This window comes from Apostichopus japonicus, chromosome 14, assembly GCF_037975245.1.
Source record: "Apostichopus japonicus isolate 1M-3 chromosome 14, ASM3797524v1, whole genome shotgun sequence".
Classification (NCBI taxonomy): domain Eukaryota; kingdom Metazoa; phylum Echinodermata; class Holothuroidea; order Aspidochirotida; family Stichopodidae; genus Apostichopus; species Apostichopus japonicus.
Genome location: NC_092574.1, coordinates 11,824,896 through 11,969,074, shown reverse-complemented (window position 1 = coordinate 11,969,074; position 144,179 = coordinate 11,824,896). Strand labels below are relative to the sequence as shown.

At 36.5% G+C, this 144,179-nt stretch overlaps 11 protein-coding genes and 3 long non-coding RNA genes across 30 annotated transcripts in view; 6 read left to right on the top strand and 8 right to left on the bottom strand.

The window, feature by feature from the left end:
• The window catches only part of LOC139980267 (A.superbus venom factor 1-like), a 54,838-nt gene extending 29,130 nt beyond the window's left edge, over positions 1 to 25,708 (top strand). The window contains exons 29-35 of the mRNA XM_071991807.1: positions 15,954 to 16,041; positions 17,279 to 17,462; positions 18,835 to 18,921; positions 21,044 to 21,121; positions 22,740 to 22,823; positions 23,825 to 23,975; positions 24,981 to 25,708. Of these exons, the coding sequence (XP_071847908.1) occupies positions 15,954 to 16,041; positions 17,279 to 17,462; positions 18,835 to 18,921; positions 21,044 to 21,121; positions 22,740 to 22,823; positions 23,825 to 23,975; positions 24,981 to 25,086 (778 nt within the window). The 3' untranslated portion in view covers positions 25,087 to 25,708. The remainder of the gene's footprint in view (positions 1 to 15,953; positions 16,042 to 17,278; positions 17,463 to 18,834; positions 18,922 to 21,043; positions 21,122 to 22,739; positions 22,824 to 23,824; positions 23,976 to 24,980) is intronic.
• On the bottom strand, positions 396 to 14,165 carry LOC139980270 (uncharacterized). Of its 4 annotated transcripts, none has more exons than XR_011797492.1 (6): positions 9,902 to 10,223; positions 7,537 to 8,492; positions 4,786 to 4,849; positions 3,138 to 3,302; positions 2,053 to 2,187; positions 396 to 1,610 (listed from the first exon to the last, which is right to left on the bottom strand). XR_011797492.1 is itself a non-coding variant. In XM_071991815.1 (6 exons), the coding sequence occupies exons 2-6, from the start codon at positions 10,152 to 10,154 to the stop codon at positions 2,111 to 2,113; spliced, it is 1,515 nt and encodes a 504-aa protein (XP_071847916.1). In that variant the 5' UTR covers positions 10,155 to 10,172; positions 13,822 to 14,165; the 3' UTR covers positions 396 to 2,110. The 4 variants fall into 4 exon arrangements, 3 of the variants coding, with proteins under 3 accessions (XP_071847916.1, XP_071847915.1, XP_071847917.1); XM_071991815.1 differs by adding an exon at positions 13,822 to 14,165 and having other exon boundaries at positions 396 to 2,187; positions 9,902 to 10,172; XM_071991814.1 differs by having other exon boundaries at positions 396 to 2,187; positions 9,902 to 10,222.
• Positions 10,331 to 13,030, bottom strand: LOC139980269 (uncharacterized). The gene has a single exon (XM_071991813.1). It carries the CDS (start codon positions 13,013 to 13,015, stop codon positions 10,466 to 10,468), a length of 2,550 nt encoding a protein of 849 aa, XP_071847914.1. The 5' UTR covers positions 13,016 to 13,030; the 3' UTR covers positions 10,331 to 10,465.
• Positions 25,709 to 29,025: 3,317 nt separating the features above from the next.
• LOC139980274 (small ubiquitin-related modifier 3-like) lies at positions 29,026 to 34,446 on the top strand. Its single transcript, XM_071991821.1, has 4 exons — positions 29,026 to 29,168; positions 30,592 to 30,639; positions 31,146 to 31,223; positions 33,885 to 34,446. Exons 1-4 carry the CDS (start codon positions 29,151 to 29,153, stop codon positions 34,017 to 34,019), a joined length of 279 nt encoding a protein of 92 aa, XP_071847922.1. The 5' UTR covers positions 29,026 to 29,150; the 3' UTR covers positions 34,020 to 34,446.
• Positions 31,673 to 33,382, bottom strand: LOC139980275 (uncharacterized). The gene is made up of 3 exons (XR_011797493.1): positions 33,177 to 33,382; positions 32,524 to 32,616; positions 31,673 to 32,096 (listed from the first exon to the last, which is right to left on the bottom strand). It is a non-coding gene; the product is annotated as an uncharacterized lncRNA (long non-coding RNA).
• LOC139980276 (uncharacterized) lies at positions 33,705 to 48,916 on the bottom strand. Its single transcript, XR_011797494.1, has 3 exons — positions 48,697 to 48,916; positions 34,484 to 34,560; positions 33,705 to 33,891 (listed from the first exon to the last, which is right to left on the bottom strand). It is a non-coding gene; the product is annotated as an uncharacterized lncRNA (long non-coding RNA).
• LOC139979968 (uncharacterized) lies at positions 37,647 to 47,868 on the bottom strand. 12 transcript variants are annotated; one of them, XM_071991242.1, is made up of 10 exons: positions 47,436 to 47,865; positions 46,889 to 46,990; positions 45,883 to 46,008; positions 43,045 to 43,153; positions 42,563 to 42,709; positions 41,861 to 42,019; positions 39,956 to 40,848; positions 39,813 to 39,873; positions 39,319 to 39,484; positions 37,647 to 38,876 (listed from the first exon to the last, which is right to left on the bottom strand). In XM_071991242.1, exons 4-10 carry the CDS (start codon positions 43,136 to 43,138, stop codon positions 38,762 to 38,764), a joined length of 1,635 nt encoding a protein of 544 aa, XP_071847343.1. In that variant the 5' UTR covers positions 43,139 to 43,153; positions 45,883 to 46,008; positions 46,889 to 46,990; positions 47,436 to 47,865; the 3' UTR covers positions 37,647 to 38,761. The 12 variants fall into 12 exon arrangements, with proteins under 12 accessions (XP_071847343.1, XP_071847346.1, XP_071847339.1 ...); XM_071991245.1 differs by having other exon boundaries at positions 41,861 to 41,883; positions 41,962 to 42,019; positions 45,883 to 47,867; XM_071991238.1 differs by adding an exon at positions 44,309 to 44,543 and having other exon boundaries at positions 45,883 to 47,865.
• Positions 48,917 to 56,348: 7,432 nt separating the features above from the next.
• On the top strand, positions 56,349 to 103,573 carry LOC139980266 (complement C3-like). Of its 2 annotated transcripts, none has more exons than XM_071991805.1 (38): positions 56,349 to 56,507; positions 60,660 to 60,832; positions 63,594 to 63,809; positions 64,529 to 64,581; positions 66,389 to 66,544; positions 67,048 to 67,090; positions 67,970 to 68,054; positions 68,475 to 68,574; positions 70,233 to 70,463; positions 72,071 to 72,286; positions 73,507 to 73,656; positions 74,219 to 74,287; positions 75,216 to 75,419; positions 76,194 to 76,364; positions 76,766 to 76,840; positions 77,042 to 77,099; positions 78,866 to 78,922; positions 80,023 to 80,344; positions 80,672 to 80,897; positions 82,680 to 82,889; positions 83,218 to 83,317; positions 84,277 to 84,378; positions 85,013 to 85,201; positions 87,082 to 87,157; positions 87,777 to 87,936; positions 88,283 to 88,363; positions 89,408 to 89,573; positions 91,421 to 91,629; positions 92,147 to 92,299; positions 92,874 to 92,942; positions 94,019 to 94,197; positions 95,103 to 95,190; positions 96,327 to 96,510; positions 97,411 to 97,497; positions 99,355 to 99,432; positions 100,976 to 101,059; positions 102,070 to 102,220; positions 103,234 to 103,573. In XM_071991805.1, exons 1-38 carry the CDS (start codon positions 56,446 to 56,448, stop codon positions 103,337 to 103,339), a joined length of 5,139 nt encoding a protein of 1,712 aa, XP_071847906.1. In that variant the 5' UTR covers positions 56,349 to 56,445; the 3' UTR covers positions 103,340 to 103,573. The 2 variants fall into 2 exon arrangements, with proteins under 2 accessions (XP_071847906.1, XP_071847907.1); XM_071991806.1 differs by having other exon boundaries at positions 56,377 to 56,504.
• Positions 103,574 to 109,801: 6,228 nt separating this feature from the next.
• LOC139980271 (uncharacterized) lies at positions 109,802 to 113,652 on the bottom strand. Its single transcript, XM_071991818.1, has 4 exons — positions 113,055 to 113,652; positions 112,058 to 112,227; positions 111,238 to 111,395; positions 109,802 to 109,915 (listed from the first exon to the last, which is right to left on the bottom strand). The coding sequence occupies exons 2-4, from the start codon at positions 112,142 to 112,144 to the stop codon at positions 109,840 to 109,842; spliced, it is 321 nt and encodes a 106-aa protein (XP_071847919.1). The 5' UTR covers positions 112,145 to 112,227; positions 113,055 to 113,652; the 3' UTR covers positions 109,802 to 109,839.
• On the top strand, positions 113,653 to 118,806 carry LOC139980273 (small ubiquitin-related modifier 3-like). Its single transcript, XM_071991820.1, has 4 exons — positions 113,653 to 113,696; positions 115,130 to 115,177; positions 115,684 to 115,761; positions 118,436 to 118,806. The coding sequence occupies exons 1-4, from the start codon at positions 113,679 to 113,681 to the stop codon at positions 118,568 to 118,570; spliced, it is 279 nt and encodes a 92-aa protein (XP_071847921.1). The 5' UTR covers positions 113,653 to 113,678; the 3' UTR covers positions 118,571 to 118,806.
• Positions 116,504 to 125,226, bottom strand: LOC139980272 (uncharacterized). Its single transcript, XM_071991819.1, has 6 exons — positions 124,290 to 125,226; positions 122,548 to 122,643; positions 119,017 to 119,093; positions 117,728 to 118,442; positions 117,075 to 117,167; positions 116,504 to 116,683 (listed from the first exon to the last, which is right to left on the bottom strand). The coding sequence occupies exons 1-4, from the start codon at positions 124,327 to 124,329 to the stop codon at positions 118,338 to 118,340; spliced, it is 318 nt and encodes a 105-aa protein (XP_071847920.1). The 5' UTR covers positions 124,330 to 125,226; the 3' UTR covers positions 116,504 to 116,683; positions 117,075 to 117,167; positions 117,728 to 118,337.
• Positions 125,227 to 125,889: 663 nt separating this feature from the next.
• On the top strand, positions 125,890 to 141,971 carry LOC139980046 (uncharacterized). 2 transcript variants are annotated; one of them, XR_011797440.1, is made up of 4 exons: positions 125,890 to 126,909; positions 128,386 to 128,486; positions 138,892 to 139,007; positions 140,270 to 141,971. It is a non-coding gene; the product is annotated as an uncharacterized lncRNA (long non-coding RNA). The 2 variants fall into 2 exon arrangements; XR_011797439.1 differs by having other exon boundaries at positions 125,904 to 128,486.
• On the top strand, positions 128,577 to 134,950 carry LOC139979997 (uncharacterized). The gene is made up of 12 exons (XM_071991322.1): positions 128,577 to 129,207; positions 130,855 to 131,004; positions 131,442 to 131,585; positions 131,716 to 131,971; positions 132,514 to 132,793; positions 132,921 to 133,157; positions 133,414 to 133,487; positions 133,597 to 133,704; positions 133,878 to 134,083; positions 134,276 to 134,344; positions 134,459 to 134,551; positions 134,652 to 134,950. Exons 1-12 carry the CDS (start codon positions 128,996 to 128,998, stop codon positions 134,914 to 134,916), a joined length of 2,094 nt encoding a protein of 697 aa, XP_071847423.1. The 5' UTR covers positions 128,577 to 128,995; the 3' UTR covers positions 134,917 to 134,950.
• On the bottom strand, positions 136,080 to 138,526 carry LOC139979631 (uncharacterized). The gene is made up of 4 exons (XM_071990618.1): positions 138,076 to 138,526; positions 137,477 to 137,659; positions 136,874 to 137,104; positions 136,080 to 136,592 (listed from the first exon to the last, which is right to left on the bottom strand). Exons 1-4 carry the CDS (start codon positions 138,094 to 138,096, stop codon positions 136,329 to 136,331), a joined length of 699 nt encoding a protein of 232 aa, XP_071846719.1. The 5' UTR covers positions 138,097 to 138,526; the 3' UTR covers positions 136,080 to 136,328.
• Positions 141,972 to 144,179: the final 2,208 nt, after the last annotated feature.

The window sequence follows — 144,179 nt, the reverse complement described above, 5'->3', positions numbered from 1 at the left end:
CTGGCAGCCAGGACGCCGGTGCAAATTCTGTAAAATAACAGAAAACTAACCCACTGTAAATTAACGGTATATATGTATAACCACAACACACAGTAGAATACACCTACACGAATGAAACTGTTTTTACTTCAATTTTTTTTTATTAACTTCTTTATTAACGATAGTAATGTTATCTTTTTTTATAGATAAAGGATACAAGTTATATTTTGCTTGACTGTAACTGTAACTTCTAAACATATGACGCATACTTTCTTATTACAGAAATGACCATAAAAACACATACACTAGTTATTTTCAAATTATTTCCTCTCAAAACTTACATCTTACCTTTACCTAACTGACCAACAGGCTTTTTCAATTAATGCTCTGCAGCTAAACTTTGAAAATTGTTTAAAAAAAAAAACTACTACAACTATAGGCAAAATCATGTCACATGCAATTACATATACAATCAAGACCTTTAAACAACTGGATACCTATCACAAACAAAACATATTAATCATTCTAATGAGGCAAATGAATATAATCATTCAGTTACAAATATGTCTCTATTAGCACAAAAGATAATAACAAATAAATGAAGGAACAAACAATAAATGCTATAACATACTGTTATTTGTGTTCAATTAAGTAACCCACTCAACATGAAACTATAAAACAATGAAACCCCCACTTATTCAGAAGTTTCTGTTAGATGAAATATGAATTTTTTTTTTAAAGAAAAGTAGTATTAAATCCTTTAATGGCTTTCACACATTGCAAAGTTGAACAGAACTAAAGGAGAAAAATCTATTTAACTTCATCAGGGGTGGTGGGGTGATAGGCATGTAATATATTAGGGAGCAATGCCTCTGTGCGGGTGTGGTTTTACTGCACTTCTTTTATTTCCCTTCTGTGATAGTACACAACAAGGTAAAAGTTCTATTATGAGCACAACCGCAGACTGCTCCAATACAGGAAAAAAGGAAGGGAGAAAAAGATGAAACAGCCAGAGCATTCTCCTGACAATGTCTCTGAAGATGTCAACTTACACCATATTTGCTAAAACTATATCAAGCTTCATAAATTTTTTCCTAACCTATCTCAACAAAAAAGACAGCAAATGTTTGAACGCACAATAACATCTGCAGTATAATGACCCCACTTGGAGTGTTACCTGTGACACCTAATGAATTCATACTGACCACTTCCTGTAAGTCTCATGACCACTGTAGAGAAATTCAGGAGAGTACAGTTCGATGCCTTTCTCTTTTGAAAAGCATTTTATATGCTCCATATTACACTTACGAACTATTTCAACATATTACCTATCTCTAACACCAATAGGCGAATGGACTTTCCTATAGCTGAGTTGCCTTTCTGCCAGGTGGATTAACTTCTAACTATATCAAGCATTATAACATATGAAGTTCATAAAATATCAACAAAACTATTACAAAGATGAGCCAATTTGCATCAGCATCAGAATCAAAACTTCATGGACCATTAATAAATAATTTTTCCTAAACTCTCTCAACAAGTTTTGTGATCCCTCACATACTGTACATCTATAATGACCACATACAACATAAGTGTTACCTGAGACCTCAACACACTTCATACTGATCCCTGCCTCTAAGTTTCACAACCACTAATATGTACACACTGAATGTGGAGCATCAAGTTCAATCATGCAAAGAACAATCCTAAACTAAAATGCCTACAGATTATTATGACCAAATATCAACTGTATCAAGCATCATACTTGCAAAAGTTAATGAAAATATAAACAAACTGTTAAATCAGAACCAATATGCAGTAAACGCCTTATCATAACTTTTTCCTAAACCTCTCAACAACTCAAAGACACAAAATACTGTGATGACTGACTAACATCTACAGTATAATGACCCCAGATGGAGTGTTACCTGTGGCCTCAAACTAAAGAGCACATTTAAATTGACCACTGCCTGTAAATCTCATGACCACTGTAGAGAAATTCAGGAGAATACAGTTCGATGCCTTCCTCTTTTCAAGTTTTGTGATCCCTCACCACACTTCATACTGATCCCTTCTTCTAAGTTTTATATGCTCCATTCACTTTCAAAGTCTTTCAACTTATTACTGATCCTTAACACAATTGGGTGGATGGACTTTCCTTTAGCTGCTTTGCCTCTTCCTTCAGGTGGATTAATTCCAACAATGAATCTGGTCAAGAAAAGATAAACCATTACTTATACATACATATATAGGGTAGTATATTTCAAAGACAATTTTGTGATGATCCCAGATTTGCCCAATGCATCAAGCCCAGGAACACACTAACTATGGGGGAATGTAAAGTTTTAAATCTGCAGACCATTCCACATTTAAGCACATTTGTGCAAAGCAACCTATTTATGGGTGTATTCAAAAGCCTATTGAATATCTTTGTCAGCAGGAATGAAAACATTTTATTGTTCTTTGCTGCTGTTCATTTATTACATTCACAGGAAGATTTTTAATCAAGTATTACAGTAACAAAAGCAAATTCCATGCACTCAAAACTTTCTTTTCAGAAACAATGCTAAGCCAGCCTCCTTATAAATATGCATGATATCAATTGTAACACACATCAGCATGTGTAGGCTATCTACTAATATCACCAAACTAATTTTGAAGAAATTTAAAGTTATAGGTTGCAAAGTTATTGCATCAAGATATTGAAGCTTGACCCAGGGAACTCATTACTAATCATGATATGATCACCATAATCAATCTGGGTTCATCTATTTACTACGGGTCACCCCCTCCACTTATGCGCATCACCCTGAAAGCACAGGTTCCTTTGCCAATTTGTACCTCAGTGGGAATGAAATGACTACTCCAGTCCACACTACAATACTAATGTTACATCAATGGTGCCCATCGACATCCTCACCAGTGTAACTTTTGGTCGATACAAAGCAATTTGTGGATAACACACAGGGCACAAATCTTTATAGAAATATTCCCCATAAAAACTTCTCTCTTTACTAGTTTAACCTTAACAAATTAGTATGGATTCAGATAGGTTCCTGTCAACAGTTATTAGCCCTACCCCCCCCCCCCAAATGAAATTTGAAGGCCTAGTTCAACAACTTATTATAATATTTCACTGAGCAGCACTACAACATTACCTTTGAATAAATTCGGCAGTAGCTGATGCGTTAGCAGGGTATTCAAGGTTGAATACATAAAACGCACAAAACCACACACACACAGAGCATCTATCGGGTTGTTTACAGTTGTGATGAACTGCCCGTCTACAGCAATTTGGAACCTTGTTGCTTCCCATGGTTCTCCTGAAATGGAAGAAAAGCAATCACACTATGTAGCCATATTTGATCATGAAGAAAAACAATTGTCTTAATTGACCACTTTTCTCTATTATGTTTTTTATATGACTTAACTACAGTATACAGCACATTTTACATATAAAAAATATCTACAGTACCAGGAGGGGCTCCAAATAATTTTTGGGCTGCTTTACTGATGACGGGGGCCCTTTTTGGTTTTGCGAGGGCTGTTTCTCCTGTATAAATTGTAGCAACAATTTGATTACACTTTACAACATTTTATCAGTAAAATTTATTGTTTGTCCGGTATATCTGGGTACCCGGGTACTTTTAGGCAGATTTCCCATTGACTTAGTGTGGTGTTAGGCTACCATGTTGTCACGGATAACAGCAATAACCAAGGTACCTATCCTGAGCGACATACCCGGTTCCTAATTTATTACCCAAATCCTACGCAAAGTGTGATTTAAAAAACAAAAAAAACAATTGCAAACCAATGGTTAGGCAGATTTCCCATTGACTTAGTGTGGTGTTAGGCTACTATGTGGAAGAAAATATTATTTATTCATTCGTTTATTTCATAGAAGAGAAGGCTGACAAGGAATTTATGAGATGTTTCTGGATTAAAGAGGGGATAACTAAAAAATAACAACTGCAAGTGGCTTTTTACTAATTATTTTATTCCAAATGCGATCAAATTGCGCGAATCGCGCGGCTAATGCGAACCCTGGCCCTGCATAATAGATAAAAGTAATAACAACTGTTTAAGAGCTAAATTAAATATTTATATGGTCTGATCCAATAGACGTGGAGAGCAAGCATAAGCAGCAGGAACAGTGTGATGTTACTGTAGTAATGTTTATTACATGAAGTTATTAACAAGTTAATGAAAGAAAAAAAACAAATAGAAATTATTGAGGAAGGTTTTATACCTTATCTTACACCTACGTATTTGAACATGAAAACATTGTCAGTAGAGAATATAATTCATTTGTTATGACATCCAATATGTAATTTCTTGAAAAACTTGAAACACGAGGTAAAACATTTTTTTCCAGGTACCCTGACACCCACCTAGCTGGGAGAAAAAAAATACAAAATACACTGGTTTGCGAAAATGATCACGCAAGGAACCGATATTTTTTCAGCTAGCTAGATGGTGTCTGAGCATACGTACAAACCAAGCTGCTATATTATAACAAAAGGATCTGCAGTCAGAGTGTTTTTCAGTGATTTTTTTCAGTCTTGTGTCATCTTCTAAATGTGCGGCGCCCGTTGACTGTACTGAGCAGTACATGTGGAGTGCGATTTTAGCGGTATTTGCATTCTTTTTTTGCCCTTGTGATTTCTTTTCTGGGACGATTTTTCAACTTCCTAGGGCGAATCCCCCTTCGCCCCCGTCTATTTTGGGCCCTGGCACTGACTACCAGGACACTGGTAAAAATACCCAAAATATGATATTTACCCCCTTTGCAATAATGTCACTTACCAGCTGTAACAACACACGGGGTGCCAGGTAAAGCAAGTTCCCCAGAAGCTTGAGATCCAGGTTTCTTAAATTGAAATAAAAGTAGTAATTATTGAAACTTCTGCTCACTATATACAGGCGCGTATCCAGGATTTTCAAACCCGGGGGGCGCGAATTACTATCTAAGCGGAGCGCCACCATCGGTTGGCGCGCAGCGTACAAGAAAATTTCTTGTTTTGAAACCCCCCACATCACCGGAAACGGCACTTCTCGGGCTTCAAATGACCAACCAGATGTACACTTTTTGCCTGAGAACCAAGTATTTCCTAATAGTTTTTTTTTTCCATCCATAACCTTTTTGAAGATTGTCAACCCGGCACACATCATGTTCGACCTGATCTCCTGTGGGTCTTTGCTTTTGTAGGTTATTCTACGGCGCGGCCCACAATACCCGTCAGCCCCACTTTTCAAGGTTTTAAGCCCCATATTTGTTCAGAATTTGAAAATTCACATTTCTCGTGAATAAACTCACTTGTAAACATACCCATAATGTTGTACAAAATTTCATCTATGGACAACCAATATAGAAAAAACTTCCTTCAACCCCTAACAGACCGGTCAAAATTGCACGAGTAGAGGGAAGTGTGATGTAGAATGTTGGTCAGAAATTTTCGAAAATTCAGACACATTGGTGTACAAATATTAAAACCTGTTTTAACGGCTATTATAAAACTTGGTTGAAGGAAATGAAAAAATAGCAGATATTTCAGAAACCTAACACTACACACATAGGCGTAGGAGGCGCGGCGGCAGTGGCGGAGCTAGGGGTATTGGTCAGGAGTGGCGAGAATGGTCTGAAGGGGCGCTTTCGACACTATCTAAGCGGAGCGCCACCACTGGTTGGCGCGTAGCGTACAGGAAATTTTTGAGTAAAGATACTCCCTAGATCGCCGGAAATGACCCTTTCCGGGCCTGGCTAATTTGCAGATAAAGGAAGAATAAGGTGTCATCGCCAAATTACACGAACAAAATGTGAGAAATGTCAATAAGTAGATGAGAGCGCAATAAAAAAGTCAATAATCTAGAATAAGTAAAAAGTGGTAAAGAGCTGAAAAAGGCGCCAGCAGTCCATTTGAGTCCGTCAGGGGGGGCATCCGCCCCCCTGACCATATGGACGCTCCGCCACTGCGCGGCGGGGGTGCAGGCCCTAATTCGCCATTACTAATGTAAAAGAGAGTTTTGACATAATTGGACCTCCATGCTTTTTATACATCTACATGAGACATGTCGTTGTTTACATTAGCATCCCGCGGTATACTGCGCAATTTGAACGGACCGTACGGTACATGATGGCATGCGATGTAATAACCGATGCTTGCTTATATGATATTGACATGAACACGTTGAACGCGCGCTTCGCGCGCGAAAATTTTTGGTTATTTTTTCAGGCAAGTCGGACAGTTTTGAGGCTTTTCATCCTGGAACGCCATCTTCATGCTCACTGATATGATGTGATATCTGCTGTTTGCGTAACAAATTCGAACAGGCGCGTAGCGAGGAATTTGCCAAGGGAGGGGCGAAGCCTGTAGGCAAATTATCTAAGCGTAGCACCACCATAGGTTGGCGCGAAGCGTACAAGCAAATTTTGGCCGAAAATGTCTCCCAGATCGCTGGAAATGACACTTCCCAGGCCTTGTAAGTTGCCTCTAAGCACTTTCTATTTTGAAATTACTTTGCGATATCATTTAAAAAAATGCTGAATTGGGGGGGGGCGGGCGGTCGCCCCCATCCCAAAATGCGTCATGTTCCCCGACGACACGGTCGAGTTCGAGACCAGCCACAGTTGGTTTCATAGCACAATTCTACACACGCGTTATGATAGACCATATATAGTATATATATATATAAATCATTAGTGAGAGAGGAAAATGGAAACGTCAAAAATTGGAGTTGTCGGTGTAAGGGGTAGGGTGAGTCACACTTTTACGAAATCATTGATCCGTCACTGGCTACCCTTCAGCGCTGTAATGATGTCACTGTTCTTCTTTCTCTTCCCGGTGTCTTCGCGTTTTGCTTTTACTCCTTCTTTTTCTCCTTATTCTCTCTTTCTTCTTTTTCTTTTCCCTTCCTTCCTCTCCTCCTCCTCTTTTTTCCCCTCTTTTTTCTTCTCTTTTTTTCTCTTCTCTTTTTCTTACCCGGGGGGCGCGCGCCCCCAACGCCCCCCCCCCTGGATACGCACCTGATATATATATATAATGGCTTCAAGGGTAAAAGAAGGACCAGTTGTACAGTGTAGACAACATTTTAGGTTTGATTAACTCTCCTTTGACTTTATGCAACACCAACTTGCTCTTTGACCCCTACATATGATAAACACCAGGGGCCACCTGAAGATATTTTAAGTACTGCTGTATTGTTACAGATGTGCAGTATATACTCTGTGGTTATAAACTTGTTTTCTGTTCAGATTGTGAGTGAACAGAGTCCAAGTTTCATGAAAGGTTAAAGGTGGGTTACATATGATTGTGCAACATGAGGTCAAATGGCAATTCGAAATATTAGGAGCCATTCTGCAACTTTGAAGCCCAAAAGGCTAATTCACTCATATATAGATGGAATTTTCTTTAATCTACTGGGAGAGGATAGTTGATTGCCCTACAGTAGACAAGCAAAAATGAGATCATGACAGTGGCACATTTTCAGGGAAAGTAAAAAAGCACAATTTCTGTCTCAGTTCACAGTTCGATAACTACTGAAGAATATGCAACTTACTTTGACAAAAATTGCTGCTGTGTCATCATCAAAGTATCTGCATAGCAGAATCAAGGAACCAATAATCTTTGGCAAGCTGTCACCATTACTTTCCATCACATCCTTGATAGAATGCAGGGTCTGCCTTAATCTCTGAGTAGTAGATGCCTGCTGCTCCAAGAACCTATAGAGAGTTGGTATCTTCTTTTTCGCTGACTCCTCCACTTTCTCCTTCAAGTTTACTCCAGTTAATGTACTGAAATGATCGAGCAGGTAGGCCTCCTCGAAGAGATATGGCCACTTTTCCATGAGCTCAACAAGGACACAGTCTTTACTGTTTATCATGTTTCGTTGGCTGGTATAGGTCAGATTCATTAGTTCTTTGATATTAGCACCCTGCTGACCAGATTTGTGGAGTGTTTGCAATTCCTCCATTTTTTGCTGTTGTGTTTTTTCAGTTTCCCCAGCCGGAAAAGTATCCGGTTGCCAACTAATGCAGCCATAGCTGTCAGTTTTTCTCTTTTTGGGGGGAGTACTATCATTACTCTGAGACGCTCTCTTGAAAGGATGGCTACCTGGCAGTCGTGACAAGTTATCTGCCCTATTAACTAATTGAGCCAACAAACTATCGTAGCCAGATCCAACATCATCTTTAAATGACTCAGGGTGCTCTGCAACTATTTTTTGAGCCAGCATCCTTAACTGCTTTTTTCGAGGTAGAGAAGAAGGTCCTTTGTGAAAATGATCAATTATAATTCTAATCATTTCTTTTCGCAGTCTAGGTGTTGGTCGTTTTTTTCTGGTCAGTGATTCCGTCAATTGTTGTGGCATTTTATGCCAGGGTATGTCCCAAGTTTGATTCCTACCAAAAGCAATCTCCTGATCAACTGAGGACTCTGACGAAGATGATGGTGCAGATGATGCTGAGCTTTGTATCTGTTTTTTTCCCATTGTCGTCTGCGTCACAATCTTCACACCTGCCCAACAGAGATTTTTGTCATTAAAAACACTGAAAATTGGAATGGATGACTATCATTACTACACACAAACTGGTTAAAAAATGTCTTTTTTACATCAGAGAATTACTGCATTGTGTATATTAATTAATAATGTTCATTGAAAGCTAACATGTCATCATGAAAAAAAGTTAAACAGGAAAGTCAAATGACTTTGTGATTCAATGCCGAGATAAGACCAGAATGCAATACTGCATTGTGGTTTCAATGATGCTTGAAGAATAATCTTATGAATGTGACATACTGTAGACTATAGCCATGAACAGCTACAGTATAGGATGAACAGCTTCCCTTCTTGGGATATATTGTTTACAATGTTTTCCTAATTTGACCATCTTGAATCTCAACTGACCTCTAGCAAAACAGTAGGCCACTTGTACTCAATGTTGAAAATAAATACTTAATTTACTAGACTATATACTAGGTTTCAAAACTTGATCCCTGGTGAACCCAAATGACCTTTTACCACCAAAAACAATAGGATGATGACAGGCTGTTTTATCAGATGTAGGAAGTTAAGTATTCCCAACCCTTGCAATTTGTGTATACTAGTTACTTACTATTAACTAGATTATCTATTGAAAGGAATTTGTACAATCTTGAGTTAGGAACTTACTGAGCTATTATACAGTGGTCTAGCACACATTCACCACCATGAATAGCATTGTACCGATAGCTTTACCCCCCCCCCCCCCATATCATGTCAGTGGTGAATCGCAACGCTGGTGAGTGCAAAATCTGTCTACATTGCAGCATATTGCACTACTCCTTGTGTAGTTACATCGATCGTCAACAAGGAACCCATTCCACACAGTTTCTATGATGCTTACAATGAAGTACTGTACAGAGGTTACTGTAGTCAGGAGGTCCATTTTACTGTAGCAATGTCTTGTGCCATAGATAAATAGTGCTATTGCAATGTTGGGCACATTTTCTGTCAAGTCCTAATTATTAGTTATTTATGAGTTACAAATTTGCATTGTAAAGATCTGTTTGAGATACAGACATATAGGTCTATTGGTTTGCAAACTTTTGGCATATAATATTGATTTGTGTAAGGCCATTTAAAACATTGCAGGCAAATGGAAATTACAACTTACTGAGAAATTAACATTCTTTTACTTTAAAGAAAATCTGTATTGGCCCTAAATTATAGCAAGCTATATTAGCTAGTTTTCAAAAAGTGCTTTTCTGGTGGTCGAGCTACTCTCCAAATTGGTCTCAGACATTTTACATGAGCACACAAGATGACAAATTGTCCCAGTGAGGTAAATTTTCTCCAGGTGATAATGAAAACTGATAAAGAATTTGAAAATCTGGCATATTTGGGGCCAATACAACATACCTCTAAATTAGAAAATGCAACTTACCAGTATTTCTCCAATTGCAGATCAGTTTCCTCACTTCTACTGCAGTCAGTATGTGGCTGATATCACTTTCCAACACAAATTGTAGATCTTCTGTAGACACAACACCAACCATCTGGGGGTCTATCAAAGTCTCAACCAGCTGAGCAAGTTTGACTGCCCCTATTTTGGGCAGCACAAACAGAATTGCATCTTCTATTTCAGACAGCTTGATGGTGTCACTGTCGCTACTACTAGGTGAATTTTCTGACTGCATCTTGTTTTTGTGTTATATCTAAAATGTTCAAGAAGTTTCTAAATAACTGGCGAAGCCCACTACTGTATGAAATGTATCTTGAATTAATGCACAATGTTTCGTTACAAATTAAAAAAACACAACTAGTGTTGGGCACTATTTCAAACAATAATAAACTGCTTTCTACACATATCTTAATTTGTTGCTAGTTGCTACCATGTATCTTAACTTTGATGCCTTATTCTCTTGCACCAACTTTCAAATCAATGGAGACAAACTTACAGCACTTTTTTCTTATAGTTAGCCTACTATATGTACTGTCAGTATGTGTCTTAAATCTGCAATGCTGGCTTATGTTTTAAAGTTACCATTGTAACACCATTAACCCTATACCCTAACAAAGGATAGTGGTCAAGAATGATTTTAAATGGTACACAGGTAACAACTGACTCATTTAAGGAGGTATCAATTTCATAAATCCCATAATCTGAGAGATAATGGTGGGAGTGGTTCCGTACAACAAAATAGACACATCCTTGAGAAAGAAGAACTAACAACAATGAGGCAAATTTAATAGTCCCATTATCACCTGCTAATAAAAGAAACATCCCTTTTTTGTACTTTGTGCCAAACATCAAAACTTCATCAGAAACTGAACAACCTTCTGTTTCCGCCATCTGGCTTTCAAATATTGCCTGTCTAATCTGCAATGAATACAGATCTACATGAAATGGCATTTCTTTCAAAAGTTGTATTTGCTCTGGAAACAACTGGCCATTAGAACAAAATGCTTGTAATAGCTGATGCTTCTGTGCCAAAGTGGAGGTGATATTTATGAAATTTTGACTATATCTTGCACATCGTTTAAAGAAAGAATGCTTACTTTCAAAACGCAATGTCCATAATCTTATCAATGGGCCAAACATGGTAATGAGCCAATGGTAGTGACTTAGGAAATGATGTTTAGGGCGTAAAGAACAATTTGGAAACAAATCTGTTCGTTCTTCCAGATATTCTTCAACAAGAACTTTGAGATAAGCAATCTGAGATTCATGAAGACAGGGGCTAACAACAATTTCCACTATATCTTTTAACTTTATGCAAAGCTGCCATACAGCATCATCTGCATCCTTTACATTTTTGAAAGCAACTAGTGGAAAAAATCTGAGGAACCACCAATTTTGTACTGCCTGTCCTCCAATTTTCTTTCCCTTTGAAATAGCTTTTAACATGTTGGCAGCATCAGGACCATGAAATGGAAACTTATTTAGGTTTTCATTCAATAAGTCATAGGTGAACCACTTTTGTTTCACGAAGTAATCTATAAACAAGGCTAAATCATAATCTACGAGGCCTTCAAAGAGATCATGACCAAGGCACGGTGGCAATCCTGGTGCAGCTACATGAAAGTGTGACAAAGAATTAAACACAGAGTTGAACTTAACACCGTCTATGTGATCATTTTCACTTTCTTCTAGTAACTGGATGGTTCTCATGTGTGTTTCTTTAGTGCGATAAGGGCCTTCTATGTAATGTTTACCTTCACATATTTCGGATTTTGATAAACTACAGTAACGACAAAAATATTCTGCATTAAAACTTTCACAGAAGCCTCCAATGTAATGGGATCCTAGGTTATCACCAGTAATTGAAACAACAGTGCCTTTAAGTAACTCTCCTGTATCTAGTATTATGCCTGTTTCTTCTAAGCACTTCAGGTCTGTAAGAAGTTTTGAAAATACCATTTCCTGTCCAGCTTGCTTAATTAACTTTTCCTTACAGAGAAGGACTAGTTGTATTGGGTCAATTATTGACCTACATCTGGGATCCAAGTTACCAATTGTATAATACACTGCCAATACTTTATGTTTTGTTCTGGATGATCCAAGAGGGTTTACAACTTCAAAACTATCCTGAAAAAGGATTATCTGTAAAGCAGTTGGGAATTTCTTGAAAAAGTCATTCTGCTGGAAAACATGTCCATTTTGGATATCAGAGTATAAACCATCTTCTCCTCTAAAATGGTAGGTGTGGTTGATATTTCTATTTACCGAGCTATTTTCACAAAAACATTTTAAGCTTTCAAGTATTGGTACATAATGACAAAACTGCATTTTACCAGAGACACTTTCTACTAGTGGTATTGCCACAGGACTAATTACATTAAACTCACGAGTAAAATACAACTTCCGAGTATACGAGGAACGCAAAACTCCAAGATCTGGAGATTGTATATTTGGTGTTAAAGGACTAGGAGCAAGAGAGCACCACAACATGGACATTTCATCAGAAATGATCTCTAGCACAAGTCTATTTATTTCCTCTTTGCTCAGTATGTTCAAAGCATCTAGCTTTGTTTTCAAACATTTTTCGAAATTTTCACAGGTCATTTGATTCAACAGGTACAACTCTTCTACAATTTCTTGAATTGTCGACTCTGGTATAAGATTCTTTGACTGGAGTTTTAGCAGGAAAAGGGCTACAGATTTTGTAAATTCTGCAACAGGAGTTTTGGTATTGATATCCTCATCATCACTTACTATATCTGGTCCAGACATGCTTCCATTCATGACACTAGATAGTGAAGAAGTTTCTTCTTCAAGACATTGACTTTCATTTGCCTGATTGATAACATATTGTGCATCTACATTTTGAATATTGTAATTTCTATGATACCGTGATACATGTGAAGAAAATGAAGACTTAATGTGAAATTGTCTACCACAATCTTTAAATGGGCAATTGACTTTCAGACCACTATCAATATGCTGTCTTAGGTGAGCCATGAGCTCCTGAAAGTTGACACACTCACGCTGGCAAAAGTCTAATGTACACCGAAAACTAAAATCATTACACTGATATCTGTGTGAGAATGTTTCCATGTCACTATGTTGCCTAGATATGTGCCATGTAAGCCCTTTGTAAGAATGACAAACCTGACCACAGCCTTAAATATAACACGTAAACGAAACGTTTCTATCATGTCTGTGACTCCTAGAATGCTGAACATACTTTGTTATAGTTTCAAATCTAATATTGCACAACAAACAAACAGGTCTAGGCCTCTCACGTTTAGTAACAGACTGAATTTCTGCCATTTGTAATTTAGTCGATTCAACATGAGGATTTAATTACCAATTACCCTTGCTAGGCGGTTGGCCTGCATCAAAAGGTTAAACAATAGTGTAGGTGAATGGGTATAGGCTGGGCTACTGCCCAAGTTTCTGAAATACATTGTAGTCCCTAGGTCACTTTTGCTATTTATTACTACTAGTACTAGGCCTCACTTCGGTATCAAATTCAAACAATGAATTACACAACTTTACAAAGGTAGGCTAGGCTGCTAACCGAGGGTAAAACATATGAATTATCCCCTAACTGGTGTGATCTATTAATATTATTGTATGCACTGTTATACGTTAACTTAGAAAGTGTTAATCTAACTTTTCTATGACCCTGCATGAGCCGTCCTAGTGTAACGTTAGACTAGGCCTAGCTTACTTCTGCACTGCCCTTGCTTACGTTAAAATGAGCCTGCCGGACGTGTGTTAGGCCAACGCTATAGGCTACACTGAATCGTTAGGCTAGGTAGGTTACTTAGGCTCATAGTCATACTAGCTACACCTTTGTTATATTTTCCCAATATATTTTACATAACACAAACAAAAAATCCAAAAAATCTACCCACGAGAATTAATCAAATGTTGAAGTGAGCGCCACCAAAATATTATTGAAAAGAAGAAAGTGGTCGACGAAACGTCAGTCATACAAATTACAATTTACGAGGTATCCGAGTCAACGTCTTCACATATAACCACTGAGTGTATAGATCAGTGCATATAACCGACGCGACGATGGGCCGGGCGTGCAATGTGCGTTGATTATACCCAATGCCGATAACTTTCCACTAAACCACAGTTCATAGTAGAAACATATCATATAAAAAAATCATATATGATGAAACTTGCTCTGTTATATCGTATGAACATCTGCAACAATTATTTATATTAAATATTGTTAGTAAAATTGTATGCTATATAACAGAATTGTTCATAATATCGAAAATAGTTATCTAAAGATAATGTTTAAAATAAAAATGTAGAAACATTATTACACATTTGCCGCCAGTTCTCAACCTCCACGTACAACGCAACAACGATGGCGCAATAATTTAAGACCAATCACTGATCGGTATATTTAGGACCAATCAGATCAGAGCTTACTTTTTAGAGCAGGTGAGATTTTAGCCAAAAAACATGGGCGGAGATACCGGCATTTTACAATTTGCCAGTGGAAACAAACACGTATAGTGCTAAGCTGGGCTCTACTGATGGTAAAAGTTTACCTCTGAATAGAAAACTTTGTTAAGTCTAGAAAAATGTGTCCAATTGTCGCACAAAATTGAACATTTTGTGTACAAAAACCTCATTATTACGGCTCAATTTACTGGAAGCCTCTTGCAACTGCATGTACCAATTACGTTTGTGGGAGGGTGGGGGGGGGGGGGGTTCATTCCACCTGTTCCTATCCAGTATCATAAAACCTATATGATTGGACTTTCTATTACTGTACCTATAGGAAAGTATCTACAGATAGCTGTACGTATTTCGTTTGCATCGGGGTTTTTTCGACTTCGCGGATCTCTTCAATATATAGGAGAATATTAAGATTTTTGTTACTTTGACTTATTTGTGAACAACTCATCATTTTAACAATTTTCAGTGTCACTTTAGTGAATGCAATCGTGTACTTCATGATTTTAGAAATATGCGTTTAGTACATGTCTCTTCCACGCTTTCGTGGGAAGCTGGTCGTAAAGGTGCCAAATGTCTTGACGACCACCCCCCCCCCCCACCCCACCACCATCCTCCAGACCATCCAAACATACAACTATAAAATCGACGCCGTTCCTGTATGGATATTATGAAGCCTCTGTTCAATTGCGATTGATATAGGAGTGACCAATTGCAATATTTTGACAAAAACCACCAAGGGGAACTTGCTGTAAAGATGGTACATGGGTATAAATTTGAGAGGTTTTATGGAAAATAGTATTATAATGTATTTTAAATAAAGACAGAAACCAAAACGTTTTATTGTATTTAAGTAGTGTATGGAGGTAACTGAAACGGAATTGTCTTTTTTTTTATGTACAATAGGTAAGGGTGGGGGTCAGTTATAGTGTTGTCCATTATGTACACAAACAGAGGCCTGCAAAAACGGTTATTTTTGTTAGGAATCGTAAATTGACGTGGTATGTCTGTCGTAATTCAACGTTAATAGTAACGTAAATTAGTAAAAACGTTTTTTCTTGTTAACTTACGCCGAAAAAGTTGTAAAATGAACTTCTTTCGTAATTTCACCAATATTTTGCCGTTTTTTTGTGAAAACGGGTAATCGCCGTTATATTTACGGTGAAATTCGAACGTAAAATCACTGTTTTTTTTAACAGTGTAGGTAAAAATTACTTTTGAATGGCACATAAAGAAATGATAAAATTGTACATGATGGTTGTGGAATAGAAAACTACGTATTCAGTAGTTTGGGAATATTTAATTCACAATGCAATTAGTACAATTTAATCCTGTTTCTCGAATGGTAAGAATTCAAAGCATTAGGTGTCTTTGTTGAGAGACAAATGATTTGTTCGGTTAAGGCTCATTTAGTTGATAAAATGAGCAGTTAGACTATAATATCCAAACTATAGCACCAAATTTGACACATTGCAAATCTCTTTTGTTTATGTGTAGCGGTGTTAATTATAAACAAGTTACTTCCTCCAACTAAATCGTTCATACCTGCACGTTCTGAATTTTGTAGCTATTTGGGCGACACCAACACCAGCATGGGTATTATAGATTTTGGACTATTCACAGGTTTTACTCCAAATAAGACGAGCTGCGAAAAGGTAATGTTGATCATTTACTCGTTATGACAAAATCAACCAATGTCAATTTATTTTTGTAATATTTTCTTCGGAGGCATGAAGTTCAGTATGCGTCAGTATTATTGATATCATTGTTTGATTTATGACTGCATGAACGAGGTAGCTATGTTTTTACCAGCGTATATGTTTAAAACATCTCATTAATAGTGAGAGTATACCGTAGGCCATATTTAGACAAGCCTGTTTTAAGAACATCCTCAGCAGTTTCCTCAAACTACAGAAATATGAATAAATCACAAAACCTACAATTTTAAAACGTTTACCGTCTTTGAACTAGTTTCTTGAGCAGAGACTATTACTCATAATGGTTTACGTTTCAATTTCTTTTTGCATGACAAGGGTTTAAAAATATCGACAACAAACCAGGGGCGTCGGAGCAGGTACGGCAGGTCCGGCGAACGCCGGACCAATATTCACGGCGCCAAAAAAAAAGGAGTAGGACTAAGGAAAAAAAATGGCAAAAAATAAGAACCAAAATGAAACATACTTCAAAAATGTCTTTCAGAAGATTAATCGGGTACACAAACAGACAAGGGAGAACGCACAGAAGTCTTTTTTTCAAGCTCGGGAAGGGCCATTTCCTGCAATCTGGGAGGCTTTTTTTCACAGTTGCTAGAAAATGTCAGGTGTCAATTTAATTTGACATATGCCGATTTCGTCAAATCATAATCATAGAACTTGAATGAAACATCGAGAAAACGGAAATTGTCAGTTGTGCGCAACTCATCAGAAATCGATTTCTCGTACATTTAACGATATTGTCGATCTACGACTTATGACTGCCTATAGTCATACGATAAACTTTCCATCTTTTCCAATAAGTTTTCAAAGGAATTTCAACTCATTCACAAATTGCTGCAACTCATGGACAGCTACTCAGGAACGGCGCGTGGCATATTCTATATCTGTTTTTGTTTTAATTATGATTGCTATAATTGAAAATGTGATAATACTTTTATAAATCAAATCACATATCGCCACAAGTGGTTAATTATTTCTTTCGTGTTATACATATACCAACTTTCAGGCTAATACTAGTAAATTATTTCTTTCGTGGTACTAATATATGCCGATATCTCTGTAATAATTAATATTTGTAAGCTTTTGTGTAAGTATTCATGGATATAACTATAATACGCGATCGCATTATCTGAGTTATATGTTAACTTCATCCATGCAACTTTCTCACCTATAACAGGTCGTAAAAGAGAATAGCTTTGTCGCAAGATATGAAGTGTCAGACCGTTCAGTTATTTTCTATACTGATTACTTTCCCATACAACGCGAAGGCTCTATAAGCTTTGAATTTCAGGCTACGTGTGCATTCAACGTCACCAACATTCATCACGCAGCTGTTAGAGTGTATGACTATTACGATCCAGGTTAGTAACTAATACTTCATATAAAGCGTGATGATTTTCCTGATTTTAAGTTAAACGTATCTGTAAATTGCTTCTGTTCCTCGTATCTACACTAGGCTACACATGGAATACAATTCCAATGAATTAAATCGTTAAACATGTATGGTTGCCACAACTTGCCAGGCATAAGGTTCGAGTTCACGTTTGCATATAACCTTACATGGTCTTTTAATCTTTCTATCCATGCACTTCCCAACTTCTCAATAGTCTAATCCAATAATACTGTAGTGAAGCCAAATTTTGTAGTTTGCACCCTATGCATATTTTTGTGTTGTTACGTAATAGGCTGTATGTAGCGTTAGTTGTGCACATAGCTTTTGCACGTGTGTTTGTCAGTTCTGTACACGCTGCGATGATGGCTAGCAGCGTCACTGCAGAGCTCCGGGGTTCGCCTCATAAACCCCTTAGTCCTTAATTTGATTGCTCTCGGGTCATTAATTGCCCAGAGATACCCATATCTGGACTGTCTGGTTGTCAGTGAGGAGCCTGATGTCCCCCTTCTAAGAGAAAGGATGCCTCGGGTTTCGGCTTCAGACGAGAAGCCACGTTTCAATACGAAAACCACAATCAAGAAATCCCATAAAATGCAAATATGTCGTCTTGAGTAATAACAGTAGTAGCTTTTCACATTCAAATGATCAAATCCAATTCAGTAAATGTTTCATTTATTTCCGACCGACTCTGCCAAATGCAAGAAGAACTATTTTTGTCCTTATATACATCATTGTGTTCATAAAATATAACGAAAGGTCCTTCCATATTGGGCCGCGCAAGCGACCCGCATTTATATACGGAGATATGTAAGTTTATGTATAGCGTTCTGACGTATAGGGAAGTATATAGGCCTGCATTCTGTAAAATTGTAATGACGCACGTGTACAAACTCGGCTAGGTTAACCGTGTGTGTGAACATTGGTTTCCTTGCATATGTGAGTTATGTAGACATATACTCCACAAAACACATTTAATGTATTATTTTCTAGGCGGCGAATCATATCATATGCATATCGTATGCTATATTAATTCATATCATAACTCCACATCGTATATGATGATATCACAGGTGTAACTTTGCAATGTCCGTTGCAGCTGTTACACAAATTATTCAGACGTCTCCAAGAGTCTAATAGGACTTGAATTGGGCTATATCATTGAATAATGATCATGATGGTTGCTATTTAACGTTTAATCATGCTCAAACTGGCAACTTATGTCAACAATTAACAGCATGTAGTTCATATCATATAGGCATATTTTAATATCACACATTAGTTTCGAAGTGAGTTTTCATAATTTTATTTTTTAATGATCTTTTCAATCTGTTCTTTTATAGATGTGGAGTGCATACAATTCTATACAGGAGAAGGTTCAAATGTAGTACAGACGCTGTGTAACGATGACGAATGTACTTGTATTTCAAGTAAGTCGATCCATGTCATAAAGGCTGAGCTGATGGAAATTTATTTCATGTGTGATGTAAAAGTCAGGTTTGTACCCCTCGTGTGACAGTAGGCCTATAAAACACCCTCACGGGATCCACTGACTATCCTAACCGACAGGTTAAAGCCATTCCCACGTAATTTTCTACACTAGTGAATAATTAGTCCGGTTGTAGGGAGGTAAATCGATTCTATGAATGGTCCATTGTGCTTCTAATTGGCTCAGTTGAATCGGATTTCCTGATTTGAATATAATCAAATGTTTTTATTATTGTATCATTCAGGGGAAATTTTCCATGAAAGTAATTTCTCCGGTTGCATCTATTATGATGGAGGCGGGCACGGAAGGGGGAAAGGGGGAGCGGGGTTGTCTCGAATAGAGTTCTCGAGGAAAGTCCTGCACCATCACCACATCAGTTTAGTACCAAGGCAAATATACCTTCTCGGAGTAAATGTCCATCCCGTGATAAAAACATTAGACAACAGTTTGTCACACTTCTTTTAATCATGACTTGTAACGAAAGCACATTAAAAATGAGGAAAACTGGAACAGTGTGCTTCATTAAAATGTACCACGATCTCTTCTATATCTACCTGAAAAATACAATTCAATTCATTAACATAATTGGTAGATTAATTACGAGATGTGCATACTTCCATTGTATTATCTATACTTGTATACAATAATGGTATACCTACAAGCAAAGAAACAAGATTGGGGCAACAATCCACAACATGGCATGACAATGCAGATCAGACCACATAGACGTTCTTAACTTGGTTATCTCAGAACAGATTTTCCAGTTGATGTAAATTAATCTATACTCTATTGATACTGACATCCAAGTAGCTTGAATATATATATATATATATATATATATATATATATATATATATATATATATATATATATATATATATATATATATAGTAAATGTTGCATTTCAAAATCCAGAAACTGTTTGCCTTTATTCAGCTTTTCAGATATGCATCTTGCAAATGGTTTTTATAGTTAATGAACAGTCTTTCCAGTGATAAATTACTTACTAGTTAAAGGATCACAATGATGTTAATCTTGATATTTCAAAGTTCAATAGTGCAATAATAAAGCAAACTACTCCATTTTTCAGGAGGAGTATTCTCCTTTGAAGGATGACCTAGCTACAAAACAAAGCTACTTTTGACATCTTGTAGACCGTTACAAAATACTTCTTTCTGTCCATATGAATGTCTACACCATCACACACACACATATACACACAAATAATATATATATATATATATGTATATATATATATATATATATATATATATATATATATATATATATATATATATATATATAATGACCATTTAAACATCTGAATTCATCAATTTAATTAGCATGGACTACTTAGTGTAACACATCGACCATTGTGTCGTATTTAGTACCTCAGATGCAACACAAGATTCAAAATGAAAACATCCATATGGACACAAAAAACGTGTTCATGGTACATTAGAAATCTAGAATATTTTTCTAATTTTTAAAGCAATGGATAAATATTCAAAATTTGGCTTACAGTAAGGAGCTGAAGTCATCATATATATACTTTTCATTAAAGAAGTATTGCAAAGATTCAGCATTAAATGTAAAATATAATTTTGTCTTTGGCTATTACATATCGACCTAATGTCATTCTTAGGTTATTCTAGGTATATGGTCATTCTTTAACATCAGGTAATGCCTCCATTAGAGCTGAATCGATCAATTGAACCAACAAGATTATTCTAATTCTTAAAGCTTTGCAAATGAAGAGTGATAAGAATATCATTCTGTCATCAAAGCTAAACATTTGAAATGATCGAAGTAAACTGCTATACTCGGCGTAAAGTTGATCTTCTGCAGAGATGTTTATGAGTTAACCTCTTCAGTTTTAATATGTCTTTATAAATATAAAATAAACTCTTAACTGCAAACATGTGAGAATTCCATTGAAAGTGTTCGGAGTGATCAGTCTTTTCTTGGAATGAATTCATTCACTAATTATGAAGCTAACTTGGTACAGAACCGTTCTTTGGGATTACGTGTGTTTTCATCATCTTCTTCTATCTTCTTTCAAGGTGAATGCCCTCCTTGTTTTGATAGACCGGATACTGGTGAACTATTGATCGCTGCGTGTGTTAGTGCTCAAACATATGGTAAAGTATATTTTGACACAAGATCTTTTTATCTGTCTCAGATATGCCTTAATTGTCATCATCACTGAAGACATTGTGTGCAATCCTCACAGCATCGACATTGGCCGTGGGTGAAAAAGCAGTATTAAACATCTGATACGAATTCTCATTTCAAACTTATAATATATTATATTCATTATCATTATATACCAATGAAAACAATCTTCAAGTGGTTGTTGGTATTGCAACGCTTGCCGAAAGTCAACAGTTTCAACACAGCGCATGTGAGAAACCAGAAAAGAGTGGAGATACCTTTAATGGTTAGACCAGTGAGAGATATATACGTGCGGAACGAGTCTGCAAACGGGCCGCAATACCTTACCATTAATCTAATTTGCTAAATGCATAGTGACCAACTAGATTAACTTGACATTACTAAAGAGTGAGCAGTCTGAGTATTCAAAACAAACTCAACTATGAGCAAGTGAGAAATTAAGATTCCTCCCGAGTAAATTCTTTTGTTCCAACAGTGAGTAATCGAAATCCCTAATTAGTAGATAGCATTAAGGTTGTGGGCAACTTCTCATGAGTATGACAGTGAGTAACTTCTCACTAGCACCTTACAGTGAACGAGAAGATACTCACAGGTTATTTGTCAAGGATATATGGTTTCAGATACATTACTGCTATAGTGGTTGAGTCATCAGAATGCACGAAATAATTTGTCAAGAAGATATGGTCTCAGATCCAGTACTGCTATAGAGGTTGAGTCATCAGAATGTATGACTTAATTTATCAAGGAGATATGGTTTCAGATACATTACTGCTTTAGTGGTCGAGTCATCAGAATGTACGACATAATTTGTCAAGAAGATATGGTTTCAGATACATTACTGCTATAGTGGTTGAGTCATTAGAATGTACGACTTAATTTGTCAAAGAAATTAGGATCTCATATCCAGTACTGCTATAGAGGTTGAGTCATCAGAATGTACGACTTAATTTGTCAAAGAAATTATGGTCTCAGATACATTACTGCTATAGTGGTTGAGTCATTAGAATGTACGACTTAATTTGTCAAAGAAATTAGGATCTCATATCCAGTACTGCTATAGAGGTTGAGTCATCAGAATGTACGACTTAATTTGTCAAAGAAATTATGGTCTCAGATACATTACTGCTATAGTGGTTGAGTCATCAGAATATACGACTTAATTTTTCAAGGAGATGTGGTCTCAGATCCAGTACTGCTATAGAGGTTGAGTCATCAGAATATGCGAATGATATATTCTGGTCATTTTTAAAATATTTTAAAAGTGAACTTCTTGAAAACCGATCACATTAAAACCATCCGTTGAAATTATTGCATTTCTCGTTGGATTATCAACCATCGATACTAAAATTCTGTCTAAAGTTTATCCTTTAGTTCGATGCTTGCAAGTAGTGATGATGCAACAAATAGCATGGTAGCGCACACTTGAGTTTGACTAGCAATTATTAGCGTTTTGACTGTATATACAAAATATTGACAATTATCACAGTACCATGGTGTTTGTTTATCCTGCTGCAGTCTATTCAAAACATGTCCAATATATTTTTTCATAATATTTCGATGTCTTTTGTTGTTCTTTCGTTCTAGTGTATCATTTGCAGGTTACGAACATACGAGAGGAAGACGGATACAAAGTCGTCAACGCAACTATTTTGGATCCAATTAAGAGAGGTAATGACAAATGACAAATGGAGGAAATATACGTTAAAAGTAGTACGAAATATATAGTTTCGTTCACCAAATGAACATCTTTTAGCACTAATTAAGTTACATTCGAAAGAGAAACTTTCGTTGCCTTGACATTTTTGGACACAGCATTATTCAAACGTTGAATTACTTCAAAATAAACCAGAAAGTATAAAGGCTATAACTTACCACTCGCTGTGCCGACAATTAATAATTTGAATGTTTATGCAGTATTAAAAAGACATTTGCAGACGGATTTATGGAGGAAATTCAACATTACTACAACAATATTTAAATGCTATATTGTGTTATAAAATGCTAGTGGTGGTAACCCAATTTGTACAGTTCAAAACTAGACTTGCTGGTATAATTTGGTTACTAATTGCTGCCATTCAACGCATTAACTTCGTTATATGTTGGATGGTCCTCTGTAATAGTAAGCAACGACTATTATAGAAATACTGTGCGAAACAACCGACAGATACCAAAGCAATCTGTAAACTTGAATCTGCAGCCAGAAGTTAGCATTGAAATCAATTCCACGTTGCAGTGAGTATAGTTGTGGATTTGACAACAATAGCCTTAAATGGAAACCAAGAAAATTAAATAAGCACAAAAGATTAAAAAGAAGACTTTAATCGCACAGGAACCAAAAACCAGATGTTATAAACGATCGCAGCCCATGTGTTGACTTGCTACACTCATTGCTATCGAAATTGTCTGATTTTGGTACGATTTATGATTTGTCTGATTTTAGTTTTTATAACAGTATCGAAGTTGCACAGAATCAACACAATTTTTTGAAATTAATTCTGCGATATCTCATGATGTCCAATACGTGCGCCAGCTTAACTTTCTGTATATATTTGAAGACATTTATACATTTCAACCATCAAGGGTTTTAACTAATGCTGCCGTTCGTATGATGTTTCCAGAATTCCACAGAAAATGATATCTAATTACAAGCCTTTCTTTCGATTCCATAGGTGATGAAAGAGATGTCCATATGCATGACTCTCGTGAGTTCTGGCTCAGCAGAGCTTGTCGTTGTCCCGATATAAGAATTAGGCAGTACTTGTTAATTGGCAGTAATACATTGGAGTATACAAAACCAGACGGGAATGGTGCGGTTAAAGGGTGAGTGTATGTAGATGCCAACGAAGCATAACATGATATGTTATGTTACGTAATACTGTAACATATATATAACGATGACAAGAGGCGAACTTTGAATTTCATTAGATGGGTTGTCCGTTGACAAACTGAATTTGTTTTACACATTTGCGAAGACATGTCTCTTAACAGCATATTTGTAGCTACTTTTCTTGCAAATAGACAGGCATAATGGACAAAATACTGGTATACATTGTAAGTTTATTATGTTACTTAATTAATGAACCGCAACATTAGGGAAATACCATACTAGTTAATCTTGTCTGTCTGTTGAATTTATGATGTCTAATTGTGAACTTTTTTTGAAACATTTCAAGGAAAACCCGCTAACATTTTAGTAGAAAAGATATAGGCGTGTGATAAATGTATTTGAGTAAAGTATACAGTTTGTCTGGTGGGAATAAGTAACCATCAACAATGTCTAGTGTTTCAAACAAAATCTTCATTTATGTGATAATAAGATAACAATTTACATGTCGTACTTTCTACCACTGGGATACTCTGTGAAATAAGTCATGACTATATATAATGCTTGTGATAGTAACATTTCGACTAACAGTTATATCACACATAGGAAAATTGCCTTGTTCCCAGAATTACCACGAATAATATGAATACAGTGTGGTCTTCAATGCTGGTACGCAAGTGGTTCTTTTTCAGTGTAACATGGCTATATCTTTACGTGCTTTACTTTAATAAGACATGAGATTTTGATATCATGAAGAGAAAACTTTCCTTTAGTTTCAAAAGTAATAAAATTAGCCGAACATGTCTGCAGTTATTTTTAAGGCCAACAGCTCACTAATTGGTTAGAAATGTAAGCGTTGTCTGCAATACATATATATATATACTTTTGTGGATGGTAATCACTACTTATTGGGTGTATAGTACAAATGCTTAGGTCCAGTATCACAACATCTCATTATACTACCACCAACCGTCTAAACCTCTGTTTTTATTTATCTGTAGGTATCGCTACGTCATTGACAACAATTCAATCATGACACGTTGGAGAAATAAATATCACAGGGAAGTCCGAATACCTATCCGCGATGGTAACAGTGGCTGCAACTAATTGAAACGCGTTGAATTTTAATTCCTGAAGCAGCAACTTGGAATTAAAATTATTTAGAGAATATGTGGCAGCTGGTATTGCTATTAATAATCTATTTTTCCAATCACTTTTATCCATAATTTTAGAGTTAAACTTAGCCGGGTAGCATGTCTTACAACTTTCCTAGATTTCATTTTATGTATTTTCCTCTTATAACAAGAGAACGGAGAATTGCTTTCAATAAATAATCTGCAGTTTTGTTTTAAGTCTAATGTCGCCATGCTATAAATCAATATGTCGTTTTGTCGTTTGTTTGATCCCATGAATAGGATATATCAAGAGAAGTAAGGTCAATTAAGGATATGTATCACTTTGGGACCAATGAGCGAGATTGCAAACTGCAACCGGAAGGTGGAAATCTTTGGAACAAGAGACATCCTAAAGAATTTTAATGAAGTGATTCGCCATCAATTAACTATACTTCTAGTTATTAGTTTGAAGTAGATATTCGATGATTTTTTGAAAACTAATTAATCGAGCTTTTTTAAATGTGTAAGTGGTAGTAGTAGGCTAAACATCTCATGAACAGTGCTATAGTTATATAGCTTTGTCTTTGACAATAAAGTAATGTTTCTCAAAATTATTTTCTATGAGCTTCTTTTTTTTTCAAACAAACTGCAAAAGGGGTAAATATAAATTTCCATGATTCCAGGCAGGAACCGACATTTCCTTTCCCCGTATCTATCAAGGCCCAAACGCCCCGAAAGCCTCAATCCTCATATCTTTCCTCGTCATTCGTCACAATTAACCTGCAGATAGCAAATTCTGTATGCCTTGCACTGAATGCTTCAAGAATGCTGATTAACATGAGTTGGTAGCTTTCCTGTTAATTCTACCCTTATATACTTGGAAGCGAGCTGGTTAAGCTTTACGCATGCATACTGCATTAACAAACGCACCAGATATTACATAAAAGTATATGCATACACGTTCTCTAATACAACCTATGTACTGTATAAAAGTCCAATACACAATTAGGTTACAATAAGACTTCAAAAGAATCTTTAAAAAGTTTTCATTTCCTAAACAATTTAAGCGATCTGTTTCTCTCTGCCGGATTTCGTATTTAGAAACTGAATGTGACGCGTTAATTACTACAGAAGTTAACTTCAATTATTAAAAGAATTTTAACAGAGTAATATCTAAAACTGCAAGAGGAGCATCCGTTGTTTTGACGCACTCTGTACCTATCCGTCAAGTTGAACGCAGAACGACCAATTGAAAGTATGTGTTGGCAGAACGAGACCAAAGTATGCATGTTTTGGTGTTCTTACGAAGCGCATTTCTTTTTCAATATGAAGTTTATCTTTATTTCGGCTAACGAAGATTAACTTATGCTACACTTTACTTAAATTATTAGCAATATGTCGCAACTATCCTTTAGCATTTGGGCACATACGCTCTTAGGGGATGGTTCTATGATCATGTACTAAATATAAGAATATGTACTAAAAATCTTCTTTGAGAATGCAAGTTGACGAAGATATTAAAAACATTTAAAATGTGCCGATTTATATAACAATAAATACGCGAATATGAACTTTTCATGATATAAAGGCGTCTTTGTTATTTTAGATGGCTCTTAAAACGAATTAGGTCTACATATAGACGACAAAGAAGACATCTCATTAATTAATTAACAAAAATACTTAATTATTTCACATATTTACAAATAAAATTTACTTTAAAAGTATAGATTTTCAACTTAATGCTGAATCCACGTCATCTGAGACGAAACTCACAACAGCTAGTGAATGGGCTGACAGGTTAATATGGGGAAGTGGATCAACATCAAAACTCACCTTTTAAACCAGTTTTGTAACTTGTTCTCTAAACATTATTGAAAGGATTAACTAGGGTGAATGCGATTAAAGAGGGGTTTGGATTTACTTTAATCATGTTGATTAAGTAAAACTATGACTTGTAGTATCAAGTAGGGGCAAATTCTGTATTTAAATGCAGGAAAGTTTTTAAAACAGTAAAATTGCACCGGAGTTTGTCAACATAATACGAGGTGTGTTATTTACCTAACGTCTTGCAATGAAACAATTAAGAAAGACCTCTGAAATAATATGACATATTTCAATGTTAGTTTCTGATTGATATATTACGCATAATCAAATTCCGATGGCAACTGGAAATAAACATTAACCATATAAATCTTTGATATGAAACAATAGATCGTCATAACGATTTCACTATACAACAGCTACTGCAAGGTGAATGGTTCACTAAGAGACTTTAAGCAAGGTGGCCTAAACTACATGTGAAATTGTATAATCAAATATTTAGGTGAATTGATACAAACATATTGCCTCCTTTTTCATTGCTCTTCGTGAATCCAAATCATCCGTTTATTACCTCGATATGATTGTGAGATTAGATAAATCATGAGGCAGTAAAACAGGACTATATATGGCTGACAAATATTGTGTGAGTTACCTAGCATATTTGGGTAGAAGTTTTAACAACCGATGTTTGAGATTCAAGGAGCAAACGGAAACCATTTGGCAACTTAAGGACAAACCGTAGTCACCAAACTGGAGCCTATAAACCTATAAACCGAACATGTGCGACTGATGTGTGCATCAAACGGCGTTCGCACACTGGAACAGTATAAGGGGTGGTCAGTAATTCCGAAAATAAACACTTATTGCGCAGTACTGAGGCAGCCCAACGTGACCTTTATGCATGAACAATGCATATGTAATACATATAACGTTTATATGACTTATCGTTAGATACTTAGCCATTTTGCTGACGAAAACGTTCATCCTTTTGCTAAATTTGGTAACATTCGAGACGATTTTCGCGCAAAATATGTTAGGTGCATGTTTAACTTGAGCAGCTAACGGGTCATAATTAATGGTATGCAGGAATGGTACTTAAGCGCAATATGCTCCTAAACTGATAATCTTGGTACAGTTATAGTTTAAATGTTCAACAGTTGTTTGTTTCAGAAATATACAAAAATTTCTATTATCAATTTGACGATGCGTCGCGTATTTTTGGCTCTCATGCGTGTGTAAGTGTGTTTGTGTCATGATGTATATTTGTGATACTTTTAAGGATAAGTCACCCAATATATAGCCTGGGCACGAATTCTAACTAATTCATTCTCAACCCCAGTCCTCTTTCCTTTTAAATGTGAATCACGAATCCCATGGAAGGAACAGCTATTACGCTTGATACTCGTATGCGGCAGACCAAATGCCTAATAATGAATGTTCCCGGTTTACAGTTTAAAACCCTTGATTACCAATCCATGAACCTGGAATATCTCGAATATATCAGCATTACGATGTCCATAACGGTTTTTGCCGATAATCCAGCTTTTCATCGAAAATCCAGGTTTACGTCAAAAATCCAGGCTTTCGACTGATAATCTAAGATTATCTGGTGATAAACCTATTTTCGGTCGAAAAACCCGGATGAGCGACACGATTAACCTGGAATATCTATATACTAATAAATTTATCTCTTAGGTTTTCAACAGAAAAGATAAATCTGGATTGTCGCTAGGATAAAAAGAAAGGAAGAAGGTTTATCGTCCATATACATTTGCATTATCAATGGAAAACCTTGGATTATCGGTCGCAAAATCTGTAGTATCAACCGCTAAACCTAACTTGCATTACAGGTCGAAAATCCAGGTTCCTCAACGATAAACCTGTATCATCGCTCGAAAAACTTGGAATATCATCGTTGAACTTGGATTATCGTCTTTCTTACATATTCGTATTAGAGAGCATGCATCTGACATGACATTTCGCGTTTTATGCTATGAATCTAATCGACATGGATTTATCCAGATCACTTCAATATGACTACCTAAGTCTCCGCGACGACAACATAAATAATGTAATACATACGGCGCGCCATACTCTAGCACCGCGAAGATCGGATCCGACCTATGGCATGTGAAGCGGCATTGGTACTTGCTAGTGTATGCCCTGAAGACGAAGTGCGGGAAGTCAGCACGCAGTCAACCAACCGCCGGCGTTTATTTCATCTATCCTGTCAAAATGTCTGAGCAGAAAAAGGTAATGTATCACCATGCATGTGCTGTTGAGGAGTTCACCACCCAATGTGATATATGAGTCTAACTCCTACACCAAACATCGAGAACAATATTTTTTTGTTCCTTGTAAACAAAGCTAACAAAAGTTAGGCTAGGCCTAACCGATTAGTCACAATGATATAGGCCTAGGCTAGGAAGTCTATAACCGGCCGTTGGGCTCGAACATGCCCAACGGTAGGAACACGGGCCTAGTGTTACAACATGCACACAGCAGCGATCCGAAATTCGCGAATCGAAATAAGCATTTCCAGAACAATAACCTCGATTCCATGCCTTTCGGAAATATAAGTTGAACTGAAATGAATTTTCTCCAAACGCAAGGTTATTATCTAGACACAGACATAGTAACGTAGGCCTAAATGAATTCACGAAAGTAGGCACATAACATCAATGATTGAGCAATTTACTGTTTTGCTGTACTACTATAGGCGGGGGACGTGTCATTCCTCCATCGGTACATTCCGCCATAGAAAATGTGCTATTTTCGCCATAGAAAATGTGCCATTCCGCCATTAATTTGTATATGAACTATACCAAGCAACGAAAAATCCACAAAATCAGTCATTTAAACCTACAATCAGAATCGTACTTTTTAATAAACTATCAGCCTTATTTAATTCCATTTATTCAACTAACTATTATATATTTGAAGACAATCATGTATCAACACTTATGAACTTACAATTCAAACTATTCAATCAACATGTACAGTGCATCAACTCCCCAATCTTGTCTTAACTACAATTCAGGCTATCCAGCGAACCTTCACATTTGAAGCAGTGTATACTTTCCTTATCAGAGAAAGCTTCCCTGATACATTCCTGTACACCAAGGTCAAATCCATACCTTAAATGTACCTTTCCGCCATGGCCGAAAGAGTAATGGAGTATTGTCTCTCCGTTTTAGAGTAATACTAATGTTTTCTTTTTTTTTCTTCCTTTTTTTTTGTATCTGACATGAAGTGTTTTCTCTCCTTTTAAAGTACTTAATGTAAAGTATTCTACAGACTAGTTCCTTAACCATCTCTCACTACTCGAGCCCTTTAATGATCTTTGGATTCTTATGGAAAGACACTGGTACACGGCACACAGAACTGGCAAATAACGCCCAACCCTTCAACTTTAAATGGAATTGTTTAGTGGAAAATGGGGTTCAGTCCTTTCGGTCATATCATTTTTTGTATTTGTATCGCCCTAAGCATTGCCCTGTGATGAATTTAAGTTCTGGTATGACAGTATATTTTGTGAACCAATAGTTCCCGGACTCATACCGCACTGCAATTTATCATACGTGGGCTAGGCGTACATATAACCTGCGTATATAATTTTTTCTGACTTTTTTGTCAAAAATGTTACTTTCTCCAATTTGTTTTTTTTTGTCTGTAGGATGTGAAAGATGAATCAGAACACATCACCCTGAGGGTAATTGGTTCTGTGAGTATCAATCTTTCTTTGTATTAAAGACATGTAATAACATAACATCATTTACTGTAGCTTGTCAAACCATTTGCCTGCTGATCATTCCAACGTTTGACTCATTTTAGTTATTATTTAGCTATATCTAATACAACTTATGCAAAGCTGACATCATGAGGTAATGACATCAACCACAGCACTCGTGAAAATGGGATTTGAGTGATTGAATTCCTTGAAGCATTTGTGGGGATATACTTGTATTTAATTGCTCAAATTAAGCAATTTGATGCAAGACAATTTACAATTTCTGACAAGACAGTTTTGGCACCTTTAAAGTACGACTCCACGATATCATACTTGCACTATGTACTACTGTGTACTGGTTAGTAATTTCTTTTCGGTCGGTCCCGTGGTACTCGTTCCCATCACTAATGTATACTAAACAGTAGAATTTCCTGTTTACGAGTGGATGTTGTGAGAGATAATTAGTTTACCAACACCATCTTACATATTTTTTCTTGCAGGAAGGTTCAACCGTTCAATTTAAAATCAAAAGGTCAACACCCTTGAGGAAGCTGAAGAAAGCATACTGTGATAAGCAGGTATGAAAGCAGGATCGTTTTTAGTCTACCTAGCCAAATATATATATATATATATATATATATATATATATATATATATATATATATATATATATATATATATATATATAATGAAGAGGATAACATGTAATGCCTTTAAATCCAATATAATATTTAGAATAGAATAGAAATAATTACACGCTACACAAATTTTCGGACACCCTGGTCCTTCGTCAGGCGTAAAAAGAGTGATTGAAATCACGTTAGTCAACATAAGTCCCAGACTGCTCAAAGTGCTTGAACCCGGGAAAAAAAAACATATCTCTATTGAGACCCTGACAGCGTGAACGTACTTTAAGGATCAATTCGACTTCCTTCAAGTTTACAAGATGGATTATAAAACAAACAAGCAACAGTGAAGCCGTTATGGTATTGGCCTGTCTTTTTCTTCCTAATTTTGGATGATCTATTTCATCAGTCTGACTCTACTTGCTGCCAATAAACATTTTGATGTATCCATTTTATATGCGAAAGGAGTTCGTCTGCCTGAATAGATATTGTTGATACAGTTTCCGGTATTTTCTGGTCACTACGGTTACCTGGGGCTCTGTGTGTATGTGTGTGTTTTTCATCTACATGGCACAGTGCCCAAGGCATACAACTCGGGACCTGCAAAGATTGTAAAGGTCGCAATGTTTCCTGAAATCACTTCCATGAAGGTAAAACTTGAGGTTCAAGTACAGTACAGGTCCTTTAATGTGAGACAAAAAGAAATCAATTACCCAAAACCGTTCTGTCTTCCTCCAACGACTGAATCTGCGACTTCAAAGAGATAATGTCTACTTCCAGAGATTTCACTTTACAGCCCATCTGCGTTTCCAGTCTCTGTAGCTCCTAGAAAAGTATTAGAAATATGTTAAAGTATATCCAAAGTCAATGAACCTTAGTGTATGATCTCAGAATATTGGTACAAATGCTCTATTTACTTCAGAAACTGACTGTTCTAATCTTGTTGATAGGAAGCCAGTTCATACGCATTCACACACCAGTACACTCACTGTGGTCCAGTCTGTGACACAAAGGTCTGAGGTCAGATTCCTACCTTTGCCTGATGAGTCCAAAAACTGCAAAATGGGTCACACACACATAATATATATATATATATATATATATATATATATATATATATATATATATATATATATATATATATATATATATATATATATATATATATATATATGTTACCCAGCATGTCAGAAAGTAGCATGTTAGGAAAGGATGTTAAAACAGACATTATTTATTAGGGTTTATAACTGACCTCAGTTTTACTCTGCAGCTGGTCCTGCAGTAGGTGCATTTCTTTGTTTTGCTGGCCGTCATGTCGCTTCTGAGATATTTCTATTCCTTCCAGCTGTAAGAGAAAGAGATGGATTTGTATCATTCAGTGAACTCATGGTTACTAATCTTCAATCTTCACTTGGAAAGTTGGAATTAGTCTACATGAGTTGTTACACAGGTTTTTTTCTTCATGTTCAGTGTAATTGTAAATTCTCTAAAGCCAAACAGTTAAAGGGGGCATATTGCATTAGTTACAGCCGAATGTCACTGCCTGAACAGTTGTGTGTAATAAATATAGGCCACTTTTCAGTAGGCGCTGTATACCAAGCACACATTCTGTACATCGTAAAGTAAAGGAAGTTGTAATTGCAAAAGTTAACTTACAAGATCACTTTTAAAGGATGAGATGAAGCAAAAAGTTTAGTCTGGAAATGCTTAGTTCCAACAAAAACAGGAACATTCCAAGTGCAAGAAATGTTTCTCTAGCTATTACAGTTTTCGGATTATCTACCTTTCTGCATATTTAAATGAACAAATGCCTAACATGTAGGAGTCTAGAAGTATTGATACATCTATAGTCTAGATTCTAGACTATAGATGTTAGTTTCTATCGCTAAAGGTATAATCTGTTACCTTAGCTTTCAGGGTGTCTCTTGCTTTGGTAGTGTCAAGCAGTTGTTTCTCGGTTTTGGCCAGAGTTGCCTGTATTTCAGTCTTTTCTTTTAGTGTTCTCTGAAGATTACCCTCCAGTCTTGTAACTTCATCTTTCTCTTGCTGCCGTTGACGATCCAAGTAAGCCTGGTATTTGACCAGTCTTTGTACTTATCAAAGCAAGGAAAATAAAGTGTACACCAAGATCATGTTGTTTACGTAACATAATCCACAAAGATCTAGCTCTTCAAATATGCCACAACAATTGAATCATGGTCATCAGAGATAAATGATTAAGATTGAAAATGTAGAGAATACTAAACATTTTGCCACATGTATATCTATGATTTAAAACCTGTACTGCAATAAGTTTGGAGTATATATAGACGGAGAACTTGGTTTTATGATTTTCCGTAGTACTAGAAGTCGGAAGTTACCCACTAAATGTTATCAAATTTCTGCAGAAATGGACAAAATCAATCTAAAGTAAATGTGTTGGAAATATTAACAACAAAGGAACTTTGCAAACTTGTTCACTTTGTTCTAGATGTTAATTGAATTCTGAAATACATTTTACCACCAGGTAACAAACTTATTTGACAAGTTTTCTTCTAACCTCTGATTCCAGTTCCTTGAGTCTTCTGTCATATTGACTGCGAGAAACTCTCCTCTTTGTTTGTGTAATTCCAGATGGAGGCTGTGGAGCAAATAAAGATGCATGTTCCAAAATCCAGACATTTCAACAACAGCAGTCTTACATCAGCTCTGACATCAATTGTCAGTAATAATCACAATTCTCATTTATCTCTACTGCTCACTTTTTAAAAACTAGAATGTCAGTCAGACCATGGAGTGGCATAGAAAGTAAGACACACATGATCCTTCTCCTCCCCCCTCCCATTGCCAAAGTTCTGTCACCTCTAAACTGACATTAATAGTAAGTTATCAGCAGTTATTTATTTTTTATATATATTAGTTCATATATAAGATGATAAAGATATCTAGATAGGACTTGTGCTTCTTTTATCATGCCACTCCACATCGATGGGCACATCAGAAACGGCTACTGAACTAAAATGAGGGTAAATAATTACACTTAAATAAGCAGAAAGAAACTACTTTTCTATTTGAAACTACTTTTCTATAAGAAACTACTTTGCTATTTTGGGAAGAGCTTTCATGCCTCTCCTGATAGAGTAAGTAGAGAACCTGGCTGTGTTAAACAAATTCATTACAAAAAACATCCAAAGTTGTGTGACAATGCATTATTTGATTTATGCTTCACTTACGAGAGACTCAGTAGATGATACTTTTCTTAAAGGTGACATGAACAACAATGTGTTGTTAAGAGACTTTGGTGCCAGATCTAAAGAGAAAATGAGAATAAACAGTATTTAACAGGCGCACTGTGTGGACAAAGTATACAAGGAAAATGTATCGGACCAGTACTGCATCGCAAAGATGCCAGTCGATCAAGTTGCTATGTAAGTGTGGATATACATGTGTAAAACAAGAACCGATCAAGTAATTAAACTGAGACAAATTTCAGAGCCTACATAGCTGCGGAACAACAACTTGAACACTATATTATTCCCATACAAAATATTACCAAAGGCCACAAGAAACTTATAACATGTTTCATTGCTCCAGTAACAAACACTATATTATTCGCATATATATTACCAAAGGCCACAAGAAACATGTTTCATGGCTCCAGTAACAAACACTATGTACAATATATAATCAAAGGCCACAAAAAACACATGAACATGTTTCATTGCTTCAGTAACATACTACAAAAACTATACTGTAGATGTAAGGGAAATGTTCAATGTAATTTAATATTTGAAAGCTTTCATCACTAATAGGCACTGTACTAGAATCTACTGCAGGTCTACTAAGGTAGGCAGCTACAGTAGGTACTGCACAATCAGTGTACATCCCGTACAAGCACCTAGTTAAGCCTCGCCTTCCACCAAAAACACAAACAACACATTAACATGTTTCATTGCTTCAGTAACATAATGTAAGGGAAATGTTCAATGTAATTTAATATTTGAAAGCTTTCATCACGAATAGGCACTGTAGGGCAGGTCCAAGCTATTGTATCCCTAGAAGCCAAATTTCAAACTTTACTGAAGCACCCTAAATTTGGTGTCATGTTAAAGCTGAATTATTGAAGTTTCAGATTTTCATAATTTTTTTTAATTGTTTTGCCTATTCGAACAATTACAGCCGACTAATTTGCATAAATTCAAATTGCAGTGTGACGTACGGGACATTTGGAATACTATTTCCCTGCCAGCAATATGAACTTATTGAATATAAGTTATGTGGGACATGATACAACATTCCTTCCAATAATTTTGACATATGTTTAGGGCTTCATCAATTAAATATGCTAATTAGCTAGTGTCCAAATACTGATGTCCCATACGTCACAATTTTCAGCACTTTTTTTTCAAGTTTTGATATGGACGAACAATTTTTTTTTGGTGATATTCTGTAAAGATCTAATTAAGAACATTGTTCAACAAAATCCATCCCAAAAAAATAGAAAAAAATATTCACAGCAAATCTAATTATCAAAATTAAAAATGTGACGTACGGGACAAAATGTGACGTACGGGACATAGTGTGGGGGAAACCCTGTATTTATACATAATAAACATGCATGGGCTCCAATGGGGACCTTTACTGGAAACCTTCCAATGCTTACACATTTATTTTGTTGAAAGATGGTAGTTGCAACTTATAATCCCTGCATGCCTGAAGAGCACAACATGGCTTCAAATAAACCATTGACTGATGACCACCAACGGCCAGGTGTTGTTCAATATACTGTCGGAAGTCAATTGTGTGTGTGTGGGGGGATACAGAATCATCTACAATGCTATTCAACATTGACATTGAATGAGTATTTGGTCTGGTAACCAGTATTAGGTCTATAGAGTTTTCTTTGTCGTACTAGTTTCATAGATGGACATTATGTGGACCTTACTGTGGACATTTTGATATGTTTTGAATGGGATGGATCATATTTCAACTTGAGGGTCAATAGTGGGGAGTATGATACAGTGTTGTACAGTATATACAGTATACCAAAACAGTTTTGCACCAAAACTTTGCATCTTGAATCATTTGTGGTCTAACAAAGCTAGAACTGATGTTATGAGTATTTGGTCTGGTAACCAGTATTAGGTCTATAGAGTTTTCTTTGTTGTACTAGTTTCATAGATGGACATTATGTGGACCTTACTGTGGACATTTTGATATGTTTTGAATGGGATGGATCATATTTCAACTTCAGGGTCAATAGTGGGGAGTATGATACAGTGTTGTACAGAATATACCGGAAACAGTTTTGCACCAAAACTTTGCATCTTGAATCATTTGTGGTCTAACAAAGCTAGAATTGATGTTATGAGTATTTGGTCTGGTAACCAGTATTAGGTCTATAGATTTTTCTTTGTTGTACTAGTTTCATAGATGGACATTATATGGATGTTACTGTGGACATTTTGGTATGTATTGAATGGGATGGATCATATTTCAACTTCAGGGTCATAAGCGGGGAGTATGATTCAGTGTTGTACAGTATATACCGAAACAGTTTTGCATCAAAACTTTGCATCTTGAATCATTTGTGGTCTAACAAAGCTAGAATTGATGTTATGAGTATTTGGTCTGGTAACCAGTATTAGGTTTATAGAGTTTTCTTTGTTGTACTAGTTTCATAGATGGACATTATGTGGATGTTACTGTGGACATTTTGGTATGTTTTGAATGGGATGGATCATATTTCAACTTGAGGGTCAATAGTAGGGAGTACGATACAGTGTTGTACAGTATATACCGAAACAGGTTTGCATCAAAACTTTGCATCTTGGATCATTTGTGGTCTAACAAAGCTAAAATTGATGTTATGAGTATTTGATGAATGTGTAGAGTAGATTTATACTTTACGCATTCCATGTTTTATGTAGTGGAATGATCTCACAAGTACACACTGTAAAAAATTTCTCTGTATATTTACAAAAGAAAAGCTTTTAATTAGTTTCCATCTGTTTTTTCATCAGTGTACAACAGCAACTGTAAATGCACAACTACGGTTTGTGTAGAAACAGATTCATTTCTATTTATTCAGGTAGAATTTTATGTGGCAACATGGAAAAAGTGATGTAAAATTCAAAATACTTTATGTATATTGGTCAAACTTTTTTCGTTTCTAGACAGAATGTTTCCGTTAATTTACCAAATAACAGTTTGTATACACGGTAAAAAGTTGTGATTGAAAGTAAAAATTATGTATTCAAATGAAGCTGCTATATGTTGCTAAAGTAATTTGTGATCCTGGGCGAATCCTATGTGGAGAGGAATTTGTTGTACATGAAAGAGATTTAGATGAAAAAATAAACGTTATACCAAGAGGAACACATTGAGAGAGTCAAATTTACCAAACACACATATCTTTATTTACCAACATGCAATCTTGACAGGTGTTTTAGACTTTTAGGATAACATCATATACAGCAAATGTGGAATTAGCACTGCAAACAACAATATAACAATATATTACACTAACATGAACAGTTTAGATACCATTGAAAAACAGGGATAAAGTGTGAATTTGTCTACCAGTGCGTTGAAAAACAGTAATATTATCATACTGCTACTAAACTATCTCAGCATATTAATCTGGACTTTCCAGATGATATTAGACTTCCAAAGGTAAATACTATTTAAGCAAGATTGATAAATGCTGAATAGCAGGGGGTCAATTTACCTTATGAACCTACCAAAGTGTCTAGAATGAAAGAGCAACGACTAAAAAATACTATTCTATGACACACTAAAGAAATAAGAAACAAAACAATAACATGAACCTGGAAACCACTTAAGTTGCATTGAAACTGAACCTGAAACAAAAAGCTATTAACAGTGTGAAACTCAAATACTACTTATGCTTAGAGTACTTAAAAGGATTTCTTCTAGTAAAAATACTTTGTTTCGAATGAGTACAGTTGCTACTCTTGGAAATAAGCTTTACTGCTATCAGAACAACTCCCAAATCAATAGAAAGAAAAAAGAAAACAGTTAGATTGATGGTCAATGTCAAAGTGATGAAACTTCCATTGAAATGCTCAGGCACACTGGGATATTTTTTTGCTAAAATGAACCTTTTCCAATATATAGAACAATCAGAAAATCTACTTGACAGTGCTCAAATTTGGGATATTTTTATATAATTACATCCAACTTGTACAGAAAAAGCTACGAGGTTGTTCTGTACAGAATCATATTTTGTATTTAAGAAAATACAATGTTTGGTTAAAAGACTTCTGAAGCAAGCAGATTACCTTATTGTTTATTAAGTATTTTAAAAATCAACTTTAAGTTACATTGTAACATGAACCTGTAAAATTTAGTGATTTATAGCAGAATAGTTCACAGAGTCAGCGCTTTTGAAATGGAGGTATCATTAAACAAAACAAAAAAGTATACAGCATTAAACAAAATTAAATGCAGTTAACTCAAGTAGCTTTTGGCCACATTCACTGCATATCTCACTCTCTACTTTCCTTCATCCGCTCACAAAGAGAAGTTACTTTCGGATTTATACACCATCTGTAAGATTTCTTTGCCCTAGACCCTCTCCCTGGATCAATCTCGAACAGTATTCTGTAGGGTATAATTTGAAACAAGTTTCATGAGTCCAATCTATCCTTGTTTACCAAAAACATCCTAGTGCTTAGAAACTAAATTAAATCAAATTTGGTAAAAGTATCCCCAAAATTAGTAAAACTTCACATAAAAGTTATATATATATATATATATATATATATATATATATATATATATATATATATATATATATATATAGTAAAAGTTTTTATCTGTTTTATTATGTATAAACTGTTGTAATTTGCATGCCGTGACAGGTGCAATGAAAACATTTAATGTTGCACAACATTTGTTGGCATTGACACTGACATAAAGCTATTACTGAACAAACTGAACATGACTTTACAGTTCTTCTTGCAGGATCTCAACAAGATGGAGGAACTGTAGTTTGAATGCACCTCCTTTGTTAATCTGTCAAGAAACTAGGTTTAAACTGTACCTCTGTATGTATTCCATGGTTGCTTGAACCTCTGTGGGATAGCATATGTTGAACACATAGTAGCTCATGAACAACATCTTCAACGCAGCAATAATGGATGTAGGATACAGCAGAGGTTCCCGATCAACTGTTATTGCCATTCTGTTTCTAAGAAATGGATTGCAACCTGTTACATAAAAACAAAAGCATTTTTTATTAATATCTTAAAGTATAAAGATCCATGGATTATAATTTTGAAAGCAATTTCTTTCAGAAATTATGCAAGAGTAGCCTGCAAGTAAAACTATTGCACTCTGGATTAATCCTAGTGGTCACCGTGACGCACTTCACCACAAAAAAAGTCAAACCTGATGATCTAGTGCATAGATATGTGAGACCAATCATAGTCTTAGGATAGAAATAAAATGGAAAGAAAAATTTGATTGCATTGTATGTGCAAATGGATATGACTGAAAGGATATGCAGTAAATCTTGTAATTAGTCATCATACTCACCAGCATATACCACACACGGTGACGGTAGATCAGTTTTGAAAGTAGAAAAGTCAGCATCCTCCTGAAACAGTGTAAAACATAAAGATTATATCCGAAGATAAGTTTTTAAGCCAGGACTAACTATTAAAAATAGGTAGACATACCTCTACTTCTTTGAACATCACATCTTTGTCTTCTCCAAAATATTCGCAAAGCATAAACACTGCTGCGAGGGTGACACACTGCTCGTTTTCTTCAGACTCTTTTGCCTCTTTAATCTTCTGTTGCCACTTTTTTGAGAATTTGCCCTGTTTTGTATCACAAAGAAATTTGTAGAGGGGGCCCACTTTCTTTGTCAAGTTGTTCTGAAATGTTTTATAAGAGGTGCTTGTAAGCTCGTAGAAATGGTTGTCATAGAAGGGTGTCAGAAACAGATAAGGCCATTCTTCTCTCAGCTCACACAATGGTTTTGTTGGTTTTTTGTTGATTTCAAACCGCTGAGTTACATATGTTGCTTTCATCAGGTTGCCAACCTTGTTAGCATTTTGGCTTAGTTTGGAAAATTCAGTTTTCAAAATTTTACGCTTTTCTTCTTGACTTTCCTTGGTTTCACCACGAGGGAGATTGCTTGGTTGCCAATTTGTGCAGCCATATGATTCTTTTAAGTCTACACCCTTCCTCTTACGTCCACTAGTACCTGGTGCATACAGATCACTGCGGATATTACTTTTTGATTGCAGTCTCATGCTAGGGTGGTTGTAATATGCATTTTCGATGAGACAAGCAAATGAATCAACTCCATTACCCAGTTCTGTAGAAAATGAATCTGGTGACAACGCTACTACACGTAAAGCAAAATCTCTGAATACCCTTCTTCCAGAGAGGTGTTTTGCGATCATTTGGTCTGCAATTGCTTTCGCTGCCCCTCTCTTTTCGCTGGGCAAAGGTGGTTCTTGCATTCTTAGACTGTTCCTAAACATATGTGAGAAAGTAGGTAACGCGATGTCATGAGTCGTCTGTCCTGGTGTTGTTTCACATCTTGGGCTCTCGTCCTTATCTGTAATTCAAACCAGAAAATTAATTGACGTAGTGATTATTTGCCACTATAAGGAGCAATTGCGAATACAAGATTCCCAACTCAGCTGATCAGAAATACAAGGGCATATTGCAGCATTGACTGATGTGCCTCTACATAAAAAATTGAGTTTCCATCACTGACTTTCGCCTAGACTGTTAAGTATATACCTGATATGACTTTTAACCTCCACGAAAAACAATACATATAATTAATGGGATATCTTAATAACAAGTGTGAAGATCAAGTTACTCTGACTTTTTGAGATATCAAGTACACAAGCCAAGGTGTCACACACAGACACACATGCTATCATCACCGAACATAAACCTTGCCTTCAGCAGGGAATCAACACAGAACATAATGTTTAACCAGGCCTACATGGAAATGTAAGAACTAATTAACTTTGTTAATTTTATTTTGTGAACTTCGTTACAGGTAAGTAAAATAAACTAATGCAATTATATTCATTGTATTCATTTATTCACTCATAAATTCAGTTTTGGGTGACGTCATGTAAAAAAGTCTGATGAACAAGAATTTTTGGATTATGTACAAGGGGAAGGTTAAAAAAGTAGGAGAAAATAGGAGTCACTTGAAAGCAGTGGGTAACACAATCTGACTGCATTGTAAGGAGATTATTTGGACTTGTTAAGCCAGTTAAAATGCTACTACACTCTAACTAACCAAAGTATCACATTTCAAAGTTTGTATTGACTTGTTTTAACATGTCATCGTTCCTGCAAACTCACCAAAATATTTTCAAGATAACGAGAAGCTTTAGGGTGAGGTAATAATTTACATATAAAACCTTATCATAGGGTACCCTTTTACAGGCAATATGACATAGCCCAATGAGAGGGAGATATGAAGAAAGAGCAAGGGAGCTAACGGTTACCAAAGGTGGAACAATGAGGCATAAAATGATGCCTTTGTTTTTATGTTAGTCTGTTCATACTACGTCTGTATACACAAATTCAATAGTTACACTTACCAGATACATTGTTGTACAAAGGAGATGAATCAGGTAGTATAATTGTGTCACTGGCTGACAAATCACTGTTGCTTGACTCAAGCTCTGATACATATGTCAAATCAAACGATGATGGCAATGACATGGAAACAGATGGTGACTCGGCTAGACTTGAGATTTCTGAATATTTCAATCAAGAGCAAAAACAATACCATATTATTTACTAATAACAATATTCTGTATACTTTGTGATAGGCTAGTGACAGTTGCTGAAGGAGGCCAGTTTACTCAGGAAGTGAAACCAAGAAAGGAATAGGCAGACACAACAATCAGAGACAGTATAATAAATGTGTGTTTGATGATAACTGAAAATTTGGAATTATTGGAATTTTCCTTAAAATTTTTGGGGAAATGGTAATAAAGCATATTTGTATGAACATGAATGGTAACATAATATTTAAGCAATGCCCACTCCAAATGTGAATGTTACCTTGTGTTTCTCAACAAATTTGACTTGACTGTTGAAGCTATTAGCAAACACTGCTAGCAAAATGATCTGAGATTTGATAATTATGTTAACAATTGATAGCCTCTCTAGAAAGTCCACCATTTTTATTCTTATTGCACAGGGCAGGGGCAAGTTCTCTCTAATTATTAAAAGAAGGATAATGTTTGTTTGTTCAGAAGAATCAGCTGCATGAGTACTTCAAGGAAGCAACTTACTTGTTGTAAAATCCTTTCCTACTGGAACAAATGTAAACACTGGCACACTGGACAAGTCCCTAGCAGCAGTTAATCCTTCTTCATCATCTATCTCAGTACCATCTGGCAAGCACAGTCTCCCTTCAGGACAGTTTAGCTTTTGCTTTACTGAAATAAATGTAAGGGAATTTAACTTCAACAGTACAAATACATCTTGAAAAATATGAATATTGTATTTCATAAATGAAATTAGGCTTCAACATTTAAGTTTCTACCAGTTTTGATGAAAAAAAATTAAATTGCACTTGATCGAGGTAAAAATGTATGTAAATAAATAAATAAATAAATGAGAAATAAGTGGTGCTTGGGTGTGCAACAAACCTTCATAATATAGAGTCCTGGGGAAAAATGATAGATTATCTTATTATTGATTTCTACACTCCTACACAGTGGTATAGAACTAACTTTATTTTATGGAAAATAAACATAGATGTTTAACCCACCTTTCTCCATAAGTTCACTGAATGTTTTAGCAGTAACAAGTTTCTTCACAGTCCCATCCAGGCTCCAAATTTTGCAAGCTGTTTTCTCCTCCATTATTGTTCAGAGCATCTACAGAATTTAAAACTTATCTTATAAATGCCTATTACGATAGACTGTTAAGTTCATCAGCATTGCTACTTACATTTATGCATTTTTGCATCAGTGATACATTTCTCAAATTTAGTGCGTTTCATTCAGTACTAGGGCACATTATGGCATGTTTCAGAACAATATAGGGGGAACCATTAAAGCTGTAAGTTTGCAAAGGGTAGTAATCAGTAACATTTTTAGCCAAAACAATGTTATATTTACATGCTCCAAGGTCTTCATCAACAATCTTGGTATCAAGTTTGTAACAACCAAGTGCAGCATCATACAAACATCCATTGGGTTTTAGAACAAAGTACACAGATGTTTTTTCCACATTAGAATGGTGCAAGTTTGTCAGAAAGATACATATCAATTCTCCAACTTCCAGTGATTTACCAGAACAACTTGTCACTAATAGTTGGCCTTTGACATAGTCCGTTCCATACAAATTTACTTCATAGCATATATCCACATTTGTAGATGTTTCTAGATCTTTGCAAGATTTGAAAGCTTGTGATAATGCCTCACTATAAAGTTCAACACTGAATTTCAAAGCTTTTTTAGCCACAACTTCAGGGGCAAATATCTGACCAGCACTATAAGCAGCTTGCAAGAACTGATGTCTTGTACTAAGGGTTTTAGTGGGGTTTTTAAAATTCTTTGCAGATGATGAAACCCGAGTAAAGTATTTGTGCTTACTTTCATAACGGAGTGTCCATACTTTCATTAAGGGCCCAAACTGTGTTATTAGCCTTGGGTAATGCAGAAGGTAATGGTGTTTAGGCCGGATACGTTTATTTGGGAATAACCTTTGCCTTGATTGCAGATAAATATGTATCAAGTCCTGGAGGTACTGAAGCTGTTTCTTTGAGATTTTGGGGGCACAAACTAGTTCAACTACTTCCCTCAGAGTAAGGACTGTTTGCCAAACTTCATCAGTGTAATCTTCAATCTTATCAACTATGATGACAGGTAATAACCTAAGGAAATTCCAGTTTTGCACTGCATGTCCTGACAGTTTTTCTGAAGTATAGTTGCCTTTAACTTTGGTTGGCTTATCAAAGGAATCTTTACCTTTGTACTTGAAATCATGAATTCTTTTATTTAACAAATCTATGCTGAACCATTTCTTACTTCGAATAAAGAACATCAAGAAGAGGTGAAGATCATAAGAGACAACTCCTTCAAACAAATCGTGAGCTAGACAGGGTGGTAGACCGGGTCCACAAACATGAAAACTTTTCATGACATTAAAGGGAGAGTCAAACTGAACTCCTAGATAGTTGGGCAGGTTGTCATTTTTTAAGCTTTCTACACATGCTGTATAGTTTTGTTTTGTCCTCTCTTCCGCCTGCAGTAATATGTTTTCCTGGAAAGAAGACGTCAGAGTCAAGCAATACCTGCATAAATATTTAGCAGAACTAAAGTTTTGCATAAAGCCACCTATAGCGTGGGAACCTAAGTTATCACCTGAAATGAATGCAACTCCTCCAAATACATTTTCACCAAGGCCAATATCAATACCAGTACTTTCAAGTTCTTGAATGTCATCTATCAGTCTTTTAAATACTTTTTTTGCACCAAAACATTTAAAATATTTTTCCTTGCAAAGTGAAATTAGTTGAATCTGGTCTATCTTAGAACGGTTATAGGCGTACAGGTTACCAAGGGTCATATATGTTGCCAAAACTTTGTGTTTCGTTCGAGCAGCTCCCAGAGGATTAACAATTTCAAATGCATCTTGGAACAATAGTAGAATAATTTGTCTCCTATTTTCGAAGAAAGCATTATTTTGAAAACAGGATCCATCTGTGAAATCTGTGTAAACATCAGAGTTTGTGTTGATTTTAGGATTTAAAAATTGGTCTAGGATAGACTTATCTCTAAACAGTTGCTTGAGTGTGCTGATTATTGGGACATAATGTAAATAGCTGTCATTATGTTCGTTATCCTTTCCTAGATAAACTTCCACAGGGCTAATTACATCAAAATGTTCTTTGTAGAACTCATTTCTTTTATGAGCTGATGTAAATGATCCTTTCGTTTTCTCATATGCACACTTCAAGGCAGTATTTGACTGAATTTCACTCACGATATCTTCAATAACATGTTCTGGAATATCTTTAGACTTCAAAATTTGTTTCAATTCTGTATTCCTCATGCTTTCTAACATATCAAAAATATCCCCTATGTTTTCAATTATATACTGCAAAGTAGAATTTGGAACAACAAATTTTGCATGGAGGTTTAAGTACAAGAGTGCAATATTTTGAAGAAACAATTTGTGACTAATTCCCTCATCTTCAGAATCATTTTCATTGGTAATTGTTGTTTCTGGAATATCATGGTTAGCAATTTCTTCATCATGTTTATTTTGAAGTAGTTCACATGCAGAGCTTCCTGCAATTGTTGCAGTAAAGTCATCTACAGTAGATTGATGATTCCTGGAGATATGACATCTTAAAGCATTTTTTGAGGAGAATTTGTTGGGGCAATATTCAAATGGACAAGAAACTTCGAAACCATTTTCTAGATGCCCTATAAGGTGTTTTTTTTAAATCTGCAAAATTAGAGCAAGTTTGTCTGCAAAACTGTAAGTTACAATGCAATTGTACATCTAACAGTCTATCAAATTTTCTTTTGCGTGTTTCAATACCATCTTCTCTATGGTCACAATAGAAGTGACTTTTCAAAGCTGAGTAACTCACAAAAATTCTGTTGCAATTTTCTTCAGGACACGTAAATTGAAAATTTGGTTGATTTTGATGAAGCCTGTAGTGACACATCTGTCTATGCGGAGTATCAGAGTGAACACCACATGAACAAGTAACCATCTGCAAGAGAATAAAAACATATGGAAATTAAAACCTTTCAGAAATGGGTCAGGCTCTCCAACAATACATTACAAATCCGGTGCCCCTGACTATTCCATCTCAGGTTTAGCCGAAGCCTATCCTATGAAAGGAAAACAAACAAACACTTTTTGGTTACATATATAGTGACAGATGACAAATCTTATCAGTTAATACTGTAAGTAGGTTACAGTTTAGCATAATTCATAACACCCACAATCAACACATTCATGCTAAGATCAGGTTAGTATAGCATACAACAGTGCATACATCAACTGTTCATGATACTTAAAGTAGGCTAGGGGCAAATAGCAGCTCAGGCACAGTTCTGGATGGGTGGGGGGGGGGGGGAGGAGGGCTAGGAGGTAGACTTTGCCTGTAATTTTTTTCTAGCTGGCAATACTCACAATTCCCCTTTACAATGAAATTTCCTTCAGGAATTTTTTGTATAGTTAACTTCCACATAAGCCCTCTCCCACTCAAACATACCTATAAATACTAAATTTCCAGTTCAAACATCTTTGGTTCTTGTGATATCGTGTTTATACGCCAAGGCATCAAATGACAGGCACATAGTACATACAGGGTTTCCCCATTGCATGCAGTAGCATCCTTCAGAATTGAACAAGGAATAACAAATGGTTTTACCGACCAATAATTAGTTTTCAAAAATCAGCGAGAAAAACAAAACAAGTTGTATTAGTAAAATTCTGATTGATCACTGGAAAAACGTGATTTATCAGACAAAAAACCTATTTTATTGATCGATGATCTATTTTAGTGATAGACCATGCTAGTATTGGTAAAAAAAAGAGTTTGTTAACCATAAACCTAGCCTAGATTGTTCATTTCTGAATTTTACCATTTGGCGTGCCATAGGGGACTGCACGACTCCCCCAAGATTCAGGACAGGGGACTGCACGACTCCCCCAAGATTTAGTGTAAGCCGATCGGGGGCTTCAAACTAAACAGTAAAAGTGATATCAAGAAATTTCCTAAGATAATCTATGTTACATAGTAAAGCATAGACACTGATTGGAGACCAGTGTCTAGGCTGCGTTATATCATAGCCAATAGAAACGATACCGCGAAAGAATGAGTGTAAGCTTAGGTTTGGTATGACTGTCAAAACAGCTACGACGATATGTTAGAAGTAAGCGATCGTATATGCTCGCCTAACAAAGAACTGCCATAGCATCTTGTGCTAGTATGCACACAATGGACCGACAGAGAGCTGTGCTGTCGGCCTAGCCTACTTGCTTTGCCGCTTATTTCAAAACAAACAAACCAACAAACGAACGTTTAATAAATGCTTACGTAAAAAATAACAGTTTCATATGACACAATTCACTATAGTTGCACTCATGTTAGATTAAAAAGGACTGAAAAGCTTTGAAATCATAACTTACCGTAATTACAGCGGTTTCGGACCTTCGGTGCGCGCCCAGCGTTATTCAACTGTAAGTAGTGTACAAAGGTCATTTACAACTTTGCGACACAGTTGTTAACTTTACTATTTCGGAAAAACTCGTTGATTGCGTAAGACTAAACGTATATGCTACTTTCTATCATTCCAACAACATGTAAAATACGGTTCTCGTTTTATGATGCAAGATTTGGTGTAACGTTTTCGCGGTCACTTCGACCGCATAATGAAAACTTTGATCGAGCCTGATACTTTTGTTCCGACACAGCAGTTGATGTATTGTTATGAAGATTTTGTTCCCATATACAGAAAATGTTGTTACAATACATTTTGTAAATGGACAACATTTTTTTTTAACAACATGATTAATTTCAGTAGATGAACGGTGTAAAGCTGTAATATCATAGACATTTTTTACAGTGCAGTCACTGCTCTTTTCGATCCCCGAAAGAAGGAAATATGGCAGTAAATGACCAATGACATTGTTCTGGCATATCCAAATGAATGATTTTATGTAGAAATCAGCTTGTTATGGTATATTCAGGAATAAAACTATGAGTTTTCATAGTCAATTTTTATTTGAACAAATTGTCCCGTACGTCACAGGACAATTTTCATTTGTGTAATCACTGAACTGGAATGGCTTCATATTTTTTTCTAATTTGTTACAGTTTAGCCCTTGGAAGGTTAGGCTATTCACTAGTTAAAACAGCGTGATCACTGCCTTCCTAATTTCATAGGGATTTCAGCTTTGCTCTTTAGTAAAAAAAAATCACAAAATTCTCTGGTCCCGTACGTCACACTGTACAGTAATTAAGATGGGACCTAATTAAAGCAAGTGTAGGAAATCTTCATGAGTTTGTAATAAAGTAGCAGCAATAACAAATATGAAAACCTGAAAAAATTTCTGGAAAATAGATTTTTTATAACTTTTAGACACATTTAAGTCTCTGAAATGTCCCGTACGTCACAGTGCAAATAGCTTGGACCTGCCCTGTACTAGAATCTACTGCAGGTCTACTAAGGTAGGCAGCTACAGTAGGTACTGCACAATCAGTGTACTTCCCGTACAAGCACCCAGTTAAAGCCTCGCCTTCCACCACATACTGTATAAGTCTGCCATAGGTGAACAACCTGGAACTTAAGTTTTAAACTTGAAAGAAACAAATTTCTGGTTGCCTGAGGGGGCATGAAGAAAAGCATGTGGTGCATCCCTGCCCAGAAGCCTTAGGTGTAAACTGTACCTTTTGGCTCCTTGAATCGCTCAGTAGTTGGCAAAGCCACACCCTGTGGCTTAGCTGATGCACTGACATTGTACTGGTCTGGGGCAGGGGTTGTATCTACAAACAAACAGAACCAATTGTTGAATATCAGGGCTGCTTAGGAAGGTGTACAATATATTATATATTTAACATCTCCTTTCAAAATAGGCCTACAATCACAACTGGTTACTCGCTATTCACACTGGTCAGTAAGACTGTCAGCTGTCAGTCAATTTCTTCATTCTGCAGTTTAATGCGCGCAGTGCTCACATTTTGTTGCCTTGGGCTTCGCGCAAAAAAATCGAAAAAACTAGCGTCGGGTTCATGCGGCCCCTCCTTCATCATAACCATTCCATGTGACCTCGATCCTCTGAAAAAAGGTTGGACAACCTTGGTATATACAAAGAAAAAAACGAACTAAAAGCTTACAAGAGTTGACCAAAAAAAGGGACATTTCAATGAAACGAACAGAAAACACACAATAAGTGATACGGTACAGGGAGATGAAGAGACAACAAAAAATTAGTCAACAAAATGATAAGAAGGGAGACGGTGCTATAGTAACTGAATTCCCTCGATCTTATACTGCATGTTGTCTAACTACAATATCAGTGATGAAACTATGCAAGGGTGGAAACATAAAAAATATGCACAAAGATCTATATTTTCTTCTCCTGTCCTAAACTGGAATAAGGCCACTGAGATACTGACATTTTGAACACGACATTTGGCTAGGCAGTATCTCCTTTATATATATATATATATATATATATATATATATATATATATATATATGGGCAGGTCCAAGCTATTGTATCCCTAGAAGCCAAATTTCAAACTTTACTGAAACACCCTAAATGTGGTGTCATGTTAAAGCTGAATTATTGAAGTTTCAGATTTTCATAATTTTTAAAAATTTTTTTGCCTATTCAAACAATTACAGCCAGCTAATTTGCATAAATTCAAATTGCAGTGTGACGTACGGGACATTTGGAATCCTATGTCGCTGCCAGCAATATGAACTTATTGAATATAAGTTATGTGGGACATGATACACCCTTCCTTCCAATAATTTTGACATATTATGTTTGGGGGTTCATCAATTAAATATGCTAATTAGCTAGTGTCCAAAAACTGATGTCCCGTACGTCACAATTTTCAGCACTTTTTTCAAGTTTTGATATGGAGGAACAATTTTTTTTTTGTGATATTCTATAAAGTTCTAATTAAGAACATTGCTCAACAATATCCATCCCAAAAAAATTGAAATAATATTCACTGCAAATCTAATTATCAAATTTAAAAATGTGACGTACGGGACAAAATGTGACGTACGGGACATAGTGTGGTAGAAACCCTGTATACATGTATACATAATAAACATGCATGGGCTCCAATGGGGACCTCTACTGGAAACCTTCCAATGCTTACAAGTTTATTTTGTTGACAGCTGGTAGTTGCAACTTATAATCCCTGCATGCCTGAAGAGCACATCATGGCACCAAATAAACTATTGACTGATGACCACCACCAACAGCCCGGGTGTTGTTTGACTATTGGGAAGTCAATTGTGCGTGTGGGGGATACAGAATCATCTACAATGCTATTCAACATTGACATTGAATGAGGACGACTTCAAGAATGTTGAGTTTGCATTTCAAAATTTTGTAGGCCTGTTGTGAAGTGTGACTATGATAATGTGCAACTATGTTCTTGTTTCCTGAACTTAGATAGTAGACATTGAGATTTTTAGTTACAAGTGTAGAGTTTCGCTCGCCCAATTTTTGCATAGGACAATCACTCATGAGTTTGTTCAATAACCAGTATTAGGTCTATAGAGTTTTCTTTGTTGTACTATGTAGTTTCATAGATGGACATTAGTGGCATTACTGTGGACATTTTGGTACAGTATACAGGTATTTTGATTTTTGAATGGGATGAATCATATTTCAACTTCAGGGTCATTAGTGGGGAGTATGATACAGTGTTGTACAGTACAGTATATACCAATTTTTAAACAGTTTTGCACCAAAACTTTGCATCTTGAATCATTTGTGGTCTAACAAAGCAAGAACTGATGTTATGACTATTTGGTCTGGTAACCAGTATTAGGTCTATAGAGTTTTCTTTGTTGTACTAGTTTCATAGATGGACATTACGTGGCATTACTGTGGACATTTTGGTATATTTTGCATGGGATGGATCATATTTCAACTTCAGGGTCATTAGTGGGGAGTATGATACAGTGTTGTACAGTATTCATACCAAAACAGTTTTGCACCAAAACTTTGCATCTTGAATCATTTGTGGTCTAACAAAGAAAGAATTGATGTTCTGACTATTTGGTCTGGTAACCAGTATTAGGTCTATAGAGTTTTCTTTGTTGTACTAGTTACTGTATATAGATGGACATTACGTGGCATTACTGTGGACATTTTGGTATATTTGAATGGGATGGATCATATTTCAACTTCAGGGTCAATAGTGGGGAGTATGATACAGTGTTGTACAGTATACATACCAAAACAGTTTTGCACCAAAACTTTGCATCTTGAATCATTTGTGGTCTAAAAGAGCTAGAATTGATGTTATGAGTACTTGATGTATGTGTAGAGTAGATTAATACTTTATGCATTCCATGTTTTATGTGGAATGATCTCACAAGTGTACAGTCACTGCTCTTTTCTGTATCCCAGAAAGAAGGAAATATGGCATGAAATTACCAATGACATTGTTCTGGCATATCCAAATTAATGTTTTTATGTAGAAATCAGCTTGTTATGGTATATTCAGGAATAAAAATATGAGTTTTCATAGTCAATTTGTATATGGACAAATTGTCCCGTACGTCACATGTCCCGTACGTCACAGGACAATTTTCATTTGTGTAACCACTGTACTGGAATGGCTTCATATTTTTTTCTAATATGTTACAGCTTAGCCCTTGGAAGGTTAGGCTATTCACTAGTTATAACAGCTTGATCACTGCCCTCATAATTTCAGAGCGGTTTCAGCTTTGCTTGTTAGTAAAAAAAACACAAAATTCTCTGGTCCCGTACGTCACACTGTACATTAATTAAGATGGGACCTAATTAAAGCAAGTGTAGGAAATCTTCATGAGTTTGTAATAAAGTAGCAGCAAAAACAAATATGAAAACCTGAAAAAGTTTCTGGAAAATAGATTTTATATAACTTTTAGACAAATTTAAGTCTCTGAAATGTCCCGTACGTCACAGTGCAAATAGCTTGGACCTGCCCATATATATATATATATATATATATATATATATATATATATATATATATATATATATAATATAACGAAAATCCACGTTTACTCCAAAAGAAAATATTATTAGAGAAAACCAGAGAAATAAGATATGACTCATAATTGACAAATAAAGAGTAAGTTTTAGAAAATATATTGGAATTTTCGGTCCCCCTGCAGGACCTTCGTCAGCAATACTTGGCAGTCGAATATATATATATATATATATATATATATATATATATATGTATATATATATTTATATATATATATATATATTTATATATATATAGTCGAATATATATATATATATATATATATATATATATATATATATACAGGGTTATAGCCACGCCGGACGGCGGCGGCGGGTGGTAACCGCCACTCACGCCTGCCGGCCGGCATTGGAAGTGAATAAACAGTCCACCGGCCGTAAAACATGATAATAACGTCACCTTTTTCTGTTATTTACCAAAATACCCTCGACCCCCACCGGGGCGTTGCCCTGGACCCCACCAGAGGCCCTTAAGCGGGCCCCTGGACCCCCGGCCGTGAGATGCGAGAGCTTCGCTCGCTACGCTTTGCAAATTTATTTAACCAGCACTCACAATCTCCTAGCTATAACCCTGTATATATATATATATATATGTACATATATATATATATATATATATATATGTATATATATATATATATATATATATATATATATATATATATATATATATATATATATATATATATATATATATATATATATATGACTATTGTACATACTTGTCTGTAAAATTTTATATACATTTTCACACTAATCCTAGAATGTCATTCGCCTTGTTTCTTGTTTCGTTATTTTTTATTTTCGCTGCAACCGTTTCCATATTTCATTATAAAGACACACTGGTTCTAGTAAACCGAAGACAAATTACCTTTTGTTCCCCTTTAACTTCCCTTATACCATAAATCAAGCACCTGTTACCACATTTGTCGTAGGTGTCATCATAATCATCCTTTTCAAACTAAACCAAGGCTTTCAAAGTATCCCAACGATATTAATTCCAACGATAGCAACATGAAATAAGCCCATTCGAGCAGCTGTGGGAATCGTTATGATCTAGAGACATATATGGTGCGCATATAGTGTGCCATTAGTCCTGAAATCGACATATGTCGAATTAAGTTGACATATCTCAGCTTCTTGTGCTCTCATTTAACGACCAGTGTCGCATGTTATTTTCTAGCGCTCTGATTGGACGAAAGCGACTTACATTCTGGTCAGTGACTTGTCGGACCGTTTGATATTGCAAGGGAGAAGTTACCCAAGATAGAGCCTTGGCACAAAAACCTGCAACTTGATCTACTCCCAAGCTTGGTTCCCTTTCGATGCATGCATGTCTATAAGAAATCTTTGCTCTCCTTCTCAATTTGATTACATAGAGCTCTAACCACTCTTTGCTTAAAATGTTCCATTCTTTGTCTTTATATTGTGACAACTTCGTAACTGAGTTAGAACAGCCGGATTAACAATGATGTAGTACAAGTTTATGGATCCCTCGGAATTTCCGCAAAATCACCCCTCGATTTGTCCAAGGCATCCTCCAAGATATGGTGAAACCAGATGCCTGTCGGGAAGGATGTCGGGAGCTTTTGTATACATACCAGCGAAGGAAATATTACAGTGATAATATGTAACAAAATATACCCCAAAGATCACCCGTTTTTTTAGGGGAATTTTTGGTTTCATTCCAACTTAATAAATCAGTTAACAAAACGGAAACGATTAAAGTTGAATTCGATAAGGAATACAGCACATGTCAAACATAACATCCGTTGTATATAATTACATTCCAAGTAGTCACCTCCTTAATCTACACATAACAGGAAGTTTCAAGTAAGATATTCTTGACCTCGCAGGTCGCAGACTGTTACAATAACATGATAATCAGGCCAACATCTATATGTAGATATGGAACCTTGCCATAAATAGCTAGTTTCTTCAGTAAATGTTGATCAGGGGCGTAGCGAGCGGGGGGGGGGGGGTGCGGGTGTCACCCCCAATAATTTGGTCGCTGTCGGCAAATTTTGGGTCTGTCGGCAAAAGGAGAATAGGTGAAGAGAGCGGAAGGGGAAGAAAGAAGGAAAGCTGAATAGAGAAAAGGAGAACGGGAGCTTCTTCCGTGCCAAATTTGACTTAAAATATGCACCAGATTGCATCTAAGGGGTAGGGGGACACCCCCTCCCCTTAGATCCCTCCCCCATTTCAGTCACCACTTCCAGATCCGTCGGCAAATCAAATTCTCCACACCCCCTCCCCAACAAAAAACCCTTCGCTCGGCCCCGATATATATAAAAATTGCCCTTGATCTAATACAAATGGCTTGTCATATTACACTGATCAATATTTTGGCAGTTGGCATCGTGCTTGCTAAACTGTGGTTTACTTCTCCCTTTCCTGACCTGCACGTTCCTAAGCGGGAACCTAACATTTCTAAAGGCGGGTATAGCTGGCAGTGGTATCGGTGAGGCCGACTCCCAGGGTTTTCTGGGGATCGTTCGACAGAAAAAATAAAATGGAAATTGTTGACCGGAAAGTTGCTTATAACTATTTTATTAAATGTGTATGGGGTTGACAAGGAAGGGTAGTGGGGTTGGGTGGTTACAACCTACCCCTATAGGATCTGCGCCTGATATAAACATGTACCTTAAGCGGAATAGGAACAAAGGGCTAATTATAAGCTTATCACCAGTTATCTGATTTGGTCATATAAATGAACCATGCATTAATTAATATAGAGTGACGAGGAGTGACGTACCTATAGTCGATAACCGGGTGAATCATTCCTTTGTCACCCCGTGCAGGGGATGGTTGGTGAATTGCCATCTAAGCACGGATCAGGCGGAATTGTTGTCGGAAGTGATTATATGCAGAAATACATAGGCCTGTATTCCTGCACTCTCATTGGTCAAATATTATGTCAGCATTAAATCGAATATATGCTGACAATAAATCGAATATATGTTGATATTTAATCGAAAATATAATAGCATGTATTTGAATATATGCTAGCATTAATTCGAACATTTGTCTTTATGAATTCAAACTTATGTCCACATTAAATCAATTTTAAGTAGACATAAATACTGCCTACTGATTAGCTCAGAATTAATGTCTGCATAAAATCGAATTTATGTTACCATTAAATCGAATTTATGTCGGCACGATTATATGTCGGCATACATTCCCGAATTTTGTCCACTGTGGCCAATCATATACGTCAAGGAGGGTCTTTACCCCAAATAAATTGATAAGGGGGGAGGCTCAGCTCTCCACCCAGCCACCCCAGCTACAAGAATATATGAATAGGCCTAGGTAAATTAGAGTGCGAAAGTTCCAACTATAGTCAGTTTTACCAATTTGGGGGGGGGGGGGGTGAGACACCAATCCGTTGGATTGAATTGTAATCAATTCTTGTTAGGGAAAGCTGGCCTGTTGCGGGAAAAGTTTACGACCAGCCCCATAGAGACGGATCTGCCCTGGAAATAAAACAACACCTCAAAGGCCGTGACCCGGACGCGTAATTCTTTTTCCTAGGAGGGTTAGGGGTAATGATCATATATAGGCGTATCCAAACCCTCGCGCATGCGTGTTACTCATGGACACCATTACTCATCGATCGCTTGTAATACACGAGTGGGGGCCGTGTGGGCACTATGTACGCTGTACAAAGCAATAGATCTCCGCTGTACAGTTTTACACGTAATGCAGTTTGCTTTTTGGCCAAAGATTACTAAGTGAGAATAGAAGAAAATAAGTGATGGGATGAGGGCTAAAGAAATACAAATTACAGCGCGATCAAATCGTCACATCAATTATTAATTTTTGAAGGTGTTATGGCTAATGTGGTGGACTTATAGTCTGCGTATCGGCTGTAGGCTAGCAGATTGGCATTAACCAAACCATTAAATTAATGTCCGTCGCGCACATTGATAACGACGGATGAAATCCGTACATTGTGTCTAAAATCTGGGTGAGAGGATTACTTTATTATGTACAATTGTATCGAGTAACTTTACCTCTAATCTAGGGCAAGATTCCAGCTAAAGATTGGCGCAAGGATTGTCAGTCGAACAGGTCTCCATCGCTGCATGAACGCATATATATATATGTATACATGTGCAAAACGTGGATCACGTAGCACAAAATGTATGTACTGCTACCAGGGATTTGTTATAACATCTCCCTAGGAAGGTGTTATAATATCTCCCTGCTACTACTAGTCATAAACTTTTTACGAGTAACACGCATGCGCGAGGGTTTGTATACGCCTATATATGATAATTACCCCTAACCCTCCTAGGAAAAAATTACGCGACCCGGACCTGTACAACACACAAACACACACGGAAATACAAAACGAGTTGTTTCTTCGGCAGCGATTTCAGACGTTCCTTGGAAGCCATTCGTTATGGCGTTGTTACCAAGATACCTCTTTTTCTTTGCCTTGCAAGTTTTTGCGGTTTACGGCCGGTGAGTTTGATTTCGATCTTTTATTTCTATTTTGCATTTGCTCAATGCTTTGTGGGTATTGCAATTAACGTTAGGTACCTAACATCTGTTTTCATAAGAAATACAATGAAATAGAACCGGAATTAAACGTTGGCTACATCTGTAATCTTTGAAATCAGGCGCGTAGCCAGGAATTTGTCAGGGAGGGGCGAAAATGTATGGCAAACTATCCGAGCCGTAGATTCTGTATTATAATTATCTAAGCGTACCGCCACTATGGTTGACGCGAAGCGTACAATACAATTTTAGTTTAGTTTAGTGGAAAAAAGGATCAGGAGGGACACTTAAGTCCCCATCAAGGACCCTATAAAGAGAGGGGAAAAAAACTGTAGACACAAACACTCAGACCCGATTACAATGCTTAAAGTGCTTGTCCAAAGCATTCTTAAACCCATTGACACTACTTGCAAGCACAACTTTCTCAGGCAAAATATTCCACTCATTCACAACCCTATTAGAAAAAAAGTTATGCCGAATATTAATCCTACTATGCGACTTTTGAAGTTTAAGACAATGACCTCTAGTACAACTACTGTTTGCAAACATGAAAAAGTCGGTAAAGGATAAATTGTCGAAACCATACACAATCTTGAAAACCTGGATCAAGTCCCCACGTAACCTCCTAAGCTCCAGTGTGGTGAGATTCAACAGTTGCAACCGCCTATAACAAGGAACCCTCTTTAAGGAACTAATCATCCTAGTAGCCCTCCTCTGGACCTTTTCAAGTACTTCCTTATCCTTAGCAAAATAAGGGTTCCAAGCCTGCACAGCATACTCCAGATGAGGCCTAACCAACTGCTTATAAAGCCTAACTACGATGTCCTCTTTCAGAAAACTAAAGTTCCTCTTGATCATACCTAAAACCTTATTACCTCTTTTAGCAGCTTCAAGACAATGTTTAGAAGGTTGCAGAGACGAGTCAATGTAGATACCTAGGTATCTTTCAACAGAGACCTCCTGTAACTCCACACCATTTAGATTGTATGTTAACTTTTGGTTACTACTACCAATGTGCATTACCTTACATTTATCAATATTAAAAAGCATTTGCCACCCCTGAGACCAGGAAAAAATCTTGTCTAAATCCGCTTGAAATTTCTCAGAATCGCTTTTGGAAGAGACCTCAGAATACAATTTGGTGTCATCAGCAAACTTCTTAGCTGTACACAAAATATCTCCGTCGATGTCATTTATGTATAGGCAACAAACAACAGGGGACCTAATACAGACCCTTGTGGAACCCCACTAGTAACGTTCTGCCAAGAAGAAGCACAGCCATTAATTACCACCCTCTGTTCTCTATAACCAAGCCAATTCCCGATCCAAGGCAGTAAATTCCCTATGACACCCATGCTCTTCAGCCTAAGTAAAAGACGCTGGTGGGTAACTTTGTCAAAGGCCTTCTGGAAATCCAGGAACACAACATCTACAGACCTCTGGCTATTTAGTGAGCTTGTTACATCTTCCATAAACTCAAGGATATTAGTGAGACAAGACCTTTTTTGACAAAAGCCATGTTGAGACTCTCTGATCAAAGACTGACTGCTGAAGTGACAGACCAAAGACTTTTTAACAATAGACTCCATGACCTTACAAACTACACTAGTGAGACTAACGGGCCTATAATTACAGGGCTTAGTCTTATCACCCTTCTTGAAAATTGGGGTAATATTAGCACATCTCCAGTCCCTAGGAACATAACCTTCATCCATAAAAATCAACGAGAGCGGAACGCAGAAATGGTGTGCAAAAGTCTTCAACAAATACGGAGGGATTGCATCCGGTCCAGGAGCTTTAGAAACATTTAGACGAAGCAGCTCCTTTAAGACAATGTCATCCGAAAATAAGACCGTATCCAGTTTAGGCCTATCACTGCCCCCCTGAAAATCTGGAATACTACTCGTACCCTCCCTTGTGAAAACCGACACAAAATAGTCGTTCAAAAGATCTGCAAGATCCTGACTATCAGTAACTATCTTATCAGCCTGTGGTGCCCTAAGAGAAACAATTGCATCTTTAACTTTCTGCTTTGACCTGACATAAGAAAAGAAGGCCTTTGGGTTATCCTTAATTTTTACCTTGCGACCTTGCAAACATTTACGACCTTGCAAACAACATCAAAAGCTAGTATATCATGATCACTAGTTCCTAGTATTCCTAGACCGGTCAAATCAACAACATTGCTAGGATTAGAACTCAAAACAAGATCCAGGATGTTATCCCCCCCCCTAGTAGGGAAAGTAACATGTTGATGTAAAAAGCAATCTTGCACAACATCTAGAAAATTACTACCTTTCCTACTACTAGAACCATCTATCCAATTAAGGTCAGGGAAATTTTTGGCTGAAAATGCCTCCCTGATCGCTGGAAATGGCACTTGTAAGTTGCATCTTAGCTTTTTCCTTTTGAAATTACTAGCGATATCATAAAAACAGTTTTACAAATATGCTCAAGGGGGGGGGGGGGGGGCTGCCCCTTCGCCCCTATAATAATTTACTACTAATATATTAAGAATAGGCTTTCATTACTGTATTTTAACCAAAACTGTTACCTCATCATCAACAATGAGCAAAAGTATGAAAAGGTATAAAATATATACTTCATTTGACAAAACGGAAACAAAAGCTTGAGAATTCAAGCTTTCATGTAGCATGTTTACTTCCAATTAAATGATTGTTAATTATTTATAAATATTGTGTAGCAAAACTTGTCTAACGTCCTTCCGACTGATCAGCTTACACGGACATTTTCCTTAGTGAAATAAAATATAAAGAGATTGCATTTCATGCGCACGTTCCGCAGTTCTCTCTCCACCTCTCTCTCTCTCTCGCTTAGTAGCAATATGAACCGTTAACTATTAGACAAGGGTAGCGTAGCCAGGGGGCACGGGGGGAGGGGAGTAGGACGTTTTCCAGATTTGCGGGGGGGGGGTCCAAATTGCCCCCTTTCCATAAGAAAAGATGTTCCCTTTTGGAAAGAAGTACCCTGTCCCCTTTTTTTGTAGTAAAGATTTTCCTTTTGGTTTATATAAATATTGCTTTTTGTTGAATATATAAAATTGTAATCAGTGCCCCGTAGTGGAAAAAATGAAGAAAAAGGTAACGAAATCCCTAGACTAGTTTTCACCTCACATTCAGCTGAGTGATTACATGGGAATGTGATTTTGTCTGAAAACGGTCAAAGTGGTAATTTTTCCGTATCAAAAGTTCCGATAAGAAAACGCAGAAAGTGTCATTGCATGTGAAACAAATAAACACCGGCTTGGGGTTCCCGAAATGCGTTCAGCTAGGTAGTACGTTTTATTGCAGAACACACCACAGATGTGGGCAGAAACTAAACATATCTTCATACATAGAACTCTTGGAATTACATGTTCCTTTACAATACATACATTATAAATATATATATATATATATATATATATATATATATAGTATATATAGCAGCACGAAAGTTTCATTAAAAAATTCTTTCAGCTGTTTTACTTTCTAACTTTAAAGTACTTGCAGTTATATTGTTCCAGTGACGTGCTCAAGGGGATGGTGAAATGTTCCTATGCACCTTCAGTACGTGGAAAAACGTTTTTTCGTTGTTGTTTTCAGTTTCTTCTTAAAATTCAAAATTATTTATTAGCACAAACCTTGCGTTTTGATCTAATTTATACCTTGTGTCTAATATGCCTCAGAAAACTTCATTTTGATATAATTTTATAAGGGAAGACCCCCAGCCCTTCCTAGATGAGAGTCGCATTCAAAGATTCCATAGCCACACACCACTTTCGCTTTTTATATTTTATCCACCAACAACACATTCATAACGGTTCAATCCCCCTATACTTGCTATCCGTCGTGGGGTGGGGTTGGGGTGAACTTACACCCCAATTGGAAATTGTCAGGGTCTGAAGAAACTGCTACAAATGAGGGTACTAGGAGAGAAAGAGGCTAACGCTATTCATGCTTCGGGGCGGTGGGGGGGGGCGGGGTTGGGTTTGGGGACTTTACGCAGACGGTCAATTAGCGGCACCGGGAAGTTGGGGGATGAACTATATGATAATATGTATTTTTCACAACGGAAACTTAAACAATTGAGTCCTATATGCTTTCTACACCACAGTGATATTTTGATAGCTACCGTTCCCAATCTTGTAAGAGCGGGAGATACCGAGACCGTACTGGTTACGATTCAGAAAGACAACATCGGTGTTGCCCGCAGTGTACCGGTAACCGTCAGCTTCAAGAATGCCGATAATTCTCTCATCGCTGAAGAAACCATCAACATCCAAGAAGGTACATATTGTCACTTTTTTTATGGAACAATCATGTTAAAAAATTGTCATCATTAAAGCAGCCTGTTGCTTTTGCTTGGATAACCTTTCTTCAAACCATGTATTATTATGATGTAATATTTACACATGATTGGGTCACTCTTCAGTTAAGAGTGTTGTGCAGAGACAGGGGTGATACGATTGCGATAAAGTTTGTTCCAATGTCGTGTGCATTATCCTTGTGTAAGAGGGACGTGGCAGTGGGAAGGTTGCAGTGGTTATAGGTGGGATTGGGTGGCTGGGTGCGTGGGGTGTGTGGCTGTGTCGCTGCGGTGGAGGCGTTTTTGTATTAGGCCCATATCAAGGTCAGTCCGCCACTGCTGTGTCACGTTAACACTATAATTGCCTGCTCCCACTTAGTTAGTCAGTGTTTAATAACAGTCAAACATACTGAGCAATATTGCTGTTCTGCTGTTCATTCAGCATAATTTAATGTTTCATTTGTAAACCCTTGACCTGTGTCCCAGTATCAGTAGGTCATCTCTTTGGACCATTGCCAGATCCAAAGCTTCAGGTCCATTGTATTAGTGACCGGAAATGAACATTTGTTTAATGTAAGAAGCAAACGTCTTACCGTATGATCTGCCTGGTTCTCGAGTTCTAAATTAATGTTATGAAGGGGCTGTTGTAACCCTAATCCCAAATAAAAATTAGCATGTAAAACTAGAGAACTTATTGCAACTATTATAGCATATGAGTTAGCAATTATTGTATACAGTGAGGTATCTGTCGTGAAACTGTTTTAATAAATACTCCAGCGGCAACCTATGTACAGTAATTCTGTAAGTTTAGGCTTCGTCAAAATACAAAGTTTTTATAAAACGTTGTGATTGGCCACTATCAATTTGTCACTAATAATAAAAGGAAGTTATTTTCTGTATGACTGATGTGATGTCTTCGCTCACAAAGCCTCACACTAGCGTTGCCATATACATTCTAATTTTTTTTTTTAAATTCCCCTTCTCAGAGATAAAACATGATTTATGGATGTTGTTTTCAACATATTGCTACGATATATTTATGGCAAATTATTAACGCACCGTACTATCAGCCTCGTTATTGTAAAATGTTCACAAAAATAAAATAAATCAGAGGATATAGGGTGGAGAAACTAAACCCAATCCTCCTCCCAAATGGATCCATCGAAAGGTTTCACAATAAAAAGTAAGTTTCAGTCAGATCTGGTCAGTCAAGCACATTAAACAGATCCTTCAGTAGGATATACTCTCACAAAAGAAGGTAGGACAAATTGTACCAATTATTTGAGTGCCAGACTCTGGCTGCTGGGAGTGGTTGTTCAGGCGCGTAGCCAAGGAGGGGGGGGGGGGCGAAGGGGCAACCGCCCCCCCCTTGAGCATATTTTTTTTAAATGTTTTTATGATATCGCTAGTATTTTTAAAGGAGAAAATGCTAAGATGCAACTTACAAGGCCTGGGAAGTGCCATTTCCAGCGATCTGGGAGGCATTTTCAGCCAAGTTTTTTTTTTTACGCTTCGCCAACCTATGGTGGCGCTATACGCTTAGATAGTTTCAATGCCGAATCTACAGTTTCGCCCCTCCGTTGGCAAATTCCTGGCTACGCGCCTGTGGTTGATATTAGCCTTGCCCCTGAATCCTCAATTTAACATTAAACAAGTAAACATTTTGAAACACTTGTAAGTTCTACTTTCTTCGTTGTTTTTTGTTTCTTGGCTTTTTTGTTTCTTACGTTTTCTCTTTACCATTGTGTAGTTTATATGGGGCTGCCCCCTCCCCAACCCCTCCCTATCAACCCCAATCATCTGCTACTATGTCACACTTCCGTCAAAAGCATCATTACTGGTGATCTTTTGAGGGGAAAACATGTCCAAACAAAATGTGTCCTTTCATGGTGAAGAATATTACACCCATACATATTGAATTACCGCTATGCATTACATCGGAGAAATAACTATAAAAGTAAAATCAGCATCACAGCCTTTGCACTTGGCGACCCAAATCTTTATGAATTTGTTTGCCTACAGTGCAGCGGTAAACCTTCAATATGTGTCCAAATAACCACATGTCCGACAGATACAAATAATAACAGGTCATTACAAGTATTACAAATCATAACTCCCTGGTCGTTCTTCCATCCAAATCAGAAAACGCATTCCACGGTCATTGTAATCTGCATGAGGTGAAACAATAACTTTAACTGTCTGAGCGCCCCCCCCCCCCTCCTTTTTCAAAGACGTTCTCAAAATTAAATATAAAAAATAGAGGGCGACTGGCATTAACTGTTGGCTGGATTCATATCTTGGCCCCTTAAATGCTGGGATTGTGTTGGCATATTTCCCTTGCCGTTTTGATTATGGTTTGTTATACATGGATGATATTAAGGAGGATCGAAAAAACGTCATGGCAAGTCTTTGAGATATTATAACGCAAAATGTCCCTTTAGTCTATTCTGCGCGAGCTCTTGCCGTTTAGCATACTAAACTTGCTCCCGTCTCTGTAAACTGAAAGGCTAAGCGGTAATGGTTTGGAAATTTCCAAATGCCATGATACAATAGGCCAAGTCGTCGGCTATATCATGCGATATTCTGCCTATACTTGGGCTTGGAAAGTGACGAACTTTTAATTACTAGTCAATGAGTAACTAATTGTATTGCGCATAATTCGAAGATAATCATGAGATCCGAAATAACTACATTTAAACTGCATGCACATTATGCCGGATCTTTTGTTATCTCATGATGCAGGTGTAAATAGAGTGAACTCTGAAACAGCCCATGTGTACGTTAATCCAGAGAACATCCCAGACCTTGAAGCTGAAGAGGGAGATGCTCGTCATATAACCGTTACAGTGGCTTGTGACTTACTGGGATTTAGTCAAGACAAAAGAGTTCTTTTAAGTCTAGATGGCGGATATGTCTTCATACAGACAGACAAGCCTATCTACACACCGTCAAAGACAGGTACGGGATTGAAAAAGCCACCAGCACTGTTGTATCCATGTGATGGATGTTCCTTTCGGGAAATTACGATCACGAAGAATGTCATATGATTAGAGTATATGCATCTTTAAACCTACCTTTACAAAAAACTTTATGGGTGGCGCTCATGACAAGTATTTAGTTGGACAACTCAACCTTCGTAGCAAGTTTATATATATATATATATATATATATATATATATATATATATATATATATATATATATATATATATATATATATATATACATATATATTATACTTATATAGATATATTGGAATTATCAGTCCCATTGGAACCTTCGTCAGCAATACTTGGCGGTCGAATGATTTTTTTAAATTTGTATTTATTTATTATTTTTTTTTCGAATGAAATAGTTTAAATTAAAAAATGATCATTCGACCGCCAAGTATTGCTGATGACGGTCCCAGGGGACCGAAAATTCCAATATATTTTCTAAAACATTACTCCATATTTGTCAATTATGAGTCATATCTTAATCCTCCTTTATTCTCTATTCATATTTTCTTTTAGATTATATTTAGATTATATATATATATATATATATATTAAATATTATATATCTGTCCATTTGTCTATTTTGAATGTCCTTTTATCAGTTTGAATTTGAAGAAGATCGTGCTAGGGTCAAAACGTCAGCCCCTGTAACTATTTTTTTTTTAAATATTTTTATCGACAGTTAAGACGCGTATAATCTCACTCAACCAAAGGCTTTCACCTCTACAACAACAGGTTAGAGATTACTCCTGTTCTTATGTTTTAACTTTTAATAACACCTACTATTTTTGTTAATTATACAGAGCTTTCCTTGCTGATTATTATACAAATAATGAATGATTATGAGTGCAATAGTGCAAATATTTCATGAGTTGCGCCTCGTTGACTGGAACAAATTACATCTTTCACAAATGAAATATTTGCACTATTGCACGAATGGAAACCACTCATTATTTGTTTTATACAACATATTATATTAAGATGGGTAAAATGCACTCATGCAACAGATTGCTTTGAACAGACAGGTTTCTCTGCTCTCTTACCATTGAAAAAAGTGCTACCAATAAAGTATAACCCATGGTTCTATTTCATAGAGCGGAATAGAGCGGATTTTGCATGCAATCAACGAGCAATTGACCAATCAAATGACCAGAATACAATTAGGTGTTGTATATTGTAAATTAGTCCAGTGGCGTTGGAAGGTACTTTTGAGTGGGAGGGGCTGAAGACTGATGGCCGGCCTGGGGGATGGGGCTAAGGGGAGGGGCCCCCTCCCCTTTGGAATTTTTTGGCATTTACAGATGGCCTCAGATGCAATGTGGTGCAATGTAGCACACTTCAACACCCACTCCATTTTGTAAAAACTTTTGCATTTTTACCTGGCATTAGATGCAATTTGGTGCTCCAAATGAGATTTTTTTTCTCATTTGGAAATGAAAAAGGGGTTTTCTGACTTGCGAAGCGGGGGGGGGGCGGAATAATACTTCCGCCCCTCCATATTTTTCACTGGGGGGGGGGCTGGCGATCCCCAGCCCCCCGGTTCATACGCCCTTGAATTAGCCCATGTTCATTCACTACTAAAGCCCACGTCACTCCTATTTCAATGTTTGAATACTTTCAGGTCAACATATAGGCATATTTGAGAATGTCCAATGCCAATATCATAAATTTTACGGTAAAAACTCAACACAAAACAAGACAGTGTAAGACTAAATGTTACCTATACAGCACCAAGTAATATAGTAAACAAAGACAATCACCGTAGTTTCATTAGACGCAAGTTACCCTTATTCATCGATCACAGACTTAACTGGTTCCTATACGTTAAAAAATGGTGAGGTAGGGGGGGGGGTGGCAGGGGTAAGTTGTTCAGAGTTTTACTGTCAAAAGAACAAATAAGTAAAAGTTAGAGGAACCTGACTTTTCGAACCCAGCAAGATCTACATAACCAAAACGAGAGCAAACTAAGAATACATTAAGATTTACAGATGGACACACAGATATATCGGACAAATGAGCAATGAAAAGAGCAAAAATAAAGAAGAGGGGAAAGATGAAAGGAACGAGTGATGAGAGGATTAAAACTATGCAGATAAACTCTGAGGAGTGTAATAATGGGAGGTCATTAGTAATGGAGGTAATTAGTATCGGAGGTAATTAGTAATGTAGGTAATTAGTAGTGGAGGTGGAAAGATTTAAGGGCATGTAGCAGGAAGGAAAATATGATAATATGGATACGAAGGACGAGAGAATATAGGGAGGGGAGGGAGGGAGGGAGGAAAAAAGGGGGAGAAGAGGCAAAGTCATTCCTTTCTTGGATGTGGAGACCATTTAGTTGAATAGTGCGAAGGCGTTGGATCCACAAGCGTTCTCTACTGAGGCGAACTGTATCGATTCGGTAACCTAGAAGTTCAATGCCTTGAAGGATCATGTCCGAAATGGTGTGGTTATATAAGTATACGTGATGTCAACCCAACGACATTTCAACATTCATCATTTCTATTGATTCGTAAAACTGTTGATGGACACTTTGTTTATACAGATTCAGCTTAACATCAGAACCCCGCAGGATGTTTTTGTGGAAAGGAAGGATATTGCACCGGAAGCAGTGAGGCAGGGCGTTTTCACTCATATTTTTCGGTTGCCGGAAGAACCGATGGTCGGTAATTGGAGTATTGTTGTTTATTACGGAAAACAAGTGAGTGTCAATTTGTCATTTACGAAATTGAAAGTTGGTTAATTGTTGTTGGTTTCAATAGACCACTGTAACAACTTAAAGCTGTGATGTCATACTGTCAGATTACGATTATGAAAAAGATAAATATAGGCTATTATTAGAGAATAAAACACCTTTTTTTAAGTTAGAATTTTCAAGGCTGCCGCAATGCCTATCATCAATCGAAAGCTATGAAAGGAAGGTCAACAGTGCAAGCCATTGTTAAGTTCAAGTCTATAATGATATATGATATATATATATATATATATATATATATATATATATATATATATATATATATATATATATATATATATATATATATATATATATATATATATATATAAATATATATATATATATATATATATATATATATATATATATATATATATATATATATATATATATATAAATATAATATAATGTGAGTGCATGGCCAAAAAAGGATTCCTATTTCATTAATCCATATCTAATTTGATTAGATGAAATCAAACAGGACAGTTCAATTTGAGGTGAAAGAATATGGTAAGTACCAAATTTCTTATTACGGCAGGTTGTGCATGGGGTTTAGTGGGTAAGGTTATTGAATATAGTGGTTGTTAGAGTGATGTTGACTATTGATCATTATATGTAATGGAAACAGTTAAAGGACTATATTCTGGTGGCTGAAAATGATTGCAAGGCAAAATGACTTAAAACGTATCTGCATAGGTAAATAACCTAATCTCATTTTGTACGGAGCTTTTACAGTGTATTTAATTATTAACGCGTGTATGTTTCAACAGAAGTGCAAAGGATGCCGTGATACTTATAGGCAATTGAGCTGATTTTTTTTAATTATGATGTTTAAATCAAATAATATTCAAACAACAATGTTGCAATTTTATGAAGTTCTAAATATGGCAAACACTGACAACTAAGCAAACTTATCACTTCAGGGATAAATCAATGACGAGATTATGATAGTCAAGAAGCTTTTGACGAACTAAATTCTGTCGAGGTTACACGGGAGTTATAAGCCAATGGTAACATGTTAAATTTGAAAGGATTTACTGGTGGCTGTAGTTGATTGCAGCATTTTGTATCGCGAAGATATGAGGTTTTCCATTTTTTTTAGATTTGTAAATGCATCTGGCAACAGTAGGATGATAGATGATGTCATAATTTGCACCAAGGCTGGAAAGTCTTTGTTTTAAGTTTATAATAAGGGTAACATTGTCTACCACTAGAATATCCTCTCACAATGAACATCAATCCTCAAAATGGATACGATGTCGAGAAGAAAGTAGACGTGATATTTGCTATGCTGTGACAGTCTATAACATAGACAGTTACTATACTTGGACAGTGATGAGATGTTGAATACATTACCTACCGTGACTCATGTTTCTATTCATGTTACAGTGCTTCCCACGTTTTCCGTGGAAATTCATCCTCCGAACTATACCCTGCCAACGACCAGGTTACTCGATATTACAGTGAAGGGCAGGTATGGTATACATATACATAAAACTAACCTATATGCATAAACTAAACAGTTTATGCAAAACACTATACTTGCTATGGAGATGTCCGATATGTAATCATTACAGTATCAAACCAATGGAAAGCTATCACCTTAAAAATCACTACACCGGGCGAGAAAGCTGGGGGAGGGGTGGGGATGGGTGGGAATAACACATAGCTGATATAGTATGTATACGGTATATTAGGCTCATCATGTACCCAAGTTGTAAGACGATCAATGGTTGTTGGAGGTGGGCAGAAATGAATTTGTCACACGTAAACACTAATAGGCCTACCAAATATATCTCGCTTGTGGATTCATCTGTGATATTGCTCGAAAGTTTGTAACAAAGGTGTATTTACAATGTTCTTTAGAATTGAAAGAGAATCTTCCATCCAACAGATACGTATATAACAAACCAGTTGACGGGCACAGCGTCCTAAAGATAGGAGTGATTGATCCAGATGGTGAAATAGAAATAAAAGAAACGGATGTCCAGCAGGTAAGTATATCATATACACATGTACATTTGTTAATTAATATAGCTTTACGTTTCATTATTTTCCAGGGACGTTTAATTCTCTAACAATCATAGGCGTACCGGACCATTTCGGTTTGGGGGGGGGGGCAGAAACTTTTGTGCCCGAAAGTTCCCGTGACACTATCTAAGCGGAGCGCCACCATCAGTTGGCGCGTATCGTACAAGAGATTTTTTGGCAAAATATGCCTCTCAGATCGCCGGAAATGGCACTTCTGAGGCCTTGCAAGTTGCATCAAAACATTCTTTATTTTATAATCTCACGTTTAGTAATTTACACTTCCCCCAAAATTTGGTAAATTAGAAGAAGAAAAAATGGAAAATCACTTTGAAGGGGAAAAATAGGACAGTATATTTTTTAAGCTCCTATTTAGTTACGGTATTTATCATTTTAACACAGTACTCACAGGGGCGTCGGAAGCTATTTGGGATTGGTACGGCAAAATAGACTGTGGCCATCTATCATAATTATCGGGGGACGTTTGGTAGGTCAAACAACGCTTCGTGCCACCATGGTTGGCGCGAAGCGTAATGGAGAAAATTTTGAAAAATGCCTCCCAGATTGCAGGAAATGGCACTTCCCGAGCTTGAAAACAAGATCCCTGCCATGCCAGAGTAGTCACGTTTAGCCTACTTGCCGTCATCATTATTGAAAATTATTGTAAATATACCTCCCAGATTATTTTTCGCCATTTATTTTTTCTTAGTCCTAATTTTTTTCTCTTTTTTTTTTTGCGCCGTGAATATTGGTCCGGCGGCTCCGAATCCCTGACTCAGCTACCTCCAGAAAAATATACATTATAGGCGGAAAATGTCGCTGTGTCGGGTGAGACTGCAATTTGTCTCACAAAAAAGTATGAAAAATAACAAAGAATATGATAAACCTGTACTTTTAGGCTTGTAGGCACTCCCCCCCCCCCACCATCCATGAAAAGAAACTGTCTCTTATATACACTCATGTCTGGGATGTCCAGGTATACAGTTGACTAGTTAGAAAAATGTTTACTGCGGTTTTTCTCTTCAGAGACTGCTAATATCCATGCATGCTTGTCAACACGATTGTGAGCGGCGTTCCCTGTTAATAATTTTGGGCGATAGTGCAAAAAGCGTGGTAGCCCAGATGAGCTGCGCTTACGGCGGTGTTACACAGAAATATTCGGGCATCATAATGCTAAATAAAATCGTTAGGCCTATGTTAATATTAATGTCACAAAACAAATAACACAGAACGCTCTCCACGGAACTTTCGGGCAAAAATATGGAAAAGATTCGGGCAAGCCCTACTGCATATTTATATATATTTTTTCTCCTCTTAGGCTGCCCGAATTTTTCAGGACTTTTGCCAGAGTTTCTTGCCCTTTGGAAATTTGGGGGGCAGTCTGCCCCCCGCCTCGTACGCCTATGCTAACAATAGCGATGCAATTTAATCAAAAGAGAGTATATAATGTATAAAAACTTATACGTGGGAAATCCACTCGCATTGTGGTACCGAACTGATTAGTTCTTTGTTCCTGGTCACACCAGTCATGAAGCAGACGTTACGTCACAGTTGATTCAATCATTCTGTCACTCATAATGTTGCATGAGAAGATAACTTCAATGTTACTACTATTTGCCTTTAGTTGGTGAAGGGTGCTGCACGTCACGTCCGAGATATCAACATATTGGGAGACAACTGGTTTGATGAATACGTAGGCTGTAGCTTGTACCTGGAGACCACCGTATATGAAGAAGCCACTGGTCATTTTGAGAATGCCTCTGATACATCAGTTAAGATTGTCAACAGCCCATACATCTTCAGTCGGGAGAGGACTGTGCAGTATTTCAAGAAGGGTTTGCCATTTCAAGTGAAGGTACAAAAATGACTTAGTGTGGATGACCTTAATGAGTTCTAAGCAACTCTCATTATAAGATTACCATAGAGAGAGAGAGGATGGGGGAGCGGGGGCGAATTTCTTTTTCCTGAACCTTCCGGGCAGTGTACGTGGAGTTTAGCCAATCAGAGCGAGGCTGTGTTGATGACGTACTACAGTTAAGATGGCGGCGTGCGTACCAAATGTTGAAGTGGGAAAATCGCATTCGATAAGTCAACATAATTGTTGTACAACAGCAGAAAGTATTAAGGTATAAAGGCCTTGCAATAATATCATTATACTGAATCATTGTGCACAACTTACGTGACGTTTGCATCGGTTTCTTTGTTGAAAAACGGCGATGTATGATCGCTGTCTGTTGTACAAATTTACAATGTCTTCAGATTGACATGACACGGTACTCAGTACTGTAGTACTGGTACAGTACTATGTTACGTACGTACAGTTTACACACATCTACACAGCAATATTTGTACACAGTGACAGTAGGCCTACAGCATTAGGAAATTTTATGATCTAGCTAGACTAGAGGCCACGGTAGCTATTACTAATAAAAATTGGGCACCTAACGGACGTCCGATTGCAATCGGACCTCGGTGCTATAGGAAAATAACTTTTCCTATAGCACCTCCTTGTGAGAGACGAGGACCAGTAATGAACGGTTTATTGTGGAAACTGCCAAATATTTGTTTTTAACTGATGAGCGAATAATGTAAATAAGAGTGCAAGTACTGCCCTTGTTTTATTATGCAATAAATCCTCTCTTTTTAATTGTTCCAGAATGAATATCTGTTTCCCTTGTCTTTTATTCTAGCCAGTCATCTGCCTTTAAATTAGGATAAACTTTCCTAAAACGGATGTACCACATTTTGGGGCTGAGATTTCCCTCTAATAAGATCTAGAAGGAAAATAAACAAAAGAAACTATATATATATACTCACCACACTATCTGCGGAGTTTCATATATATAAGATGACCATGCACTAAAACCATGACATAACTTATAATATCGATATAATACTTGAACATAACTACTTGGACATGAGAAAAAGTGGGGGGGGGGGGGAATCCACACGGGGGCTCGAACTCGCGGTCTTTCGTTTTCCACCTTATGTTATTGAAGCAACGCATTTACCCGACTGACCATCTTCTTACTGAGTAGTACGTCATCAACACAGCCTCGCTCTGATTGGCTAACCTCCACGTACACTGCCCGAAAGGTTCAGGGAAAAAAATCGCGAGCGGGGGGGGGGGGACTGTTAAGAAACTGCATGTTTTCTGTAACTTAAAATTTTACTTATGTTAATCAACTTTTTTCGTAAGTTCCAAACCGCTCAAAATTCTGTTGTGTTTGTGTAGTTGTTTACTTCTTGTTCCATAGACTGAGTTAACGTATACAAATTAAAATTTAATTTGTGACCTTACGCCAGGCTTAGGAGAATAAAAGAAACCCCGGTAATGTACAGTATGATTGACATTAATTTATCAACATTATAATTTCCTTATGTTAATCAACTTTTTTCTTAAATTCCATACCGCTCAAAATTATGTTGCGTTTGTGTAATTGTTTACTTCTTGTTCCATAGACTGAGTTAAAGTACATAAATGGACTGCCAGCACCATGGGTACCTATAAGGGTGGTCGCAACTGGCAAATTAGCCGACAACTCGCTTGTAAGTCTACGAGATGAACATCATAATATTAATGACGAAGAGAGAGAGATCACAGACAACACGGATAACCAAGGAGAGGTTAACTTCAACATTGACGTACCAATCGGTTGCGAAGAAATCACCGTTAATGTAAGCAATATTGAAGTGGGCTTTTGTTAATTACAATCGTGCTAGGCCACAAAAGGACTTATAAAATTCTACGTCATTATGACGAAATGTTTTTTGTATTACCATCATTACAGTTAGGATCACATACGATTTTACCGCATTTTCTCGTCCGTTTGGGCGTTGAAAATATAGAAGTGCTGAATTGTTACTAGATACGTTAGACATGCACCGTAATTCACCCATGGACTACCAGCAATAAATGTACTATTCTATGAGGTAAGTAAGAGTGCACCGCAACACACTGTACGTAATCCACCCATGGACAACCAGCAATGAATGTACTATTCAATGAGGTAAGTAAGAGTGCACCGCAACACACTGTACGTAATCCACCCATGGACTACCAGCAATAAATGTATTCTTATATGAGGTAACTAAGAGTGCACTGTAATGCAACACACTATAAGTAATCCACTCATGGACTACCAGCAATGAATGTATTCTTATATGAGGTAACTAATAGTGCACCGCAACACACTATAAGTAATCCACCCATGGACTACCAGCAATGAATGTACTATTCTATGAGGTAACTAAGAGTGCACCGCAACACACTGTACGTAATACACCCATGGACTACCAGCAATGAATGTATTCTTATATGAGGTAACTAATAGTGCACCGCAACACACTATACGTAATCCACTCATGGACTACCAGCAATGAATGTACTATTCTATGAGGTAACTAAGAGTGCACCGAAATGCAACACACTATAAGTAATCCATGGATAATGAACTATGTTCTATAGAATGTGGTATAGCTCATAATTATGCAAAATATAACTCATTGCGAATAATGAATTGTGTTCTAGTATGAGGTATAACTCAGAGTAGAACGACATACACCTCACTGCGAGCAATGACTCTGTTTCCATAGATGCAGTAACTCAGAGGGCACCAAAATGCACATCACTGCGAATAATGAAGTGATTTCTATAGTAGTGAGGTATAACTCAGAGTACAACGAAATACACATCACTGCGAGCAATGAATGTTCTCCTGTATGCAGTAACTCATAATGCACCAAAATGCACATCACTGCGAATAATGAAGTGATTTTTATAGTAGTGAGGTTTAACTCAGAGAACAACGAATACACCTCACTGCGAGCAATGAGTGTTTTCAGGTACCCATGCATGAGGTGGCACAGAGAGCAATGTTTTATTTTTCTCTCATCAGCTCGTCACATTTGATCAAGACTTAATAGTAGGAGGAGCAGAAGAAATAAACAGCAACGCCAATTTGACCTTTGTACTTAGACCTTATGAAAGCCCAGGGAATGGCAATGAGTATCTCGTCATACGAACGCCGGAACTAGTAGTTATCAGAGTAGGTTTTTTTTTTAATACAAAATCTGCACTGCCATGAACCGAAGCATGAAATGTATTAATGTCGCAATTATTCAATGTGTAAACCAGTCTGTATATGCTTGAGCATGGAGTCTTGTCTTCACGTGAGTGACAATGGTCAGCGCTCAACTCCACGGCGACGTATTTATTCTATATTTGGATATATTTACATGTTCTGATATACTTACATGTATATTTATAATATCTTTGTTCCTTGGCTTATGATCATATAACTGGTGTAAAAGGTATATCATGTGACTATGACAATATGTAACGTAGCCGTATATCCTTGACAACATGGACACAATAATTTCTGAGGCTTCAAAACATCCGTCCATGCACTAAGAACGTACTTGCATAAAATGATTGGATATTGATTTATAACGTAAGGTCGTAGCTCATCTCGTGTCTGGTAATAACAGAAATGTCATAAACCTGATACGTATTTCATTGTCGGAATGAGTTATTTTCATATTCTATGTTAAATGATGTTTTGTTTACTGACCTGCAGTGATTAACTATGACATATTTCATATTTTCAGTATCGAAATCCTTTAACCCTGGACCTTTCTTTGAAACGACAAAGAATTGATATTTTTATCCATGTTTACGTAAGTGTTATAACTAAATCATATCATATCAGTTATATATATATATATATATATATATATATATATATATATATATATATATATAGGCCCATATATAGGCCTATAAATAGGCCAATATATTTATATAGCCTATTATATATAAGTGATATATATAAGTGATATATATATATATATATATTTATATATATATATATATATATATATAAATATATATATATATATAAATATATATATATATATATATATATATATATATATATAAATATATATATATATATATATATATATATATATAAATCACTTATATATATAGGCTATATATAAATCACTTATATATATAGGCTATATAAATATATATAAAATCCCAACATTCCTAACAATATATTCAACATTGGGCCTAGCCTCAGCCAAATTCATACAGACTAATTATGCATCAGTTACGCATGCGAGAGACATTACTTACGGCTCTCAATCGGTCCCTTGTAAAATCTCTTTGAAACAAACTAATAACTGTCACCAGGTACGTAATATATTTCGCAAACAAAAAATAATGTAAATTGTTAGAAAAACTAGTACTTGTGTATGTGCTTAAAAAGCTACACAAGTGCCAGCATTTGGCATCTGATCACCTTCAAAAATCGAAAAAAAGGTGGACACCCCTCAGCTATGGATATTTTAACGCCAACTAAATATTTCGAGCCTCCGTATATATTGTTATGTCGGACGTGAAAGTATTTTATTTACTGCTGTTTCACTTTCACTAATGATCAATATGTTGTATCTCATTCGAGATTCAGGCTTTTCTCATTTAGTTGTTTAACTGTAATATATAGGTTTAGGATATGACTGAAACTTGTTGACATGTTTTTAAGATAAACACTTAATTTCACAGATATATACCATATTAATCTTCCTTTTTTTGTGAAAGGTAATTGCGAGAGGTAAGATTATCCATGATGGAAGCAGGCAGGTTGTCGATACTGCTGAAAGAATTACTATTAACGGATACCAAATCACTGTCACAGCGGAAATGATACCGAGCGCCCGAATCGTCGCTTACTTTATTGGGGAAAACAACCATATCATAGCAGATTCTGTGAGAATTGAAGTCCGAAGAGATTGTCCTAATAACGTAAGTTATACTTAAACGGATATCCGCTGGCCGCTGCATATCTACGTAAAAGAAACAAATCACTAAAATGATGGTTGAAAATCCAACTTTAATAAACATAAGAGATACACATTACATTACAATAACTTATATCTCATAATTAATCATGAGTGGATGCCGCTTAATGGAAAGTCGTCGAAATAAGCTTGTACAAGGTATATCAACAAACACAAGTTGAATCAATGTCATACTTGGGGGGAGAGATACCCTATGATGCTTGACTTGTAGCGACAATACATCGTGAATGACATGTGATTTCTACATTCATTTCTACATGTGTTTCTCATACATTTCTAGGTGGTTAGTCTATGTAATAACATACATGTCTAATCGCCACTAAGCTTGCCGAAACGTATGAACTGGGTGTTTGGATTCTGGGGTTTATGAATATACATATATAATTTAATCATAACACGAAAACCGACGTATGACAATTTAATTCGACATATGTCGATTTTTTTTTATCAAATCCATGGTGTCTGAGCGAGGAGTATGGGTGATTGGAAATGCGAGACTCATGGACATGACCAACAGAGATGCTTCGTGCCAACATACCGCCCCCCCCCCCACCGCTACTACCCAGTTGTCGAACGGCTTAGCGACGTCCATGCAGGCTGGAATATAACATCACATTAGTTTCTTTGTGATGGTATCATAACAGATATGTATAATGTTAATATTACTGATACCAATATTCTGATGCATAAATATTTCACAACATTTTTCTCAATACAGGTCATCGTAGGACTTGAGGATATTGCCAGAAGATCTTTTGGAGAAGCCGCGAAACCGAATAATGAAGTCCAATTTCGGATAACTGCTCAACCTGGTACCGATGTATCATTGATCGCCGTAGATAAAGCAGTCCTCCTTTTGAGAGATTTTCACAGGCTAACTAGTAAAAAGGTAACGATTGTAAGAAGACTATTTGGCAATTAGGTAACTAAAGGTTATACTTTACATAGTCTGATACACAATACAAAACTCTATACGTTATTTAGAGGTTTTAATGTTATGTATGAAATGGAGACCGTTTTATCTCGCTAAGCCTGACAACCAGTCTCCCGATCACTTATACCATGTGGTGAACCCCCCCCCCCCCACTCGCTTCTCCAAAAAACAAAACAAACAAAAAACATTTTTCATGTGAACCGTTGGTCTGGTTACTGAGAGGGCCATAATAAGCTGCAATTATCAACCATTTACAAAATATCATTGCTTGTATAGGGTGCAAAGAGATGGTTAAGGGAAACTGTGATATAATTTCAGTCAAGATTTACCCCAAAATGCTTTATTTTTTCATTTAGATGTTTTCAACAATGGACGCACAAGACACTGGATGCGGTCCGGGTGGTGGAATGACCTCCGAACACATTTTCAAGGTATTGGAAGAAAAATTGACTTTTAATAAACAAAAAAAGGCAATTTCGTTAGTAAACTGATTCCTAAACCACACACGACATGATTCCAAACTCATTGTTGACTTGTCCGTCCCAGTTCGGAGGTTTAATATTGAAATAACTATGAACACGCATTTCAAATGTTTGCTACGAATATACTACCTGTATTATTTGTTATTACAGAATGCTGGTGTAACAGTAATGGCCAGTGATGGACCACTCAACGTCGGTGATCGAGAAGGTCTGAGAACCTTTTTTAACTTGAAACTTCACTGCATGCATGTTTAAAATCACTATCGTTAATATCTGAAATGAAACATTATGATGATGATGATGATGATGATAATATATATATATATATATATATATATATATATATATATATATATATATACAGGGATGTGCCCATGCTGGGCGACCCCGCCCATCACTAAAAATTACCGCCCAGCACTGTCCTAAATATCGTGAATCCCGCCCAGCATCTAAAATCCCGACATTCCTAACAATATATTCAACATAAATTGGGCCTAGTCTATGCCAAAATCATACAGACTAATAATGCATCAGTTACGCATGCGAGAAACATTACTTACGGCTCTCAATTGGTCCCTTGCAAAATCTCTTTGAAACAAACTAATAACTTTTACCAGGTACGTAATATATTTCGCCAAAAAATGTAAATAAAATAAAATATGTAAATTGTTAACAAAACTTGTACTTGTGTATGTGCTTAAAAAGTTACACAAGTGCCAGCATTTGGCATCTGAGCACCTTCAAAAATCTTAGACCCTTCGCCGTGATCAGTATACCAGGGACTCCTGGGCACATCCTGGGCACATCCCATATATATATATATATATATATATATATATATATATATATATATATATATATATATATATATATATATATATATATATATATATATATATATATATATATATATATATATATATATATATATATATATATATATATATATATATATATATATATATATATATATATATATATATATATATATATATATATATATATATATATATATATATATATATATATATATATATATATATATATATATATATATATATATATATATATATATATATATAACATTGCATTAACATAAAGTCTGTTCAAAGTATCTCCTTCGAGATCCGGCTTTAGGAATCACAAATGATTTTCGAGTTGGTTAGCATCATGTTTGATCTCTAGAGTAAGGCAAAATATGTCACCAAAAACAGAACTAGTATTGTTCGATACAGGTGACAAACGCCTACAGTGGAATTACGATCTTCCTTACCGGTTTCGAACCTCTGGACATACAATCAGCGTCCATAGCCTAGTGGTTAGGGTGTCCGCGTACAGAGCGGGGGGCCCGTGGTTCGAATCCCGGTGGAGGCTGAAAGTTTTTTCACTGTTCTTGATTTTCCAACTCATTACGATTTTCATTTATATATATATATATATACTTCGAGTTGTTTAGAATAGTGTTTGATCTCCTCCAATGGGATTCAAACACAGGCTTATATGCGGACACCTTATAAAACAAGGCTATTGACACTTTTCCTGCCAAATGGTTCGGACTCAGTAAGGAAGGCTATAATTCCACTGTATGCTTTTGCTATCTGTATCCAACAATGCTAGTTCTGTTGTGGTGACATATTCTTTAGAAATCAATCATGATGCTTACCAACCCGAAATCATTTGTGAAAGCTGCAGCCTCATCTCAAAAGAGATGCTTTGAACAGAACTATCTCAAATGAAATGGAAATAATCGAACAAGGCAAACGAATATATAGACCTATATATTTGAAACGGTAATGGGTCGCAAAACACAGAACAATGAAAAAACTTCCAGCCTCCATCGGGATTCGAACCTGGGCCTCCTGCATTATATGCAAACACACTAATCAATCATAGGCTATGAACACTTTGTCAGTTCAGAGGATCGAAACCAGTAAAAAATATTTACAACTATAAAACTTAATTTGATCTTGATAGGTACTCACTGTGTAGCTGATGCCAACAGCCGTAGAAGACGGTCCCTTGAAGAATTACGTGAGTTTATTGAATTTGTATCTTTGTGTAAATTCCTTATACACACTTTCACTTATAATCTGCCACTACATGAAGAAGCGAGCCCACGGTCGTCCGCGCGCAAGTAATTCCTCAGAAGGTTGAGTGACATCGACTGGACGGGCGAGTGTGTGTACGGGGTGGGGAGGGGGTAGTACATCACATGGATCTCAGAACCATATGTAGGGGTGCCGGCGTCTATATACAAGCCTCTCCTAAAGAGTATTGCCTAACTGTGTCGTTTACCACAGAGCATCGACCAGTCCCTCAGAGCACAAGGTATATAACAACTCTTGGTATCTAAGTACTGTCTAGAAATTAATATGATCAGTTTCTATAATCTTCTGGCTTGTCTCTATACTGCAGATGTATGACAGTTTGAAGTGTCTTGGTGAATGGTAGAGTTGCTTACAAAGTGAGGCGTCTTAAACAATTTCGAAACAAAGAGAAACTAAACCCACGCCACACTACCAAACAAGAGCTAACTTTACACTGGCAACACACAGTGATTATGAAGTAGACAGGTGTAACTTCATTCACTAGAGATTATACAGAGCATGAAATAACTTAGATTACTTTAAACATTTAAAGGAAGACTAAAGCAAACATTATTTGCTGGATTCCTTGTAATGGAATATCGGAAGGGAAAAGCACGGTCAACTAACACCTTTCTCTCGCCGAATACTTAAGATAACCTCTGAGTAACTTATGACGCTCATCAAACAAGGCCTTACATTATCTTGTTCTAAAGCCCACTAAAGACTACAAATGGACCAGTGTGCTCCTCTTCAGCAGAGCAGTCAGTAAGGCTTTTAGACATGGAGTCACTGAATCATGCAAACATGACTGAATGTATTGAACAACAACGAAGGGATAAGGGTATAATGTAAAAGAGTAAAGGAATGGGGGTGTTGGATATGTCATACAGGGGGACAAACATACAGCACTCGCTATTGAGAAATGAAGGGGTTCTAAGCTATACTTTAAATAAACACGAAGTCCAGATACGTAGTCACTAATCCTGTGAAAATAATAACCTCTAGATATTCTTTGCTCTGGTTGAATTTCATCCAAACATACAGTTGAAGAATTTGACAACGACGAAAGAAAGATATTTGCCTGCTCAAGAGGACATCGACGCCTTGGAAGTGGCTCATGTAATGAGACGTCGGAAAGATTCCAGCGACTTGCTCAGAAAAAATTTCCTGGGATGACAGAAGATGTCGGCGATGAGTTAACTAGAATTTTTATCGCCTGCTGTAAGAAGGCTGAGAGTGACGAATCCCGTGAGCGAAATATTGTTTTCGATTTTGCAGCTTTTGCTGAAATTGATCCGTTCGATGATGGGTCAGTTCGATTCGATTTTCCAGAGTCATGGGCCTTTGACTTGGTTCACGTCGACTCGTAAGTCTGAATCTACTTCGTGTAGCATTATTGAGTACTAAATTTGGATGGTTTACATGAGAAAATTAGAAATATGCGATGCTGGATAAGCTTGAATGATTTCTATCTGTTTATCCATAGTGTAACTCTACGTTAACATGTATGGTTAGCCAAATTACAGGTCATGTTATATTTGACATTAGTCAATCGAAAATATTTCATATATCCTGCAAATCTGAAACAGGAACCGTTTATTCCCGTTTTCTCTTTTTGTTGTTTCTTTATAAGAGAGAAATTTCCTTACACAGAAGCGATGATAACGTGCATATACAATCCTTTCCCCAACAGTGACGCAGCAGTTTATAGGGAGTACACCCTACCTGGAAGTATAACTACATGGTCCATACAGGCGTTTGGTCTTCATGAGAATTTCCCAATGTGCGTCATTGAACCAACGGAGCTGGTGGTACGGTCTGATCTTTTCATTCAATTGCTACTACCGTATTCTGTGAAAAGGAATGAACACGTGGAAATCCAAGCAGTCGTGTTTAACTATGGCATAGAAGATGTGGCGGTAAGATCTTGTAGTTCTAACTACAGACTCATGACAGGTACTTCAATCTCAAATTATTGGATATAAAAACATTCAATCAGAAATTTACATTTAGACTGTTGAATCTCGGAGTTCCTGGCAAATGCGTAACGATGAGCATGAGAGTCCCGGCTCCTGGCCCAAAGGGGCCCCTTATCAGGAGGTCCAAGCAAGGGCGGCTGCACAAATGTTCACGAGGGGGGGGGGTCAGTAGGTCATGGTGCAACACACTACTTGATACTATCTAAGTATCATTTTTTTCCAGCCGGGGGGGGGGGTGAGGGACAAGTGCCCCCTATAAAAAATATACTGTATGGAGTATAAGGGAGACTACTGTACAAATACAGTAATCAAACCTAAACATATGCCTAATTTCGGCTGAAAATTTGTCTCGATCTAAGCCAAATTACCTGTGCTTTTTTACTGACTAGATACACCGAAGGCATCTTTATTGTAACCTTTTATTATTATATTTATATGAAAGCCCTGCTTTTTTGTTGTTACAAATGACAAAAGTTTCAAATCTGTGGAGTGTTGGGTTATTGTTTTATAATTTTTCAATAAACCGTATGTCCCGTTTTAGTCAGTACAACATAGAAGCGAGATTGTGAATCATCATGATCAATGTGTTACATAAATGGTAAAAAATGGAATCACAAGGAATGTTACTAATGTCATAGAATATCCCTGGATATAGATTATATAGGATAAATGATAAATAATGACCTTTCACTTAACAAGGCCTACTGGCCAGGATTGCATGTTTATAAATGCAGTACAAATAATAACTATATCATCTGCTAACGGCACCGATATTAAAGGCAAGGTTCCTTGCATAATGTGAATGTTTTTCATGATAGCCCTCTTCACATGAATTCTAGCACTTGCCAGTGGCGGAGCTAGGGGTGTTGGTCAAGGGGGGCGAGAATGGTCTGGTGTAGGGGCGCTTTCTACACTATCTAAGCGGAGCGCCAACATTGGTTGGCTCGGAGCGCACAGACATTTTTTTTTGAGTAAAGATACTCCCTAGATCGCCGAAAATTACCCTTTCCTGGCCTTGCTTATTTGCAGATAAATGAAGAATAAATAGGTGTCATCGCCAAAAGATGTGACAAATGTCAATATGTAGATGAAAGCGCAATAAAAAGTCAATAATCGCGAATAGGTAAACAGTGGTAAAAAGCTGAAAAGGGCGCCAGCAGTCCATTTGGTCCGTCGGTCGGGGGAGGGGGGCATCCGCCCCCTGACTGTATGGACGCTCCGCCACTGGCACTTGCAACTTAGGATTATAGCATAAACTTCAGAAGGTGCATGCTTCCCCAGACCAAATTGCCTAGTAGGTAAATTACTTAATGCAGATGTAAAGTAAATAAGGGAAAGTGGTGGTACTGTGTTGTTTAATACTATCAGTTTGACTGTATGTTAACATTTAAAAATCCATTCTATTCGTTTATCTGCCTGACTTTACATATTCATATAAAGTCAAAGAAATACAGTATGAATCTATTTGAGAATTAAGAAAGCACATGCTACATTATTTACAGAAAGAAAATAATATTAAAGCAAGGGATATTTGCAGAAACCAGGAACAAGAAGCATAATGATCTTGCGTTGTCACTTCATTATAGCTAGTCGTTTTTTTGTTTCTGTTGAAAAAAGAAGCTATTTCTGATTATGAAGCAGTTTTGGTGTACCATGTATAACAAAATGTCCGATATTGGTAAATGTGTTACTATTATAAAGAAGTATTATTTCTCATAACAGGTAGCAATGGTTCTAAAAACACCACCAGAAATTTGTTCTGAGGGGACACCTAACGTTTTCTCAGCTAAGAAGGAATTCATTGTAAAAGCCACAGATACCTTCACTGTCACCTACGTAGTGATTGGAGTTAAGGTTGGAGAATGGCCTATCACCGTAGGTATTGGGAGCACCAAAGGCAGTGACGGCGTTAGAAAGAAACTTAACGTCATCGTGAGTTTTTTCTTCTTAATATTTCTTCAAATTAAGGCAATTAAAGGATGAATAATTGAAGTCCAATATCGCGCATTAAAGTGAGTATGGGTCCGGCAATGCGATATTAACATGTAAGTTACTACTTTGTGAAGCACAAAGCTCCCAAAATACTACGCGTCCAACATGGTATGACATTGGGCATTGCTTCTAAATGGCGTGCATGATACTCTCGGCCCTCTCAATGCGAAAGGGCCGAGAGTAATAGGGAGAGTGTATATTCTGCTATTAATCGTATTTGTGAACTTCTTTAACACTTCATTTCTTCAATGCAATTTCATTCCATAAGGCTGAGGGAATCGAAAGAACGTTTCATCATTCAGTGCAACTGAATCCTCAAGGAGTCGAACTTAATCGTAGGCGAAGAGATATTCGAGAGACTGAAAATTGTAAGAATATTTAAAAAAAAATCACATTCCTTACTTATGGCTCGAGCAATAGATTAATATCAAGAACGTGTATAAATATGTATATAACAGAACCGAAGAGGCGTTAATACTCTCTTCCACAATAATTGACTTAGAGATGCAAGTTCGAAAATTGATTATTTCGAGTTAAATACATTGTAAGCGATTGAGATTCAATTGACTATATTATCAATAAAAAGACAAAATTGTGATTGATTTGTATCCTTAAATCGAGGATCACTTCATGTATGGGAAGGGGTGAAGCAAATGTTGGAGCAGTATTGATGTAACCATAACGGCCGGCTCATGCTATTATAAGTTTATGTGAATATGCGTATAGGGATAGACTTTTATCAATATTTAAGCCTTAGTCTTATCCACAAGTTATAATTGTGTAAGTATCTATGTGATATGAACATTGCAACTAATGCTTTGAATTGTCTCATCTCAATATGCTGACTGGAGTAAAATAAATTACTAAACAGGTTTTTAAACTTTTTAACATAGCCATGTTTACAGCTTTAGACAAAATAATGATCTAAACACTAATAATGAATATCACATTCTTTCTAAAATGCTAATGAGTTAATGAGTCATATAAGTAATATTGTGACGTTGCCATTAAAGAGTTGATTTAGTTTGCACGTTTGAAGCAAACAATGTAGCTTCAGAAACACTAAACTGAATTCCGTGCCGTGAAAGTACATATAGATACTTATGCAATTACAACTAATCCAAGAAAAAGAAGAAGAAAAAAAAACAATGAACTGTTAAGCCTCAAAGCTCCCCTTGTACCTGATTCTGATTGTATAATGTATCTAAAACTTGACAAGTAAAAGGTCATGCTAATCAAGGAGTTGAAGAAACTTAGAAAGAAATTTAAGAAATAATGAAACCGTTCCCAAGTGTCAGTTTTTCCCCATTCTTCTTCCCTGATACAGGTGTATGGGACGCGGAAAATGCAGCCCAGTTAAGCTGTCTTGATATAGCCTTGCCTCCAACAGTTGTGCCAGGGACAGAGTCATGTCATATTAGTATAACAGGTAAGGATGGAATCAAGTATAACTTACGCATTTATTAATTTAATGTCTTATAGTTCCTCGTGGCTATTGTTCTTCAGACAGCTGACGTTCAGTGGATCTCTAGTATAATCAACGGGTTAATGGCTGATCTCAAAGTACAAAGTATAGAAAGGTGCAATTGATTAAGTCTCTCTCAATATGTTAAGTTTAAAGTTTTTAGTTTGAACCGTTACAATGGCAAATCACATGAAAATGTATATACAAAGACAACGTAAAGATTAAGTACTGTGAGACCTGATTTGAGTGACAACACAATTGGGGAGATTTTTCTTCTATAGGCATCGTTCCAAATTTGAGTATATATATATATATATATATATATATATATATATATATATATATATATATATATATATATATATATATATATATATATATATATGTATATATATATATATATATTTATATATATACATTTATATATACATATACGTATATGTACAAGAGATATAACTTCGAAGAAAAATTGAGCGGCTGTTAAATAAATTGACTCTGTACTGGTTAGAGTTCATATAAATAAAATATCATAATAATAACATATAAATAACAGATTAAGATTGCTTACCGTACTCTTGCTTTAAAATTAATGCACCAGGTTCTCCTCTTGGACCCGCTATGACAGCCGTTGTGACTGGTCTGGGACATTGGATCCAGCAGCCAACTGGTTGTGGAGAACAGACAATGATTCGGCTGGCTCCTAATGTCTACGTCCTAAAATACCTTCTAGCGACAAATTCAGGAAATGAACAAATCGAAGCCACTGCTCTCTCCAATATTAATTCAGGTTTGTTTGGAAAACGTTGGAATACTCTCATTTTGCTATGCCTTTACCGTGCAATCATTTTTTCGTTGCCAAATAAAAGAACAAGTTTACAACTACTGAAACAAATGCCCTGTACAATGATATATTCTCAATTCCAGTCACCTTGCCTTGAGAAAGTGACCGATACATCATGATGACGGTGTTAGGTCTCATACAGAAATTAAAGTCTCAGTATGTGTTTGCCAAATATAAACTTTGTCCTTTCCAGCTTACTGCACTAAAAGTTCATTAAAAATGACACCGTTCTATGCAATTTTCATATTAATATTCCTTATTTTTATTGAGTTATCTGTCCGTAAAAATTTGATCTGAATAAAATTCGCCAGAATTATTAACGAGTCCGTAGATTCTACAAACTTCAATCAAAATTTGAAAGCCCTGCCAAACAAATCTCTCTGTTATGTTCACGACCGTTAGGCCTAGGCTTACTTTTACTTTCGTAGCTAGCCTGTCTTAGGTCCCTGCTCTTGTATCTTTCTCTCGGTCTTTCCGATGTAGCTTGCGAAACTGTGTCATTACCTTCCATTGCAATGAATGATCAGGTGTTTTCAGACGTTTCCTCTGTGGAATTGTAAAAATGGATGATAGGAGTATAGGACTGCGTTAAAATCTTGATCGGGCCCGCCTGTGTAGACTATTTTTTTTTTACATTTGTGTAATGAACATGCTGACAGGGGTGATCGCAGTGAGTTTAAGGTAAATCGTTTATAAGGGCAATATAAACTGAATTTCTTTCTTTCGATTGCGACAGCGTTTCCCCATTTAACCCACCTGGTCAGAGTGCATTTAGAATAAGAAACGTGGAATCTACTTCGGAAGTTTGTTTTTCGAAATTCATCAGCAAACACGTATTGAGACTTTAACATGCTCATGTAATGAATTAAATCTTTAATACAATGAGTCAATGAATGTGAACGGTTGAAGCAATAAATAAAGTTTGAAAAGTAAGTTCTTCTTCACTACCGGTACATTTTAAAATCAAAGTGTAATTAATTGAAGGAACATTGGATTCAATTCAAAGTCAGCACATTGTAAACTAACCGTGTACTGAGTATTTTCATAAATTTCACATTTTTTTTTACATAGACTTTCTTTAATAAGTAAATAAAAAATAAACCAGAATGCAAAAATGCATTTTGGTTTCGATGATGTAACATGAGCAGTTTTCTTCATGAATCTGATGTAATGTAAAGTGAGGGTGTACATGTTTACAAGGGTTTCACGATTTGACCTCTGATTACTCCAATGACCTCAATCAAAAACAATAGGCTTCTTTAACTCAATGTGGTACTTCTACACACTAAATTAGAGGTCGGAGTATTGAAATATCGTGATTACAAGGTTTTCACAATTTGATCCCTGGTGACCCCAAATGACATTTGACCTCCACCACAAACAATAGGCTTCTTGTACTTAATGTGGTACTTTTATACATCAAATATGAAATTTGTCTGACCTTCCCTTCTTGAGATATCATGTTTACAAGCTGGGCGTCACAAACGCACACACACTTACACACATACGCCATCATGAATGCATCTATGTACCGAATATCATCGAAACCAAAAAACGATTGGTAATATTTTTTGGGAGTGGGGGGGGGGGGGGTAGAACTAGATTGGAACCAGTGACCTGAAGGTTTTTAGTCATTCTGTTACTATATAGTCATTCCGTTGTAGTATTATGTTTAATAGCACAACTCTCTATCCTTAGCATCAAATGTTTACTTGTTATGTTTTGTGTTCATTCGGTTAAGAGTGATATTCTCTATCCATAACTGTGTGTACTCCTATATCGATAATGATTGTTATAACGTATACTTTCCTTGGCTTTTCCTGTAGGTTTAGTTCGAGAAACAACCTATCGCCACGCAGATGGGTCGTTTTCAGCGTTTCTCAGTAGACCGGGTAGCACGTGGTGCGTATAATATTGCGTTACTCTTTCAGGAACTGACCTCTAATTGCCAAGGAAATTTGATTTATATCCCTTGTTGTCGAGATTTTCGTTGATGACTCGTGATTTTACGCAAATTTAGTCATATCGATTACGTAATGTAAATTAAGTAATGTCTATCCACACGCTCCTTTACAAATATGTCTGGTGTCTGATATTGTTTTTTGAAGTGGTTAACACTTCAGAAAAGAAAAGAAAAAACAATTAGCCCAACATTTCTAAACTTTTTAATCTATAGGCTACCATTGGATCCATTGATAATGTAGTTGCAAAGAATTCTGTTCTGATTTCATTAAGTTATTAACCGAGTACCAAATTCAAAATGTAAGGGTGAATTCATTGTTCCAAGTGATAAGCTGTTTGTTTTCAATCTGTCTATTTCCTTTGAATAATCTCTCTCAAACACAAACACAGACACACAAAAGACATCAATTCGAAAGGCACTTTATTCTTTTGTATATTTCGTTTTGAAATTTGTATACCAGCTGACCAACCATGGTACCCCAATGCTGTAATCATGAAGGCACCAATTATACACTCATATAGACGTGTTCATTACTTTGTCGCGACTTGATTTATACAGGTTGACCGCTTTCGTGGCTAAGGTGTTTTGTCAAGCCTCAGAACTAACTGCAGTTGATGCCATGGTTCCATGTAGTGCCATTAGCTGGATTGTGAACAATAGACAACGTGCTACTGGTGCTTTCTATGAAGGACTAGCAGTTATCCACAAAGAAATGACGGTTAGTATATAACGAATGGTTCATCATACAACAATTTTAGATGTTTATTTCATCATATTAATCATTAAGATAAAAACTGCATAAAAATGAAAATAGTTACATATCTGAGAAGAGGTTTACATGAAATCAATCTTACATATTTTCACAGTGGAAAAATTGCGGCGTTTGCCCAAACAGTTATTGATGTCATTGTCGAGATGTAGTTCACCCTATTGCGTTAAATTGATTTTAAGTATTTGTAGCTGTGAAACATAATTAGAGTAGAGAAGAAAGTTTCTTTGTTTAGCGTTTAAAACCTGAGCCACCTATGGACTATAAACATTCTCTGCTTTTGTCGATTTTTCAGGGCGGTATTGAGGGTGACACTGCTATGACTGCCTTCACTTTAATCGCTATGGCTGAATGTATGTCTACATGTGATCAGGCGGTGAGTACATCATTTTATATGATCTTAAACAAAAACAAGAATTGACCATGCTTCATTAACTGCAATAGACATTACTAATGTTAACTTTTTTTCTTCTGATTGATGATTTGGTTTACGTTGGTATTCTCAGGGTGTACTAAACATCAATAACTGGGATCATACTCTATGATACTTCAAGCAATATCAAATGCCAGATACTCATACTGTGATAGCTAGTAACGGTCGTCAAAGTCAGAGCTGAAATAGATGATGGACTCGACGTGTTAGTGTAGTTTTATTTATTCCTGAAACTTCCACCCCTGTGGATAATCGGATAGTGCTTTCCTCTCTACTGTTATGGAATGACAACAGAAAGAAAACCTGCAAATACTTTACGTATCCAGGAAGACAATAAATGGAATGGAATGTATCGATCAAATATAATTCTCATTCAATCACCATCTTTCATCAATCTGTACATTTCTAATTGCAGGGGTTAAAACTTTGACACTTAACTTAAGCTTAGCTACAGGATACGTTATATCATTAAATGTACCTTACTATCATACTAAAGACCAACGTAAGGGTTGGTCTGTAGATCTTCTGGTAGCGCCTTGCGAAGACTTTGAGATCCTTGCGAGACGATCGTTTCGACGAATGCTAACTTCTGTTCAAACCGATGCTGGCGAACCACAACCAGCGTATTCAACTAGTCGTTGAATAATAATATATATGAATAGGCGTAGTATCTCTTTCCTGACAGCAAATGCAAAATATTAGTCTCTGTATGCCTTCAGTGCACTAATGTACGGTAAAAGGCAAAAGTTATAGGCGGCAAAGCTTCAGACTTTGCCAAACTTGAGCACGTATACCAAAATGACCGAAAACGTGTGGTTAACTAATTTAAAATTGTTGTTGTTTTCGGTAGTCAATGGTGACATTCATCAATATATTATGTAATGGTGTCATTATACAAATGCCGTAATGCTATAGTACCTAACAAAATAAGTAAATCTTAACAAGTTAAAACATAGTTTACTTGTTTGTTTTTGTTATATATTTTAGAACCCAGCTGCTAAGAACAGTGCCATTTCTTACTTGGAGAGTCAACTTGATGGACTTCAACGACCATATGTAATTGCTGTGGTGACCTATGCCTTAGCTCTAATGAACAGTGACAGGCGTGCCGATGCCAATATTAAGCTAAGATCTCACTCCGTCCACGATCCAGGTAAGATAGCAATTATAAGAAAAGGAAAAAGAATTTGTGAGCAGCAGAGAACATTATAATTATGTGGAATACAGTCTAATTCAGGTTCTTGTAAATATGTGAATTCAAAATTTCGGTATCATGCTCACACCTTCTGTTGGAATGTGCTTTGCTCAATGTAGCCGGTAAACCCTGAGAAACAATGAAAGCATCTTAACAATTGTACGCCGTAAGGCTCAGACTGGTAAATTTTTAAGAAAGTGTAGGTGACTTTGAACCGTATTACGTGAATATGTGAAGTTATCACTGTAGAATCACGGGGATGATAAGAAAGCAGTGACCCAAGAGGACTCAAGCAAAGACTGGAACCGTTTTCCAGTTTAAAACTGTATCGATAGTAAGTTGAACTTGTCCGAATACTGACTTGTAACTATAATGATATTAAAGTGAAATAAATATATGAAACAAAGGTATAACGAACTCACACATTACTTGCTCACGGGAGACTCCTTATACTTATCCCAGGTTTACTCCAAAGACAAAGAAGATTCAAACTATCAGAATAAACAAACACACGCACACGCACAACCACACGCACAAATGGTAACAGTAACATGTCCATCACTTAGGTTAAGAGTTCAAAAGAAGTTCTCTCCGTTTCCGGAAGTTAGCGTCGATGATCTCGTAGTCCCATCACACTATTATACTTGTACAGTCTAATTCCAGATTATATGAATATGAGTTTTTAGATGGTATAGAAGAAGTCATGAGCTTCCTCGAAATATTAAAAGTATTAAGCTGGGAAGGGTTTTGCCCTAACTTCAGACGACTTAATCGAACATTTAATGTAATATGTAAGAAAATATATAAGGTGCTCCATGAAAGAATGGATTGAATAATGACAATAAGATATAAATGAATACGGTATCCAACAACGGTTCCTTCGTAGATTTAATTATGAAATTTTATGATATTAAAAGTATTATGGTGTTCAACAGCGGTTCCTTCGTTGTAAGAATTCGGGAGCTAAAAAGTCGTAACGGAATTTAAAACTCCTTTCGTAAAAGAATAATACTGATGTAGCTCTCCCCCTTTCCAGACCCCCATGTCACTCCACCTCTCTCTCCCCAACAATTCTCCCTCCTCATATGTACCTCTTCTGCTCTCTCCTCTTCTAACAACTCTCTCTTTCTCTTGCCGACACTCTAAACTCTCTCAATTTGTTTGACACCCTCCCCTGTTTCTCCCCTTCTTGCTTCCTATCCTATGGGTCTCATATTCCCCATCACCTATCCCATAATTTTGTGTCGTCCACACCCTGTAGGATCATACGTCACCAGCACCACCAACCATATACCCAAGTAAGGATAGAAACGTACCCTCGCGAAAACACAAAATAATATTATGATACTATAAGGGGAGGAGTCTACTTACATCATTAATTACGAAACAACATCAATACTCTCCCCCCCCCCCCCCACTTCCCGGAATATCAGTGAACTTCAATATCGTGATTGTGCAGTAAGACGAACACTAACCTGATATTTTCTATCTGTGTTATAAGAAAAACTTAAACCCACACGTCTATCGCAACCCATTGGAGAACTCTTATTCAAAATAGGTGGACGTTGAGAAAACAAGTATTTGCTTGAGTTTAATTAATCAAGCTACAAGAATTAGTATTAAAAACTTTAAAGAAACGCGTTAAAAAGTGAGAAATAAGAAAAATGGAGACAGAATTACATAAGAAGAAAATAAAACAATTGTAACCAGTAAACACCCTGGTAATACTTGCATTTTTCCAAGACGTCTTCCACGGCATTTTAATTACCCAGAACAATTTTCCTTTCGACCTATCTTTTTATAAGTTACGAATTCTCGTGCCTGGGGTGCAGGCAACCAGCAACAAGATGGGCGACCATTCTGGATTCAACGCCGTCCTTCAGCTCTTTCCGTCGAGACGACCGGGTACGCTCTCTTGGCACAGATCAAACTTCGTGAACTCACATATGCTGCAGAAATTGCAAATTGGTTATCGACGCAACAAAATTATGGTGGAGGATTTGTTTCTACACAAGTAAGATGATCGATTCAAGAGTTCCCATGTTTTAACTGGAAACCTCCTAATTATTCCGTTTTTTCATCACTTTCACTGAGTTTATCACATCTACTTGAAATGTTCTTAACGTGGCCTTTTCTTTTCCTGCAAAAAGTCACAGCTGGTTAGCAATTTGTCTCGATACGGTTCATACCACGACAGAGCTCATTCTTATAGGCAACATATATAGGTTAAACTAAGAGGAATGGCTTGACTAAATGTTTGGGTTGTGTTGAAAACATGCAGACATTTACACGGAAGAGGCGTAGCAAGCTATAAATTTTCAGTGTTTTATCGAAATTGTGACTTGTTACGACAAACTTTCGACTACTTGTGAAAATAGTGCGAAAAATAGACGTTTTGTGAAGTAAACAAAACGAGTCTTGTCGGTCCCAAACTAATGTCTGTCCATTTGCTGTTGATAATACTAAACATGTACATTGAGCGTTCCATAATGCCAGGATTTAATGATCAAATTCATCTGCTTATTTTCCAGGACACGGTCATCGCCCTGCAATCTCTTTCGGAGTTTTCAGCCCTCACCGTAGGAGGTGACTTGAATCTTCACTGCAACATATCAAGTGCGAGTGGCTTCAAGACAATATTTCGGTTGGAAAATGAAGACACCTTACTTCAGAAGACAGTAGAGGTATATATGTTATTAGTGTTTTATATTGGTATTAATATATATAAATTATAATAAGAATATGTTAATTATATATAATAATCATATTTACGGAATTCGTACATCTAACACACACACACACGCGTACATACAGAGCACGATACGCCAAGGTAAAAACCACTCAACCAAATATATATATATATATATATATATATATATATATATATATATATATATATATATATATATATATATATATATATATATATATATACATATATATATATATATATATATATATATATATATATATATATATATATATGTATATATATATATTTTTATATATATACATTCATGTATACGTCATGAGTTGGAAAATCGAGAACAGTGATCAAACTTCCAGCCTCCACCGGGATTCGAGCCCGGGCCTCCCGCTCTGTATATATATTATATAATATTTATATAAATATATTTATATATATATATTATATATATATTATATAATATATATCGTGGAAATCAGGTGACTTATCAAAGGATATATAGTTTATATCAATGTTAATTGTAATAACTGATTGTCTTGATTTATTTTAAGGTAACGAAAGGGAACATTAGAGACCAACTTTTGGTGGAAACGCAAGGAGTGGGAATTGGAACATTAAATGTACGGCAAGAATTTCATTCTTAACTTGTAATTTATAAGAACGAACAGCCTTAACAAAAATCGACATTGTAAATAAATAGACAGCTCTATCAGATTTAACCAATCCCGAGAAAATATTAATTGCATTAGCCTGAGATACAATGGAAAGACTTGTACTATGTTAGTTATGTCTAAAGTCCATATCACGTCATTTTGAACACCAGAGCATGCTGTGGCGTAAAAATACACTGTGTAAACATCACATTTGGAGGTTAACGTTAGCAGATATATTTTTGGAAAGTATTTTAGCACGTTAAATTAGATTGGTCCGAGTGGAGGTTATACATCATCGTATGATACAAGTAATCTATTCTAATAAACTGCACACTTGATGATAATTTTAAGATAAAACTAATATTTTGCAATAGAGAGAAGACGGCGTCGCATCAAATATAATGTATACGTACCGTCATATTAAAAATGCATGTTGCAGCTATATCATTTGTTTCCACTTCTTTGGACCATGTTCTATCATCTACTATCGAATTGAAATGGAGCTCCATAAATCACAGTTGGTGATACTTAGTTGAAAGAAAACTTGCTATAACTTCGTCAATCATATAAAGACGATATGACGTTTAGGCTCTCAGGTTCTGTATGTATAGGTGTGCTGCGTATTACGTAACATGTTGTTTATGTTTTTCGCTCTTGTTCAAACCTTGGGATCTCCAGACACGTCCTTAATTAACATAGGGCTCTGTCATATGCGCCCTTTCTAGTTTCCCGAAACTAATCACTTCCGCTGATCACAAGACGACATCTTTTCAAGCATATTTTCACAACCATCACATAGGTTGAGGTATGTTACAGCGCTTTCCAAATGATCTGTAAATAGTATAATGACGCTCAATATTATCTAGAGCTGTATCTATAAGGCTCTGTTAGGAACGATATGACGGCGATGATGGAAAGCCTCAAAGATTTTCTATTGTAGCTTAAGGCATCATTCCTTGTCTATCCAAACTACTGTCTTCCTTGGTGAATATGATATTATTGTGCGTGTTGGATTGATTATCAACAAATATATTCCACTATAGGTCGAAGTGAAATACAACGAGAATAGTAACGATAGAAGAGAACTGTGTCCATTTAATATGGTCATCTCTACCGTGAGAATTAAAAAGGAACAATCCCCCGATAAAAACCCGGATCAAGACCCCGATGAAGAAATACGATACAATATGGGCGACAAGCTTTTAATTAACATTGAAGTTTCGTAAGTCATTGACATATGTAAATAAATAAAATAAAAAATATATAAATATTAATATATATATATATATAGTGTAGCTTTATATAAATGTATATACATTCAAATATAAATAAATATATATATATTTAAGTAATATATATATATTACTATATAAATATATAAATAATATATATATATATATTTATATACATTTATATAAAGCTACACAAGTGCCAGCATTTGGCATCTGATCACCTTCAAAAATCGACTAAAGGACGGCGATCAGTATACCCGGCACTCAGAAAATCCTGGGCACATCCCTGTATATATATATATATATATATATATATATATATATATATAGATATATATATAGATATATATATATATATATATTTCCTTGTGAAATTGACTTCATTACTCTTTTAAAACATGCTAACGAGTTTCACTGAAGAAAAATCGAGTTGATTTCTGTGAAAGGAAAGCCTCCAAAATATATATTTAAAATGAGAGGTATATCGGACACGAACATGACAACTTGACGTGCAATGCTAGGTAAAAATTACTTTTGAATGGCACATGAAGAAACGATAAAATTGTACATGATGGTTGTGGAATAGAAAACTACGTATTCAGTTGTTTGGGAATATTTAATTCACATTGCAATTAGTAGAATGTAATCCCGTTTCTCGAATGGTAAGAATTCAAAGCATTAGGTGTCTTTGTTGAGAGACAAATGATTTGTTCGGTTAAGGCTCATTTAGTTGATAAAATTAGTAGTTAGCCTATACTATCCAGTCCGACATCACCTGGACTAAATTTGACACATTGCAAATCTCTATTGTTTCTGTGTATAGCGGTGTTAATTATAAACAAGTTACTTCCTCCAACTAAATCGTACATATACCTGCACGTTCTGATTTTTGTAGCTATTTGGGCGACACCAACACCAGCATGGGTATTATAGATTTTGGACTATTCACAGGTTTTACTCCAAATAAGACGAGCTGCGAAAAGGTAATGTTGATCATTTACTCGTTGTGACAAAATCTACCAATGTCAATTTATTTTTGTAATATTTTCTTCGGAGGCATGAAGTTCAGTATGTGTCAGTAGTATTGATATCATTGTTTGATTAATGACTGCATGAACGAGGTAGCTATCATGTTTTTACCAACGTATATGTTTAAAACATCTCAATAATAGTGAGAGTATACCGTAGTCCATATTTAGACAAGCCTGTTTTAAGAACATCCTCAGCAGTTTCCTCAAACTACAGAAATATGAATAAATCACAAAACCTACAATTTTAAAACGTGTACCGTCTTTGAACTATAGTTGCTGGAGCAAAGACTATGCTCATGATGTTTTACGTTTAAATTTCTTTTTGCATGACAAGGGTTTTAAAATATCGACAACAAACACATAACAACAAACACAGATAACCTGTAGGCTACGTATAGTACATATTAGCATGTCTTTGTTCGATATGCGATATCTTCCAATCTAAAGCGTAACCGGGATGACATGTGATAAAGTCCTTTTAACCAGTTGCTATAAAATGTCAGGTGTCAATTTTGACATATGCCGATTTCGTCAAATCACAATCATAGAACTTGAATGAAACAACGAGAAAACGGAACTGTCAGTTGTGCGCAACTCATCAGAAATCGATTTCTCGTACATTTAACGATATTATCGATAGGACATATGACTGCCTATAGTCATACCATAAACATTCCATCTTTTCCAATAAGTTATCAAACAAACTTCAACTCATTGACAAATTGCTGTAACTCATGGACAGCTACGCAGGAACGGCTCTAGTTTCAGTTATTGAGTGGCATTTCTATATTTGTTTTTGTTTTATATTATGATTGCTATAATTGAAAATGTGATAATAATTTTAAAAATCAAATCACACATCTGCACAAGTGGTTAATATTTTGTCAATTATTTCTTTCGTGTAATACATATACCAACTTTCAGGCTAACACTCGTTAATAATTTCTTTCGTGGTACTAATATTATCTCTGTAATAATTATTATTAATAAGTTTTTGTGTAAGTATTTATTGATACAGCTATAACACGTGATCGCATTATCTGAGTTATATGTTAACTTCATCCATGCAACTTTTTAACCAATTACAGGTCGTAGAAGACAATAGCCTTGTAGCAAGATATGAATCTTCAGACCATTCAGTTATTTTCTATACTGATTACTTTCCCATACAACGCGAAGGCTCTATAAGCTTTGAATTTCTGGCTGAGTGTGCATTCAACGTCACCAACATTCATCACGCAGCTGTTAGAGTGTATGACTATTACGATCCAGGTTAGTAACTAATAATTCTTATAAAGCGTGATGATTTTCCTGATTTTAAGTTAAACGTATCTGTAAATTGCTTCTGTTCCTCAGTATCTACCCTATAGGCTACACATGGAATACAATGCCAATGTATTAAATCGTTATACATGTATACGGTTGCCACAACTTGCCAGGCATAAGTTTTCGAGTTCACATTTGCATATAACCTTACATGGTCTTTTAAACTTTCTATCCATGCACTTCCCAACTTCTCAATATTCTACTCCAAGAATACTGTAGTAAATTCAAATTTTGTGGTTTGCACCCTATGCATATTTATGGGTTGTTACGTAATAGGCTGTATGTAGCGTTAGTTGTGCACATAGCTTTTGCACGTATGTTTTCAGTTCTGTACACGCTGCGATGATTTCTAGCAGCGTCTCTGCAGAGCTCCGGGGTTCGCCTCGTAAACCCCTTAGTATTTCCTTAATTTTATTGCTCTCGGGTCATAAATTGCCCAGGGATACCCATATCTGGACTGTCTGGTTGTCCGTGAGGAGATGTCCCCCTTCTAAGAGACAGGATGCCTCATATCATTACTCCACATCGTATATGATGATATCACAGGTGTACCTTTGCAATGTCCATTGCAGCTGTTACATAACTTATTCAGACGTCTAAGGGTCTTATATAGGACTTGAATTGGGCTATAGCATTGAATAATGATCATGATTTGTTCAGTTGCATAGCCTGCGCAAAGCATCTTCGCTATTTAACGTTTAACCATGCTCAAACTGGCAACTTATGCCAACAATTAACAGCATGTAGTTCATATCATATAGGCATATTTAAATATCACACATTAGTTTCGAAGTGAGTTTTCACAATTGTTTTTATTTATGATCTTTTCAATCTGTTCTTTTATAGATGAGGAGTGCATACAATTCTATACAGGGGAAGGTTCAAATGTTGTACAGACGCTGTGTAACGATGACGAATGTACTTGTATTTCAAGTAAGTCGATCCATGTCATAAAAGCTGAGCTGATAGAAATTTATTTCATGTGTGATGTAAAAGTCAGGTTTGTACCCCTCGTATGACAGTAGGCATATAAAACATCCTCATGGGATCAACTGACTATCCTAACCGGCAGGTTAAAGCCATTCCCACGTCATTTTCTACACTAGTGAATAATTAGTCCGGTTGTATGGAGGTAAATCGATTCTATGAATAGTCCATTGTGCTTCTAATTGGCTCAGTTTAATTGGCACTATCCTGATGCAAACCGTTCAAGTCATTATAATCTCTTACAGTTTAAAATATAATCAGATATGTTTTATTATTGTATCATTCAGGGGTTATTTTCCATGAAAGTAATATTTCCGGTTGCATCTGTTATGATGGAGGCGGGCACGGAAGGAGGAAATGGGAGCGGGGTTGTCTCGAATAGAGTTCTCGCGGAAAGCCCTGCACCATCACCACATCAGTTTAGTACCTAGGCAAAGATACCTTCTCGGAGTAAATGTTCATCCCGTAATAAAAACATTTCATTAGACTACAGTTTGTCACACTTCTTTTTATCATGACTTGTAACGCAACCACATTAAAACATAAGGAAAACTGGAACAGTGTGCTTCATTTAAATGTACCACGATCTCTTTTATATCTACCTGAAGAAATACAATTCAAGTCATTAACATAATTGGTAGATTAATTACGAGATGTACATACTTCCATTGCATTATCTATACTTGTATACAATAATGGTATACCTACAAGCAAAGAGACAATATTGGGGCAATAATCCACAACATGGCATGACAATGCAGATCAGACCACACAGACATTCTTAACTTGGTTATCTCAAAACAGATTTTCAGTAGTGCAATAAGAAAGCAAATTACTCCATTTTTCAGGAGGAGTATTCTCTTTTGAAGGATGACCTAGCTACAAAACAAAGCTACTTTTGACATCTTGTAGACCGTTACAAAATAGTTCTATCTGTCCATATGAATGTCTACACCATCACAAACACACATATACACACAAATATATATATATATATATATATATATATATATATATATATATATATAATGACCATTTAAACATCTGAATTCATCAATTTAATGAGCATGGACTACTTAGTGTAACACAGCGACCATTGTGTCGTATTTAGTACCTCAGATGCAACACAAGATTCAAAATGAAAACATCCATATGGACACAAAAAGCGTATTCATGGTACATTAGAAATCTAGAATATTTTTCTAATGTTTAAAGCAATGGATAAATATTAAAAGTTAGGCTTACAGTGCGGACTGAGGAGCTGAAGTCATCATATATACCATTAAAGGAGTATTGCAAAGTTTCAGCATTAAATGTAACATATAATAATTTGTCTTTGACTATAACATTTCGAGTCTTTTAAATTCTGCCTAAGGTCATTCTTAGGTCATTCTAGGCATAAGGTCACTCTTTAACATCAGCTAATGCCTCCTTAGAGCTGAATCGATCAATTGAACCAACAAGATTATTCTAATTCTTAAAGCTTTGCAAATGAAGAGTGATAAGAATATCATTCTGTCATCAAAGCTAAACATTTGAAATGATCGAAGTAAACTGCTATACTCGGTGTAAAGTAAAACTTCTGCACAGATGTTTATGAGTTAACTTCTTCAGTTTTAATATGTCTTTATAAATATAAAATAAATTCTTAACTGCAAACACGTGAGAAATCGATTGAAAGTGTTCGGAGTGATCAGTCTTTTCTTGGAGTGAATTCATTCATTAGGTATGAAGCTAACTTGGCACGGAACCGTTCTTTGACAATACGTGTGTTTACATCACCTTTTTCTATCTTCTTTCAAGGTGAATGCCCTCCTTGTTTTGATAGTCCGGATAGTGGTGAACTATTGATCGCTGCGTGTGTTAGTGCTCAAACATATGGTAAGTATATTTTGACATAAGATCTTTTCATCTGTCACAGATATGCCTTAATTGTCATCATCACTGAAGACGTTGTGTGCAATCCTCACAGCATCGACATTGGCCGTAGGCTACACAGCAGTATTAAACATCTGATATGAATTTTCAAAATAATAATATATCCTATTCATTATCATCATCTACTAATGAAAACAATCTCCAAGTGGACGTTGGTATTGCAACGCTCGCCGATAGTCAACAGTTTCAACACAGCGCATGTGAGAAACCAGAAAAGAGTGGAGATACCTTTAATGGTTGGACCAGTGAGAGATATATACGCGAGGAACGAGTCTGCAAACGGGCCGCAATACCTTACCATTAATCTAATTTGCTAAATGCATAGTGACCAACTAGATTAACTTGACATTACTAAAGAGTGAGCAGTCTGAGTATTCAACACAAACTCAACTGCACAACTATGAGCAAGTGAGAAAATTAAGATTCCTCCCGAGTAAATTCTTTTGTTCCAACAGTGAGTAATCGAAATCCCTAATTAGTAGAAAGCATTAAGGCAGTGGGCAACTTCTCATGAGTATGACAGTGAGCAACTTCTCACTAGCACCTTACAGTGAGCGAGAAGATACTCACAGGTTATTTGTCAAGGAGATATGGTCTCAGATCCATTACTGCTATAGTGGTTGAGTCATCAGAATGAACGACTTAATTTTTCAAGGAGATATGGTCTCAGATACATTACTGCTATAGTGGTTGAGTCATCAGAATGTACGACCTAATTTATCAAGGAAATTAGGATCTCAGATACATTACTGCTATAGAGGTTGAGTCATCAGAATGTACTACTTAATTTTTCAAGAAGATATGGTCTCAGATCCATTACTGCTGTAGTGGTTGAGTCATCAGAATGAACGACTTAATTGTCAAAGAAATTAGAATCTCAGATACATTACTGCTATAGAGGTTGAGTCATCAGATTGTACGACTTAATTTTTCAAGGAGATATGGTCTCAGATACATAACTGCTATAGTGGTTGAGTCATCAGAATGTACGACCTAATTTATCAAGGAAATTAGGATTTCAGATACATTACTGCTATAGAGGTTGAGTCATCAGAATGTACGACTTAACTTTTCAAGGAGATATGGTCTCAGATACATAACTGCTATAGTGGTTGAGTCATCAGAATATGCAAATGATATATTCTGGTCATTTCAAAATATTTTAAAAGTGAACTTCTTGAAAACCGATAACATTAACACCAGCCGTTGAAATTATTGCATTTCTTATTGGATTATCAACCATCCATACTAAAATTCTGTCTAAAGTTTATCCTTTAGTTCCATGCTTGCAAGTAGTGATGATGCAACAAATAGCATGGTAGCGCACACTTTAGTTTGACTAGCAATTATTAGCGTTTTGACTTTATACACAAAATATTGACAATTATCACAGTACCATGGTGTTTGTTTATCCTACAGTCTATTCAAAACATGTCCAAGATATTTTTTCATAATATTTCGATGTCTTTTGTTCTTCTTCGTTTAGTTTATCATTTGCAGGTTACGAACATACGAGAGGAAGACGGATACAAAGTCGTCAACGCAACTATTTTGCATCCAATTAAGAAAGGTAATGACAAACGGAGGAAATATACGTTAAAAATAGTACGAAATATATAGTTTCGTTCACCAAATGAACATCTTTAGATAGCACTAATTAAGTTACATTCGAAAGAGAAACTTTCGTTGCCTTGACATTTTTGGACACAGCATTATTCAAACGTCGAATTACTTGAAAATAAACCAGAAAGTATAAAGGCTATGACTTACCACTCGCTGTGCCGACAATTAATAATTTGAATGTTTATGCAGTATTAAAAAGACATTTGCAGACGGATTTATGGAGGAACTTCAACATTACTACAACAATATAAATGCTATATATATATTGTGTTATAAAATGCTAGTCGTGGTAACCCCATTTGTACAGTTCAAAAATAGACTTGCTGGTATAATATGGTTACTAATCGCTGCCATTCAACGTATTAATTTGTTGTTTGTTGGATGGTCCTCTGTAATAGTCAGCAACGACTATACTATAGAAATACTGTACGAAACAACCGACAGATACCAAACATTCTGTAAACTTCAATCTGCAGTCAGAATTAGGGAACATTGTAATGGATTCCACGTAGCAGTGAGTATAGTTGTGGTCTTGACATCAATAGCCTTAAATGGAAACCAAGAACATTAAATAAGCACAAAAGATTAAAAAGAAGACTTTAATCGCACAGGAACCAAAAAACCAGATGTTATAAACGATGGCAGCCCATGTGTTGACTTGCTACACTTATTGCTATCGAAATTGTCTGATTTTGGTACGATTTACGATTTGTCCGATTTTAGTTTTTATAACAGTATCGAAGCTGCACAGAATCAACACAATTTTCTTTAAATTAATTCTGCGATATCTCATGATGTCCAAAACGTGCGCCAACTTAACTTTCTGTTTATATTTGAAGACATTTATTTATACATTTCAACCATCAAGGGTTTAAACTAATGCTGCCATTTGTATGATGTTTCCAGTATTCCATAGAAAACGATATCTAATTACAAGCCTTTCTTTCGATTCCAAAGGTGATGAAAGAGATGTCCATATGCATGACTCTCGTGAGTTCTGGCTCAGCAGAGCTTGTCGTTGTCCCGATATAAGACTTAGGCGGTACTTGTTAATTGGCAGTAATACATTGGAGTATACAGAACCAGACGGGAATGGTGCGGTTAAAGGGTAAGTGTATGTAGATTCCAACGAAGCATAACATGATATGTTATGTTACGTAATACTGTAACATATATATATATAACGATGAAAGGGGCGAACTTTGAATTTCATTAGATGGGTTGTCCGTTGACAAAACTGAATTTGTTTTACACATTTGCGAAGACATGTCTCTTAACAGCATATTTGTAGCTACTTTTCTTGCAAATAGACAGGCATAATGGACAAAATACTGGTATAAATTGTAAGTTTATTATGTTACTTAATTAATGAACCACAACATTAGGGAAATACCATACTAGTTAATCTTGTCTGTCTGTTGAATTTATGATGTCTAATTGTGAACTTTTTTTGAAACATTTCAAGGACAACCCGCTAACATTTTAGTAGAAAAGATATAGGCGTGTGATAAATGTATTTGAGTAAAGTATACAGTTTGTCTGGTGGGAATAAGTAACCATCAACAATGTCTAGTGTTTCAAACAAAATCTTCATATATGTAATAATAAGATAACAACTTACATGTCGTACTTTCTACCACTGGGATACTCTGTGAAATAAGTCATAAGACTATATATAATGCTTATGATAGTAACATTTCGACTAACAGTTATATCACACATAGGAAAATTGCCTTGTTCCCAGAATTACCACGAATAATATGAATACAGTGTGGTCTTCAATGCTGGTACGCAAGTGGTTCTTTTTCAGTGTAACATGGCTATATCTTTACGTGCTTTACTTTAATAAGACATGAGATTTTGATATCATGAAGAGAAAACTTTCCTTTAGCTTCAAAAGTAATAAAATTAGCCGAACATGTCTGCAGTTATTTTTAAGGCCAACAGCTCACTAATTGGTTAGAAATGTAAGCGTTGTCTGCAATACATATATATATATATACTTTTGTGGATGGTAATCACTACTTATTGGGTGTATAGTACAAATGCTTAGGTCCAGTATCACAACATCTCATTATACTACCACCAACCGTCTAAACCTCTGTTTTTATTTATCTGTAGGTATCGCTACGTCATTGACAACAATTCAATCATGACACGTTGGAGAAATAAATATCACAGGGAAGTCCGAATACCTATCCGCGATGGTAACAGTGGCTGCAACTAATTGAAACGCGTTGAATTTTAATTCCTGAAGCAGCAACTTGGAATTAAAATTATTTAGAGAATATGTGGCAGCTGGTATTGCTATTAATAATCTATTTTTCCAATCACTTTTATCCATAATTTTAGAGTTAAACTTAGCCGGGTAGCACGTCTTACAACTTTCCTAGATTTCATTTTATGTATTTTCCTCTTATAACTAGAGAACGGAGAATTGCTTTCAATAAATAATCTGCAGTTTTGTCGCCAATGTCGCCATGCTATAAATCAATATGTCGTTTTGTCGTTTGTTTGATCCCATGAATAGGATATATCAAGAGAAGAAAGGTCAATTAAGGATATGTATCACTTTGGGACCAATGAGCGAGATTGCAAACTGCAACCGGAAGGTGGAAATCTTTGGAACAAGAGACATCCTAAAGAATTTTAATGAAGTGATTCGCCATCAATTAACTATACTTCTAGTTATTAGTTTGAAGTAGATATTCGATGATTTTTTGAAAACTAATTAATCGAGCTTTTTTAAATGTGTAAGTGGTAGTAGTAGGCTAAACATCTCATGAACAGTGCTATAGTTATATAGCTTTGTCTTTGACAATAAAGTAATGTTTCTCAAAATTATTTTCTATGAGCTTCTTTTTTTTTTCAAACAAACTGCAAAAGGGGTAAATATAAATTTCCATGATTCCAGGCAGGAACCGACATTTCCTTTCCCCGTATCTATCAAGGCCCAAACGCCCCGAAAGCCTCAATCCTCATATCTTTCCTCGTCATTCGTCACAATTAACCTGCAGATAGCAAATTCTGTATGCCTTGCACTGAATGCTTCAAGAATGCTGATTAACATGAGTTGGTAGCTTTCCTGTTAATTCTACCCTTATATACTTGGAAGCGAGCTGGTTAAGCTTTACGCATGTATACTGCATGAACAAACGCACCAGATATTACATAAAAGTATATACATACACGTTCTCTAATACAACCTATGTACTGTATAAAAGTCCAATACACAATTAGGTTACAATAAGACTTCAAAAGAATCTTTAAAAAGTTTTCATTTCCTAAACAATTTAAGCGATCTGTTTCTCTCTGCCGGATTTCGTATTTAGAAACTGAATGTGACGCGTTAATTACTACAGAAGTTAACTTCAATTATTAAAAGAATTTTAACAGAGTAATATCTAAAACTGCAAGAGGAGCATCCGTTGTTTTGACGCACTCTGTACCTATCCGTCAAGTTGAACGCAGAACGACCAATTGAAAGTATGTGTTGGCAGAACGAGACCAAAGTATGCATGTTTTGGTGTTCTTACGAAGCGCATTTCTTTTTCAATATGAAGTTTATCTTTATTTCGGCTAACGAAGATTAACTTATGCTACACTTTACTTAAATTATTAGCAATATGTCGCAACTATCCTTTAGCATTTGGGCACATACGCTCTTAGGGGATGGTTCTATGATCATGTACTAAATATAAGAATATGTACTAAAAATCTTCTTTGAGAATGCAAGTTGACGAAGATATTAAAAACATTTAAAATGTGCCGATTTATATAACAATAAATACGCGAATATGAACTTTTCATGATATAAAGGCGTCTTTGTTATTTTAGATGGCTCTTAAAACGAATTAGGTCTACATATAGACGACAAAGAAGACATCTCATTAATTAATTAACAAAAATACTTAATTATTTCACATATTTACAAATAAAATTTACTTTAAAAGTATAGATTTTCAACTTAATGCTGAATCCACGTCATCTGACACGAAACTCACAACAGCTAGTGAATGGGCTGACAGGTTAATATGGGGAAGTGGATCAACATCAAAACTCACCTTTTAAACCAGTTTTGTAACTTGTTCTCTAAACATTATTGAAAGGATTAACTAGGGTGAATGCGATTAAAGAGGGGTTTGGATTTACTTTAATCATGTTGATTAAGTAAAACTATGACTTGTAGTATCAAGTAGGGGCAAATTCTGTATTTAAATGCAGGAAAGTTTTTAAAACAGTAAAATTGCACCGGAGTTTGTCAACATAATACGAGGTGTGTTATTTACCTAACGTCTTGCAATGAAACAATTAAGAAAGACCTCTGAAATAATATGACATATTTCAATGTTAGTTTCTGATTGATATATTACGCATAATCAAATTCCGATGGCAACTGGAAATAAACATTAACCATATAAATCTTTGATATGAAACAATAGATCGTCATAACGATTTCACTATACAACAGCTACTGCAAGGTGAATGGTTCACTAAGAGACTTTAAGCAAGGTGGCCTAAACTACATGTGAAATTGTATAATCAAATATTTAGGTGAATTGATACAAACATATTGCCTCCTTTTTCATTGCTCTTCGTGAATCCAAATCATCCGTTTATTACCTCGATATGATTGTGAGATTAGATAAATCATGAGGCAGTAAAACAGGACTATATATGGCTGACAAATATTGTGTGAGTTACCTAGCATATTTGGGTAGAAGTTTTAACAACCGATGTTTGAGATTCAAGGAGCAAACGGAAACCATTTGGCAACTTAAGGACAAACCGTAGTCACCAAACTGGAGCCTATAAACCTATAAACCGAACATGTGCGACTGATGTGTGCATCAAACGGCGTTCGCACACTGGAACAGTATAAGGGGTGGTCAGTAATTCCGAAAATAAACACTTATTGCGCAGTACTGAGGCAGCCCAACGTGACCTTTATGCATGAACAATGCATATGTAATACATATAACGTTTATATGACTTATCGTTAGATACTTAGCCATTTTGCTGACGAAAACGTTCATCCTTTTGCTAAATTTGGTAACATTCGAGACGATTTTCGCGCAAAATATGTTAGGTGCATGTTTAACTTGAGCAGCTAACGGGTCATAATTAATGGTATGCAGGAATGGTACTTAAGCGCAATATGCTCCTAAACTGATAATCTTGGTACAGTTATAGTTTAAATGTTCAACAGTTGTTTGTTTCAGAAATATACAAAAATTTCTATTATCAATTTGACGATGCGTCGCGTATTTTTGGCTCTCATGCGTGTGTAAGTGTGTTTGTGTCATGATGTATATTTGTGATACTTTTAAGGATAAGTCACCCAATATATAGCCTGGGCACGAATTCTAACTAATTCATTCTCAACCCCAGTCCTCTTTCCTTTTAAATGTGAATCACGAATCCCATGGAAGGAACAGCTATTACGCTTGATACTCGTATGCGGCAGACCAAATGCCTAATAATGAATGTTCCCGGTTTACAGTTTAAAACCCTTGATTACCAATCCATGAACCTGGAATATCTCGAATATATCAGCATTACGATGTCCATAACGGTTTTTGCCGATAATCCAGCTTTTCATCGAAAATCCAGGTTTACGTCAAAAATCCAGGCTTTCGACTGATAATCTAAGATTATCTGGTGATAAACCTATTTTCGGTCGAAAAACCCGGATGAGCGACACGATTAACCTGGAATATCTATATACTAATAAATTTATCTCTTAGGTTTTCAACAGAAAAGATAAATCTGGATTGTCGCTAGGATAAAAAGAAAGGAAGAAGGTTTATCGTCCATATACATTTGCATTATCAATGGAAAACCTTGGATTATCGGTCGCAAAATCTGTAGTATCAACCGCTAAACCTAACTTGCATTACAGGTCGAAAATCCAGGTTCCTCAACGATAAACCTGTATCATCGCTCGAAAAACTTGGAATATCATCGTTGAACTTGGATTATCGTCTTTCTTACATATTCGTATTAGAGAGCATGCATCTGACATGACATTTCGCGTTTTATGCTATGAATCTAATCGACATGGATTTATCAAGATCACTTCAATATGACTACCTAAGTCTCCGCGACGACAACATAAATAAAGTAATACATACGGCGCGCCATACTCTAGCACCGCGAAGATCGGATCCGACCTATGGCATGTGAAGCGGCATTGGTACTTGCTAGTGTATGCCCTGAAGACGAAGTGCGGGAAGTCAGCACGCAGTCAAACAACCGCCGGTGTGACAGTACAGAGTGTCCCCCTGTACAAAGTGTCTCCGCGGACACTTTGTACCAGCATATTTAGTCCGGTCGGACATTATCTGCTGAAAATTGTGTCCCACCCTCACAGCAAATATAGTCCCACCGGACGAAATGTCCTGGTACAGAATGTCCGCAAATACTTCATAGCATCTTTTGTCCCGCATAAAATTTAAGCATTTCGACATTCAAAAGGCAATTGAGTTCATTATATCAATAATTAGAGCAGATGCGTACATCAGAGTTAAATGTTACAGGAAATAAATGAGACGTTGTGCGTTGCTGCAAAACAAAAAATAAAAGGGGAAAAAAAGAAGAAGAAAAAGAAACAAATCTTCCATCTGTAGAAGATGTTAATCATGTTTTTGTTGTGATTGCTGCTATTTCATCCTCCGTATATGTTGCATGTTGTATTCGGCAACTACATTGCGTTCATAGTCATCTTTACAGAGGGAGAGATAGTATAAACCTTACTCCCCCCCTCCCAACGGAGGGCGGGTACGGGATAGGGAATGCAACAGCTACAACAAAAAATGATAATTGCAGAGGTAAAATATTACGAACTTTAGGAGTCCAAACTTCATTGTTGCCGTATTTCCCTAACACACAGTGGGTAAGTTTTGGCAAGTATGGTAACTGTACTTCATGGGTCTACGAGAGTTGCCTAGGCAATATGAAATTTCATCCCTGCGTAAAGCTCATTATAGGACGGGAACCGAGGGTGTTTTCAAGTTACGGATAAGGGGGGGGGGGAGTTGGGATGGTAAGTTATCGAATTTGTGTCCTGGGGAGGGGTCTTCTTAAGTCTGTGACCTATCTGTGATGAGTTACAAAATATTTTTGTTTGCTAATAACAACCATGAAGTAGCTGGACTAGATACTTCTCTGACCTTGAACATGTCAACACTGCCCCAACCCTCTCCATATGGGCTTGACACCTATTTATTGACTTTCATTACTACTTTATTGTTTACTTTTTTACCCTTCCTTATTTTTGTCACTCAATCGTCAAGGTTTTCTCCCTCTCAACAAGGTGGAGGGCCATTCCCCCACCCCCTGCCCCCTAAGCCCCGTTGTGATGGCCATGCGTGAAGCAAATTTTCATTTGTATAGACAAATGGCATTCCAGGCAATTCCAGTGATAAAGGTTCGTTGTTTCTTATTATGAATGTTTCTTATTGGACAAAAGTGGTTCAAATTAGAAAAGATATATTAGAACGATACCCTCTTCAAAAGAGCTGCAAACATACAGGAAACAAAACAAAGCCAAACAAGGGAAAGAATAAAGCAAATAGGACAGAGCAGGATGCAATATGCTAGATTTTTTGTCTCATCATGTTTCTCACACTTTAAATATGTCATTCTTGTAGAGAAAAGTTTGTTAAAAGAAAGTTAATATAGTAAAAATCAAAACATGAAATTGGCTGATAGTCATGCACAAACACAATATTCTGAATCTATATCAGACTGGGCAAAGAGTGAAAAATGATTATACATGGGATCTGGGAGGTAGGAGCCTGGGGGGGGGGGGCACTGTCTGTACATGCTATTTTTAAATGGCATCCCATATCTTTTTATAGCACGTTTAACAATTAACAATCTCAATAAATAGTATTGATAACATACTAACACATCATACATCATATTTAAGTGATATGGCCGGTGTGTATCGGTTTATAGCATATTGAGTGGTGGTTGTGGAATGAGAAAATGTCCCTCTGATGTTGTGTGCCCACCCTCACTTCCTACCCCCTGCATGGGGAAATTTAACTGGAATGATGACTCTCCCTTTGTAGCTCTGATGCAACTAAAGATAATCCATGCTTTCTAGAGCATCCTTCAAGCAGGGAGGTATTGCTTGATTAGAATGATATACTACTGTCACTCTTCTTCAAACAATATGTACTTGAAACTCTCATAATCCACATGAAGAACATCCTCTTTAGAGTTTGGTAAAGACCTCAATAAAACCATGCAGAAGTTTCCCTATTAGAATTCCCCCCTTGAACTGCTTTCCACAAACAGTAGGATTACCTATATAATGCTTTAATGTGCAACTTGATACCGTCAAAATTTAATCTTGATTGTTAATTACAAATAAAATAGCTGATTCTCATGGGTTTTTCGTTAAGACTTACACAGAAATCCATAACAGCAAAAGTTAAAACAGGAAGAAGAATATGGTCGGTTATATGTTTTACTATGAGAACTTATCTTGAACACAACTTCCAGAACCAAGAAACACGCCTTCTTATTTGTTATTTAATGAAGTAATGAGGTGATAAAGAATTTCGAGCGTCACATCCCTTCGACTACGACTGGCGTGAAAAGTCAATGGCCTGTCTTTGCTTAAACGTATAGCAGCCGACGCAATTTTCTCTCATGATATGTTAGAGTGAAAGACAAGATTATTGTCGGTAACAACTTAACTGCTAAGAAAATCGTCTAGACATGTCTTCTGTTAACCTCATGCATACTCCCTCCATTGGTGGTCAGGGATGAGATATCAATACAACCAAATCTGTGCAAAATAAAAGTTGAAAGCAATATTATGAGTAGTGAATACCACACTGTAAGTCATATATAAAATAAATTATCATCTTGAAAAGTTATGTGTAAGCTCCACTACAAAGATAATTAACATTCACCATGTTGGTTAAGTGTAGACTGTATAGTGTACAACTGAACTATGCTTAGGCATTGAGTTAATTGGATGATCTTTTATTGTGACACCTACATGTTTATGGGATTACTGGCTCCATTTTATTAATTGGAGATTGCATGTCATAATTTTGGCGCTATATTGTACAGTTCACTACCAAACCTGAAAAGTTTTAACCACATGAGCCAATACAACTTTGGGGCATATTAATTAAATTTAATATCAGAAATTTATCAAATTAGAGTAAGCTAGGATACAACAGAAATTTGATGCCTTTTGGTGCTCTATTGATGTATGTGTGCATGGTATGACTGTTTAATGCCGATCAAACATTAATTGTCCTGAATCAGGATCCATGGGGGGTTCAAAACACCCTCTGTATGACCCAAATGCAAAAACAAATAATGCTAGCTTACCATTATTATAGTAAAATGTACTATTATACATCATTTTGCATCAAGAGACCTAAACATTGCCTTATTTTGCCAAAGAAAAAGGGGTCCCTCTCCCAGGTTTCAGGAAATATCCCCCACCACACACACAAACACATTTAGCAATTTTCCACAACGGACCTAACAGAGAAATGGTACCAAAACTCAGTTGATACATTATCTCTCTTATCTTGTCGAAATTCCTGTCAAAACAGCCAAGTGGTAATAAGTTCACACTTTCTAAACAGAAAAGTTCCCTGTGGTTACAATATCAAACTGTCCAACACCTTTTTGAAAAACAACACACAATAGGTGGTGTCTAGCTGTGGAATGTGGTCTTAATTATTTACTCATCATTTGTTTGAACAAATAAACTGTGTCTGCTGCAGTGAAACATGTCCAGCCAAAATCACTTTTTGGGGATGTAATCAAATGACGACAATTGTCAGGCTATATGCTACTTAAGAACCAGAGGTGGAAACTTTGCAAGTAAATATAGGAACAAAAACTATGTACATATAAACTTGTTAATGGGGACTTAACCTGCAAAGATTTACAGTACACTTTCTCTGTTCTCACCTACCTTCGTGATCTTTCTGTATGCTTAATACCTATTGGGAAATAATTTATACTCAAACACAGCATTCTGCCATGCACTACAAGTTATTTGCATGGTACAAATAACAGATATGATGCCATTCATATTGGAACTAACTACAGAAAATTATTCACTTTTTAAGACATGCTTACCTCATCATCACATCAGTAATGCAATAAGAAGTCGATGCTGCAGTCTTTTCAGGCACTGCCTTAGTCTCAGGCCACTTTGAATAGAAGTCAGACAGTGTTATGATGTACAGTTGCTTGGCAGCTGTCACTGGTAGAGGACCAATAAGATCTACACCAACCTGTTAAGAAAGAAGACAGCATTTAGGTGCTAATTTCAAAAACAATTACAAGTTGCAGGCTTTGCCTTGACTGTTGTTCTATTCCATTGCTTCATTCTGTACAGAGATCTAGATAAAAACAGTGGGATATCTGATCGAAACAGGGTGTTGGTGGATTTAGGCCAATTATTTTTACCTTGCAAACATGAAAATGTAACTTACACCATACTGTACCATTTACAATCTCTTCAACCACTAAACCAGAAAAATGATACGCCACTTTTTGCAACTTACAGTTATATTCCTATATTGATGGTTGCTCTGCAGTTAGGCCAGAGTGTGGCTTAAAGGTATGCTGTATAGGCCTTAAATATGCCAAATTTTCACTATGGACAAAATTCTTTAAGTATGTTTATTTCCCTGGAGGAAATTTACCTCACTGGGACATTCAATATCTCGTGTCATCATTTAGAATGTCTGAGCACAATTTAAAGAGTTATTACCCCTTGGAAAGTACTTTTTGAAAACTTTTAGCAATTAAAGTGGCCAAAATTTAGGGCCAATACAGACTACCTTTAAACTTGTAAATGTTGAATTTGTCCAGAAAGAGTGACATTAACTATACCAAACCTTCACTGCATACTGCGGACATCTTGTGCAATTAAAACAGATTGAGAATTTACCTGTTTCCATAATCCAGTTACAGGAATGCTATGGAGACTTGTTCGTAGGTCTACAGGACAATGACGCTTTGACATCCTGTTGAACATAACTTGTTACATCAACGTTGATAGTTTTCCAATAGAATCTAGACATAGTCTGTTGTCTGGTTTATCTATGCAAAGATGAACACCTTCAAAGAGATAAGAAAATTCATGATCAAGGAGATATCATGTTTTTTTGCCCACCCCCCCCCAAAAAAAAAAAAACACACACACACACACACACACAAATATATGGGCTGCAGGATTGGTAGTTCTAGCTGAAGTGCCTTAAAATTGAATTACAACTCTATATCGATGTTTGAAATGGAATATTCCCATTATTGTACATATTGCATGGCCACTATTTGGGTCTATAGATATTTAAGGAGTTTTCTTCTGCAGTGAGGCTTGGCATGTAGAGAATATGCCACACCTAAAAAAGTACTATCAGGCCTTCAATATCTGTTCTTACCAACCAAAATTAATGAACGTGAATTTGTTATGTACAGTATTAGTGCCACTTTCCTCTAGAAGTAGGCTAGGCTATATGCTATAGTCCAATAATAGCATTTTATAGTGTCCCATGCATGCAAACCAGACTAGCTCTGTAAGCGTTAGTGATCTGTTGTTATCTTTTATGATAGGCAGGGCGATAAAAGGTAGAAATTTATAATAATTTTCACAAAAATTTGTTAAGACAATTGGGTAAACAAAACGAAAAGAAATGGGCCCTAACAACTTTGTTCATGCACTTACAACTTTGCTCAAGCATACAACTGATTATAATGTTGCATAAGCAATTGCTTGACTTTTGCGAATGAGTTTTTACAACTAACCAAACGTGGTAAAAGAATATCATGATTTGTGCACCAATCAGTCCTAGAGGCCTGGTTATAGTTTAACTGTGGAATGGCCGTTCGCCATTTAACAACCAATACCATATCGTGTATCCTATACTGTAAGTTACAGACATTACCTTATAGATGTCACTAGTCAGTATGAGCTGCCTCGATTTGGGCGAGTTGAGAAGCCCTAGATAGCAAAACTTTCCTTTATTTTCGGTATGCAAGAGTTCCATTTTCAGCCAGTCTGAAAGACTGACTTTGTCTCCGTAAGATCCTTCTCTGTTTTATTCTTGTAAACCCACTTGGATAGCTCTCATCTCTTAGAATATCTGCAATTTGTCTCACGTTTTCTGTTAGCTTTTCCATTTTTAGTTGTCGCACGACTTTACTGCTAAATATACGGAAGCCGAAATACGACAGTTTGCTAAAAATACGGATACTGCCATAGTCCATTACTAATTAAATTTTTGCTACTCGAACGTACATGCTAATGCGGACGTAGTGTTCAGGGGGACACAATTTACAACCAAATATGCGACCAACAAATAATGTCCCCCCTCGTTTCATCATAGCATAAACTGTCCTGGGAGACAGTCTGTACCAACTGGCCTTGTACAAAAGGTCCGGGAGACTAAATGTACTGGTAAATTCAGTATAAACTGTCCCAGTGGGACTGGGACAGTTTATACTGAATATGGAATATTTGCGACAGTTTGTACTGCTACACCGGCGTTTATTTCATCTATCCTGTCAAAATGTCTGAGCAGAAAAAGGTAATGTATCACCATGCATGTGCTGTTGAGGAGTTCACCACCCAATGTGATATATGAGTCTAACTCCTGCACCAAACATCGAGAACAATATTTTTTTGTTCCTTGTAAACAAAGCTAACAAAAGTTAGGCTAGGCCTAACCGATTAGTCACAATGATATAGGCCTAGGCTAGGAAGTCTATAACCGGCCGTTGGGCTCGAACATGCCCAACGGTAGGAACACGGGCCTAGCGTTACAACATGCACACAGCAGCGATCCGAAATTCGCGAATCGAAATAAGCATTTCCAGAACAATAACCTCGATTCCATGCCTTTCGGAAATATAAGTTGAACTGAAATGAATTTTCTCCAAACGCAAGGTTATTATCTAGACACAGACATAGTAACGTAGGCCTAAATGAATTCACGAAAGTAGGCACATAACATCAATGATTGAGCAATTTACAACTGTTTTGCCTGTACTACTATAGGCGGGGGACGTGTCATTCCTCCATCGGTACTTTCCGCCATAGAAAATGTGCTATTTTCGCCATAGAAAATGTGCCATTCAGCCATTAATTTGTATATGAACTATACCAAGCCCCGAAAAATCCACAAAATCAGTCATTTAAACCTACAATCAGAATCGTACTTTTTAATAAACTATCAGCCTTATTTAATTCGATTTATTCAACTAACTATTATATATTTGAAGACAATCATGTATCAACACTTATGAACTTACAATTCAAACTATTCAATCATCATGTACAGTGCATCAACTCCCCAATATTGTCTTAACTACAATTCAGGCTATCCAGCGAACCTTCACATTTGAAGCAGTGTATACTTTCCTTATCAGAGAAAGCTTCCCTGATACATTCCTGTACACCAAGGTCAAATCCATACCTTAAATGTACCTTTCCGCCATGGCCGAAAGAGTAATGGAGTATTGTCTCTCCGTTTTAGAGTAATACTAATGTTTTCTTTTTTTTTTCTTCCTTTTTTTTTGTATCTGACATGAAGTGTTTTCTCTCCTTCTAAGGTACTTAATGTAAAGTATTCTACAGACTAGTTCCTTAACCATCTCTCACTACTCGAGCCCTTTAATGATCTTTGGATTCTTATGGAAAGACACTGGTACACGGCACACAGAACTGACATAACAAATAACGCCCAACCCTTCAACTTTAAATGGAATTGTTTAGTGGAAAATGGGGTTCAGTCCTTTCGGTCATATCATTTTTTGTATTTGTATCGCCCTAAGCATTGCCCTGTGATGAATTTAAGTTCTGGTATGACAGTATATTTTGTGAACCAATAGTTCCCGGACTCATACCGCACTGCAATTTATCATACGTGAGCTAGGCGTACATATAACCTGCGTATATAATTTTTTCTGACTTTTTTGTCAAAAATGTTACTTTCTCCAATTTGTTTTTTTTTGTCTGTAGGATGTGAAAGATGAATCAGAACACATCACCCTGAGGGTAATTGGTTCTGTGAGTATCAATCTTTCTTTGTATTAAAGACATGTAATAACATAACATCATTTACTGTAGCTTGTCAAACCATTTGCCTGCTGATCATTCCAACGTTTGACTCATTTTAGTTATTATTTAGCTATATCTAATACAACTTATGCAAAGCTGACATCATGAGGTAATGACATCAACCACAGCACTCGTGAAAATGGGATTTGAGTGATTGAATTCCTTGAAGCATTTGTGGGGATATACTTGTATTTAATTGCTCAAATTAAGCAATTTGATGCAAGACAATTTACAATTTCTTACAAGACAGTTTTGGTACCTTTAAAGTACGACTCCACGATATCATACTTGCACTATGTACTACTGTGTACTGGTTAGTAATTTCTTTTCGGTCGGTCCCCTGGTACTCGTTCCCATCACTAATGTATACTAAACAGTAGAATTTCCTGTGTACGAGTGGATGTTGTGAGAGATAATTAGTTTACCAACACCATCTTATATATTTTTTCTTGCAGGAAGGTTCAACCGTTCAATTTAAAATCAAAAGGTCAACACCCTTGAGGAAGCTGAAGAAAGCATACTGTGATAAGCAGGTATGAAAGCAGGATCGTTTTTAGTCTACCTAGCCATATATATATATATATATATATATATATATATATATATATATATATATATATATATATATATATATATATATATAATGAAGAGGATAACATGTAATGCCTTTAAATCCAATATAATATTTAGAATAGAATAGAAATAGTTACACGCTACACAAATTTTCGGACACCCTGGTCCTTCGTCAGGCGTAAAAAGAGTGATTGAAATCACGTTAGTCAACATAAGTCCCAGACTGCTCAAAGTGCTTGAACCCGGAAAAAAAAACATATCCCTATTGAGACCCTGACAGCGTGAACGTACTTTAAGGATCAATTCGACTTCCTTCAAGTTTACAAGATGGATTATAAAACAAACAAGCAACAGTGAAGCCGTTATGGTATTGGTCTGTCTTTTTCTTCCTAATTTTGGATGATCTGTTTCATCAGTCTGACTCTACTTGCTGCCAATAAACATTTTGATGTATCCATTTTATATGCGAAAGGAGTTCGTCTGCCTGAATAGATATTGTTGATACAGTTTCCGGTATTTTCTGGTCACTACGGTTACCTGGGGCTCTGTGTGTGTGTGTGTGTATGTGTGTGTGTGTGCGTGTGTGCGTGTGTGTGTGTGTGTATGTGTGTGTTTTTCATCTACATGGCACAGTGCCCAAGGCATACAACTCGGGACCTGCAAAGATTGTAAAGGTCGCAATGTTTCCTGAAATCACTTCCATGAAGGTAAAACTTGAGGTTCAAGTACAGTACAGGTCCTTTAATGTGAGACAAAAAGAAATCAATTACCCAAAACCGTTCTGTCTTCCTCCAACGACTGAATCTGCGACTTCAAAGAGATAATGTCTACTTCCAGAGATTTCACTTTACAGCCCATCTGCGTTTCCAGTCTCTGTAGCTCCTAGAAAAGTATTAGAAATATGTTAAAGTATATCCAAAGTCAATGAACCTTAGTGTATCATCTCAGAATATTGGTACAAATGCTCTATTTACTTCAGAAACTGACTGTACTAATCTTGTTGATAGGAAGCCAGTTCATACGCATTCACACACCAGTACACTCACTGTGGTCCAGTCTGTGACACAAAGGTCTGAGGTCAGATTCCTACCTTTGCCTGATGAGTCCAAAAACTGCAAAATGGGTCACACACACATAATATATATATATATATATATATATATATATATATATATATATATATATATATATATATGTTACCCAGCATGTCAGAAAGTAGCATGTTAGGAAAGGATGTTAAAACAGACATTATTTATTAGGGTTTATAACTGACCTCAGTTTTACTCTGCAGCTGGTCCTGCAGTAGGTGCATTTCTTTGTTTTGCTGGCCGTCATGTCGCTTCTGAGATATTTCTATTCCTTCCAGCTGTAAAAGAAAGAGATGGATTTGTATCATTCAGTGAACTCATGGTTACTAATCTTCAATCTTCACTTGGAAAGTTGGAATTAGTCTACATGAGTTGTTACACAGGTTGTTTTCTTCATGTTCAGTGTAATTGTAAATTCTCTAAAGCCAAACAGTTAAAGGGGGCATATTGCATTAGTTACAGCCGAATGTCACAGCCTGAACAGTTTTGTGTAATAAATATAGGCCACTTTTCAGTAGGCGCTGTATACCAAGCACACATTCTGTACATCGTAAAGTAAAGGAAGTTGTAATTGCAAAAGTTAACTTACAAGATCACTTTTAAAGGATGAGATGAAGCAAAAAGTTTAGTCTGGAAATGCTTAGTTCCAACAAAAACAGGAACATTCCAAGTGCAAGAAATGTTTCTCTAGCTATTACAGTTTTCGGATTATCTACCTTTCTGCATTTTTAAATGAACAAATGCCTAACATGTAGGAGTCTAGAAGTATTGATACATCTATAGTCTAGATTCTAGACTATAGATGTTAGTTTCTATCGCTAAAGGTATAATCTGTTACCTTAGCTTTCAGGGTGTCTCTTGCTTTGGTAGTGTCAAGCAGTTGTTTCTCGGTTTTGGCCAGAGTTGCGTGTATTTCAGTCTTTTCTTTTAGTGTTCTCTGAAGATTACCCTCCAGTCTTGTAACTTCATCTTTCTCTTGCTGCCGTTGACGATCCAAGTAAGCCTGGTATTTGACCAATCTTTGTACTTTTCAAAGCAAGGAAAATAAAGTGTACACCAAGATCATGTTGTTTACGTAACATAATCCACAAAGATCTAGCTCTTCAAATATACCACAACAATTGAATCATGGTCATCAGAGATAAATGATTAAGATTGAAAATGTAGAGAATACTAAACATTTTGCCACATGTATATCTATGATTTAAAACCTGTACTGCAATAAGTTTGGAGTATATATAGACGGAGAACTTGGTTTTATGATTTTCCGTAGTACTAGAAGTAGGAAGTTACCCACTAAATGTTATCAAATTTCTGCAGAAATGGACAAAATCAATCTAAAGTGAATGTGTTGGAAATATTAACAACAAAGGAACTTTGCAAACTTGTTCACTTTGTTCTAGATGTTAATTGAATTCTGAAATACATTTTACCACCAGGTAACAAACTTATTTGACAAGTTTTCTTCTAACCTCTGATTCCAGTTCCTTGAGTCTTCTGTCATATTGACTGCGAGAAACTCTCCTCTTTGTTTGTGTACTTCCAGATGGAGGCTGTGGAGCAAATGAAGATGCATGTTCCAAAATCCAGACATTTCAACAACAGCAGTCTTACATCAGCTCTGACATCAATTGTCAGTAATAATCACAATTCTCATTTATCTCTACTGCTCACTTTTTAAAAACTAGAATGTCAGTCAGACCATGGAGTGGCATAGAAAGTAAGACACACATGATCCTTCTCCTCCCCCCTCCCATTGCCAAAGTTCTGTCACCTCTAAACTGACATTAATAGTAAGTTATCAGCAGTAATTTATTTTTTATATATATTAGTTCATATATAAGATGATAAAGATATCTAGATAGGACTTGTGCTTCTTTTATCATGCCACTCCACATCGATGGGCACATCAGAAACGGCTATTGAACTAAAATGAGGGTAAATAATTACACTTAAATAAGCAGAAAGAAACTACTTTTCTATAAGAAACTACTTTGCTATTTTGGGAAGAGCTTTCATGCCTCTCCTGATAGAGTAAGTAGAGAACCTGGCTGTGTTAAACAAATTCATTAAGAAAAACATCCAAAGTTGTGTGACAATGCATTATTTGATGTATGCTTCACTTACGAGAGACTCAGTAGATGATACTTTTCTTAAAGGTGACATGAACAACAACGTGTTGTTAAGAGACTTTGGTGCCAGATCTAAAGAGAAAATGAGAATAAACAGTATTTAACAGGCACACTGTGTGGACAAAGTATACAAGGAAAATGTATCGGACCAGTACTGCATCGCAAAGATGCCAGTCGATCAAGTTGCTATGTAAGTGTGGATATACATGTGTAATACAAGAACCGATCAAGTAATTAAACTGAGACAAATTTCAGAGCCTACATAGCTGCGGAACAACAACTTGAACACTATATTATTCCCATACAAAATATTACCAAAGGCCACAAGAAACTTATAACATGTTTCATTGCTCCAGTAACAAACACTATATTATTCGCATATATATTACCAAAGGCCACAAGAAACATGTTTCATGGCTCCAGTAACAAACACTATGTACAATATATAATCAAAGGCCACAAAAAACACATGAACATGTTTCATTGCTTCAGTAACATACTACAGAAACTATACTGTAGATGTAAGGGAAATGTTCAATGTAATTTAATATTTGAAAGCTTTCATCACTAATAGGCACTGTACTAGAATCTACTGCAGGTCTACTAAGGTAGGCAGCTACAGTAGGTACTGCACAATCAGTGTACAAGCACCTAGATAAGCCTCGCCTTCCACCAAAAACACAAACAACACATTAACATGTTTCATTGCTTCAGTAACATAATGTAAGGGAAATGTTCAATGTAATTTAATATTTGAAAGCTTTCATCACGAATAGGCACTGTAGGGCAGGTCCAAGCTATTGTATCCCTAGAAGCCAAATTTCAAACTTTACTGAAGCACCCTAAATTTGGTGTCATGTTAAAGCTGAATTATTGAAGTTTCAGATTTTCATAATTTTTTTTAATTGTTTTGCCTATTCGAACAATTACAGCCGACTAATTTGCATAAATTCAAATTGCAGTGTGACGTACGGGACATTTGGAATACTATTTCCCTGCCAGCAATATGAACTTATTGAATATAAGTTATGTGGGACATGATACAACATTCCTTCCAATAATTTTGACATATGTTTAGGGCTTCATCAATTAAATATGCTAATTAGCTAGTGTCCAAATACTGATGTCCCATACGTCACAATTTTCAGCACTTTTTTTCAAGTTTTGATATGGACGAACAATTTTTTTTTGGTGATATTCTGTAAAGATCTAATTAAGAACATTGTTCAACAAAATCCATCCCAAAAAAATTGAAAAAAATATTCACAGCAAATCTAATTATCAAAATTAAAAATGTGACGTACGGGACAAAATGTGACGTACGGGACATAGTGTGGGGGAAACCCTGTATTTATACATAATAAACATGCATGGGCTCCAATGGGGACCTTTACTGGAAACCTTCCAATGCTTACAAATTTATTTTGTTGAAAGATGGTAGTTGCAACTTATAATCCCTGCATGCCTGAAGAGCACAACATGGCTTCAAATAAACCATTGACTGATGACCACCAACGGCCAGGTGTTGTTCAATATACTATCGGAAGTCAATTGTGTGTGTGTGGGGGGGATACAGAATCATCTACAATGCTATTCAACATTGACATTGAATGAGTATTTGGTCTGGTAACCAGTATTAGGTCTATAGAGTTTTCTTTGTTGTACGAGTTTCATAGATGGACATTATGTGGACCTTACTGTGGACATTTTGATATGTTTTGAATGGGATGGATCATATTTCAACTTGAGGGTCAATAGTGGGGAGTATGATACAGTGTTGTACAGTATATACAGTATACCAAAACAGTTTTGCACCAAAACTTTGCATCTTGAATCATTTGTGGTCTAACAAAGCTAGAATTGATGTTATGAGTATTTGGTCTGGTAACCAGTATTAGGTCTATAGAATTTTCTTTGTTGTACTAGTTTCATAGATGGACATTACGTGGACGTTACTGTGGACATTTTGGTATGTTTTGAATGGGATGGATCATATTTCAACTTGAGGGTCAATAGTGGGGAGTATGATACAGTGTTGTACAGAATATACCGGAAACAGTTTTGCACCAAAACTTGCATCTTGAATCATTTGTGGTCTAACAAAGCTAGAATTGATGTTATGAGTATTTGGTCTGGTAACCAGTATTAGGTCTATAGATTTTTCTTTGTTGTACTAGTTTCATAGATGGACATTATGTGGATGTTACTGTGGACATTTTGGTATGTATTGAATGGGATGGATCATATTTCAACTTCAGGGTCATAAGCGGGGAGTATGATTCAGTGTTGTACAGTATATACCGAAACAGTTTTGCATCAAAACTTTGCATCTTGAATCATTTGTGGTCTAACAAAGCTAGAATTGATGTTATGAGTATTTGGTCTGGTAACCAGTATTAGGTTTATAGAGTTTTCTCTGTTGTACTAGTTTCATAGATGGACATTATGTGGATGTTACTGTGGACATTTTGGTATGTTTTGAATGGGATGGATCATATTTCAACTTGAGAGTCAATAGTAGGGAGTATGATACAGTGTTGTACAGTATATACCGAAACAGTTTTGCATCAAAACTTTGCATCTTGGATCATTTGTGGTCTATCAAAGCTAAAATTGATGTTATGAGTATTTGATGAATGTGTAGAGTAGATTTATACTTTACGCATTCCATGTTTTATGTAGTGGAATGATCTCACAAGTACAGTCACTGCTCTTTTCGATCCCCGAAAGAAGGAAATATGGCATTAAATTACCAATGACATTGTTCTGGCATATCCAAATGAATGTTTTTATGTAGAAATCAGCTTGTTATGGTATATTCAGGAATAAAACTATGAGTTTTCATAGTCAATTGTTATTTGGACAAATTGTCTCGTACGTCACATGTCCCGTACGTCACACGACAATTTTCATTTGTGTAATCACTGAACTGGAATGGCTTCATATTTTTTTCTAATTTGTTACAGTTTAGCCCTTGGAAGGTTAGGCTATTCACTAGTTAAAACAGCTTGATCACTGCCCTCCTAATTTCATAGGGATTTCAGCTTTGCTCTTTAGTAAGAAAAAACACAAAATTCTCTGGTCCCGTACGTCACACTGTACATTAATTAAGATGGGACCTAATTAAAGCAAGTGTAGGAAATCTTCATGAGTTTGTAATAAAGTAGCAGCAATAACAAATATGAAAAGCTGAAAAAGTTTCTGGAAAATAGATATTTTATAACTTTTAGACACATTTAAGTCTCTGAAATGTCCCGTACGTCACAGTGCAAATAGCTTGGACCTGCCCTGTACTAGAATCTACTGCAGGTCTACTAAGGTAGGCAGCTACAGTAGGTACTGCACAATCAGTGTACTTCCCGTACACGCACCCAGTTAAAGCCTCGCCTTCCACCACATACTGTATAAGTCTGCCATAGGTGAACAACCTGGAACTTAAGTTTTAAGCTTGAAAGAAACAAATTTCTGGTTGCCCGAGAGGGCATGTGGTGCATCCCTGCCCAGAAGCCTTAGGTGTAAACTGTACCTTTTGGCTCCTTGAATCTCTCAGTAGTTGGCAAAGCCACACCCTGTGGCTTAGCTGATGCACTGACATTGTACTGGTCTGGGGCAGGGGTTGTATCTACAAACAAACAGAACCAATTGTTGAATATCAGGGCTGCTTAGGAAGGTGTACAATATATTATATATTTTACATCTCCTTTCAAAATAGGCCTACAATCACAACTGGTTACTCGCTATTCACACTGGTCAGTAAGACTGTCAGCTGTCAGTCAATTTCTTCATTCTGCAGTTTAATGATATTTGAAGACAGTGTATTGACTCTTACAAACTTTCAATTAAAACTATTCATTCAACCTGTACGTTAAAGACTATAGATCTATTCTCAATCTTGTCTTAACTACAATTAAAGTCTATCCAGTGAACCATTTCATTTGAAGACGGTGTACCTATCCTTCTACGAAAATCAATGAAAGTTTCACCGAAATATACATTCCTGTGTAAAAATGAGAAATTGTAGCTTTCTGTCATATATCTCGATCCTTTCCGCCATGGCATAAAGGATCGAAACTTATGGCGGGATGGTATGGCGGTATGTACAGTACCAATGGCGGAATGGCACTGGAACCGGTTAGGTCTAGCCTAAACTGCAACTAATAAAGCAACCACATATCAATTTCTATGAAATTTAGATGATTTCTGCATCTATGAGAACTCACATGAAGACAGTTGCTACATAGCCTGGCCTAGCCTATAATGTACAGTAGTATGAATGTAGTATCAAAGTGGCTATTCTTGCGACTAGTCGTAAGAATAATTTCCGACTACGCATGCGCAGTTGCTACTTTTATGACCAGGAGTACTATTCTTACGACGAGGAGTAACAATAATTTTCGGTTAGGATTGAGGTTTAGGGTTATGTTTAGGGTTAGGGTTACCATACTACATGTGCAGTTGCTTTATTTACTTTACTGCTCTTGAATTCGCCTTTGTCGTAAGAATAGTTTATAAATAATTGTTATGACTAGTCGTAAGAATAGCCACGACCATGTATTTTATTTATTTATTTTATTTTATAAAAATTTCTATAGCGCCTTATCCAATCAGAATTTGTTCTAAGGCGCTTTACAGTAAAATACATACGAACATGATATATAAATCAATAATGTAAGGTACTTTTTAAAAGGGTAGAAAACTTGTTTATACAATCTGACAATAAATTGTATAAAAACTGCATAGGCCTAGGCCTAAGGGAAATCGAAATTTTGGTTATTCTAGGCTTAGCCTATGCCTATACATGTTATTACTGTTCACTTACATAGCATCCAAGCTCTAGCACTATGCCTAAACTAAAGTTGAAACTTCACAGCAATGCCCTTTGCTGAATTTGATCAAAGGAATTGTGAAATCATATGACTGTAGCCTAGTCTTAAAGTCCAAAGATATTATCATTTACCTAGGCCTAGGCTTTAATTTAAAAGTAAGTTTGCTTAGCATCGAGAAGTTGCGATAATCCTAACAAAATACTACTAAGTAGTACTACTACTAGCCCACTACTACAGCTAGCCTAGGCTTAGTCTTGCTTTTTATTAGCCTCAAAGTAGGCTACTGTTAATGTGTGGGTTTCGGCGTAGTTGCGAAGAGTAAATGTCGGTCAAAGGTTTTACTAGCGTTAGGCAAAGGTTTTACTAGCGTTAGGCTTAGCCTGTGCCTATCATCGGTTTGTGTTATGGCTACAAATTTCGACTTTTCGTGATCTATCATTACCTTTAACTTCTAGAAATCTCTTAGCTTTTGGAAAGGACATAATGTAGAGATGATAACCTTACGAACTGCCAGCCGATGTCAATATTTGTTCGTAATTCGAACTCTACTTGTCGCGGCTGATATGTAGCTTTTAATTTGAAGATTGCTAGATTTAAATATCCAGCGCCAGCTGACTTCGGCCAATAGTAAAGGAAGGCCACAAGCTGTTATGGAACGCTGTTTGCTTTGCTTTGCTGTACACAGTATAATCGGTTGTAACTGATTTATTTATAACTTTTTGCATAGAAGGTGGTAACTCGGTTAAAATTTGAAAATGATCATATAAAATAAAAATGGGAAGAAACATGGGAAGAAAAAGAATTGGAGAAAAAATAAATAAAGAATATATAATTAAAAATAGGCCTACCACCTAAATAGGACTCGAACCCATGCCCTAAGGATCACTTCGGATTCATTGATAAACGCAGACTACCGTTCCGATTTTGATCAGCCAATCAGAATCGAGGAAATGTCAGTGGTCCGTTCAGTTTTGGAGGAAAAAAAATCGCAACCGGGCGAATATTCCCAGAGGCTTTGAGTTACAAAATGAGTATACAGTACGTCGATGGTTGAAAGTTAGACAGTAAACGAGCAGTTTATGCATAGGAAAGAGAACGTAAAGCATACAAAGTCGGAAAAGGGGCATCAAAACATAGTGACAAAAATATGAACAGTACCGTATATACCAGGGTTGCATGTCCAACCTACGGCCCGCGGGCCACAGTCCGGCCCAACGCAGGGTTGCGTCCGGCCCGCCAGAGATGCTCTACGGTGTAAAATTTAGTGAGCAGATTTATTGATAACAATTTGAAGCTATATAATCAATCATTCGAACCTTCTGGGTCCAAAAACTGCATACGGGTCAGTTTGTGTGACACTCTCTCAGCGGAGGGGAGGGGGGGGGGGTGCCGGCTGGACTTAACTTATCTGTTTTATCAGGAAGGAAAATATATCAGTGCACTCCGCGCGCAGTGCTCACATTTTGTTGCCTTGGGCTTCGCGCAAAAAAATCGAAAAAAGGAGCGTAGGGTTCATGCGGCCCCTCCTTCATCATAACCATTCCATGTGACCTCATCCTCTGCAAAAGGTTGGACAACCTTGGTATATATACAAAGAAAAAAACGAACTAAAAGCTTACAAGAGTTGACCAAAAAAAGGGACATTTCAATGAAACGAACAGAAAACACACAATAAGTGATACGGTACAGAGATGAAGAGACAACAAAAAATTAGTCAACAAAATGATAAGGAGTGAGACGGTGCTATAGTAACTGAATTCCCTCGATCTTATACTGCATGTTGTCTAACTACAATATCAGTGATGAAACTATGCAAGGTGGAAACATAAAAAATATGCACAAAGATCTATATTTTCTTCTCCTGTCCTAAACTGGAATAAGGCCACTGAGATACTGACATTTTGAACACGACCTTTGGCTAGGCAGTATCTCCTATATATATATATATATATATATATATATATATATATATATATATATATATATATATATATATATACTATTGTACATACTTGTCTGTAAAATTTTATATACATTTTCACACTAATCCTAGAATGTCATTTGCCTTGTTTCTTGTTTCTTTTATTTTTGCTGCAACCGTTTCCATATTTCATTATAAAGACACACTGGTTCTAGTAAACCGAAGTCAAATTACCTTTTGTTCCCCTTTAACTTCCCTAATACCATAAATCAAGCACCTGTTACCACATTTGTCGTAGGTGTCATCATAATCATCCTTTTCAAACTAAACCAAGGCTTTCAAAGTATTCCAACGATATTAATTCCAACGATAGCAACATGAAATAAGCCCATTCGAGCAGCTGTGGGAATCGTTATGATCTAGAGACATATATGGTGCGCATATAGTGTGCCATTAGTCCTGAAATCGACATATGTCGAATTAAGTTGACATATCTCAGCTTCTTGTGCTCTCATTTAACGACCAGTGTCGCATGTTATTTTCTAGCGCTCTGATTGGACGAAAGCGACTTACATTCTGGTCAGTGACTTGTCGGACCGTTTGATATTGCAAGGGAGAAGTTACCCAAGATAGAGCCTTGGCACAAAAACCTGCAACTTGATCTACTCCCAAGCTTGGTTCCCTTTCGATGCATGCACTCTTAAAACGTTGGGCAAAAATTTGTTGGGTAGAGATGTTTTAAGAAAATGTTGGTTAATTCTTTAACCATTATGGGTAAAATGGTGTTGGAAACAATTATCCAACGTTTATCCTGTATATATACGAGTCCATTTGCCCAACGTCTGGGCAATGTTCCCGCCAAAATATTGTCGTACAATTCGAACTGCAATGTGATCATTGTGAACGTACATTCGTATACTAACTACGCTGGAGTAGTAGTGAAGGCATGTTGCGCGTTGCGACGTGATAACAGCACAGTTCTACTAGATACGGTACATACGATCGATGTGCAGTAGAATATTCTTTGGTACATTCATGAGTATATTTTGAATTATGTCTTCCTCGTTCCCGGTTGATGATGGTGATGTGTTGACACTTTATCGAAGTTGGGGGGTAGAAGACTTGAAGGAATCATTTGAAGGTATAGTATTCATACCCCCAAACGGATTGGCTAGAATATTACTTGGCCTAGCTAACGTTAGGCTGTGTCCGCCTACAGACTTGGCAATTTCCAAACGTTAGGTCAAGACTCAAGAGTATATATTGTGTTCGTAGCCCGTGCGTAGGCTAGGCCTAACTCTGCTGCACAAGATAGAGCGCGCTTGCGTATACGTTAGGCTACGGAGTATAACGTTATGCTTGTGTCTGGCGTGGGATAAGTAATGTTGATGACACTTCACCAGTCCTAGGCTCACATTTTTCAGTTTTCTGAAGAAAGTTAAGAAAACTATTAAGATGTCACTAAGGATAGGCTTAACTAAGTCACCTTCATACTAGCTTGCTGAAAATTGTTTTGGAAAACTTCTTAGTTTGAGTGTCATATATTACTTACTATTAAAATATAGTTGGGTCATATATTACAAATATAACTTAAATAAATGCTAGTATTGCCTGGGCCATATTGATCACATTTTTATAAATAAAATAGTTTCTTTTCCTAACTGTTCAGAAAAAGTGAGGGTGCAGGCAATTAACCTACAGAGAGTGTGATCAGAAGGGGAATTTCTGTGGTATAATTTGGGTAAATTGGTTGTTCAAATTTGAAAATTAAAAAAAGGGAAGGAAATTGACCCAGTGGGCAGAAGGATGCAGGCAGGACAAGAAACTACTAATTTATACCTCGCCTCAGTATTACAAATGTTGATTTTTATTGGGGCTCAGCCTCACAATATTCATAAATTTATGGTTTAACTTTAAGTGTACAGTAGATCCTACGTCTGCAAAATTTCCACAAAACTGGTACAGTAGGCGTATCTGTAGGCCCGAGACTATGTGATCAGAAAGACAAGATTTTGACATGTAAAAATATGTCTCTTCCTTCTATCATTTTCTTTTTCAGGTATAAATAAATTGAATGATAAAACTTAAAGGGGCCTATGCCAAGGCTAGGTGTATGCATTTATCCAAAATATTAAAACCATAATGAACTTTCGATGACCTTTTGGTTTGGTTAACCAAGTTGTGTGGCATAATAAAAAAATTGTTTGGTAATTTTGCATTGATTTATAATATATTATATATATCATCACTTTGCTGGCTCACAGCCAAATATCTGACCCGTGGTAATCATGTATCATTTTCAAGAAATGAAAAAAACCATTTCCATTTAGTAGGGTGTCATGGAGGGTAATGTAGTTCTTTGAATAAAACATTTTTGGCCCAAACTGTGTCATTTTGGTATCAAAAACGGTTGTAACTTTCTTCACGATAACCACATACAACCATGTAGATTTTAAGACTCTATCTGCTTACAGTGAAAACATAAAAAATCACTACTTGACGAAGGTGCAACAATTTTTTTTAATGAATTCTCCCCTCCCTTTTTGGCACTGTTTTGATTTTAAAACTTTATGCTACTTTCTTTAAATGCTAGTTTTTTGTTGTTGTTATTTCAAAGAATGAGATAGACAATGCTGCGTTGTCCTTGTTGGATGAATCATGAAAGTACTATGAAGGAGCTCATACCAAAGATTGACACCAGGATGACATTTTTGAAGGGTTAGTGACAGAAGGTACTTTAAAGAAACTAAATGGGATATACATTTTTCAATTGTCTCAGGGTTGTAGATGGCAACATTAGGACTTAAAGCAGCATTTTGCGTTGGGTCGTTTTTTCCCACCTTTTTAACATGTGCATCGATTTTTTTACATGTATTAATCATAAAACAGTCAACTAAGATACCATCCAAGTTTCACCCTGCCAAGAGCGTTAATTAGCGAGTAATTAACGATTTATGTCGATAACGAGTAAGAGTGTTCACGACAAAGTTTTCATTTCTCCAAATCCACTAGTTTGAATTCCACCAATCAGTGAATAGTATGTATATTCATGAGCCGTTGCTTAAAATAGATTCATTCACAACAACCCGAAAAAGTTGCGTGTGCGTGGGTATCACAGACATACCAACTCCCTGGAAATACACCGTACAAACTAAAGCATTGCATTGTAGTACGTATCGATATACTGGGTTGCTTTCGACTCCGGCAAAGTGAAAACTTATTCTATCATGGAAGCGAACTTACAGAAGCGCGCAAAAGGAAAATACAAGAGTTTGAAGAACCTTACTTCACTGGAAAAGAGAAAGTGGCGGAAGACTCAAAAGCAAAGGTATGAAGCCACCCGTATTCACCTAGGGAATCAAGTAGAAAGATGGACCGAACTGAAGGAGAAGTTGGGGCTGAAGAACGACACGGAGGTCGCTCGATATTTGCTAGATAGGTGAGTAATCTCTTCCTTGCTACGACATAAAAGTTCTAGAATTCATTGAATCTAAGGCATACCTGCAAATTCTTGATTGGTGAAACAAGAAAAGAATATCAAACTGCCGGTGTATTCATACGACTTCGTTACTAGACCTAAGCCTTTGGCCTACGCTACGCCTGCCTAACCCGACTTTAGAACGTGAACAGAGCAGTTTAGGTTTAGTATTTGCTGTTACGATCGTTTATGCTTGAACGTTTATACGCACGCTCGACAACGGAATGAATTTCTACCAAAAATTTAGAAGGATATTCTCTTCAGAAACAAGGAAAAATAAAAAAGTAAAAGAAGAAGAAGTGTCCTGGTATAGGCTAGTTACCTTTCTGTTTCGTAAAGGAACATAGCCTATGCATGGTGACCATGTTTTTTCATGCTTGGAAGTTGACAAAAGCAGGTGTACTTTGGGCTAGGCTAGAATCCTTTAACATCTTATTGATCTTAGAAGCTAGGGTGAGAATGTTATAGCCAAAATGATATATTACTCTCACCAGCAACTACGAATTTTATACTCATAATCCTCATATGAAGACCTTCAGTTAACTTTACCTCAATGCAGCCACAGAACAATGTAATGCAATTGCCTATAATATTGGTAACAAATTCAATTTTAAGTGCTATGAGAAATTGTGTTTCAGTGCCCAAGATCAGTGAAGGATCGCCATAGTATTTGCTTGTAAAAGTGTTTGGTTATTGACTCCAAACCGTGAGTATCAACATAGGGAATCATAGCAAGAACAAAGAGAAGGGAAATGTAACAATAAAGGTCTTTATTCATGAAACCACCCTGTTGATAAGCAGCATTGCATAATGAATGCACAGTAACTCTTGTGGTCAAGGATATCATTCAAGAGATTGAGTCTCTCTTTATGTGGTTTGAGATTGTACACTACAGTATGTTTACAGTCTTGTCATCATTGTCAGCTCTAAACAGGATGTTGTGGCCATTCATTGTTGCTTTGTACCCTTTTCCCCATTTGTTTAATAAGCCTGGTTAATTTCAAGCCTGTGAAAGTTGTAATAGTGGTTTAAGATTTATTATTTTCAGTTTTGAGAAAGCATGACAATATACTGTAATAGAATTTACCATAGAAGAACGAAGCAGTGTCCCATTAAGCTGACTGTATATTCCAAGTTATTCAACAAATCCCATATCCTAATATCTTTGTTCCAGTTATAAATACATCCTCCCTCGCAGCGGCTTCAACGGTGATATCTACAACTAATTAGCAATTTGAGCGGCAAGACCAAACAACAAAGTCACTTACTCACAAATATCTTTATTATATCTGTATTAATAGCTTGCTGAAGCAATCTCTTCATAGATACATCTCATTGCATTATGTTTTAGATATTGTGATATAGTTAAGACAAGTGCACTTGCTTGTATTGTTCTAATATGTCACACAAAAGCTGAATTAATCCAACAATAAATGATAACAAGGAAATCAAATTTCAAGATGTAAAAATTACACACTCCAGTTAAAATGATTTATTGTGGTGCTTGAGTTTGCCAGACTTTTCTTTGAATTCTCTAATGTATTATTCATATACTCCAATATATTGCTTTCGCTGCAGTGTTATCTGTACATGTATTTTTACTTTCAGAGTTGACTCTGCATACTCTCCTTGCAAAACACCAAACATAGGCCTGATGACATCAACACCTGTGTCAAGTATGTCTGCTTCAAGTCAAGATGCACTGCCAGCTACAACACCATTTTTATCTGGAGAAACATCATCCGCTGACCAACTTAAGTATGCATGTTTGGATAGTTATGGAAAAAGCAGAAACCTTTCTTGAAAATTTTGCAGTTTATGTGGTGCTGCAATCAAGTACCTAAGCCTTGTCAAGTTATACCCGAAGGCGATGTGGTTCAGTCTCCCACATTTCAAATTTTCGGGTCCATGTAATCCTTTTTCAATAACCTGGTGCCCTTGGTTTTGTATTTTCAACTCCTTTGGGGTCACTCATTACGACAGATATTCACATTTACATTCATTGCTTTTACATATCTTGCTTGTGTAACAAAACAGTTTCAAATGCTTTCATATGCAAACGTCTTAGCCCTGGGTCAAGCTTTTCACAGTAAGACTGTGATTTTACACCCAAAAAATATATGGATATAAAAATGTTACCTTAGATGATTCCAATATGTGTCAGAGAATTTAAATTGTTATTACTTTTTTTTCAGTTTAAGTTTTGACTACACTGATGTTGGGGACTACATCATTCCACATGATACCCCAGGCTCAATTGACAGGGACTCTGACCCTGACTGGGATTCTGGTGAAGAAGATGCCGACTCCTCTGACATGAGTGTTGATCTCAACGTTAGGTATGTCTGCTTCTTGACTTCAGCCTCAAATCTTATATATATCCGCTCCTTTTTGTTGGAATAAAAGAGAATCAGGGCTAAATTAATGCCTTTATTAAATGCACATGTCAATTTTATTTTTCTCTTACAGTCATCCAGAACAACCAGCAGATTTGGACCTGGACACCATTCTTTCCTTTGCAGAGACTGATCAGTCTGAAGATGAGGATGTAGATGATGGGACAGGTTCAGAGGCATGTGCAGAAGATACTCTATTCATAACTTACAAGGAGTCCCTTTTGCAACTACTAAAGGATTGTAGACCTAAGTCTTGTGTTAGAGAATCTTGCCAGTCTCCTCCGCAAGAGGTCACAAAATTTGTCGGAACTGCTGTTGGTGTGAAATGGGTTCGTTTCAGTTTCTATTTGGCATTTTGTCAGTCCAGATTTGGCTACTATATTTAAGTTATCCCTCAATTTAAATTATTTCTCACCAAAGGCAAATAGCATCTTTGCCTTGGAGGTGACACTTGCTTATAGACAAGATAACTAAAAAAGTAAACATTACTTGAACTTGGTATATGTGTAACCCTTGGTGAGTTGGTGATCCTTAGTAAGTTTCATGGATGTCGAAGGTCATTTGAGGTCAAAATTACACAACTCTGTAAATACTGTATCATAAAACTGAAACTTCACTTGGTACATCTTTAAGTGCCAGGTCAGTAGATGATCCCTTTTGTTTTTCATGGAGATCAAAGGGCAACTGAGGTCAGAGTCCCTAAACCTTGTGAACATGATATCTTAAGCAGGTAAAGTTGCTTGACCTTCAAAAAAAACCTTGGTACTACTGTAGCCCTCGGTAGTTAGAGGCTTATTTGCTTGTTAATATTTTTTTTATATATATTTAGTTCTCACTTATTTGATTACTACTTCTTTTGTCTCTTTTCCAGATTTGTGCTCATGGACACGTGAGCAAGATTTGGCATTCTCAGCCAAAGCTTAAAGGGAATAATGCGGGAGATATAGCAGTCTCAGCTGCAGTTATACTGTCTGGAAATAACTACGCAAAAATCAAAATGATGTTTAGGTTTATGAACCTTGGTATGTGCCACTCTGCTCTCCACAGTTATAGCCAGAGGACTTACACCTTTCCGGCAATTGAGGCACACTGGAAGCAGCTTCAGACTGAGCTATTACTTGCAAGGAAAGGGAAAACAGTAGTTATCGCTGGTAAGTCGTGTAATTAATATTTTACAGCCCTGCATGTCAGGGGCATATATAATGGCAATTTTTTCATGATGTACATAATTTTACTGTTTAGATATGTGTTCATGATTATGTGGTACTTCTTCAACAGGTGACGGAAGGAATGACAGTCCTGGGCACTGTGCACAATACTGCACCTACAGTGTAATGGATTATGAAACCTGCGATATACTGGACATTCAGGTTGTTGACAAGAGGGAAGCTGACTTAAAGTCGACCAACATGGAAAAAATTGCTTTCTTACGAGCACTGGAGACGCTAGAGAAGAGCGATGTAAAGGTTGAGGAAGTAGTTACAGATGCTCACCCACAAATTAAATCTTACCTAAGTAAGCAATTGATGTACTTTCGTAGGCTTGTTGATGGCACAATATTTTTCATGTGTGTGTGTATGTTCACATATACTTGTCTTATGACTGGTTGTACTAAACACAAGGAAAAATTATATTGCTTTGTAAGCTTTCATTTAGAATAATGTTCATTTGCAGATTTTTTAATTCTTTATCATACTGAGTTACCAAGACACGGATTCCATTGTCACCCACATGGTATATTTGAAGTTTTTCTTTTCTGTCTACTGTACAGAGGGTCTTGAAGGAACCACTCATTCGTTTGACGTTTGGCATGGGGCAAAAAATATTGGCAAGAAATTGAGTGAGGTAAGTCCGATTGCCTTGTGTTTCATATGTCAACATGATTATTTTTTCTCTTTTGATCTAAAAATAATGTACCTCAAACACATCCTGTTGTTACCTGTTTTCTCTTCAGGCAGCAAAAAAGGCAAGGAACAGGCCACTCATGCCATGGATTAGTGACATAACAAGGCACTTTTGGTACTGCTCACAGCATGCAGATGGAAGTGCAGACACATTTTTTGTAAGTTAAATATGTTCTTGTGACTTAATATTACATTCAAAACATGCACTTCAGTCATAAACGTTTTAACTAAGTTAGGCAGCCAGTATAAATACTTCTTGTGATGGAATTCTGCTATACTTTCTATTTCACCTTTATCCTTGTCATGTCATGATCTCTTCTTTCCTTTTAAGGCAAACTGGAAGGGAATTCTTCACCATGTTGTTGGAGATCATGAATGGGCTCTAGGTGATGGAGTTAGTCCAGCATGTTGCCAGCATGGACCTTTACCAGCTAGTCAGAAGGACCTTGAACCAGACTCTCCTGCACATGCAGCACTGAGAGAGATTGTGCTTGACATGAATCTTATAAGAAACATCAAATACTACACAAAGTTCAGGTACTGGTTTTGGTGCACAAATCTTGAATATATGTTACCCTTTTGTTAGGATATTGTTAGATATCTTGCACATGCCCTGCCACGTGGTGAAGTAATCAATGATGAGCAGCTAGAAGTATGAAAATACTTTCAGGCTAGTTGCAGTGGAAATTTCTCCTTAAATTATGGAATATTCCTTCATATCACTTTCAGACACACATCAGCACTAGAAAATTTCCAGAGCCATGTGCTAGTTTATGCTGCCAAGCGGTTTGCCTATGGGTAAGTATGTTGTCCAAGATTTGATTTCTGCTCATTTATTATGAAATCTCATTGAAATCATGTAATAATCATGTATGAAATCATGTAATGTTTCAATTCCTACATTTTTTTCAGCCCTCCTTCGTATAAGGCTAGAAATTTGTTAGCTGGTATCGACTACCAACACCACAAAGGAAGACGACAAGCAGAAAGAGATGGGGAACCTGTGTAAGTTACATACTGTACTATCATCACATCACTTTCCTTTATTAAGGCCTGCAAGTACAGAAATATGAACTGATATGTTTTGTTTCATTTTCTCTTGCAGTTTCACAAGAAATTATTCCAAATCTGCAGGTAGATGGACCTGTGTCCCAGTCATGCAAAAAAAAACCTTCAAGTACATTCCAGAACTAATGAAAGATGTATTCAGAAGGAGGCTCATTGATAATAAGTCCCAACGAAGTCATGTGGTTTTGGCAGAAGATGACCCCAGGCGCATCTCCGGGACTATACGCCCAAACCAACCACCATCTGTCCATCAACTTCTTGAAAATCACAAGAGCAGGATGGAAGCAAGTTCATCTCTTTAATCTTAGCCATCACTCAAATGTTTTATTTTTTTCAGGTTGGGGTGGGGGGGGGGGGGGGCTGGTGGGAGAATTGTTACATGTTGTTGTAGTGGACGAATATGGTTCCCAAAGCTTATGCTCAAATGTTATGGGAAATAAATGCATTGTGGTTCTACTGTACCATAGTTTGTTACGAATCTGTCATTATTTGTAATATGTAATATATGTACAGGAAAAAGTATTAGAATACTGAGATGTGACCAGCATTGCATTCTCGGCCGTTCTTGGCCTAAAGTTAATGTAATATATCACCATGTTAAATCGTTCAGCTCCCACCCCCCCCCCCTCCTGATTTTTGCAGATATTGTGCATATGCTCTCATTTTGAACCATTTTACCTCCCCCAAGAAAAATCACCTTCCTGTGCATGCAGTGTGTTACAACTGTATGACAGCAAAGCTCCCCTTAATTAGGAATCTTCAAAGGATTTTCATTGTGTAACCTTCATGACCTGAACTCAACTTTGATCTCCCCAAAAAACAATAAGCTTCTTGTCCTTATGTTTTTACACTTTACTACCCCTGTTATCTGTCCTGACTTGTACTCCTTGAGATAGTATGTTAACAAGTTTCACAATTTTAACAATTTTAATCCCAGATGAACTTTGACCCATTCCATAAAAGTAGGCATCATTATCAAGCGATGTAGACTTTTCCTTTCCAGCCTAATGGTATATTTTGTAACAAAATAGCACAGAAAGCAAAAAACTCAATGCAGTTTATAAATACTGTTCATATATTTCACATACATAGAAAGGCTGGGCATGCATATGTGAGAAAAAAATTATGAAAGACCAAAAATACTATATTGTAGTACCACAAGTAATGAAAGGCCAATGCAACTTCCAACAACAAATTGATAAGAACTCTTAGAAAAAAGAAAGAAACAAGTAATTCAAAAGAGCAAGGTAACAAATGGTAAAGTATGTTTAAGAAGAAACAGAAGTTTCCATGGAATGTGTCTTCGTAGAGTCAAGGTGAAATCTGCAGCTGTGTAGGATACTAAGTACTGATAAAAGTTCTTAATTTAGGTTTTTTGTGTGTAGACATTTATATGATTTTTGTTATATTAACCAATGGAGATGGTCATCTTAAAAAAATAAACTACTGTTTGAAAGAAGTGAAGGGTGGGTGAGTGAAGCAGTGAAAAACTGTTTTGGATTTAAGTCTTTTCAGTAAATAGAAAATATGTGATATAAAAATAAAGATGATTTTGGAATGACAGTTTTTGATGGCATAACAAATGAACGATAAAGAAGTGAAAAAATAGTCTGATTAATGGCAAGTATAAAAACATATATGTAAGTAAATAGAAAAATGTGAAGAAGAAAAATTGAATACCGGCAAGAATAGCTAACAAAGATAAATGAAAACATTAAAGCAATCTACCTGGAATGTACCCAACATAGTTATCATGTGGGTCAGGAAAAGTGGACCTGATCCGCCAGACAACACAACTGGGAACTGCTCTCCTATTTCTGTTGCCAAGGCGACCATAATGCCACAGTACAAATTGTCTGTATGCAGCATGTCTATTGGCTTTGTTGGGCTCTTCTCCTCTGTTACCGCCACAGATGGCTCTTCTTAGTTCTCGGGCGACACCAAGGACCAAAGGGTCAATTACCACAGTATCAATTTCCTGGAAAATATGACATTGAAGTTGTAGAAAGTTATGTCCAATTATTAAAACACCCATTATAGTCTTTCAGTTCTTGTCACTGACGCCATATGCTATAAACTTCTTAAACTGATTGCTGAAAATAACACTTTAGTCACGGAAGGTTATGTCATAACAACATATTTTGTTATCTTGAGTTGTAAAAGAAATTTAATTTGTCTATGCTGTCATCACTGAGCACTATTGCTAGCCACAAAGCAAATTTTGGGTTCCAGATAAAACATTAAGAAAACAGTACTGACCGGTCTAAGAGAGAGACAGTTGTCACCTGTCCCTAGACAGCACACCCGTTCCTCTACTGTTGGCATTTCTCTGCACCTCTCACAAGTGCACCAGCCAGGTGAGTCTGGGATTGTCATACGCTGTGGGTGCTGCTGACGTTCCCAAATATCAAAAAAGAGAGCAGGGTAGCTGTTCATCAACTGCAGAACGAGCTCTCGCAGCTGTTCAGAGTCCACTCTGTGTATCATTTCCTGAAAGAGGCCACAAACGTTATGTTGCATTTCAAATGTAATACCCAAAATAACCTTATGACAAAAACTGTAAGCTTATGTTTTTTTATGTTCCTATCCTCTCTCAACCACCTCTCCCACTCCTTCCATGATAAATTATCAGTGTCAATTTTACAGTCATGGGCATTTGTCATATTGGTTCACATAGAAAGATGCTCATAACTCGAAAAGTTAATTTCATAGAAGTTAAGAAATAGTATTGGTACCCTTTCCACACCAAACTATTTTTTTTTTACACACCCAGAGACTCCCGTGTTTGAGTACATGTTCTTGAGAGGATTTGTAATGAAAGCAAAGAAACATAGTAAATGAGAATATAGCCACTTTATGTACCCTGATATTTTCTGTCCTCTCCTGCTGTTGATTAGCAACTTGCTGTCTTGCTGCAGCTGCTGTCAACCGAGGCGTACCTGCACCTCTTCCACCACGGCCCCTTCCTCCACGGCCTGTACCCCTCCTTCCCCTTCTCCCAGATGTCCTCCTTGATGGTGTTTCTGGTGAATCACCTAAGGACTGCTACATTATGACAGAAGAAATAAGATAGTTATTTACTTTCCAACTGATAGTGTTTGTTTTTCTTTTAGAGATAACCTTTGGAGCATATTTGCTTATGATCCATCATAATTCATGGGTCAAACTAACATTCCTGAAGCCTAGCTAACATTAAATCTAACTACTCACTGCACTAGACGACATTCATTTTAACTAAGCAAATATTCGCAAACGTCACTACACTACGTTAAGTTCGTCGTGATATGGGTTTGTTGTTAGGCCTAAAGTTACCCTAACATCGGTACAGAAGAGTAGTTTGGTCACACATGTGTATAGGCATAGTCTAGTGTATACCGCGATCTAGCGATCGCGGAAAACGGAGAGTACATCTACAAAGATGAAGAATTTTCCGACAGTGTTGGTAAATGATAGGAACTTACATTGGTATTTCTTGTTTCCATGCTAAGGGTGAGCAAATTTCTTCTTGCGAAATTCTTCTTTTGCAGTAGAGAATATCAGCACACTGTCATGCGAGATGGACAAGCCTGGTAACGATGTAGATGTATAGGCTGAAGTAACGTTATGTAGCCTGCCTACACTATCTGTCGCTTCGCGATGCCTTGCAATCAGCTGATCATTGTTTATTATTTACCACGTTATGCAATAACGTTCATCGTGTTTGAATATTCATATATAGGCGGGGTTTACTGAGATCCTAACGGAAAAGACCTTCGAGAAAAACAACGTTGAAAGTTCTAAATTTTGCGACTTTTATTCCACGATTTGAAGTTAGAGTTGAATAGATAAGCTTATTATGTATGTCGTTATGGCATGGTGGGGTCAATGAGGTTGAGAAAATCATGGGAAAATGACGCAAAATGCTGCTTTAATTCTTTTTATAGTGATGAATGTTCTTACCTAAAAAAAGAGAGTAAATAACCCATTTTATGTGCCAAGGTCCCCAAGGAATTACAAAATGTCTAGGTTTTATATTTAAATTTAAATTCCCATTACAGGTACCATGCTCCGATTTATGTACATGCAATGCTCTTTTGAGAAATGTTACATGTTCTTACGTAATACACACTAACTGGAACAGGGAAAAGGAAATAAGTAACAGGGAAACCTATTTTAGCACTCCAAACCTGGATGAAAAGCTGTGGATGGCAGTATTAAACCTTTGTTGAGAACAATTACCCATAAAACTTAAGTACCTACCTACAAACACTGGTAGTATGATATGCTCTAATTCACAGATCAAAAGAAGAACCTTGCAGTCTTCATGCTATCAGTAATACTACGAGGTGTGAAGGGTAAAAGGGGCCATAGCTTGGCACAGCAATCCGTGAAAAGCTTCATCACTGTTCAGCCGGTAAGTAGTTTATTCAAAAAGGTAAACTTTGTTGGAATCATGCATGAATCAATGAATTTTGTGATCTTAATTTGGAATTGCTTCATAATCTGATTCCCATTGCAAATAAGGTACATTTAACTTGACAGAGATCATGTAGTCAACTAGTAATAAATTTTATGTTATTTGTGTTTCCCTTTCATGACTAACTTTTAAGAAACTTCTCCACATTAGAGGGTCTAAAAACTGTACAAATCATCCACTTTTGAGAGGTGAATAAACAGACACAACAATTAAATCATAGTTTCTCAACCGTAAGGTCATTGAGAATTATTTTCCTGGGTGTTGGGGGGGGGGGGTTGTGAGGGCAGATTGGTTAGCAGGGTTGCCAGCCATCCTGGAAAATGGAAGCAGAACCTTGAAAATTAGTTTCCCTTTTTCCAGTCAGGGAAAGTTAGGGAATTTGAGAAAAATGTCTCAAAAATTAGGGAAAAGCTAGGGAATTTGATTGGCCCAAGAGAGCAGTCAGTCTTATATATTGGCTCATGTCCAAAATGTGCAAAGACATATCACACTAGAAATAGGTTGAACTAATCATCAGGGAATTTTGAAAATTCATCAGGGAACTTTGTTGTCATGAAATGCTGGGAAACCTTCCCCCCGCCCCCACCCCACCAAAATATTTATCATGTCCCACGCTCACCTATATAAGCTACATAATGGAAAAAACGAGTGGTCAGAGCCATCCAGGAGGCGGGGCTCGATTTCTAATCCCAGCCGTGTCATACCAAAACTGTTAGGCATGTTGATGTCTCGCTTGACCTTCACTGCAGAGTCTAAGTATTTGGTTGAGGAAACACTAGTAAGATTACTGTAATGTATGAATGTTCAAAGTTGCTACATGAAATAAATACTAAAAGCGCATCATGACCAAAAGATTATTCTGAATCTGTGTAAAGTTGCAAGGTCACCTATGTTATGAATGTGAATTTATGGCTATTATGAGAGAAAATATCTCGTGCTTCATGTGACGGAAATTCCAAGTTCACATAATTTGTCTATTCTGGAATCTGGTCAGAGATGCTGTTAGCTGTGTGTGCTCAGCAGTCAGCAGTTACATTCTTTCTTGTTCTGTCTAACTAAGGTTAGTACTACTCAGTACGAAGGTGTCACGGTCATATTCTGCATTGCATTTTTTTTTTTTTGAAATGTCCCTCTCACAGTTAGGAATAAATTACAGTAACAGTCAGGAATAAATTGTACCTTTTCTTTTATAACTGTAGGAGGATGTTGACATAGAAGAATACGCAAGGACTATCAATGTGGACATGACGCCACAGCCCTTTGTAGTGTGCAGAGGCACCCACCTAACACCATCCCAGGCCTATGTTATTCTCGAGAGACATGCTCTGCCACAACCATCCCTACTGAAAGCAATAGGTGTTTGCTTTAAAGGGTGTGAAGACTCGCGCAAAAAGAAACGTCTAATGCCGGAAATCTGACCTAGTTTTGACTGAGGTGTAACAGAAGTGTTAGGCACCACCATCGATCCCAGAAAATACAAACACAGCTTGCTACCGTCAGTAAATAGACACTAGTATACAGTCAGTACAAACAGCTGCAGTCAGTACAAACAGCACAGTGTATAAACGATACAGCGATGGACATCTCTCTTTGTTACAGTTTTTCTTTAAACAAAAAGTTATGACTTCTTGGATCCGGACCTTGCTGCTTTTAATCATTTTATTGGTTCAATAATTAAGTTGGTTTTTGTAACTTAAAATTCTTTTACTTCTTTGCATGTTATCATTTTTCATAAACATGCACTGACTTTATGTGTCTTCATGGGAAAAAATGTTTGTATACGTTTGCTTATCAAATTCATCTTATCATTTTTTTCCATAACGTGTACACATTGATGTTGTTTTGATCCTGCTTATGACACAGTTGAGGGTCTTTTTTTAAGTCAAATGTACAGATCTGACTATTCTTGAGAAGGGAAGCAGGTAATCAAAAATTTACACTTATAACTACTAGGGCTAGATTTTAAAAAGTTTTGTGATTGTCATGCTTTTTCATGATGTATGCAAAGTTTAACATTGAAATAAGTTTTAAAGAGAACTGGTTAGGGATTCATATTTGATATGTGTGAAAATTCCTAGGTGCCTGTGAAATATACAATTTCGGTATGTTTATTGTGCATTGACTTGAAGAACTAGGTAAACCTGCACCATCATTGACCTTTCCTTTTATGTCTGTAAATATCATATCATTATACTTACAAATTGTGCTCAAATTACAAACAATTAAGACATTATAGACATATGAGAGGTTTGTATGTGTGATACCATGTGTGTTCCATTCAAGTCAGTTTGCATTAAGAAGAATATGTTATAGCTGCACAAGACTGCTTATGTTGGAATTAACCATTGATATATCATAAATAGTACTCCTTTTCTAACATTGAGCCATATTTGTGTCCACTACTAGTTATATCTATATAATTATCATGAAATAATTATGAGGACTTGCCACTTCCTGTTGAACTCCTTGCTTCTGTGCTCAAATTTCTTAGCACTTAATAGACTGTCTAGTGAAAACAATCACCTTTAACTGCAAAAAAGGCTTAGCTGTAAACAACACTTGTTACAAATTGGTCAGTGGGCAAGAAGCAAGCAATGTTGTGTAGGTTAAGGTTAATTTTATCCATGAAGAGAATAAATTGTAGTTTCATGATGAACTTGTATGTCAATATTCATGTTCCAAGTCCTAAAGCAAATTTGCAAAGCATACATTGATACATTTTCATGATGAACATATTGACACAATATGATATAAAGTAAGTTAATAGATTACTGCAACCAACAATACCATGTTGCTAAATTCTGTGAAACCATTTTATGTGTGGTTAGTTCTAGTGAAGCTTTTTGAAGCTGTTTACATCAATAAAATGAGAATTTAATACTATTTTATATGTTAATATTTTTAAACGGGCGTTGTGGTCAAGTGGTTAAGGCAGTGGCCTTGTGATCTATGGATTACAGGTTCGAGCCCTGGCCAGATCATCACGTTGTGTCCTTGGGCAAGGCGCTTTATCTCCATTGCCTCTCTTCACCCAGGTGTATAAATGGGGACTTGCGAGGTAACTTGTAAATATAGTTGTTTGCGCCGGTTTGTGGCTGCACCCTATGGGAAGTCCCCCGGGGGACACGTGGTTGTGGTGCACTGTGGTGCCCCAGGAGAGATTGATTGAATTGTGCACACTTTGGTGTGTAGGTGTGACAAGTTACCAATGACCAGGGTTAAGTTGTAAAGTCGTGTGAGAGGGCCTTGGCCCTGAACAAGACTATAAACCTAAAATTATTATTATTATTATTATTATTATTACTATTATTATAATTATATAAACCCTAGTGTAAATTTCATTTCATTCATCAACCAATATTGGGTAACGAATTGCCCAACTAACTGTATCAATCAACCAACATTGGATAAAATCACTCAAATATAATTAGATTCAGTAACCAATATTGGGTATCAAATTGCCCAACTAATTGTAACAATCAACCAACATTGAGTAAAAACACTCCAATACAATTTTATTCATTAACCAATCTTGGGCAACAAATTGCCCAACTTACTTTATAAATTAACCAATAATGGGTAAAATAATTTACCCAACTACGTGGTAAATGCATTACCCAACTGCTGTTGGGCAAACTTTGCCCATTTTTTGAGCGGTTACATATGTACCCAGTGTTGGTTAAGTGTTGGTCAATATTTTTACCCAACTTTTAAGAGTGTGTCTATAAGAAATCTTTGCTCTCCTTCTAAATTTGATTACATAGAGCTCTAACCACTCTTTGCTTAAAATGTTCCATTCTTTTTCTATATATTGTGACAACTTCGTAACTGAGTTAGAACAGCCGGATTAACAGTGATGTAGTACAAGTTTATGGATCCCTCGGAATTTCCACAAAATCACCCCTCGATTTGTCCAAGGCATCCTCCAAGATATGGTGAAACCAGATGCCTGTCGGGAAGGATGTCGGGGGCTTTTGTATACATACCAGCAAAGGAAATATTACAGTGATAATATGTAACAAAATATACCCCAAAGATCACCCGTTTTTTGAGGGGAATTTTTTGGTTTCATTCCAACTTAATAAATCAATTAACAAAACGGAAACGATTAAAGTTGAATTCGATAAGGAATATAGCACATGTCAAACATGGCATCCGTTGTATATAATTACATTCCAAGTAGTCACCTCCATAATCTACACAACAGGAAGTTTAAAGTAACACATTCTTGACCTCGCAGGTCGCAGACTGTTACAATAACATGATAATCAGGCCAACATCTATATGTAGATAAGGAACCTTGCCATAAATAGCTAGTTTCTTCAGTAAATGTTGATCAGGGGCGTAGCGAGCGGGGGGGGGGGGGGGGGTGGGGGTGTCACCCCCAATAATTTGGTCGCTGTCGGCAAATTTTGGGTCTGTCGGCAAAAGGAGAAAAGGTGAAGAGAGCGGAAGGGGAAGAAAGAAGGAAAGCTGAATAGAGAAAAGGAGAACGGGAGCTTCTTCCGTGCCAAATTTGACTTAAAATATGCACCAGATTGCATCTAAGGACGTTTCAAAACTAAAAATTTTCCAAAGGGGTAGGGGGACACCCCCTCCCCTTAGACCCCTCCCCCATTTCAGTCACCACTTCCAGATCCGTCGGCAAATCAAATTCTCCACACCCCCTTCCAAACAAAAAAACCTTCGCTCGGCCCCTGGCCGATATATATAAAAATTGCCCTTGATCTAATACAAATGGCTTGTCATATTACACTGATCAATATTTTGGCAGTTGGCATGGTGCTTGCTAAACTGTGGTGTACTTCTCCCTTTCCTGACCTGCACGTTCCTAAGCGGGAACCTAACATTTCTAAAGGCGGGTATAGCTGGCAGTGGTATCGGTGAGGCCAACTCCCAGGGTTTTCTGGGGATCGTTCGACAGAAAAAATAAAATGGAAATTTTTGACCGGAAAGTTGCTTATAACTATTTTATTAAATGTGTATGGGGTTGACAAGGAAGGGTAGTGGGGTTGGGTGGTTACAACCTACCCCTATAGGATCTGCGCCTGATATAAACATGTACCTAAAGCGGAATAGGAACAAAGGGCTAATTATAAGCTTATCACC

What these genes read in the sequence shown, in the direction of transcription:
- LOC139980271 (XM_071991818.1), bottom strand. Translation starts at nt 112,144, where the DNA reads ATGTTCAACAGGATGTCAAAGCGTCATTGTCCTGTAGACCTACGAACA. An exon ending in TAACTGGATTATGGAAACAG is followed by an intron (nt 111,396 to 112,057) that starts GTAAATTCTCAA and finishes CTTTCTTAACAG; the next exon opens with GTTGGTGTAGATCTTATTGG. An exon ending in ATTACTGATGTGATGATGAG is followed by an intron (nt 109,916 to 111,237) that starts GTAAGCATGTCT and finishes TATTTTGCACAG; the next exon opens with ATTTGGTTGTATTGATATCT.
- LOC139980270 (XM_071991815.1), bottom strand. Translation starts at nt 10,154, where the DNA reads ATGCAGTCAGAAAATTCACCTAGTAGTAGCGACAGTGACACCATCAAG. An exon ending in CCCGTGTGTTGTTACAGCTG is followed by an intron (nt 3,303 to 4,785) that starts GTAAGTGACATT and finishes CTTCCATTTCAG; the next exon opens with GAGAACCATGGGAAGCAACA. An exon ending in ACTGCCGAATTTATTCAAAG is followed by an intron (nt 2,188 to 3,137) that starts GTAATGTTGTAG and finishes TTTCTTGACCAG; the next exon opens with ATTCATTGTTGGAATTAATC.
- LOC139980274 (XM_071991821.1), top strand. An exon ending in CCCTGAGGGTAATTGGTTCT is followed by an intron (nt 30,640 to 31,145) that starts GTGAGTATCAAT and finishes TTTTTCTTGCAG; the next exon opens with GAAGGTTCAACCGTTCAATT. An exon ending in AAGCATACTGTGATAAGCAG is followed by an intron (nt 31,224 to 33,884) that starts GTATGAAAGCAG and finishes GTGTAATTCCAG; the next exon opens with ATGGAGGCTGTGGAGCAAAT.
- LOC139979997 (XM_071991322.1), top strand. Translation starts at nt 128,996, where the DNA reads ATGGAAGCGAACTTACAGAAGCGCGCAAAAGGAAAATACAAGAGTTTG. An exon ending in CTGCTGTTGGTGTGAAATGG is followed by an intron (nt 131,972 to 132,513) that starts GTTCGTTTCAGT and finishes TCTCTTTTCCAG; the next exon opens with ATTTGTGCTCATGGACACGT. An exon ending in ACAAATTAAATCTTACCTAA is followed by an intron (nt 133,158 to 133,413) that starts GTAAGCAATTGA and finishes TCTACTGTACAG; the next exon opens with AGGGTCTTGAAGGAACCACT.
- LOC139980269 (XM_071991813.1), bottom strand. Translation starts at nt 13,015, where the DNA reads ATGGAAACATTCTCACACAGATATCAGTGTAATGATTTTAGTTTTCGG.
- LOC139979631 (XM_071990618.1), bottom strand. Translation starts at nt 138,096, where the DNA reads ATGGAAACAAGAAATACCAAT. An exon ending in AGAGGACAGAAAATATCAGG is followed by an intron (nt 137,105 to 137,476) that starts GTACATAAAGTG and finishes GGCCTCTTTCAG; the next exon opens with GAAATGATACACAGAGTGGA. An exon ending in ACTGTCTCTCTCTTAGACCG is followed by an intron (nt 136,593 to 136,873) that starts GTCAGTACTGTT and finishes CATATTTTCCAG; the next exon opens with GAAATTGATACTGTGGTAAT.
- LOC139979968 (XM_071991238.1), bottom strand. Translation starts at nt 43,138, where the DNA reads ATGGAGGAGAAAACAGCTTGCAAAATTTGGAGCCTGGATGGGACTGTG. An exon ending in TTTGTACAACAATGTATCTG is followed by an intron (nt 40,849 to 41,860) that starts GTAAGTGTAACT and finishes TTTGAATTACAG; the next exon opens with ATAAGGACGAGAGCCCAAGA. An exon ending in ACCGTGTGTGGTATATGCTG is followed by an intron (nt 39,485 to 39,812) that starts GTGAGTATGATG and finishes TTTATGTAACAG; the next exon opens with GTTGCAATCCATTTCTTAGA.
- LOC139980266 (XM_071991805.1), top strand. Translation starts at nt 56,446, where the DNA reads ATGGCGTTGTTACCAAGATACCTCTTTTTCTTTGCCTTGCAAGTTTTT. An exon ending in GACTTGGTTCACGTCGACTC is followed by an intron (nt 80,345 to 80,671) that starts GTAAGTCTGAAT and finishes TTTCCCCAACAG; the next exon opens with TGACGCAGCAGTTTATAGGG. An exon ending in TACTTCAGAAGACAGTAGAG is followed by an intron (nt 92,300 to 92,873) that starts GTATATATGTTA and finishes ATTTATTTTAAG; the next exon opens with GTAACGAAAGGGAACATTAG.
- LOC139980272 (XM_071991819.1), bottom strand. Translation starts at nt 124,329, where the DNA reads ATGTCCTTTCCAAAAGCTAAGAGATTTCTAGAAGTTAAAG. An exon ending in GAGATTTCTAGAAGTTAAAG is followed by an intron (nt 122,644 to 124,289) that starts GTAATGATAGAT and finishes GTTTGTTTGTAG; the next exon opens with ATACAACCCCTGCCCCAGAC. An exon ending in GAGATTCAAGGAGCCAAAAG is followed by an intron (nt 119,094 to 122,547) that starts GTACAGTTTACA and finishes TTTTCTCTTTAG; the next exon opens with ATCTGGCACCAAAGTCTCTT.
- LOC139980273 (XM_071991820.1), top strand. An exon ending in CCCTGAGGGTAATTGGTTCT is followed by an intron (nt 115,178 to 115,683) that starts GTGAGTATCAAT and finishes TTTTTCTTGCAG; the next exon opens with GAAGGTTCAACCGTTCAATT. An exon ending in AAGCATACTGTGATAAGCAG is followed by an intron (nt 115,762 to 118,435) that starts GTATGAAAGCAG and finishes GTGTACTTCCAG; the next exon opens with ATGGAGGCTGTGGAGCAAAT.